Source organism: Manduca sexta, chromosome 4, assembly GCF_014839805.1.
Source record: "Manduca sexta isolate Smith_Timp_Sample1 chromosome 4, JHU_Msex_v1.0, whole genome shotgun sequence".
In the NCBI taxonomy this organism is placed as follows: Eukaryota; Metazoa; Arthropoda; class Insecta; order Lepidoptera; family Sphingidae; genus Manduca; species Manduca sexta.
This window is the reverse complement of record NC_051118.1, coordinates 2,108,566-2,212,128: the sequence shown is the minus strand read 5'-3', so window position 1 is coordinate 2,212,128 and position 103,563 is coordinate 2,108,566. Positions and strand designations below refer to the sequence as shown.

The 103,563-nt window shown below is 36.1% G+C and overlaps 7 protein-coding genes and 1 long non-coding RNA gene across 10 annotated transcripts; 3 read left to right on the top strand and 5 right to left on the bottom strand.

Moving 5' to 3' along the window:
- The first annotated feature begins 21,062 nt into the window (after positions 1–21,062).
- On the top strand, positions 21,063–23,897 carry LOC115447946. Its single transcript, XR_003939056.2, has 2 exons — positions 21,063–21,741; positions 22,638–23,897. It is a non-coding gene; the product is annotated as an uncharacterized LOC115447946 (long non-coding RNA).
- Positions 22,732–40,244, bottom strand: LOC115447945 (digestive cysteine proteinase 1). Its single transcript, XM_030175250.2, has 15 exons — positions 40,029–40,244; positions 39,658–39,745; positions 37,395–37,482; positions 34,424–34,529; positions 32,082–32,205; positions 30,858–30,993; positions 30,213–30,328; positions 29,776–29,893; positions 29,357–29,437; positions 27,979–28,205; positions 26,743–26,869; positions 26,196–26,301; positions 25,511–25,600; positions 24,886–24,983; positions 22,732–24,141 (listed from the first exon to the last, which is right to left on the bottom strand). Exons 2-15 carry the CDS (start codon positions 39,716–39,718, stop codon positions 23,955–23,957), a joined length of 1,665 nt encoding a protein of 554 aa, XP_030031110.1. The 5' UTR covers positions 39,719–39,745; positions 40,029–40,244; the 3' UTR covers positions 22,732–23,954.
- Positions 40,245–40,603: 359 nt separating this feature from the next.
- On the top strand, positions 40,604–44,061 carry LOC115447948 (gastrulation defective protein 1 homolog). Its single transcript, XM_030175252.2, is given in 7 exon segments — positions 40,604–40,976; positions 40,979–41,301; positions 41,776–41,887; positions 42,555–42,750; positions 42,912–43,313; positions 43,315–43,813; positions 43,815–44,061. Coding segments are annotated over 7 exon segments (1,947 nt in total). The 5' UTR covers positions 40,604–40,780; the 3' UTR covers positions 44,034–44,061.
- Positions 44,062–44,246: 185 nt separating this feature from the next.
- Positions 44,247–52,499, bottom strand: LOC115447949 (39S ribosomal protein L39, mitochondrial). Its single transcript, XM_030175253.2, has 8 exons — positions 52,298–52,499; positions 52,034–52,213; positions 47,712–47,812; positions 47,146–47,287; positions 45,724–45,942; positions 45,262–45,375; positions 44,736–44,851; positions 44,247–44,395 (listed from the first exon to the last, which is right to left on the bottom strand). Exons 1-8 carry the CDS (start codon positions 52,368–52,370, stop codon positions 44,306–44,308), a joined length of 1,035 nt encoding a protein of 344 aa, XP_030031113.2. The 5' UTR covers positions 52,371–52,499; the 3' UTR covers positions 44,247–44,305.
- Positions 52,500–52,829: 330 nt separating this feature from the next.
- Positions 52,830–53,952, bottom strand: LOC115447954 (EKC/KEOPS complex subunit bud32). The gene has a single exon (XM_030175257.2). It carries the CDS (start codon positions 53,812–53,814, stop codon positions 53,110–53,112), a length of 705 nt encoding a protein of 234 aa, XP_030031117.1. The 5' UTR covers positions 53,815–53,952; the 3' UTR covers positions 52,830–53,109.
- A 222-nt stretch (positions 53,953–54,174) lies between these two features.
- LOC115447953 (coactosin-like protein) lies at positions 54,175–91,137 on the top strand. Of its 2 annotated transcripts, none has more exons than XM_037442028.1 (5): positions 54,175–54,615; positions 86,180–86,262; positions 87,978–88,088; positions 88,288–88,417; positions 90,393–91,137. In XM_037442028.1, exons 1-5 carry the CDS (start codon positions 54,565–54,567, stop codon positions 90,507–90,509), a joined length of 492 nt encoding a protein of 163 aa, XP_037297925.1. In that variant the 5' UTR covers positions 54,175–54,564; the 3' UTR covers positions 90,510–91,137. The 2 variants fall into 2 exon arrangements, with proteins under 2 accessions (XP_037297925.1, XP_030031116.1); XM_030175256.2 differs by lacking the exon at positions 54,175–54,615 and adding an exon at positions 83,175–83,578.
- On the bottom strand, positions 88,679–90,190 carry LOC115447952 (origin recognition complex subunit 5). The gene has a single exon (XM_030175255.2). The coding sequence runs from the start codon at positions 90,108–90,110 to the stop codon at positions 88,734–88,736; it is 1,377 nt and encodes a 458-aa protein (XP_030031115.2). The 5' UTR covers positions 90,111–90,190; the 3' UTR covers positions 88,679–88,733.
- An 85-nt stretch (positions 91,138–91,222) lies between the features above and the next one.
- Positions 91,223–102,929, bottom strand: LOC115447956 (probable aminopeptidase NPEPL1). 2 transcript variants are annotated; one of them, XM_030175259.2, is made up of 11 exons: positions 102,738–102,929; positions 101,413–101,576; positions 100,692–101,037; positions 99,394–99,563; positions 98,457–98,684; positions 97,827–97,972; positions 97,263–97,327; positions 96,777–96,868; positions 96,168–96,344; positions 95,734–95,844; positions 91,223–95,021 (listed from the first exon to the last, which is right to left on the bottom strand). In XM_030175259.2, exons 2-11 carry the CDS (start codon positions 101,566–101,568, stop codon positions 94,917–94,919), a joined length of 1,596 nt encoding a protein of 531 aa, XP_030031119.2. In that variant the 5' UTR covers positions 101,569–101,576; positions 102,738–102,929; the 3' UTR covers positions 91,223–94,916. The 2 variants fall into 2 exon arrangements, with proteins under 2 accessions (XP_030031119.2, XP_030031118.2); XM_030175258.2 differs by having other exon boundaries at positions 102,571–102,917.
- Positions 102,930–103,563: the final 634 nt, after the last annotated feature.

The window sequence follows — 103,563 nt, the reverse complement described above, 5'->3', positions numbered from 1 at the left end:
AGTTATGATAATCTTTATATTATACACCTACTGGCTTTTGCTCGCGGCTTCGGCTTTTCTACAATAATGAGGATATATTTTTCCAGGATAAAAAACAGTGTATGTTTTGGGTCTCAAACTATTCCTATACTAAATTTTACCGAAATCGGCTTGGCTTTTTTGAGTTTATAGTGTTCAAACTGACTTTGTTTCATAATATTACAATAATATCAGCCCTGTATTATATACTGTCTCACTGCTGCTCGGGCCTCCTCTTCTACTGAGAGGGATTAGGCCTTAGTCCACCACGCTGGCCTAATGCAGGTTGCTAGACTTCACACACCCTCAAAATTCTTATAGAGAACTTCTCAGGCATGCAGGTTTCCTCACGATGTTTTCCTTCGCCATTAAAGCAAGCGATATTTCACAAAGACTACCCACAGAACTTTAGAAAAGTCAGAGATGCGTGCCCTTGAATTTTGAACCTGCGGACTTGTCTCGGCAGTCCACTCTACTCCCAACTAAGGTATCGCTTTTTCTGTTTTCTAATATAAGGATAAAAATCTTCCTAGATCATCTCGAAAGTAATTATTTTAAATCACTACATGTCTATTTTCTCGGTATTAGTTAGTATCAAAACAAGGGAAGTCTAAATGTACCTGACTGTATTATAAAATATTCTTCGTGGAATAAATACGAAAATTAAACTTTTAAACAGTACAATAAGTTAATTATTACATTTCAAATTATTAAAAACTCAATGACTAAGGAGGCCCGTATCTAGCATTAGGGCAATTAAAATACAAAGCCGATATTATTACAGAAAAATATAATTTAAAAAAAAATTATGAACCCAACAACTTTATTATAATCAGAAATGGTATAATTTTATTATAATAAGAGAATCCTTTTGCACTAATAGATCGTAACATTTTAATATTTGTTTTTCTAAAACCTACACATCAAAGTTCTGCATAAATTTTGGATAGGACGTCCCATTACTCCCAATTAGCATAGATAAAAGGCCTATCCTCTGTTCTGTATATATCCAAACTGCCACTAAATTAAATATTTTTTTTATAAGTTAAAAAAACGGACGATTAAAAAAAATTTTTTTTCCGCTTTTTCGTAATAAGCGCTTTTAACTCTGTATCCAGAGGTTTCTAAGAAACCGATACTGCTCAATTTACCCCCGGGACTAAAGAATTCTCACGCCCAACTTTGGGACAATTTAATACAAAATATATATTTTTGAAAAAAAATATGTTTACGCAACTGTCCAACATTGAAATAAAACTATTATGTTTATTTATATAATTATTTTCTCCCCACGTTTCGAAAACTGCAGTCTTCATGGCCAAGAAACGTAGGAAGAATTTAATAATATGAATAACCACAATAAAATCCGTAAATAGTTTCATTTCAATATATATTTTTATTAAATTTCTACAATAACATTTTAGGTTTAAATTAACATTACATTTTATTTCATTCAAAGGATAAGATTATGTATATTATGATCCAATTTTGCTCGGTAATTCAAAAAGGAAATGAAACAATACGCAATTATTTAATTAATAAAACACTAGTAAATTAAAACAAAGTACTGATATATTTATTTAATTCACAAACAAGTTTACTGACGTCAAGCAGTCTTCGAATTCGGGCGATGAAGCACTGTTCGTACTGGATATCACACTGCATTATGGCACGTAAGAATCATCCCGGATCCAAATTTCAATATGAAATAATAATAGACAATTTCACTGGTTTAGTATATCCATTGTTTTCTTTGTTAACTACAAAACTTAACTATTCTTTCCGGCAGAAACCGTCTTTCGCCTTCACGAATCCAGGTGGACACAGATCATTCGCGGAACTGTCCGATCCAGAATCAGGTTTGTAGGTACCAGGAACGCATATTCCGAGAGGGCCCACTTTATATCCAGCGGGACAGTCCTTGGACGGTTCGGGAGCAGCGATTTTTTTATCATTCTTCGCGCCGGGCTTCAGTTTGCTCACTTTAGGCGAGTGACAATGCACGCTTACAATTAGAAACATGTAAAACACGTACAACATCATCGCGGCCCCGTGTGTTCCAGCAGAAATATTACCACAAACTAAATGTTACAGTGCCGATTGTCGCTTTTATAGAATAAAAGATCAAGGACCAGCGAGTCATGTTTTATATTAACTTTTCTTATGAGATTTATCTCATTTTCGGTATTATACAAAGCATTCTCCGCTGTCGAACGATTCAATGTGGACTTTAATAATGCCTGTTTAAGGTTGAGTGTGAAATATGTTTTAAATATACAGAATGCAGCCGATTTAGACGAGGTGCGAGATCGAAATGTCAATGTATGATAATAAGGTGTACGCTTTAATAATATTTTGTACATGGTAACAGTAATACAATTGTTTCGGTTACGTAGGCTTCCGGCGTCAAGTGACTGGGCAATGGGCCTGCTAGCTGACCCCGAAAGGCAGTTGCAAGACTGACCGGTTTGTCTTGTATGGTACGACATACCAGCTTGTAATCGCTTTGTTATCGTTGTACTAATCTAATAATTACTGGATGGCGACTGTCTTTGATTTAGCTAGTATAGGCAACTTTACTCACTATTTTTCTGAAATACATGAGAATGTACGTCATTTAAAATGTAACACAAAAACCACAAATAAATTCTGATAAAATTAACAAGTTAAAAATCCGATGGATGAGCTAAATGTCAAAAAAGAGACGCAATGCTATCTTATGACGTCATCAGGAATTGCAATGCGCGCGAAAGAAGGAACTGGCGCGAGATAGCGCGCCCACTCTTGCTCATTGCAATATTTGAAATAGGAATAGCTAGGTATGTAGTTAACCCATTTTTTAACCAATTTTATTACAATATTAAGGGCTTCGTTCTCCTATTTATTGCTAGTACGTATAGAATAATTTTAAAAACCGAATATAGTATAAGTTAAGTTAGCAGATGACACGATGATTATTCCATTTCTCATGTTATTAAAATGTCGTGTTGGTTATCAAACATTTTGCAGAAATTTAGAATGATTTCTACCACTATCACTAAAACCTATTGAGGTGTTCCACCACGTTAATCCATCATCAGATTAGTACACTGAATTTTAATCGCAATTAGAATTAAAATAGCCTTCCAATATTAATTTATATAGGTTACAAGCGCCTTAGACTGCAGCATACCTAAACTATAATTCATACAGTGTAATTCGAAGGATTCTAGGGAAAAATTCGCTTAAAGCCTCCTTAGATGGAGAAATTATTGCTAGCAATACGTCTTTTGAATATCTGTCAAAAGTGTAACCCAACGCAGAGGAGAATTTTCTTCCCTTTACACATGTTTAGACAAAGTCCAATAATTGCATACGATTATTGATTATTAACAGTTGATTTATCTAAATGAAGTTAAGTTTCGATTCAAAAACCCGTGGTGTTTTGGATCGCAATTATCGCCCGATTTCACGATTAGCTCTTCTATCACATCGTGGGACGGAAAGAACTAATGTAAACACACAGGCACCTATACCCCATTAGGAATATAAGCGTGATGTTAGGACAAAAGAAACTAATACAAACTGGTACATACATTTTATATACTACCGTAAACAATATATTACTTTCTCTACATCAAATAATTGAACTATAGAGGTTGTTCACCTTATAGCACTGAGATATATTTAGCTTTAGCTAAAGGGTGCAGTGAAAGTTGCTAAACTTGTCGACAAGGCATTACTAGCTTTAATGTTTTATTAATAAGACTTAGTTCTTATATTTTTCAACCTACCTTTCTTTGCAACCCAGTTATATTTTATACTAGTTGACCCGACAGACGTTATCCCGTGTTAACTATGAATTTGCAGCGCTCATTATGTCAATCGCTGACAGTTATTTAAAAAAAATTGACAGTTATATAAAATTTATATTTTCGTAAAGTTTTTTTTAATTTTCTAATTTTAAATATTTTTAATTTTTTTTTCATATTAACCTCCTCCTGACAATAACAAACACAACAACAAAAAATAGTGAAATCGGTCCAGCCGTTCACACGTGATGGCGTGACCAAAGGAAATCGGGATTCATTTTTATATTTATAGATTAAAAAATTCTTTATACGAATTTCGAGGGTGTGTGAAGTCTACCAATCCACACTAGACCAGCATGGTGAACTAAGACCTAATCCCCCTGTAGAAGAAACCCGTGTCCAGCAGTGGGATAGTATATAATACAGGGCTCATATTATTTTAGTTGACACAATAATGCCAGTCCAAACCGGATCTACAAAATGATGATCAATGAACTACATTCATCACTTTAAATACATGGTGTCGTGCGTAATCCCTCCATTATCACTTGTCACAGATCCACGTCCGGGCAAGTAATGTGACGCAATTAACTTAACGACGGCATCTGTTTCGGTAATTGCAGGCAGTAATTAAGGATATGCCGGCATTGCAATTACGACTGGCGATGTATTTCGACTGGTTAATGGGGTGATATTGGTTTTGGGTTCGATGATTGGGTTGTGACATGATTTTCAGGGTTTATTTATTTGATCAATAAAATTGAATAAAATCCTAGAATTGTAATATAAGATATACGTATTGTGCATTCAAGGTTTGAGGTCTTAGACCTTAGTCTACCTCGGCTAGTACGGATTGGTAGACTTCAAATAGTTTAAAAACTCTTATGTAGAACTGTTAGGTAAACAAGAACCGCAGACAAGATATTCTTCTTTAATTGTTAATGCTAATGTTTTCTCTTAGCGTTATTGATTGTATGAAGGCATCTAGGCTGCGGCCTCTGGTTCCCCTTACCATGCTATCCTCTGTCTTTAAAAAGTGGAATAAAAAAAATCATTATATCTTTATCAATATACGGTAAGGGAAAGTAAAAAGTTATCCAGGGATAAAAAGTAGCCTATAAGAGGAATAATGTAGCTTCCTATTGGAAAACGTTCAAACAAACTCTTCAGCTTTATATATTACTAGCGACCCGCCCCGGCTTCGCACGGGTGCAATATTTCTCCACTATTTAATGGATGTTATCATACATAAAAACCTTCCTCTTGTATCACTCTATCTATTAAAAAATAACGCATCAAAATCCGTTGCGTAGTTTTAAAGATTTAAGCATACAAAGGTAGGGGACCGAGAAAGCGACTTTGTTTTATACTATGTAGTGAAGTAAAGATTAATATTTTTATTTTCTATGTTTAGAATACAACTTATAGGGTACATATTATTTAGTTTACATTGAAAACTTCGTCCAAATGTTTAACGGTTGCTGAAATTACCTATTTCTAACAACCATCCAAATATTTTCTTAATTTTTTACATTCATAACATTAATAAGGTTGATTATTCTAAATCGCACATCCATATTATTTGGACCTAATTAAATCATGAACACATCACTCTGTTTACGTTTTATGCAAATTCTGTTGAAATAGATATCGGATTGTTATCTTAATTGTGTTGACTCTTCACAATAATTATATTATCTTAAACAGCTAGACTTAAGTCAATAGGTACTTGTAATACGGAAAGTTTGTTTTTTATTGTCTCAGTAAGCAAACGAGCAAGCAGTCCGCCTGATGGTAAACAGTATCTGCCGCTCATGGACTTTGCAATGCCAGATGCTTAGCCAAGCCGTCTATTGGAAAGTGAGCACTCTTGGTGGGACAAAGTCTGTATCTGTTTAGCAATCACTGTACACAAGGTGTAAAACGCATAGTGGCCCACGTGTGTCGCGTTCAAGATCAGGCTTCAAACAGGCGGGCATAATTCTTTTGATTGACGAGGTTTCTCGTCAGTCGACACTCTATCTGGAACCTAGTCTACTTACCATCAAGTGGGTCATTGCCGTACCCTTGAAAAGAAGATATCTTGTTAACTGTACATATTGAAATAAAGTTCCCTTTTCTGTCTGTCTGTATGTTATCAATTTTCTCTAAATCTACTGAACGGATTTTTATGAAATTTGGTAAGGAGATAGTTTAAGACCCTGGGAAGGTTATAGGGTACTCCCGAGAAAATATATAACAGTACTTTTAAACCTCCTTAACGCGGGCGAATCGCGAACAAAAGCTAATATATACATATGAAAGAGTTTTTTTTTGAAGCACCATGTTTATCACTAAGGGTACCCTGCTAATGGTGTGCAGGCGATCCCCCGGCCTAGCAACCATGGTGCTCCTTCTGAGATGAAGGGGTGGGGGTATGGAATAGGGGAGGAGAGTTTAATTTTACACTGGTATAATAATAAGGTTATTTACTAAATAAAAATAATGGAACTGTTAAGTTTTTCTAAATTCTAATAGTATTTTATTGTAATTTTTATTTGTGAATAAGCAAGAAATAAAAGGCGTTTTATTTATTATTTTATATTATAATAATCAGGTTGTTGTGCGCTGTTAGTTTGCTCGTGCGTGCAGATTTCTGGGTTGCTTGCTGGTTGATTTGATATTGAAAGAGTTAAATAAACCTAAGACTTCTTTCATTCTACAGAGCATGTCTTTGCCATTCCAGGGATATGACTGCCAACCCACACTAGACCAACGGATGGACTAAGACCTATGCCTTCTGAGTAGTAGAGGTCTATGTCCAGCAGTGAGACAGTGAGGCTAGTATTATTATAGCAGATGACATTTAATCCTTAAACATAAATATCCAACTCAGTAATCGAATCTAGATTTCTTTATAAACATTCAAAATACCCGTGCGACCTTGGTCTTGTGAATTAATTTAATATTAATAAGACTATATTATACAATGCATTATAATGAATATTATTCCGTATTTTTTAAATAATCAGATAATGCGTGGAACATTCCTTCGGGATCCGGAGTTCGATAGCGGTGGGATGAGTTTGGGTTTAGAGGTCACTTGAAGCTAGGACACTTGGGTTAAAATATTAGTAAGTACTTACAATAAAGTCTAAAAACACATTTTTTTTCCGTTTTTTGTAAATCTTTTTTTTTCGCAAAAAACGCGATACCACTACTATCACTTCCAGGGACAAACAAACAAATATATGTTTTTACTTTTTTTAGTTTTTTAAACCTTTTTTTCGCGCGCAAAAAACGCGTTATTGCTACCACCACTTGGAGGGTGAGTGGAACGGTTATGTTGGTTTCACCTTACGGCCCAATGTCACTCGGGAGTATAGCATCATCCGAGCGAGTATGGACCGAGTCTCTAACCCCTGTATACCCTACACCGGCAACCAAAACCCGAGGTGGCCTTCTTCAGCGCATACGGGACGGCCACGAGACTTTAAATAACAGTGAAAACAGCATCAAAATCAGCTATTTCAATCTTTTGAATAATGAACACAGAAACTTCTCACAACTTACTTTTTTTTACGTTTGTTAGCCTGGCAAGGATCGGCTTATACAAATACACCGGACTTTCGAGTGAGCGCTTTACGCTTGCAACCCTTGGAAATTAAGCGACCATCCTGAGGGCAACCTAACGGGTTACGAACCTCGGCTCAGGACGGTCAATGGGAGAGGAGACATCAGCGATTATGCACAACCCACGCTACTGCTTAGCGCTAGAGGCATCGCCAAGTCTATGAGCAAAAGTGGCCGCTTACCATCAGGCTGGCCGCTAGCTCGACTGCCAATACTGGCATAATAATAATAATATAATATCAGCCCTGTATTATATACTGTCCCACTTTTGGGCACGGGCCTCCTCTACTACTGAGAGGGATTAGGCCTTAGTCCACCACGCTGGCCTAGTGCGGATTGGTAGACTTCACACACCCTCGTAAATTCCTAATAGAGAATTTCTCAGGTATGCAGGTTTCCTCACAATGTTTTCCTTCACTGTTAAAGCAAGGGATAATTCACAAAGAATACACACATAATTTTTTAAGAAAAGTCAGAGGTGTGTGCCCTTGGGATTTGAACCTGTTGACATTCGTCTCGGCAATCCGTTCCACAACCAACTAGGCTATCGCCGCTTTGTATACGCCGCTATACTGGCATAATAAAAAACACACTCACATCCCACACCCAATACTATTCCTTTTTCCAAATATATAACCCACTGTCATTTCCTCAAACCTTATTCTGAGGCCAATTCACAGTTATAAAAGATTTTATAATGCAATATTGGTGTCTGCACTAAAATAGACCAATAACATGGCTCGGTGCAGTACAATGCTAGTAATGTATCTGCGAGACGGTTGGGGAAATTCATGATCTAATATAAAGTATTTATTTGATTATTGGGACCTATTTTAAAATACAGCCATTCATGCTTGCATATACGCAAAAAAATTACAGTGTAAATTTCGAATTGGTACGTGCATAGTATGCTAGCAACTCCGACATACCCGCTTTGTTTCCTCGGACTAATGCGGGACCTTAAAGTGATTTCCCGCGAACAGTCTTGAACGTGTGCGTATCCTTGTGCTAACTACTTTAACCTATTTTATAGATCTTTGCATAGGAATGTGGGACTAGTTACAAAATAAAACTTTACTTTTCAAGTTAATTGCATTTTAATATTTTTTCTCTCTGACGTCTTTAGTCTGTCGTTTCCAAAATCGTCTGTCATTCACACTTCTCTTTTCATCTCGCTCACACACTTTACATTCCATTCCAAGCATCACACTAACGTTCCATTCCCACAGGAATATGACCTTTAAGTATAATCCGTTTTCCCTTCGTACTTCCGATCTGGCTTGGACAGGCAAAGATGTCAAAATTCCCGTAAAAATTACGTATTTTTTTTATATATTTAGCGCAATCAAATAAATTTACGAACTCTTCTGCTTTATATGTAAACAGCTGCACGCTCATAATAAAATCATTTTTCGGATTTTATCGCCGTTTTTTATATTATGATGCTCTGCCGAGGTTTCGAAGACTGCAGCCTTCATGGTCAACGGGCACTAAAGTGTTAGTTACAATATCTACTTACATTTTACAATTATACAACTTTTTAAATTTTAACTGTTGGTGGTCCGATCTACGCAGAATAAGCTCACAGTGTCTTAAAGTCTGGCAGCCCGTCTTTTGAATTCCAGACTGCTAAATGCTGCTAGGGAGAAAAAATACTATAAAAAAAGAATGATAATATCCGAAAAATAGTTATATTTCTATGTCTAAAATCTGTAAACATAAGAATTCAATTAATAGCAACAAAGCACACTGTTTATAAGTTTCATTTGACACTCGTCCAGTAAGCCAGAGAGATAGTAACTATCTCTATATTCCGCCGTATATCTCACATGAGCTAGCTTACAGCCCGACTTACGACGCCGCGAATGAAACATTTCATAAAGATATATTTATGTAGTACGTGTTTACACTGGGCGAGTGCAAACTATGGTACAACTGTAGTGTAGTTAACAGTATAATTAACTAATACTTATATGACTGCCTCGGTGACGTAGTTGTGATTGTACACGGTTCAAGTACGACTACCGCGCTGAGGTCCTGGGTTCGATTTCCAGGTTAAACTTAAAAATAATTGTGGGTTTTCCGTATTAAAAATTACTCAGCCACAGCTCGGAGTAAGTTTGCGGTGTGATACCACCGTGCATCAGAATGCTCGTAAAGCCGTTGGTCCTCCGATTGATCTCTCTCCGGCCATGTCGGATTGCCGTCTCACCGGACTATGAGAGTGAAGGAACAGAGAGTGCTTGTGTATTGCGCACATACTTGTGCACTATAATATCTCTTGCGTACTTAGGTAATCTCTGTTGAGATTGGCCGCCGTGGCCGAAATAATCAGGAATGAATCACTTATATGAATATAAATAATTAAATGAGTTTGTAAGATGATTATCTTTCGATTTTTGTATAACATGATTAATAAAGTTTAATGTTACAAATAGTTTTCAACAGTAACAATACTGCCATAGTTGTAGCTAATTTATACCCCTAAATATCTCTCTCTCTCTCTAGTCGGTCCCTCATATCTGAGGATCGTGGTCAGCATCAGGGTTGCACCTAGAGCGGATGATCTGCCTCCGCCGATTTCTGGAGTTTCTTTATCCCTAAATATAACACAAGGTTAATGACTGGCAATGGCGAGTGACCCGTTTAATTACAAAATTTTACAAGAATTCGCCATTTATTGACAGAAATAACGCTTACTGCCATTGCTTTTTTACCAATAAGTATGCTGCCATAGTTCTAACTAATTTACACCACTCAATATAATAAAGTAATGATTAACAGTGACGAGCTAGCCATTTAATACGTATTACAAAATTTTACAAGAATTCACCATTAATTGTGTCGCTTACTGCCAATGACTTTCTCATCTTTGACATTTCGATTGCTGTGCAAATCCAAGCCAGTTACTAGCGCAACTAACTGTCTTGTGTAAACGTGGCAGCGGTCGATCAGTGTCGGAACAATACTTCCTCGAGTCGCCGGTAGAGACTTCGCTTTACTATCAAGCTTGATTAAACCAGCCTTGGTTTACTAGTAAAGCTTCTCGCGTTATTTTTATTAACTGATGCACGCGAACTAATAACTACGTATTTTATAACTTTAAAACAAATATAGATGACGCATTTATAGCAATGGGGTAAGCAGAATAGCAAACAAAGCACCTAGTTTTCGCCATGAACGTTCCGGCCATGTGGTGGCGAGTATATCACCATATCGGGTACAAATAGACTCCTGGCTATGCTAAGTACAAAATTCCAATATCACTGCTCGACCCGGGGATCGATCCCGTGACCTCAGCACTGCTCTATCGATATCAACTACGAAACAGAGGCAGTAAAAAAATATAAAGTTTTTAATTAAGAACAGGCTTCTAACTTTAGAAGGTAACTCGAAATGTGCACCTTTAGAGAGACTTTCCCGCCCTCACACCCACCACTACAACTCCTGTAAGCCAGGATCAGCAGTAGCACGCATTTTATGACACCGAGAAGTGAAGCTCGGCGAGTCTCAGGGTAAACTAATATGTCATTATCCCGCAACGAAATTAATCAAATAGAAAGATATGCACCTATAGCGGGTTTCTCAATTCTACTTACTTTGATTGATTCAATCACCATCAGGTACTGGTGGTATGAAGTATGTATCCGCCCTGATAGCGACCACAACACACAAAGTATGAAACCCGCCATAGAGCCTTTTTTTTTCTCCTGTGTCGTGTTTCTAGACCAGCCAGCCTATATCCAGTTTCAAATATTCCGTCATAATTGTGTCGCCTGGCGAGTAATCTATATGGACCGTATTCCGCTTACCATAAGACCCAGCGGCCAATAACAAAATGCCTCAAACCATTTACAAACATAATGAGTTTTCAGCAAACATCACGTAAACAATAAAGAAATACATAAAAAGCAAATAAAATCGCATAGCAGTTACATTCATTAAATTTTATTGTACTCTAAAAGGGACACGGGGAGTTAAGGTACAATTTGGTAGGACCCAGTGGCGAAGCGTCCATACAAGCCGATTCCTACCGGGTTACCTTTTGTAAATTAATTAAAAATAATAAAAAAGAAACATAACAATATACTTAACTAGAACAATAATAGTATACTCAAACAAGTCATCTTATACTTAATTAATTAAATAAATACTTTAACGGTAACGGTATATAGTTCATATTCATTAAATCAATTCGTTAAATCGTAACTCGCGCGCAGTGCTCGCGCCTTATAGTGTTCGAAGTGAACCCGGCCGCGCATAACTTCCCTCGCGATATTGTTGTCTCTTTCACACACAGCACGGTGTCTTTGTCTAATCTTTTGGAAGTGACGTAAAAATACATGTGTGCGTGCGTGTAAGGCGCGTTGGGGTAAGATCGTAGGAGGTGTAACATCGGATAAATCAAATAACTCGTAATTGTGTTATAATTTTTGTTTTCGGACAACACTACCTGCGACCCCATCTTGTTCCCTACGTTCCGCTAGTTCACATGAATGATTCCGTCAAGTAAATAATGTTTACGGTGCTAACAAAGAGAATATTGGTAAGTATTTCGTCGTTCCCTGGCAGATCCGAATTAACCCCATGCAAGAATTTGCCTAATTTTAATTAAGTATTTACTGTTTTTAATTAATTTTGAAGCTATATAGTATCATAAAGCAAATAAACCTTGTGACTTGTTTATTCAAATTTGTCGAAACACATATATTCCCTGAGATCCGATCTTTACCCATACAATTATTTGTCATTAAAGATCGGATTAAAATCGTTCGATCTAGCACTTGTAAAATATTGCAAGTTTTTGTCAAAATTTATACACGAAGACGTCTGAATTCATTAATTATGTAATTTTTTTTAGTTCAGGTGAAAGGTCGATTTTGTTTATTTGTTATTTATTTACACGTGTATGTACTATTTCTTCGAATATTTTTAAGAATATCTACAGTGTCACTCATATGAGGTAAGATCGTATGCCTAGAACTATTAAAAAAACAAAGTTCGCTTCTAAAAATATCTGAAGATATTTATAAAAAATTTTGTATGTTTAAAAATCACTATCTAGATCAGAATATGCTCTTTTTACGGATTTTAGAATCTCTGCATCATAGACGCTTTTAGATAGTAATCCGTACTATACCTGTGCAGGTCCTATCTTTCTCACCCATTTCTAAAAGTATGGTACTTTTTTAAAGCCTTATAAAACATTAACTGTTATATATAAAGAATTGAAAAAATATATACCATTTAGTATATTTAATAACATGTAGCTATGTTAATGATTCATTATGATAACTTCTATAGAATTCTTGTAAAAAAATAATTCGAAAACACTGTTTAACACGTCGAAAAAGCGTCCGGTTTAACCCCAACGCACCTTATGTGTACTTCAGGGTAACCCGAGAATTTGCGGCTTAATGTTGGGCCATAGGCGCGAAATTTTTATTAATTTAGAATGTATAATTAGTGTTTGTATATAGTGTGGTTTATTAATTTTTGTTGGGCCCTTTTAAATAAGTACCTATGTTCAAAATATGTGATTATTTGTTAAATTTAGAGTTTAGAAATAATGTTTATGTTAGAAGGAAATTATTATGTATTATGATATTTTACTGATTTTAATTTATTGTGAACAGCGTATTACATGTTAACTGTAGAAAAAAATATTTCCTCGGGTTACCTTTTGAAAATGTTCACCCTTCGCCACTGGTAGGACCCTGATCCTCACCGGTGCTAGACCGTGGATATAGGATTTCTGTTTATTTTAGACTTGTCCCGTTCACGATGACCATAATTGTAAGGATTCAATGTTAATAGGGTACTTTGCTATGTTTGGTTTTGTAAATTATTTTATATGTAATAAAAATAATATAACACACATTATCAAGGAGTTGGAGGTAAAAAATAAATAAAGTAACGAGTATTTGTGTCAGAAATTGCTTGTTTATCAATTTTATATTTATAATATACATTTTGCGTACAGTCTACTTATTTTTTTTTTACATTTATACGAAAACAATCATGCATATTATAAAACATAAAATCATAATTACTCACACCAAACAATCGTTTTAAAGAGTCAGCTTGTGTCTAGTAAAACATTATCTTTTTAACTACTTCAGAAACGGAATATCTATCTTAAACTAGATTATTTAAGGAACATACCATACTTTTACACACTAAGAATAAACCGTCTAGGATGCATCAGAAACAACCGTTTTTAATAAACGATGCTAATCTCAATCTGCAATCCGATTCCAAGAACGAACCAATCAAGATAACACATTTGCGGCAATTTCAAAAAATCTTTTTTCTGATTGATCCATTTTTGAAATGGATCGAAAAAAGCAATTTGGATTGTTTATTAAATAAGGCCGTACGTAGGTATTTCATAAACAGCCACAATATCAGATTCGAGGTGCGCTATCGACCCTAAGGGAATGAAAATTAAGCAAGATACATATTACTCGACATAATTATGTCAGCCGGTGTCTCTTCCGGGACCTTTCTCAAATATCTCAAACGGCAAAATGTCGGCTAAACTTAAGTTTCAAACAAAAGTACTTACCGAGGGTGGCGTGCAGCGCTTTATGATTGTTTTTAGGGGCCCCTGAGATAACAGGGACCCTTGCGTCTTATGCGAGTGTAAATTTAACCCCGTTGTTTGATATGGCATGTTTTTAGTATGAAAATAGTTGGAAAATTATGAGGATGAATATTAATTAGGGTGATATCTTAATATAAATTTATAAACTACGTAAGTACCTAGTTAAATACTGTCTCGGTGGCGTAGTTGTAATGTGTACGCGGTATAACTATGGCACTGAGGTCCTGGGTTCGGATCTCGGGTCGGGCCAAAAATAATTGTGACTGGGTTTTTGCATCTTAAAAAATTACTCAGTCGGCTTGGAGTCAGGAAATTGATGGTGGTATACCCTGTGCTTTGGAAACCACGTTAATTCGTTGGTCCTGCGCCTGATCTCTCTCCGGTCGTGTCGTATTGCCGTCTCACCGGACTATGAGAGTGAAGGAACAGAGAGAGCACCTGTGTATTGCACATACTTGTGCCCTATAATATCTCCTCCGTACCTGGCTAATCTTCCTTGAGATCGGCTGCCGAGGCCGAAATTCGACTAGGAAGGATTCATGCATTCACTTTACTAAATGCATATATTCTTATTGCTTTGTCTACTTATATTGCCAAGTAACAAGCCCATTTTCCGTGCTTACCAGATACATGGGTAACTTTTTTTTGCTTTCAATGAAAAGACGAACTTGCCGTTCGACTGATGGTGAACGATACGACCGCCTATAAACAGTAGATACACCATCCTATAACTTGAATTACAAAGCATTGTTTAGTATTCTATTGCGCTCGCCATTCTGAGACATGAGATGTTAAGTCTTATAATTATGTTCAGTAGTAATGGCTACAATGTTTATCAAACCGAACCACAACAGTGACTACACACTGCTGCTTGGCGGCAGAAATAGACATACATAGATACTTGGTGGTACCTCTCACATATGAGAGACCTACCACCAGTAAACTGGTGGAAGAAGACTGGAAACGCTATCAAAAAGTCCATAATATAGTCACCTTAGAACATAAAAAAAACACGTTACTTCGAATAGTTGAATATAATGTAAGGAACCTTATCTATCGCAATAATGTCGCACAAACCCCATTTCAGTTAACTAGGCTATTGGCACGTAACTCAACGACATTTGGCAACTTCTTCCGATTTTTATGGCGTGCCAATGAGACATTTTAATTGTATTATTAACGCTGGGTTATTTTATGTTTTTTTCCGCTTCGTGAAAATTTTAATTTAGGTCGATAATACCTACTCTGTTAATAGAATATATGTATCAAGGGATAATTATAGGCCTTATAGGATGATTCCTTAGTCTTAATCAATTTAAAAGATTTTGCGGGAGTCGTTACATTGTAGTTTGTACGTATTATTTTTATTTTTACAAAGCGTGGTTTGCGCGTCTGCCAATGTCGAAAAATTTGGCCTCAATTCTTTGTGATGTAGGTAATTCACGCAAGATAGTCTACAGATCGGCATGTCATGAAGTAGGTCTGTTCGTTTTGAGCATCAACTATAGATATGGAGAGCGTACCGCAAAACCTTCCCGAGAATAACGACGTGAATCCAAATGCGAAGGACTTGGTTTTGTTATTAATAATATCTATCACCTATGTATAAAAGATGGCCCTACATTATGGGTCCCGAAATTAAAAATATAATTGAACAAAACAAGATTTTTTATATATAATATGAATATAATTTCATAAATCAATTGCTGTCTCAATCAATGTTATTTTAAACCTTCTTTCTTCTTAAGAACCTTCCCTCTACTTTTTAGGCTGGAGTCAAATAAAATTATTGATAACAAGTATTGAGAGTCCGGCATACAACATGATAATTCGCATGGACATGTCATCAGCTATGAGGCTGATGTCTCATGATCGTCTTGGAATTATTTAAGAACATTACTTTAAATACATAATATTTATTAGCCATTCATACTGTGATAATGAATTTCATAGTAATTCTTAGCTGTATAAACTTAGATTCCTTTGCCTTTAATTTCAAATAAAAAGTCAACGGAACAATAACAATTTGAAATTTAAATTCAACAAAGTTAGAAATTCAAATCTGAAGCATAATACCTCTCTTTGTATTCGTGCCCTAGACCTTAAAAAGCCAGACTTATTATAAACCCTAATTAAAAATCAACATATTTGGGTCATATTTCGGGGTCCTAATTCGTTTGACCAGTCGCCACCTGAAGCAGGTTTAAAACAAACTGTAAATAAATGTTTTTTATCCTGCATAATGATAGTAACATTCATTTGTTATAGAATTTACATAAAATGTACTTAATCAAACTTTGTTACTTCTATGTTTTACTCGTTTTCTTTAACTTCGAGACAAATGTTTGCACATTTCAGAATTAAGAATAAATAATCATTTAAATATAGCTGAATTGAAGCTGTTTGTTAATATAATTAACAAATTCGTAATTAATTAATATGTGCTTTTACATTTTGAGCAAATTTATAAAATGTATATATACTAAAATTATAAAGGTGAAGAGTTTGTTTGAGCGCGATAATCTTAGAAACTTCTATACAGATTTTGAATTTTACTTCTCACCGACTTTTGACTAATAGGAAGCTACACTGCCGTGCTAAACTCAAAAGTGGTATATGAAAAAAAAATCTTGATTTTTATGGCGTCGGCTAACTTCAAGAAATTCCCATCCAATGAACATACCTGAATAACGATATCTTGTTTAGAACTTGTTAAAAAAAACCTTAAGAGAGTTTGCTCTATCTCAGTTTTACTTAAAAAACTATATTTACAAAACTTCGATTATCTCGAAATAAGGTTTCCCTGACATACCGCTTTTGCTTTTAGCACGACAGTACGTAACTCTTGAGTGCTCTATACAAATTTTTATCCCGGTAAAATATTTATCCCGGAAAAATTTTACACACGGGCGGCATCGCAAGTAAAAGTTAGTATTTAATATACCAATTACATAGCTTGACTTCACCAAGTTTGCGTTATGTTTATGCGAATGACATTGTCCGTATTTATACGATTTTATGATCTTTAAATTGAAAAATACGATAATTCCAACGTCGATTCAACGTGAAATCGAATAGCGAGAGCTCGTTAAAAAGTTATTAGCCGTAGGCTTAACTCAGGTAAATTAATTTATCTGTACTTTCAACGAAACATCCAATGAAAATATTTTCTTATTTATATGGTTTACGTTGTTTCTGACAAGCGAACTTTATTGTATTCATTACAGTTTCAAGAATGATACTTCTTTATGATCATGATTTTACGGACACAAAGGAACTTGTAACACCTATTTCCTCAATGAATTGCGAAAGTAAAAATTACATTTTAAATCAAAGCTTAAGAGTCCCACATAGTTTCGGCAAAACTGGATACTTTTTCTGTCAATTAACAAACTAGAAAGTCGATAACTTGTGTTATAATTATTCAATGGAATAATACCACATATTTTACCTCTACGACCTTGACTAGCCATACTCGCATGAGGCCCGCAGAGTTTTAGAAATGACCAGCCTGTATTAAAAATAAAGAACTTTACTATTCCCAACATCGCTTTACAAACATCATGCTTTTGTCTTTAAATGTGTTCCGTCATATGATGTGATAAGCGGCGAGCATATCGGGCATAAATTTGAGACTTCAGGCCGATAGTGAGAATAACCAAATATAACTTTGCCTTACCCGGGAATCGAAGGACCTCAGAGCAGCGGTTGTATCGTGCACGCAATACATTAGACAACTACGCCACTAAGGCAGTAGACATAGCTACCTACATATCAACTCATATTTTAGATTGCGAATACTTCTTTACTAAAATAAAAAGGAATAAAACTTATTTAGATACGTAGGTCAATAGAATTATGTTGAGGCTCGAGATATCCTAGGACGTGTTCGTTGCAGTTGTGGATTTGTAAATAGGCCGTGGCCTACGTGCGGGAGCGTCTTAGGGGCGGCAGATTTCAGAGGACGCTCAGTCGATTTAATTAATCATTCGTTTATTTAACTTTATTGCCTTCAATAATACAAACAAATGGAAAATTATTAAGTATTTTAGAAACCTACATATATACATACATCGTATACATCCATAAATAATAAATCGTTTTTCTTTCTTTCTACATAAACCTACCTACATGGGGCGGCGGAAAAAAGTGTCCAACACTCATAAAAAATATAAATCTGGCACTGGTTCGTTGCATAAAATAATGTTTGAGTACGGCTGTGCAGACGACATAGTATTCCTTACTATAACATGCCTAATCTTACAAGAATTAGCGTATTTTTAATCTTCCTACAACTTCACGTAATTCGTTTATTTCCGATATTGCCTACAACCGACTATCTAAACACGCGTTAATGAAACATAAACACAAGATTACGTTGTACGTAAATCATCGGAGTTTGGGAATAATTCGCTAAGGTTCCCTTTAATTATGTTTATTTTAAATTATTTTGGCAAATTACTTGGAACATAGCGGATGTGTGTTCAAGTTCCGAGGTATGTCATGAAATACGAAGTGGATATTGATTATTGAATTTTTGAACTCGTTTGTGATAAACTAATAAATGTGGGGAACAATTTTAAATTATAATATCTATATATATAAAAATGAATTGCTGTTCGTTAGTCTCGCTAAAACTCGAGAACGGCTGAACGGATTTATCTTATCTTGGTCTTGAATTATTCGTGGAGGTCTAGGGAAGGTTTAAAAGGTGAGAAAAATTCGAATAATTGTCGGGAAAATCCTCAAAACAGCATTTTTCTATTTCCCATACAAACGTTTTCTAACTAATACGTAGAGTCAATTTGAGCTTTATTGCTATTATATAAAGTTCACTGTTGTCTAAGCAATGTAGGTGTGTTCCTAACATCAAAGCAGGGGCCTTATTCTCTATCCCGCACGTTATTTTAACAGTGCGTAACAAGCACGTAACACAACGCGTCATGTTTAGGACTATAGAAATTTGACATACAGAATATCATTCCACGGACATTTCTCGGAGATAACATGACACGGCCGCGTTACGCGTTTACACTATCATACAGAATAAGGGCCCAGTGTGCGTTGGAGCACAGAATATAATAATGTAATGTCGCGTTCTGAAACTCAACAAAAGTGATATCGCGGACCCGACTAAATTGAACAGTCACAAAATTTAATATATCATTAGTTATTTGGTTGGCTTCACGATATTATTTCTTTTGTTTTACTTTAAAATGCATGTTTTCGTTATGGACAATTTTTGAGCTACTTTTGCATATCTATACTTATAATAAATCTGTAGAGAGGTCAATTCTGTACATGAAATATATTTCCAAAATAACTGGGGGTGATTAGGGATCGATCCTGATGCCAAAATGCAATTAGTAAAATTTTTGTCTGTCTGTCTGTATAACCGTTATAGAAACAAAACTACTCGACGGATTTTAACTTAACTTGGTACAATTATTTTTCATACTCCTGAGCTGGTTATAGTATACTTTTCATCACGCTACAATTAATAGGAGCATAGCAGTGATGGAAAATGTTGGGAAAACGGGAGAAGTTACTCCATTTTTAAGCTTCCGTCATTTCGTGTGCAACCTTAATGGTTAAAAGTTCCTTCGATTTCACCAGGATCCCATCATCAGACCCTGACCGGACAATCGGACCACCTGCATACCACCATAAATTAAAAAAACATCCCGACAAATTGAGCACCTTCTCCATTTTTGAAACCCGAAATCCACGCGGGCGAAGCTGCGGGCGGAAGCTAGTTTAGAATAAAAAACTCTACGTTTTTTTTTTCTCTGAACAAAATTGAACCCACAAACAAATAAATACGTTCAATTTTAAAAGTTTTTTTTACATTTTTGTATATATAAATGCAAATGCTTATAAAAATATATAAAAAAGGTTTAGAACTATTATTGTTATAAATTTTACTTCTTTTTCAGTTATTGAAGGGACAAAATAAATCTTTGTAACTAGTGATTCTGTCCTAAAAGCTAAAACAGCAAGTAAGTGAACACTAATAAAACTAAAAATGAAATTGTTCATAATTATATTATTTTATACACACAAAGAAATATTATGCCAAGAAAATCACTCCGTTCTTCGATATTTAAAACCAATAAATTCCTTTGGCTGCACGTGGTGTAATCTCAAGCCTCATATCGAACAAATTAAAAATAACAACATAAATCAAAAGCATAGGGATGTGCCGGTAAAGCCACCGGTTTTTATGGATATTTTTGATTTACCGGTATACGCTGCCGTGGCCAAGAAGGAAAATAAAATAAACAAAAATGCCCTATCGAAGATAATTGATAGGATTTTTGTGCCATGAAAGCTGGAATAAAAAATGTCTATAATCAGTTGTTTTAATTGGATACCCAGATATACTCATTATTGAGTATTTCTAGGTTCGATATTTAGAGATCTATGACGAAAATTCACCAATCAATAAACGCATTGTAGTTTTGTTTCTTTTTCTGAATCGACCTGGAGATATTGATCAAGAATTTCAAGATTCATTTTGAACTTCGAAAGTTAGACTTTTTATTAAGGCAGCCAAGGTTACCTAATACCTAACGTAATATATACAAATTATACAAATTCTAATGATAATAAAGGTTGGAAAGATGGAATTACAGCGCTGACAATCTCTTATTGACAAAACCTCAATATTAACGTATTTGGGTACCTTCTTACATAACATTAATTTAGGTGTTCCTAGCCACTAGCTATTTCTCAATGACTACCCTGACTTCAAAACCAAGTTTTTCCAAACAAACAACCAGTCCCTAAAAGAAAAATAATAAAATGGAGTTTACTTATCACATGTTTACAATACTGCCGCTATAAGAGGAAGTTTCTATTTTTTATACGCAGTACCTAAGACATGTTAGATACATGTTTTTCTGTCTACGAATGTGAATTCAAATAATTTTGAAAATAAATGTTTGATAAGTCTTTCTTGTTATGGCGGCAAAATACCACGCATGATTTAATTCCTTGATTGCAATAGCTAAGTATTTATTACCTCGAAATCCAAACTTTTAATAAATTACACAAACCATGATCTCAAGAAACGTTATTTACATTATTTTAATGCAATTTCAAATAAATATTATTAATGGATTTTCTTTAAAAGATTTGGCAGAAAAGTTTATTACTTCCGCCATTTTGAATATAATAAAAGAAAGTTCTGGAAGTAACCAACATCACGCTGGACATCCTCTAAATATAAAAGATGAAATAAATGATCAATTATTCGGAAAAAATGTAAAGAGTACAATAATCAAGAAAATAATACCACACGGATATGATATAGCGTCTTATGGATCCAATTATAGATTCAAAAACTTATATCGGCCTTTACCGAGTATTCTCATGGAAAAGCTAATATCAGAAAAAAATATTCAAGAGCCAACTTATAAAATTAACCCGAATAAATATATAATATTAATTATTAGAAGCAAAGGAAGTTTAAATGAAAATTCAAAGAAACAATTTTTAGACGCAGATAAAAATGTATTCCATACGGCAACGGAAAAAAAGTTAAAAGATTTGTTCAATAAAATAGTAAATAAAAGACATTCTAGGAAAATATACACGAAAAGTGGAGAAATACACGATCCTTTAATGCCTGGACATTTAGTTGAAGTTGAAACAACCACGCCATTGCCGAAAAAATGGCTGCCTCACTACCCTTATTGGAATTATTGGACGGTGAGTAAAAATACTAGGTAGTTGTTTGGAATTGCAAGATTCTTGTGGCTATGGTATATTTTTTAAACATAAATGGCGTGGTGGAAAGTCCTACTCATTTATATTAAAAGCATTAAGCCTTTTTACTTAACCTACTTTGTCCAGTAGCATACCCAGGAAACACTGCCTTAGATTTTGCAACCTGACATCTGAGATCTAATCCTTAGAGATTATCATTAAGTAACTCCTTTATAAAACCTTATATATTCTAAAAACAATCATGACGTGAAAATGCAGATGTGGCCCATCGCACATATTAATCCAACTTATAAATGCTCAAGCAACTGTAGGTATATTACGCTTCCACAGGTGAAACATTGAACCGATTCCGATGAAATTTAGTATGGACATAGTTTTAAGCCCTGAAAAGACCATAGGCTTATATTTATTCTGGAAAAACTTATACCCAGAGGCGAAGCCGCGGGCAAAAGCTAGTTATAGTATCTGATGATACCTTCGACTACCTCGATAGCTTAGTTATAATTGTACAATGTAGGAGTAAGACTATTGCACCAAGGTCCTGGGGTTTCGAATCCCGGGTCGGGCCAAAATAATTGTGCCTGGGTTTTTCGACAGTCGCAGCTCGGAGTCAGGAAGTTGGCGGTGTGATACCCCCCCGTGCCTCGGAAAGCACCTAAAGCCGTTGGTCCTGCGCTTGATCTTTCTCCGGTCATGTCGGATTGCCGTCTCACCGGACTATGAGAGTGAAGGAACAGAGAGTGCTTGTGTATTGCGTACCCACTTGTCCTGGGTGGCTGATCTTCGTTGATATTGGCCGCTGTGGCTGAAAATTCGGCTAGGAGGATTAACTATACCTTCACACACCACTCCATCTCTTCAACTCATCTCTGTTTCAGTACGACAATACTCTACACGATGACAACTGCCCAGAGGATTTCCTTGAAATGGACGGACAATGTATAGAAATACCCCCGCATTAAAACACAATAGTTTTCTCATTATTTTATTACCACAATGTTTGCCTTATAACTACATATGGTCGAAACGATGCGATGCTGTTAAACGGCTAAAATTACACAATTTTGAGTACTATCGCAAAAATAGACCAATCAGAGTGAAGAATGTATGACACGCGCACTAATGGCTAATTTGATTGGTCCATTTCCGAGATCTATCCACAGTTATGGCTTGATATCTTTTCTAGTTAAAATAGTTTACACTACGAAAACTTAGAACGCTTCTAACAACTATATTTATTTACCTTAATTTTACTAAAAGAAAACAAACATGGAAATAAATTTTTATCCACTTCTTTAAACAATTGATTTTTATTTTTGATAAGGGCATGACAAAGTGAACCTACAGCACTTGATGGTAAGTGGAATATGGACAAATAGAATGTCGACTGACGAGAGATGATTACCCCTTTTCAACACAATTATGCCGGCCTGTTGGAACCGGATATACACAGACTGATCCCGGAACGCGACACACGTGGGCCAGTATGGCGGGTTATAACACCTTGTGTGCGGTGGTCGCTATCCGGGCGGATATAAAATATATCCTACCACAAGCAAAATTGATATTAGTATTGAAAAGTGCGATATTAAATCTTATATAAAATAATAGCAAGGCATCGCTTGCACCATATAGGACATTAGAGAGACGCATAGAGAGCTAAGGAACGACACAGCCTCTAATAAAAACATATTTGCTTAAAACCAATGATATATGATAAATAGATATTTTGTTTATAACATTAATAAATATTATCAGTGACTTAATACTATCATAAACAAATATAAAAAAAGAGAAAAAAACATACATATTCGCTTTTAAAAAAATGGAAATAAATTTACGACAATAACAAAAAGCTGGGCAAAAGTTTTTTAAAACTGCAGAAATATGGAAAATATTATTCTAAATTCGCTTGAAATTACCGCCTTTCGATATTGGGTCTACTTATGCGACATATATACGATTTTTTTCGATAAATATATCCAGGTATATTGATAAACCCGGGTAAAGTTCTAATATATCCGGGTCAGATAATAACAACAAACAATATATTACAATTCCAGAAACATAATAGGACAGTACATTGTTAATAAAATATAACCATAATATTTTCACAGCATTACTAAAATTCTTCACAATAAAACCTGTCCCAAATCTGACCCGGATACACCTTACCCGGGTCAATAATGACCCGTCTATATTAGTACGTATGTGGGCGCCGTCTCAACGCCGCAGTTGTTGTTTTTCATCGACATCAGCACGTAACCATCGTTGCCCCATAAGTTGGACCATGAGTTCTTGATGAGCCAATACTTCTGCCCGTTTAGGATACCGTAGCCGACGGCTAAGACGGCGTGGTCCAGCTCGTAGATTTTATTTTTACTGAAAATAAATATAACATTTAATATTTAATTTTTGGTTAAAAAGAGCATAATTTATCGCTAAAAAGAGCATGTAACGTAAAATAAAAATAATGTTTTTTACATCAAGAGTGACTAAGGTAAACTTGCTTCCTACGGCATATACAAAGTATTTTTACATTGCATTTATTAACGCAATGTAAAACGACCCAATATTTATGGCAATATTCGGTAAATTTTGACCCTGGTACTAGGATTTTTGGTTGTCTTTTTATTGTTTTGAATGACGAGACAAGCTATCCAACACCTTCAATAACAAAGTTTATGATATTCCTATACTATTATGAGACATGAGATTTTAAGTCTTATTATGTCCAGTAGTTACACTGGATACAATGTCCTTCAAACCGAAATACAACAGTGACTACACACTGCTGCTTGGCGGCAGAAATAAACATTGTGGTACCTTTTTTTTTTTTTGGTTTCGCGGAGAAATACCCTTATTACTACCGCCCAGCCTTCGCGGGGGGCGACTGAGCGGTTATGCTGGGGTAACCGTGCCTTACGGCCCGGCGTTGAGCAAACATTTTGGTACCTACCCAAATGGATTCTTACATGTGAGAGACCTACCACCAGTTAATTCCATTCATAATAAACATTTAGAAAATTATGTCGTTTTATTTTTTACGTTCACTGATCACTAGGTATAATATATGAAATTAATATTATCATTCCCATCCTATATAAAAAAAGTAATATTCCTCACCATTTCTCCTCATAGTAAACACCGTTCGAGTAGAAACTGAAGCTCTTGTGCGAGGCGTCGATGGCCACTGATATTGGGCCGTGTTTGAATATCGCCAACTGTGAATATTAAATATAAAATTAACAAATTGCGAGTGTTATACACCTCTGTCTACCCTTGAAATGGGACGAATGCGTGATGTTGATGTAGATATAGTATGATATAATAACAAAGTGGCTAATTCCTGCCATTCGAATACATGATTCTAGAAATTGCAGCACATCAAGCAAGACAGGCTTAAATATATTTTAACCGACTTCAAAAAAGAGGAGGTTCTCAATTCCAATTTCGAATTAAACATTAGTCATTAAAATTACTATATAAGCCAGATAAATACATCAACAAATGTACGAAAACAATGTTTGATTGTTATTAGGCACCAACTTCAAAATTGGTAACCAGTGTATAGGTAATATTAAATTATTTTTTGGTTTTTAGTGGTTTATAAAGGCGTTTTTATTTTTTGTTCAAATGTTTTTACAGAGACTATTAAGGACTCGTTTGTCATTTACAATATAGGACTTAAAATCTGGAAAAGTAGGTGACTTTGCCATACCAATATTAAAAAAATAGACTATGGACTCACCTTCAGTGCATTCTCATCGTTGGTGGTAACATTGACCCAGCCGGACATGGAGGTAACAGCCGTGACGTTGTCGATGTGACAGTAACCGTCCTGCAACAAACACATTGTCATATTATCTATATCAGGGGTGGCCAACCGGTCGATCGCGACAACAAGGCCAGTCGATCGTGGCAAGGCAAAAATATAAATACGTAGAACAGACCGCGCAACATACCTAATCACTAACTGCTGCACGCATCGTCTTGTACCATTTTTTAATCAAAATAATAATAAATTGTGGACTGAGCTATGTTATTTCATTTAAGATTTCAAGATGTATGTAGCTTGGTAGATCGCACAGAGTATCATCAATGAAAAGTAGATCTTGGGTCTTACCAAGTTGGCCACCCCTGATCTATATGTATAAACGAATCCCTATTTCCCTTGCTCACGCCATCGCGCGTGAACGGCTGGACCGATTTCACAAATTTTTTGTGTTGTGTTTGTTATTGTCAGAAGGTTCTAATGAAAGAAAATATTCAAAAAAATGTTCGAAAAATTTAAGAAAACTTAACGAAAATATTAATTTTATATAACTGTCAATTGTTTGAAATAACTGTCAGCTATTGACAGAATGCGCGCTGCAAAGTCATAGTTTAGACGGGACAACATCTGTCGGCTAGTTGTTACATAAATATCCCCTCACCTGACCCAAATACCCGCCGTAGTCCTCTTCGGTGGGCAGGCCGTGTCTCATGATCCACTGGTACGCCCTGAAGTCCTCGCCACCATCGCAGCCGTTGTTGCCGAATCTATGTAACAAAAGATTTTATACTATGTTGTTATTCTGCTATTGTACTATTTAAAGAATGTCGACTGACGAGAGATTACCCCTTGCCAGTCGAGACAATTATGCCGGCTTACTGGAACCGGATATACACATTCTTATCCCGGAATGCGACTCATTTACGTGGGACACTATAGCGAGTTTTAACACCTTCTCGCGATTTTAGGTCAGATTTGGAGATTAGCATTTGCTTTAACAACTAATTGCTTGCCATATATTAACTTAAATAGCGAGATACAATTCCGGGTAAATCATATGAGACAACATCGCAGTTTCCTGATCTGGGATTCGAACCCAGGTACTCCCAGATCAAGCTTGCTTTCTGATGATAAATCAATCTTTTGCGTTAGAGTAGAAATATAGTCTGTTAGAAAAGGTATAGAAAGTAAGTGTCAAGTGTACGGACCCCCAGGAGCAGTCGACGAGCGCCTGCTGGCTGAGCCGCACGAGGTGGCCGCCGTTGTGCAGGAACAGCGCGCCCTCCACCGCGCCCACCGTGCCGAACGACCAACACGACCCGCACACCGACTGGTCTGCACACAACACAACACACACATTACACATTACACAACACACAACACACGACATACAACACCCATTACACAACATACAACACACATTACACAACACACAACACATTACACAACACACAACACACAACACACATTACACAACACGCATTACACATTAAACAACACACATCACACAACACACATTACACAACACACAACACACATTACTAATACTTACGCGAGACTGATGGTTTATAAATAAAACGAAAAAGGATTCTAGGATGAACAGAGATATATATTGCGACAGTGTTGTCACAACAGCCATGGGCACAGACAGAGAGAGAAGAAGGCTTGTGTTTTTTTTTTGTCAAAACGTCATTAGTGACGTGCACATGTTAAATTATTCGAAAATAACACGATTTTACTCATGTACTATGTAGTCTATAGAGGCCTCTCGATCACTCCGCGTCGCGACGTCCTTTTAGCATTCGCCCCAGAGGATGACCTACTGAATAGGTCGAAACTGGTCGGCGATTCCGACTACATAGTACGCGAATAAAACCGTGTCGTTTTCGACTAACACATTACTCTTAATAGTGAGTCCAAAATAACCCACTAGCAGGTCAGATCTGCACACTAGAACATACAGTCTCCGGACAAGTTCCGCCCCGACATTAATTTATTAGCTTTTGAACTGTAATTATGGAATGCATATATGTGATATAACTTTACTTCTTTATATCCGGGTCAAATATGACCCACAATTTTCGTGACGTATGCAGATATTTTCTAACTAAATTGAACTAAATTCACTGCAATAGGACCTTTATCATATATTACTTACATAAGTACTTCTGTCAATCGTGGCTTACAGGAGCTGCAGTGACAGATATAAACCCACTCTAACCTTGGATATGAACTATAATGTATACATATTATAAAACAAAGTCCCCTTTCCTGTCTGTCTGTGTGTTATCGATTTTCTCAAAATCTACTGAACGGATTTTTATGAAATTTGGTATGGAGATAGTTTAAAACACTGGGAAGGGTACATAGGCTACTTTCTATCCCGGGAAAACTTTTCCAAGCAGGCGAATCAGGGAACAAAAGCTAGTTCATCAATAAACTACCTTTAACAGGAGTGACAGCTCCAAACAGCCTCCAGTCGAACTCCGGGGGAAGCTTCACGCTCAACTCCTCGACGACACGCTCGCTGTACGGGAACGGGAGTCCCAGGGGACTGGGTCCGGAGTACCTCCTGCCTCTCAAAGCGGACAGTTCATCATCAGTCCTGTCGCTCAGGTGGTTGACGGACATTGTGAAACTACGGCGCGCTCTGTTGTTCGAATGGATGAATCTGTTGGAAAAATCAGATATTTTAATGTCGTATGATGAAAACAGGAAATGGTGAAGAAAAACATCGTGAAGAAACCTGCATACCTGCGAAATTCTTTATAAGAATTTTGAGGTTGTGTGAATTCTACTAATCCGCACTAGGCCAGCGTGGTGGACTAAGGCCTAATCCCTCTCAGTAGTAGAGGAGGCTCGTGCTCAGCAGTGGGCAAGTATATAATACAGGACTGATATTACATTATGGCTTTTGCCCGCGGCTCCGCCCGCGTTATAAAGTTTTTCGGGCTAAAGTTTTCCGTTATAAAAGTCACGCTGTATAATTTCCTGGGAGCCTATGTTCTTCCCAGGGTCTCAAACTGTCTCCATACCAAATGTCATCTTAATACGTTGGATAGTTTTTGAGTTTAACACGTTCAGGCAGACAGATGCAGCGGGGGACTTTTGGTTTATAATATATTTTTGTAGAACTCTTTAAGAGGAACAATCCCGTCATACATTATTGTTGAATTACTTTAACCGTTTACGCAGCGCACGCAGCGGATGCTCTAAAAACTAATTAATACATTTTCCCCGTTTTTGCAACATGTTTCATTACTGCTACGCTCCTATCGGTCATAGCGTGATGATATATAGCCTATAGCACTCCACAAATAAAGGGCTATTCAACACAAAAATAATTTTTCAGTTCGAACCGGTAGTTCCTGAGATTAGCTACCACTGCTCCGCTCCCATTGGGTATAGCGTGATGATATATAGCCTATAGCACTCCACGAACATAGGGCTATCCAACGCAAAAATAATTTTTCAGTTTGGACCGGTAGTTCCTGAGATTAGCGCGTTCAAACAAACAAACAAACAAACAAACTCTTCAGCTTTATATAATAGTATAGATTTATATTATATAATTATGTGTATGGCAAAGTGACTACTTCACTTGATGATAAAAAGAGTAGCGTCCAGGGACCTTAGATAAAATGACTTTTTACAATCATCAGCGTTAATACGAAAAAAATATGGACAAAACGAACAAATAGATAAGAATCTGTAGAAAGATAAGAAAAACGTTTGCAATTGTCTTAGCCTTCTGATAATGTCGAATACCGAGAGACGATTACACCTCGTCGACACAATGGTGGTCAGTTCGATATTATTTACCTTAGATTTTGTCTGAAAATGTTCAATCTCTTCTCGTGTTCCACATCACTGGCGTAATGCTTGTTGTGTTTAGTTTTGAATCTGTAACATTAGAATAACTATAGATTTTCATTTCATTATAATTATAGAATATCAGTTACTGGAACTCTTGAAAGAAGTGGAAGAACGAGTTGTTCATAAGTACTATAATGGTGAATATTACAAAAAAAAATTGACACTTTAGAGTTACATAACTTTTCGAAGGGGTGCAGGGGCGTACTGGAAAACGTTACGGCGCGTTACATCGGGGGATCAAAAATCTGCAAAAATTGCGTTACGTAATATTGAACGGCCCGTCACCCAGTTTGGCGGTCAAACTATAGACCTAACATTCCCCATTTAGAAGGGTAACAGTAGTAGTATTTATGGCCGCTACCCACCTCCCGAACTCATGGTGGACATGCCCCAAGTAAACCGGATGCACGAACTCCTTCATAGGGTTGAACGTGGCCAGGTGATTCACTCCGGGACCGGGGAACGAGGTGCACTTCATAGTACCTGCAAATATATATTATCTATATAGCGAAATGGAGGTAAATGGTTTTTCTTGTGTATAGGTCACCGCAATTAACACAGGAGGAAACCTGCGTACTAGGGGGGATATAGTGGACACGGGTAAAAAGGGTGTATAGGGATGAAAAGGTATGTAAGGGATGAAGAGGGGTGTAGGGGTGAAGAGCGATCGACGTGGTGAAGAAGGGCATATGTGATAAAAGGGGTTTAGGGGTGAAAAAAGGGTGTATGTGGTGGGGGTGTATAGAGTGAAAAATGGTATGTGAAGAATAATACGCGAAATAAATAAATTTCTGTATCTCACCATCATCGAAGTTGAACACGCTGGGGTCTATCTCGTCCACGTCGAACGACTCGTAGTCGAGGTAGTAGTGGTCGTAGTGGGAGCCGAGCAGCGAGTTGAAACCTTTCATTTCGTATCTGGAAATAAAAATTAAGTTTAGACATTTGCAGCATATTACGCAAGAACTTTCATATGCGTTTACACTAGTGGCAATATTTGAATAATTCTAAGCGCATCGGAACGAAGTGATCCGTCAGAGAACCAAGGTTACCGACATAGCTCTGAAAGTTAGTAGGTTGAAGTGGCAATGGGGTGACCACATATGTCGCAGAACTGATAACCGCTGGAGTAAGCGTGTTCTGGAGTGGAGACCGCGTCTTGGCAAACGTAGCGTGGAACGCCCTCTGGCCAGATGGCGGGACGTCTTGCACAAGAGAGCCGACAACGACTGGATGCATAAAGCAGCAGACCCGGCTCTGTGGCGTACCTTGGGATACGCCTATGCCCAGCAGTGGACTGCAACGGGCTGATGATGAAGCGCATGCGACACAAGTCGACACAAGTCTTGCAAATTTCATGTCAGTCAGCCTATCACGAATGTAAACATCGCTTGCACCTTCTGCAAGTTCTCTTGCTAATCTAAAATCTGTTTATGTATGAACTTACCTGACCGGTATGGGCACAGGGTCCCCCCTCAAACTCTTCTTGTATTTCACCCACATGGTGTACTTGTTCACTTTGTCGCCAATCGTTTGCACCATCTGCCATTTGGACGTGTCCGAGCCTTGCATCGTCTCCGAGCCTGATGAAAAATAATAGCAATTAAGACGAGATTTTTTTGAAAAAATAAAAAAACAAGCAAACCCTTCCCCTGATTGTTAATAACATGATTATTAATATTAACAATTTTGAAATAAAAAATACTGCGTGAGACTCAACTGCGCATGTCAGGCTGAGACAAGTATTACAAAACGAAATTTGGAGGGGAAATATAAAGAAGGGTCTTGTAAAACGTTATTATGCGTTATTTATTTATTTAAAACTTTTTTGTACACGAAAAATGTAAAAAGAAAACAAAAAGAAGACAATTTGCATACAGATGGTGGACATAATACATTGGTTATTATGCGTTACCGGGGCGACAGGGGGATTCGTACAACACGTTGTATTTGGTTGTTTCTTTTTTATTTTAAAACAATAACAAAAGCATTTTAGCAACTTTCCGGTACATTGCTTAAAGTAATTGTGAATATTAGAAAAAAAAAACACTTCAGAGTTACATCATTTTTATAGGCGTACATAAAAACGTTACGACGCGTTACATGCCGAGATGGGAGGATCAAAAATCTACAAAAAATTGCGTTACGTAATACTTGAACGGCTCTTAGGATGTTGAGTCTCATAACATTCTGTCATTACACTAATATATCCTTCAAACTATAATGAAACAGTGCATGGATACTTGCATCCAAAGCACCCGTCACTAACTGGCTTTCGACTACTTTATACTTGCTTATTACTTTGCTTTTGATATATAAAAAATAATAATACCAGTCCTGTATTATATACTTGCCCACTGCTGAGCACGGGCCTGCTCTACTACTGAGAGGCATTAGGCCTTAGTCCACCACGCTGGCCTAGTGCGGATTGGTAGACTTCACACACCTTCGAAATTCCTATAGAGAACTTCTCAGATGTGCAGGTTTCCACACGATGTTTTCCTTCACCGTTAAAGCGAACAATAAATTCACAAAGAATACACACATGATTTTAGAAAAAATCAGAGGTGTGTGCCCTTGGGATTTGAACCTGCGGACATTCATCTTGGCAGTCCGTTCCGCACCCAACTAGGCTATCGCCGCTTTAGATATGATTATAGTTAAACCTCACCAATATATTTGAAGTCGGTCATGTCCGGGAGCACTGACTGCACCTCCTGCCCCTGCTCCTGCGTCGAGTTCACTTGCAGGCATGTCTCTTTGTTCAACACCTTCTCTGTTGTTATTGGTGCTATCTGCAATGTGTAAACTAATTAATATGTCTTTAGCCCCAATGAGGAAGGCAGAGGTGTAAACAGGCCTGTCATATTTCGCCTGTTTTCCGTCCCATGATGTGATAGGTCACAAACCTATGTTACATCGAGCACAAATTCCTATCTCCGGGCTGATACTGTAAGCCCAATATCAATCTATAGGATTTGAACCCGGAACCTTAGAACCGTAATGTTCTACGCACGCAATACAACTACACCACCAAGGCTACATCACTACCATTATAGTAATAATTGTAAATACTTAGTCTGGCCATAAATACTGTTACACTTAATTATAAAAAAATATTACATTTGAATTTCGAATCTGTCATTTTTATACGATTGTTCATTGTGTTTTCTCATTTTGGCGCCAATACATTGTAAAATATTTTGCGATATTAAAATGGTGTGGGGTGATAAAGAGAACCGAATCGCTGTGATAGCATTACACAAAGTAGGTATGGAGCCAAATGCAATTTTTAAAACTCTCCATACACTTGGTATTAGTAAAATGTTTGTGTACCGGGCTATTAATAGGTACAATGAGACCTCCTCTGTTTGTGACAGAAAAGATCTGGCCGTCCACGTAGTGTTCGTACGAAAAAGGTGGTCAAAGCAGTAAGGGAAAGAATTCGAAGAAATCCTGTCCGAAAGCAAAAGATTTTATCTCGGGAAATGAAGATAGCACCTAGAACCATGTCGCGTATTTTAAAAGATGACTTAGGACTTGCAGCCTATAAGAGACGCACTGGCCATTTCTTAACTGATAATTTAAAGAAGAATAGGGTGGTAAAATCGAAACAACTACTGAAGCGGTACGCAAAGGGAGGTCACAGAAAAATTTTGTTTACGGATGAGAAAATTTTTACAATTGAGCAACATTTTAACAAACAAAATGACCGTATTTATGCTCAAAGCTCTAAGGAAGCTTCCCAATTAGTCGACAGAGTGCAACGTGGACATTATCCGACTTCAGTGATGGTTTGGTGGGGTGTTAGCTATGAAGGAGTGACTGAGCCATATTTTTGTGAAAAAGGTATCAAAACATCGGCACAAGTGTATCAAGATACCATTCTTGAGAAGGTAGTTAAGCCCCTTAACATCACCATGTTCAATAACCAAGTATGGTCCTTCCAGCAAGACTCGGCGCCGGGTCATAAAGCTCGGTCCACGCAGTCTTGGTTGGAATCGAACGTTTCGGACTTCATCAGAGCTGAAGACTGGCCGTCGTCTAGTCCCGATCTTAATCCGCTGGATTATGATTTGTGGTCAGTTTTAGAGAGTACAGCTTGCTCTAAACGCCATGATAATTTGAGTCCCTAAAACAATCTATACGATTGGCAGTGAAGAATTTTCCCATGGAAAGAGTGCGTGCTTCTATTGATAACTGGCCTCATCGTTTAAAAGGACTGTATTGCAGCCAATGGAGACCACTTCGAATAAGCTTTTATATTTTTAATTGTTTTATATTTATGTATTAAACTGACACACTGTAAAAGTAATAAATGTTATTTGCAGTTAACAATTTTCTTTTTTCTTTATTACAATATTTATGGCAAGACTAGGTATAATGGTTTGACTGTTGGAATGTCCTTCATAGCTAAACTGATGAATGAAGTTTGATAAAACTTGGGACACAAATAGACCACATACTGAATTATCCCAAGCAATCCAATATTTAAATATTGACTAGAAAAAATATCTAATTATCTAAGTGTGTCGCGTTTCGGGATCAGCCTGTATACATCCAACAGGCCGGCATAATTGTGTCGACTGTCGAGGGGTAATCATATCTCGTCAGTCAACACTCTATTGGACCCCACTCCACTTACCATCAGGTGCAGTGGATCACTTTCTCATACTCGTATACGTATCACTACATGGTATAAAATAAAGTCGCTTTCTCTGTCCCCATGTCCCTTTGTATGCTTAATCTTTAAGACTACGCAACGGATTTTGATGCGGTTTTTTTTAATAGATAGAGTGATTCAAGAGGAAGGTTTATATGTATAATAACATCCATTAAATAGTGAAGAAATACTGTTATTTTGTTATGTTATACCCGTGCGAAGCCAGAGCGGGCCGCTATGTTTTTATATACAACGTTCACAGTTTTTCTGTAGTGTATTTAGTATCAGCATTGCACCCGTGCGAAGCCGGGGCGGGTCGCTAGTATGTAATAAAAAATAGACATACAAACCTTGATAGAAGTGCCGTACGGCGGGTACACTGCGCCGGTCAGCTGGTAAGTCTTGACCATGCCTCCGTAGTAGTCAATACGAGATTTACCATGATTTTTATCATACCTGTAAACAATATTTAAATTAGACTGGCTTGCAGGGACCTCTGGGTATCTGCAATTGGGCTCAATTTATGACGAAGCTAGTAAGAAATGAGAATATCTGTGTGAGTATTAAAAGACCTTATTAGCTCTAAAGGCCCATGTTGCTGTGAAAGATTTACGTAATGCGATTTCAGAGTAGCGTGCAGTGGTACGTGTGGTCTGATGATTTGGTATTCAATCTGTGTGAGTATTAAACTATGGGAAAATATGGAACTTATAAATGATCTTCTATATTCATATTTAGAGGTTTCGGAGTGCCAAGGCTTGTGCTACCGACGGCGTATGATTAATTCTTTGAGTTAAAAACATTCCCGAAAGGGAGTACTTGAATAGAAAGAAATAATTACTCTTCAAAACTGTCAGTAGTTTTATCCTTTGTTTAGTAATATACTTGGTTTATTTTCTCAGTTAACCTTTAACCTGACCATCAAACGATAAAAATGACCCCCCCCCCCGCCCCGAATGCCAAAAAGAACATAAAAATGGACATGTCTATATTTAAAAAACAACCTAACTATCTCGATAATGTGTTACCATGAGATCTTTCGGGAATACATTCACAAAGCGGAATCGCGATTATTTATCAAATCATAATGAGACCTAAATCATGAATATGAAACAAACCCAATTACGCAAAACTTAAGTTTCATAATAGCATATTTAGTTATTTCTAACTCGCTCACAATCAGTACCGAGTAAATATTATTAAATCAAGCATTATCGGTCTCTATTGACCTCACCGATAAAGGTTCAAAGTGAATAGTCGAGTAAAAACGTCACGTCTCTTTGTTAAATTGTCATTGACTTGTAATTGCGAACGATTCAAATGTTGGGTCATTGACTGATTTGCAAGTCGTTTTACATCATTCCTAGGGTTATTAATTAGACCAGTTGCGAAGGCTTCCCGATTCCTGCCGGCTTCTCTTTATGTAGCATCATCATCAGATCGCATTTATACATATTAGTACCTATATGTTGTGTTGGGTTCCCTTTGGGAAAATTTCACCTATCGAATGGGCCAAACAGAACAAAGTTTTGTTTGCCATGCTTACAAATGACTTATTTTCATTGGTTTATTATATGATTATTTATATTTTTTATGCGTGCAAAGCAAAATGATTCTCTGCACCTGATGTTAAGTGGAGTCGGGTCGAATAGAATGTCGACTGACGAGAGATGATTATCCCTCGGCAATCGTCACAATTATGCCGGCCTATTATAACCAGATATACACAGGCTGATCCCGCAACGTCTTAATAACTGAGACTGTTTATTGTTTATATGCTGTGGCTCAGCCGTGAGAAACACACTATTCATAGTATTAAAAGACACATGGATTCCTTTTGGAAAATGGCGGGTTGTAACACCTTGTGTACGGTGGTTTCTATCCGGGCGGATATAAAATATATCCTACCATTATGTGCTAATCTAATACATGGTCTATCTAAATACTAAATTACAACCAAATCCAAACAGCAGTTCTTGCGTTTATCGCTAACAAACAACGACACGTGTCTAATTTAAAATATTAATAAGAAGTTTAGTTAATTTAACGATCTAATATTTCCTCAACACAGTCGTATCATAACGCAATACGTGTTTATAATAATTAATGTAAACACAAAACCGCAGACGCACGATATTAATTCAGGTTAAATAATTAAAAACATCTACTTCACTGTACAATAACAATGATATATTAATACTACACTTTTCACACGGTTTTGTCTGTTTAGTAGTATTTTTTTGACGTATGACGGTAAAATAACGGTATATCATAATCTGCTAAGGGATTATGACTGATAATTTAATAAATAGTAACATCACTCAAACTTTGTTTTTACAAAGTTTTCGTTCAAATTATTGTCTACATCTTGTGATAAATTATAAATTTAGTAATAAACAAAAGCAATAATTAGGTTAATCACTTGTTAAAATAAATATTGGTAATAGCAATATATTAAAGCACCATTAAAATAAAGACATTAAAAATGCTGCCCCTGCTATAACTATGGGGTTATAGCAGAGGGTTATATCTTGGGGTCCTACAAGCGGAGCGTGAAGAAGCATTAATGCAGGCCGGCATAACTGTGCCTACCGTCCTGGGATGCATGTAGTACAGGGGTGGCCAACTTGGTAGGACCCAAGATCTACTTTTCACTGATGATACTCTGTGCGATCTACCAAGCTACATACATCTTGAAATCTTAAATGAAACAACATAGTTCAGTGCATAATTTATTATTATTTTGATTAAAAAATGATACAAGACGATGCGTGCAGCAGTTAGTGATTAGGTATGTTGCGCGGTCTGTTCTACGTATTTATATTTTTGCCTTGCCACGATCGACTGGCCTTGTTGTCGCGATCGACCGGTTGGCCACCCCTGATGTAGTACCTTTGCCGGTCGGTATTTTCTATGGACTTCACTACTTTAACATCAAGTGTATTGAAGGGACCTTGCCGAGACTCGATAAAAAAAAACGCAGAAAACGCGCAAACTTCGATGTGTCATTGTATTTAAATATTGCTTTTCAGGTATTTTGAAAATTGCTGATTATACATGTAATCCACTAGCCCAACTTAAATTGCCACCAGAAACAAAAATTTATGTCAGCATTAATTTATATTTAAATTCTAAAATAATTTTTAAAACAAAATATCATGTGGAATAATTTCACAATCTTTTTAGCTCAAAATAACATGTATTCTCTTAGTGGAATTACTGGGTGACTGCAGTACACAACTCACTAAATCTAGACTATTGTAACTTATTAAAAAACATATGCTATGAAATAATTATATGAAAATAAAATCCAAAGCTCACCAAGCATAGAAAGGTTCCATCAATTCCGCATAAGGAATGGTCAGAGATCCCTTCACTGTGTACACAGGACTCCATTCTGGAGGAGAATCTACAAAAAAAAATAATCTTATTAGTATAATGAATGCAGAACTTTCTTAAGTTGTCCGGATGGTTGTTAGAAGTAAATTTTGAAACTTCAGAACGAATTTGAAATTCTACGCACAATTAGTCAACACACTAGTTTATATCTATATAGCCTTTCTCAATAAATGGGCTATCCAATACTTACAAGAATTTTTCAATTCAAGCCAGTGGTTCCTGAGATTACTGCGTTCAAACAAACAACCTTTATATAGTAGTATAGATAATATTAGGGAAGAATCAGTATAAAGTGTTTGAAAGTTCGATAGTGGAAAATCAATGCTTTAGACCTATTTGTCTACAGCATAAGAGATAGGCTGAGACCTTTATCATTGTCAGAATGTGAAGTCAATGCTAGCTGTGAGAGTGATTGAGAGTAAGATTCCCACAAGTCCAAATACACCCTACCTTCCTTAATTCCTAATCCTTTTATTTTAAAGCCGATAGCGCATTCATAATTCTTTTAATACTGTAGCTGTACAACGGAAATGACTAAATACCAGATGACTCAGTATTTATCGAAACATACTATAAAAAACAGCACAGCCCAGATTGCTAGTTCAACATAATTATTATTTAACATAGATGTAGAAAGGTCAACAATCAACTTGAAAACAAGTCAAATGGAAAATATTTAAATGTATCTTACATTATTGATAATATTAGTAATGTATCACAGCTAGATATTATGTTTAAAACACATTTCAGCAAGTATAATCACTACTGCACATTGCTGTATTCTATGCCCTCAGTGTGAACCTTTTTAGAGTTCCAAACCTCAATAGGAACTCTAATATGTATGATCACAATGTAGTCCGTCTTCCTGTAGAGGTATCAAGCTGAAATTTACATCAAATAATCGGGTCTATTGTCTCTTTTAGGTGTGTAAGAAATAAAATTTCGCATATTTTGTAATTTCATAAAAAAAATCTATAGAATACTTCCTTTAGACCTAGTCATGAAATTTGGCAAGAAACATGTCTTATAACATATGTAACAGTAAAAGCTGAAACCTGCAAAATATGTACTTGACTACCAAGAAAAGCTAGTATGTACAGAACCCTCAGTATAGTCCAATTCACACTTTAATCCAATATTGTTCCAGTTTTATAAATAGTAATCTGAGTTTATAGTTTATACCTATGAAATATCCACACTACTACAAGTATTTTAAACACTGTAGACTTTAAAGTTTACCTTATATTGATAAATATAAAGCAATAACACTGTAAATACCTACATGCTGTATTTGTTGCCATGATAAAATAAAATATACATTAATATAATATAGAATTATGCAAATTTTCCTCATTCATTTGTCCAGTTTAAATATTTATTTATATTATAGAATAAACAATACTTCATCAGGCAACAAAGTCATAGTTCAATATTTTTATCTTTTTACAACTTGTTTGTCATAATTGATTTCTTGGAATAACATCAGCATATTCGGGTTGGAGGACCTCGAAGTCTTAGGTTTGATTCCTGTATTATTTTACTCAATTTGGCCAGGACTGTGGGTTTCACAGAAAGGTAAACATTCACATGAAGCATCTTATTAAAAAAAATACTAATACCTTTCTGCATCATGGTAAAAGAAGTCAGCATAAATAATACAATTATTGTATTTTTTGCTTATTAGCACATTTTTTAGGCATGTAGCAAAAAGAATTTACATTTAAATTATGTAAAAATATACTTTAACTGCTATAAAAATATTACACAACAAGTAGGTACAAATAAAAAAACCTAATAAGAATTTTTGATTTAAATTGGAATCAATCTGTTTCAAATTAAATTCCTGGAAGGCTAAAGCTAAAATGCAATCTTACATCATTTTCAAATCAGGCCATTATTAAGACCTGTCAATCACTGTGAATACAATAGATGATTATACGCGGGTAGAAGGAAAAAAATAAATACAAAGGAAAACCAAATGATAAAATATTTCTAGACTTTATACCGAGTTCAATGTATTTGATAGGTATATAGCCATCTTGTCCATCAAATACTACACAACTAAACAAAAACTACATAATAAAAACTGCAATTCATACCTACATACCGCAATCAAGATATAAGCCAACATATCAACATTCTTACAAGTTTTTGTTATTATTATGAATCGTTTTATAGTGCTTACCTTTATCGACATATCCCAATGTAGAAGCGAAGAAAAAACACAGCACAACCGGCGTCAACATGACTAACAACTGACCACGGCCGCAGTCCTGCACGGAATGACAATAATTACATCGATACGTAGCATTCTCAGACACAAAAAGAATAACAATTAAAATGTTTGTAAATTAACATTCGGAACAAGCAAAAAATACCGCGTAATGCTTAAAACGGTATGTTAAGTGCCAAGTATTCTAATTATTGCGACAATGCACGTAAAAATACTTTAAAAGACATTAAATTGCAGTTTGATAAATGTTTTCGTAGAAAAATATTTATGCATGTCAAGGGTTTTTATCGAAACTAAATTAGGAAAAATAATATTCTACTCACCAATCGATACTTTTCCTTATTTCCCACGCTTTTTAAATTAATAAACTGTATTTCAAAAGAATATGATTTAAATTTTAATTATTTTCAACCCACATCAATCTTGTCGATCGCCGATTACTCACATTTCATAATCCATCCTTGATTTGTTCGTGTCTAGCCTTCAAATATTACATAAGTCTATCTCTTTTTTATGCGTAAAAATGTTAACTATAATATTTTGAAGTTCGAGACATTTCAAATAAAGAAATATATATATGAACATGGCGTTTTATTTATTATAAAGCAATTTATTATTTATGTGTGTAAGTCGTACTTGTTACAATAGATTTAAAAAAGACTTGAAAAAGATTCAATTTTACTTATTTATATATGTTTTTACAATAAATAAATAACTTATTTTGTACCAAGATTAATTATCTGCCTTATATTAACGCGTAACAACAAAACGTTCATAAGTACATAGTTACGTTTCTTATCCACGACTGTATAGTTTTTAACATAAGTAATATGTTTTTCTTATAGTACCTTTATGATGTGAAAAAGACAAAACAATCACAAAATTGACATATTGGGAATTTGACATTTTGTTGAGCCTGTGATAGCGATTTTATTGTTATGTCAATAAATCGTGTGCTTTCTAAATTTCTTACAAAAATAATCAAGGTTTAAATCTCTAATCATAGTTCAATATAAGAGCCAAATTGAGTTAAGTAGTATATGCGTAATAACTCACGAACTGCAACTACACAAACATGAATAAAAAACCGATATCTTTCGGAAAAATAAGTTTTAAAACCAAGTCACAGGAAGAAGGCACAAAAGATGCCTCATCATCAGGTTTCGGTACATTCGGACGCACACCCATCCAAGAGCATAAGGAAATCGAGGAAATAGCGGAAGACCTGGAAAGCCAACATGTACACAGCGTAATGGGGATCAAAAAACTTCGGTAAAAAAGGCCAAAAACTTCAACTTACAAGAGATGCTGGAACAGGCTAGAAAAACTGCACAGGAAACCAGTAAAAAGAAGTTGGAAGACCCTAAACCTGCACCAGAAACAGCACAAAAAGAAGATTTAATTGGGCCTCCTTTACCACCAACGTTGACTGCTAAATCACAAGATAGTAGTGATGATGATGAAGATATAATAGGCCCTCCAGTGCCACCAAATTTAGGTGATGAGAAGACCAAAGATGAAGACAGTTATGATGAATTGAGTGATTCAGATGATGATGAAGTTAGTTTAGAGAAAAGGATACCAAATTCACATGAGGTATGTACACATATGTGCTGTCCATAAAATCTGCAGTCTTTAAAATGTCAGCAGAAAAAAAATGTAATAAATAAGTTTTATTTTAATAACTTATAAAAAGTGCCAACATGACTCTAACTTTTCTAAAAAACAAATTATGTGTGTATTCTTTGTGAATTATCGCTTGCTATAACTGTGAAGGAAAACATTGTGAGGAAACTTGCATACCTGAGAAATTCTCTATAGGAATTTTGGAGGGTGTATGAAGTCTACCAATCTGCACTAGGCCAGCGTGGTGGACTAAGGCCTAATCCCTCTCAATGGTAGAAGAGGCCTGTGCAGCAGCAGGATAGTAATTATACTAGCTAGCACCCTACTACAACTATAATATAATAATATCAGCCCTGTATTAACAGGGCTGATATTATTATATTATATATTATACATATATTGAAAATGTATTTTCAAAGATTAATATTTACTTCAATGTTCCAGGTGGAGATGCATCATGGATCCAAAGCGGTTTTGGGTCTCGCGGTGGACCCTTCAGGTGCCCGGCTGGCTACAGGCTCTATAGATTATGAAGTGTCATTCTGGGATTTTGCAGGTATTTTTTTCTCTTTTTTGTAAGAACCAGGTTCTTTGCGGTTAATTAAATCTAATCTATAATACTATTAAGCAATACAATTTTAACTTAATTTTCTATGTTTTAAGTTTACAACTCTGAATAATGTTGTAGGAACTTTCTTAGAGTAACATAAATACAATTTGTTCGGATCTTATATATACTTACTGACACTATTATTTGTTTCCTGTTAATATGCAATACACAAGTTTGAAAGGCTTAGTTCTGTTTAGTCTTCGCATAAGGTTTGTATTGTCGATTTTGCAGATATAACATTCTTGATATTTTGTGCGGTCTATGAGATTAGTCTACTACTTGCTAATCCATATGATAATTTATGTGGTAGTGTGGGTAATCTAATTGCTTGTTTACTACTAATATAAAATTTGAAACCAAACTACACCCAATTGTGAGTGAAGTGTTGTCCAGATGTGGCACTAAATAAAGTGCGATGAATATACACAGGCCAATCTGAACAGTCACTCAGTCAATCAGTTTTTTCGTTGAGACTCGCCGAGCTTCACTGCTCGGTGTCATAAAATGCGTGCCACTGCTGATCCTGGCTCACAGGAGTTTTAGTGGTTGGTGTGAGGGCGGAAAAGTCTCTAAACTCTCTATCTCTTTGTGGATATAAAGAATATGTTTACAGGTATGGATTCATCGATGCGTTCCTTCCGAACACTGCAACCATGCGAGAACCACCCAATCAAGGCATTGCAGTACTCTTCGACTGGTGATTCTATTCTGGTTGTCAGTGGATCAGCCCAGGCCAAGGTGCTGGACAGAGACGGATTTGAGGTTCTGGAGTGTGTTAAAGGAGACCAGTATATAACTGACATGGCTAGGTAAGTAAAGTGGAATGTGTTATAAGTAGTTTATTTTATGATGATCTTGATTATCAAATTTATATCTTCAAATTCATAAATAATTAAAAAAAATACAAACAAAGCAAAATTGAATTGGTTATTTGCAAAATATTTATTACATTCATCAAATTTTTTTCCAGAACGAAAGGTCACACAGCCTCACTCAACAGTGGCTGCTGGCACCCACACATCCGGGAAGAATTCATGACATGTTCCCAAGATGGCACTCTAAGACTCTGGCTAACAGACAACCCAAAGCAGCACAAAGCTGTAATCAAACCTCGACAGCAAGGCGGCTTGAAAACCAACCCCACAGCCTGCGCCTTTTCCAAAGACGGGAACACTGTTGCCTGCGGTTGTTATGACGGATCTATACAAATGTGGGACCATAGGAAAAATTATGTCAATACTACAACTCTACTGAGAGACGCACATCAGAAGCAATCGGAGATATCAAGCATTTCATTCTCATATTTAGGAACCTATTTGGCCAGCCGGGGGAATGATGACAGGTTAAAGTTATGGGATCTAAGGAACTTCAAAACCATTGAATGTGTTTGATAATCTGTTTTCAAGGTACGAACAGACTGACTGTGCCTTTAGTCCAGACGATACGATGGTGTTTACTGGAGAGTCGTTGCAGAGAGGCCAGGATGTTGGTAGACTATTATTCTTCAACACTAAAACGTTCGACAAAGTCACAAGTATAGATGTGACGGAATCTCACGTAATCAAGGCTATATGGCACGCGAAACTTAACCAAATCTTCGTGGGATGTGGAAATGGTGTGGTGAAATGCTATTATGACAAAAAGACCAGCCTCCGAGGAGCAAAACTGTGCATAGTGAAGACACATAGGAAGAAGCATTCGGTAGAAGTAGTCAGCACGCAGCAAATCATAACTCCTCATGCGTTACCACTCTTCAGGCAAGAGAAACTACGAACAAGCAAGAAAAAGATGGAGAAGGACAGGCTAGATCCTGTGAAGTCCCACAGACCTGATCTGCCAATCACGTCAGGTCAGGGAGGCCGTGTGGTTGCTTTCTGGAAGTACCCTCAGCTCCTTCGTCATCAGAAATCTAGGGTTAAGCAAGAGGGTTGATGATGAACAGGATCCTCGGGAGGCTATCCTGAAGTATGCCAAGGAGGCGGAGGAGAATCCATTCTGGGTGGCGCCGGCTTATAAGAAAACACAGCCTCAGCCAATTTTTCAGAATGCTGATGAAGAAGGCCCTTCAGATCCAAAGAAGCCAAAATCGTAGTGTAAATAAATAAATTATATCAAACTGGTGTGACTTAATTCATAAACTACACCACCTTTCATAATTATCTTTGTTTAGGGAGAATTCAATCATCCCCAAAATAAGATGCCAAAGATCCAGTAGTCCTAAACGATAAATTTTTGATTTTCTCTGAATTTCTGTTTAATCTGACATATTTGGGAGTTAATTATACGTCGAAATAAAAGTTCAAACTCATTCTTAACATTTATAATAACTTATACAATACACTAACTAACAATCACTAAATATTATTATGCTTTGGCAGCGGCACTCTGTTGGACCTCCATATCATCCTCTTTCTTGCCAAATATATCAGGACCTAGAGGTGACCTTGCTGAGTTCTGGAAATAATAAAAAAAATACAAATTCAAATAATATCCAGTAACAAAAAATTTTAGACAATTAAATATAAAGTATGATTATTGACTTTTACAACAGCTGATTTTTTTAAAGCAGATGGGATAACAATTAGCTCAACTAATAGTAAGACTTAAATATCACAATTTGAAAATGTTTTGATTTATATGTTTACATATATATTCCCCTAATTCTTCCATTTACCATCAGCTTTCTTAGTTATAATCACGTGCAGGCTCAACTGAGTGTTTTTTTTATTTTATTTAAAAATAAATATTAAGACAATCAAGCAATTCGTCTGATGGTTAAACGAATATATATTACCAGTTTCTTAGCTCTGTCTGTGAGGATGCTGAACGCAAAATGATTCAGTACCACTCCAGTGGGCAACGCCACGCCCTGGAACCTGTACAGCTGCTTTACTCCGCTTTCTGAAGAACCTGATATATTAAATACATATTACTGATATACCACTGCTTGTGTTCTTGGAAAATTAGTACAATGAAAATCTTGCAGCCAATATAATCAACCTATCTTTGGATTGACAGTGCAAATATAAAAATTTGAGTACTTAATTTATTAGACATGCTTACAAAAGACGTATTTTAATAGGAATATTTTTGGCCCAGTTGGAATTGATATTATTTATTTGCTGGTGGTACTTTATATCCGCCTGGATAGCGACATCGGTACACCGGCATAATTGTGTCGACTGGCGAGAAGTAATCATCTCTCGTCAGTCTACATTCTATTGGACCCCACACCACTTACCAGCGGGTGCAGTGGGGGCACTTAACCTTGCACAAATAAAAAAAATAGCTTAGTTAATTACAAAATATCCTATTCATACCTGTTAATTTATGCACAGATGTGATGGATGCTCGTCCTATCTGTGAAGTGTTGGATATCAGGGGACCCTTAGATATGTCTACATGATCACCCACCCTGTATACTGTCACTTTACCTGCAACAATCGTAAACTGAAACTGTAATCAAAAAGATACGGGCCGATGCTGTGGGTGACTGCTAAATGAAAGTTCTTATGCTAAAATAATTTGGTTATTTTCTTCTTGATTTGTAATTTGGGCTGTGCAGTCTTTTGGACCCTTACTGCAATAAAACCTAGGTTAAATTATCCTCTAAAACTCCTGTACTAATTAAAGTGTCTCGTCAAAATCGGTTTATACAATTTGGAAATCAGCTCAACAAACAAAACATTAGGAAAGAAGTCTAGAAGCGATATATTTTTGTACATATAGAAAATGTACTCGAAAAATAAAATTATTCACTTATTAATTAGTTTCACACTAACCATTCGTCCTGGCTATGCTTGGAATCTGTGCGGTCTTGTGCTCGTTGTCCACGAACATCTCTTGTGCCAACGCTGCGCTGACCTCCAGCCGTTCTAACGCATGGTTCTGTCTTATGAACTTCACGTACTCCGCGCCGAGGGTCACCAGCTCCTGGTGGGTGGGCTGCCAGTCAGGTAAGGAGGGCAGATCCACGTCGTAGATGAAAGAGCCACTGCGAACTGTAGACAGTTTTTTTGTTTAAAACGTACAAAATAGTCTATATTTTTCATTTTTCACTAGCTTTTGCCCGCGGCTCCGCCCGCGTTATAAAGTTTTTCAGGCTAAAGTTTTCTGTTATAAAAGTAGTACTTTCCCGGGAGCCTATGTTCTTCCCAGGGTCTCAAACTGTCTCCATACCAAATTTCATCTTAATACGTTGGGTAGTTTTTGAGTTTAATACGTTCAGGCAGACAGATGCAGCGGGGTAGGTTTTGTGTTATAATATATTTTTTAGAACTTTTTAAGTGAAACATTCCCGTCATACATCATTGTTGCATAACTTTAACCGTTTACGCAGCGCAGGCAACGGAAGCTCTCATAATTCATAATTTTCCCCGTTTTTGCAACATGTTTCATTACTGCTCCGCTCCTATTGAATATAGCGTGATGATATATAGCCTATAGCACTTCAGGAACAAAGGGCTATCCAACGTAAAAGAATTTTTCAGTTTGGACCGGTAGTTCCTGAGATTAGCCATTACTGCCCCGCTCCTATTGGGTATAGCGTGATGATATATAGCCTATAGCACTCCACGAACAAAGGGCTATCCAACGCAAAAGAATTTTTCAGTTTGGACCGGTAGTTCCTGAGATTAGCCATTACTGCCCCGCTCCTATTGGGTATAGCGTGATGATATATAGCCTATAGCACTCCACGAACAAAGGGCTATCCAACGCAAAAAGAATTTTTCAGTTTGGACCGGTAGTTCCTGAGATTAGCTATTACTGCCCCGCTCCTATTGGGTATAGCGTGATGATATATAGCCTATAGCACTCCACGAACAAAGGGCTATCCAACGCAAAAAGAATTTTTCAGTTTGGACCGGTAGTTCCTGAGATTAGCGCGTTCAAACAAACAAACAAACAAACAAACAAACAAACAAACAAACAAACAAACAAACTCTTCAGCTTTATATAATAGTATAGATTTTACAGGTAGATGGGGGTCTATATTACTTATGATAACAACTGTAATAAATAGAAATCTCTTGGTTGATAATTAACTGGGCTTATGTTGATTTTATTTTAGGAGGATTTTGTGGATGGTCCGTAGTTCATTAATATAAAATTAATAATAAATTTGATAAATGTTACAAAATAATAATACATCTTGATATATCACAAATTATTAACTTAAAAAATTGTAATGGATTTGATCTTACTATCAGGCTGTGGAAAACTATGCAGGATGACGGGCACACTGGTTTTGAATGCGTTAGTAGCGCACGCGCCCAGTACCAGCGAGCAGGTGCGCCAGAACGCCTTGTTCACTTGCTGAGGCTCCGACACTTTGAAGTGTTGTAACTGTAAAATAAACATTCAAATATCAAACATATCTGTAAAAATCAAGCAATTAACATAGTATGGGATTTCTACCATACCTAACTGATCTACACTTTAAAACAAGTACTGTTTGGGACCAGCTGGTAAGTCATAAATTATGGGAAAACCATATTATCCCATGATTTATTTTTGGATAGATAAAATCCTGAACATTTAATTTGCAGTTCTAGCAGGAAAGTAGAGCAAGGTGGAGGAGATTGACTCCAAAACTGCTCTGAACTTATTTCTAGAGCTCCACACAGTTTGACAACTCGGAAGTAAGTGCCGCTTCAAATACGATGTGCCCTCTTCATACCAATGATTTAATATCTTGCATGATTGTTATTTAAAATTACCAGACGCTCTGACATGACCGTATAAAGCTAATAAATTAATAATGACTTACTTCAAGTGTACAGCTTTCTGTAAGTGGTCTGTGCATATCCCAATACACAGAGCCATCAAGCACAGCCAGTGCACTAGACTCCATGTACCACTGGCCCAAATCTGTTGAAATTAATATGCAATACTACAGTGGTGAAGGGTGAAATTTTCCAAGAGGTAACTCGAGGCAAAAATAAATTGTCTTAGTTAACATATCGCTGCCAATTTAACAGACAAGAAAAACTAAGACAATCAGAAATCAACTTAAAAGGGAAGCCAGTTGGAATCCAGTGGTGTGGACGCTTTGCCACTGCTGTACTACCATCTTTATTACTATTATATCATCATCACATAAAATGTTACTATTAAAGTACGTACATGTATTAAACAGAATGGTGACTGATGTAGGCAAGGCCTGAGTTTCATGTCACCAAGTGTGCTTTTATAAGTACAAAAATAGTTACAAAATTTGAATTTAATATGAATTCATATGTAACAGTGGCTTAGTGTAGTTGGGATGGATGAGGCAGCCTTACCTCAGTACAATGTTTAGGGGGATAAAAAATGCATATAATAAAACCTTTAATATTTTTACTTTTGTTACAAATACCAGTGGGGAGAAGGGAGGTGGTAGATGTAATACTCTTAAGCCTTGGCGAGAAATATTGAGTCTGCTATGGGCGGCAATAACCTATGCTATGCCACTGGTGTACAGTTGAAAAAGATAACCAAAACATAAAATTTAATGCATAATCTTGGAGTTGTAATATCATCATTTTTTTTTTTCTCCACTAAACTACAAACTAAAATAGTATTGTTGTAAACTGTAACTTAAGAGCGTTTACGCATCCGCGCGCCATATGTCTCAAAAACAGCACTTTTCGAAGGAGATAATATCCATCAAAACATTATTTTAAAAACATATGAATTAGTAATTATTATAGAAAATTTTGTTGTCTAAAAAGTTAGTAGAGAACATTTTTAGATTTATTGAGTATTTGTAAATTGTTTAATGATTACTGAACAGAGGTTTTCAAATTTGCGCTTCGAACGTCTATTTCGAAGCTCAAAATATCTTAAACCACTAAGGAACATAACAATATGTTATTTTTATCTAACTAAAAAGATCCTGAAGAAAAAAGTTAGTAGAGAAAAATATCTTTTATGTTTAATTCTTGAGAAATAAAAATTCAAAGAATTCGAAAATTTCAGAAATGTTGGTCATTTAAATGATTTTTTTATCACTATATCTTACTTAATTGAATATAATATTGGATTACTATAATAGAAGAACATCTCCTTAAAACATACAATTTAAAAATTCTACAAAATTAGTTCTGTTATTTTTCTATAAATATTTTAAATACCACTATAAAACGCAACGCGCAAATCGTTTCAAATTAGTCCGCCTTGAGGCTTTCTAGAGAGAGGACGTATCGCTCGTCGCTCCGGCGAGACTCCAGTTGGACTTTGCTGTGCGTAGAAAAATAGTCACGTGTATACAGTGAATGCCACATCTTAGTACTTTAGTAAGTAAAATAATTTTTTCTTAAATGATTGACAATAATTTTAGTAGTTACTATAAATTATTATTATATTATTATGTTTCAGACACAATGGGAAGTAAAGCTATTTCTAGGCAAGAAAAGGAAACGTAACAACGCTGAAACTTCGGCTAAAGAAAAAGCTAAAAGATCGATGTACTAATGTTATAACATGCGTCTGTAGTTATGGTTGTTGCTTTTTTTACTCATTAAACACTTGAGCATAGTTACTCGAAGGAAAAAAATGGAACCTTAAGCTAAAAGCAATAAGCCCATTGAAATGTTACATGAGCTTTGTATTTTTTAGAGGACCCAATTTTAATTTTAGAACATGTGTGGGGGGTCAATAGAAGCTTAATCTCAAGTTTGTGAGGTCGCCCCCCTTGTCCCCTGGCCGCCATCATGAATAAAGGGGTGAAAACACTTTTTTCGCGATATCTCGGAAACTATGCGTCTTACATAAATTTTGTAAAGTGATAATTTGTAGCAAATTGTTTTGCCTGCAAATATGGTGGGCGACTGCAGTAGTCGGTAGGGGAGGGGTGGTTACAGAAATCTGACGCCATTTTCCTCCATCGTGATCGTTTCTGATATGTGTCCATCGCGTTCTGGAACTCAACTGACCGTTAACTGTCCATTTTGTAACCGCCCGCCTTGCGATAATCGCTCGCCAAGTTTGCAGGACATAATCGGAACCGCGGTGGTTACAAATCGCACAGATCTCCGGTCGTCATGAGTTTGGAAATAAAACAGCCGTTTCTCAACCACGGCGGGCGCGAGTAAAAACCGCTTCGTGAATTCTTAGCCTTATAGACTCACTTTGCTGTCCCGTTATCAAAACGTTTACAACTGGCCAAATACCCATTGCGCGAGTCCCACTCGCACTTGGCTGATTTTTTTGCATAATGCATAGGTACGCTTACTTTCAAATAACAAGGTTTTGTGTTCACTGATGCGCACTGTTAAGAAAAATTCAAAGTGACGAGAGACGGAATCCTATATCTTTCTCCTCTTTAAACCTTAGAAATAAGGGATTTGGTAATTTATGTAGCTAGTGAATAAAGCTACTAGTAGTAGTTAGTATACCTATCTTCTTAACTATTTGGGCTAGTTTAGGTTTACACGCTCACATCAATTTTACATATAATTTTATCCTGATGTTTAACCCTGTGCAGGTTTCGGCGTCATTATACTTGTATAAATTAAACGCGTCTAGATCCATATGCAGTTTTACTTAAGTATGTAGTGTTTGCGTAAACTTCGATAACAATAATAGTATATTCTATATATTTTTTAATTTTTAGGTAATCGTGCCTGATATTACACTCAAAATAAATAAGGTTATTAAAAGCCGCAAAATTATAGATTTTCAATATTTTTTGGATCAAATTAAAACACTCAATAACCACAACAGAGCAACAGGTTGTAGTATCGAACATTTACAACTATTGAAAGAGAATGTTTGCTTGCAGTCAACATTTTTAATGAAGTGTAATATGTGCAATATGGAATTTAAGCTATTTAAGCGCTAAGAGATATACTGATAGTATGGACGTATATCGTGGAACTGTGAATGGAGCTATGATGACTGAAGTTGGTAGATCAAATTTAAACGAACAGTTAGCTTCCATACATTTACCAATATTAACGCAAAATGTTTACATGAAATGTTACGACGAGTTAGCTAAATGACTGAAATTAGCTGCAGAGGACAGGATGCAAGAGGCCGCTAGGGAAGAAACTGATAAAGATGTTGCCTGTGGCGATGTAAAAGACGGTATTCCCATACTTACAGTCAAAGCTGACTGCTGTTGGTCAAAAACAAGTACAGAACCAACTATTTTTGCTTCGTCGTGTGTCGCAAATATTATGCAAAACTATGGATATAAAACTGGTAAATTGTTATACATGGATGTACAATCGATCGATTGATGATCGATGTCACTGAGAAGCAATACCTATTAAAAAAAAAAACTATCCAAAAAAATATAACCAACTTCCGAAAAAGTCTTTTATTTCTCACTTTTTAGTTATACACCTAAAAATGACATCTCATTACATACGCCTTCTGACTCAAAATATAAATTCAATATATGTTATTTCTAATGACTTAATTTAAACTTTCAATACGCTAAATATTAAAACTGCAGATCTATGGAGTAATTATGTGGTCCATTATAAACATCGTAGCACAGTAATTTTCCTGATTTATTGTCTGAATACACGGAGTTCTGGTGCCTATCTTTCGGCTTCTGTGATGAGCTCCACTTTTACTAAAGGGTACTTTTTCTAAATGCAAATGCTTAAATTTTTTAAGCATTTGCATTTAAAAGTGAAAATAACAATTTGTAAAATTGCCGTTAAAATTTGTTAAAATGTTTATTTTTTTATAATTACAAAATGATACATATAAACTATTTCATGATGAATTCTTACATATTTAATAATAGAATTCTTCATTTATCATAAATTCATAAATCATAAGTTACATTCCAATTAGATAATTAAAGCGAAAAGATCAAAATTGGTTGGTCTGACATAAGATAGCCGACGCGCTAACTCTACGCACACAGCTACGCAACGGCTCTGTGTGAGTGAATTTTGCGAAGATTTACCTATAGTTGACTTCACGCGCGGCACGTAAACGCTCTTAAAAACTTATGTCTCAGGGTGATAGGCAGAGTATGGTAATTTTAATTATTAAAAAATTTGAGTAGTGTTTCAATTATTTATAAGTATTTGTAGTATTTACCACCAGAAAAAATAAAATAAATACTACTGATAACAGCTTTATACTCACGTTTGGTGCAGTCGTACGGTGTTGATAAATCCTTGTTCATAATAAAAGTTGTATCTTTGGGGATACCTTTGTATCTAACCTCAATTTTCTCAATTCTACCAACTTGTTCTATTTGCCGCTTCTTTTCTAGTGAGAAAATGTGATTACGACGTTCCACGGCCTCCTGTGTGCTTATAAATCCTAAGAAATAATACGAAAACTCAATGTTTATATACCCACAAAATTTTCTAGTTTATTGAATTTGTAACATGATTTCTGTCTTACTGCTGAGTGGTAAACACTTTGTATATCCAGTAGCGGTTAATGTTTTCGATACATCTGTTATATGCCGCTTCATTTTTTAATATTTTCTGTATCCACTATAGCTTTATGAGAGATTTCGAAAAGAATTTTGAGGTTATTTCATCCAGACTTGTTTGACAGTTCACGTTCCAAAGTATTTTGCAGAGTATCAATATTATTTAGCATTAAATTTCATGGGAGTCACATACACTCAGCTAAATAATATTACAACCTTGTAAGTCACAAGGAAAACATATTTGTTATTTTACAAAGTATATTATCAAGTAAAAATATTAATATATAATAACATTTCTTTCATTGACATCTATTTTAGAAAATATTTAGGAGTTATAATGGTGTTTCATACTGCATCACACTGTGTTTATTCTGTAAAATGGTAACATGCAGATTAAGTACCTGCAATGTGACTCTCTTGTTTAGGGTACTAAATACAGCTGCATAAAGATGCTATTTTAATTATACTTACTTTACTATGGGATTCAATAATACAAAATAATTATATATATATTTTATTTATTTATTCAACTCACATATTTATAGAGCTATGATTAAAATAGAAACTTAACATGTTTTATATTTTAGTATCAAAGAATGAAAAATTAAATGCACACAAATATCCTATTTTTCCATGATGTCAACAATTGTATTTAACATAATAAATTAATTGACAAGCATTATCAAGGTATTATCCTAAAAGGATATAGATAGATGGGTTTCTATTTATTTGCATTTAAATTTTATCTCTGGATATGGTATAGGCATAAGTATTAAATCTATCCAACCATAGTTCTCTTCCTACCCCTCGCTCTGACATCTTCAAACTTGCTTAATATCTCTTTGATATTATTCTTACTGTAATTTTTATAAGCTTCAAGTATTTTACCAAATAATTCAGGGTAATCATTATGTGTACTTATTAAAGCTCTTTCAAGTACATATAAATCTACCCCTTTGTCTTCAACACTTGAATCAACATATGACAGACCAAAGTCTATCATAACCAATTCATAATCATTTTTTTCCATCCAATTATCTTCATTCTCATTTTTTGGCACAAGCAACATGTTCGATGTAGTCAAATCTCCATGTATAATATTATTTTCATGTAATTTCCTCACAGTTTCACCAATAATTTTTGTTATTAAATCTAGACTGTATGATTCGTTTCCTTTGCATAAATTTGAAATGTTTATGATGAAATCTTTGACAGTTATGTTTTTTTCGTAATGATGCATATATATTCTTCGGCGATCGAAATCAACTAAATACAATGATGGTGTTAAAACGCCAGCTGCCTTACAACGAACAATGGACCGGGCCTCATTTTTAATACGATCTTTGGTAATAGATAAGTCCAAATCGGGATGCCTGTAGTTTTTCTTAAACCTTTCTTTAATCAATGTGGGCTTGCCAATATAGTTGCAGATGTAGAGTTTTGCTTCAGCCCCTTGTTTATATAACTTCAATTCTTCAACCATATTTACAAACAAGTCTTTATTCACTCAATATGGTAAATTTTTCACGTTTAAGTCTTATTTTCTAACATGAATCACACTTCGAATTGCAACCGCCCGTAAATTGTTTGGTTATTTATTTTGACGTTTATAGTCTTGCCAAAGTACGTCAAAAATCGTTTAGTTAGTCTAAATGCAACCGGAATAGTAATACCGTCCATCATTCAAATGTATAATTTACATCCCATACAATCAACGGGTAACACTTTTTATGTAAATAAAAGCAAAATATTACATTTATGGTAGTTTTAAAAATAGTACTTTTAAATGCAGTTATAAAACGCTCTTTTACAGTGTTTCAGAATGTTTCGTAAAAAGGAACGTAACATTGAAATCCGAATTCGTCATGTATAGGCCGCACTTTATAAAAGCTGAAAGCATTGTGAGGACGGAGGTCTATGTACTTTCTATATCTATTTGTATACATTCACTCACTGGAGAGCTGGAGGGAGGCTGTGGGCGTGAATCGCAATATTGGTTGTAGTGCCGGCCGGCGGCACGACGTGTAATCTTATTCAAACAAATTCCCATCAAATGCATTGATGTAAAACAGTGATTTATTCATTCAGTGCCGGTTTCGCGTTCGAGCGCTCCACTAGCTCTTATTTTTACCGAAAAATATATAATCTAGTGCGGATTAATCGGTAATCGACCGATAAATTAAAGTTAAAAGACTGTGTATTCAGCTGTGATTTTTTTTAATTTGTGAGAACGATGTCTGAGGGTTTGGAATATGAGACAATCGTTCAGAATGGCCCTAGAAAAGTAAGTTATTTTTTTTTATTTCATACAATCTTTTTTGGCATAAGCTTATTGTGCCATAGCCTATTTTTTATATACTAAGCATTTTTTAACGATTCCGGTATCAAGGAATACTTGAGTACGTCTTTAAGCATATTGATTCAAAAGGTAACCACAACTTTACGACTTCGTGTGTGGTACGTTGTATATATAGGTATGTTATAGGTTCACAGGAGGGATGAAGTGACTATAGAAATGTCTGGGTGCATTATACGAGTTATGTATGCCGGTGCGTCTCGAAATGCCGTGTGATGCGATTTCCTGCGAGTCCCGTTTTTAGTGAATGTTGGCGGGAGGTTAAGCGCGGATTTTATACGAAACGGAACGTTTGTTAAATCATGACGTCACTGGATGTACTTATTTGTTTGGAATATTTTTTTTTCTCATTAACCATAGCCAAGAAAAATGTAACTTAAGTATTTATTATAAATATTTTACGTTTTTCTGAATGTAATCATTGCAAAATGGTTATTGTACCGAAAGAATGTCTCTCTGTATACAGACATTAGGTTTAAATAAATACAGGAGCGGATCCAGAATTTAATTGGTGGGGAACGGAAATTTTAGTTCCGTTTAGCCGGGGGGTGTTACTTATGAAATATAAAGGTAAGTATATTCTCTTTCCGTTTTACTTGACTCTGGAGTAATTTATTGTCCCCTAACGTTTGCGTTTCATATAATAATTTTAATTACGACTTGAATACGCTTACCTACGGTAAAATCATTATCGTAAGTTATTTTTCCTTGTTATAATATATAATTCTGCAAAAACCACAATTATCAAGTATTTAAGGTAAATGTTAAATAAATAAACTGCCTATGCACACACTATTGCATAGTTACCCAGACTGCGAGTATAATATACGTATTTACTGTTATTAGCGGAATTTATTTACACATTCCATTAGGTTTTTTATCCAAATGGGCCATATTATCGGACGTGACTTACGAATCGTCACAAATGCGAGAAAACTCGTAGAATAGCATTTATTATAACGGAATCTTGTTGTAACGTATTGCTTCGTCATTACGTATTGATGCATTTTTACGGTTAGTCTAAATAATTTAACATTTAACTGGAATTTGCTTTACAATTCAACTGTAAAAGTTACTGTTACTGCAGTTACAATATCAAAAGCTTTGAATGCATGAAACGAAGGAAACATATCATTAGTAACTCTAGTGAGTCCACCCGCTATACCGAACCGTCTTATTTGTACACTAAGTACTTAGTCATGTAATTAAAAAAAATGACGTTTTTATGTTTTCAACTATAATTTTATTGAATATTTTTACATTACATTTTACGTAAAGCAATAAGATACCTACTGCATACATTATTATAACAATTATTAGTAGCACTGTGTTCATCTATAGTAAAAACGAAACGTACCACTGATAGCTATGATATTCAAGCTCCGATAGATAGGTTAAGTAAGGGTAAGATATCCCTACCTATTTTAGATATAAAAACACAGATAACCACTAAAAGTAAGCATTTAACTGTTTGTAACCTGTCATATAAGATCGGGTTTTAAATACACGTTATTATCATTTATATAGATTTTCATTAAAATATATATTTTGCTTATTAATTGAAGCGATAATAAAACGTCAATGCATGAAAAACTCTATTTAATAACATAATCTAATAGACATGGTAAGAAAGAACTTTCAAAAGAGATTCCGGCCTTGCTTTCAGCATATCAATTTTGTTAGATCTGTACCAAAATAATTAATAACGCCATCTGTTGTGTCTATGGTGAACATTTTTATTATAAACCACAAGGCATAACTTCTGTAAAGTGAAGCTGTCACTTGAGCGTCCCTGTCCAAAAGAAACTGTGTGTTTTAATTACAAGTTTTGTTTTATTGCTCTAATATTACAGGTTATGGGCCCAGACCCAGAATCCTTAGTTTGTCTTTTAAGTAGTTGTGTTTCTCAGTTAAAAGTGGTGAAACATTGATACAATAATAGTTAAATGTTATTAGTTACTTTATACAGTAATAGTTGCAAGAATGGCATTGAATTATATTGTAAATGTTCCCAAGTTAAAAGGCCGGGAAAACTACAACGAATGGCTGTTCGCCGCGGAAAATTTTCTAGTCCTGGAAGATATGCTGCACTGCATTAAACCAGAAACCGGGAAAAAGATAGAAGCCGCAGATGACGCGAGAACTAAGGCAAAGTTAGTGATGACTATAGATACTGCGTTATATGTCCATATAAAAGAAGTTAAAACTACTTTGGAACTATGGAACAAGCTAAAGACATTATTTGATGACTCGGGATTTACACGAAGAATATCACTTTTGCGTAATTTAATCTCAATTCGTTTGGAAAATTGTGTCTCGATGCAGTCGTACGTAACGCAAATAGTCGAAACGGGGCAGAAACTGAGTGGGACAGGTTTTAATATCAGTGATGAGTGGATCGGTTGCCTGTTGTTGGCTGGATTGACAGAGAATTTTAAGCCGATGATAATGGCGATCGAGCATTCCGGCATACAAATTACAACGGACGCCATTAGAACCAAGCTCATGGACATGGAAACGGAAGTGAGTGGAAGTAACCAATCTAACGAGGTTAGCAGTGCATTCGCAAGTAGAACGCAGAAATGGCAACATAAGAAAAATAAATTACCTATGGCCACCGCGCAAAGAACTCAATCGCAACCAAACGTCAATGTTGGCGCCAAGAGTCACGTCAAATGTTACCGTTGCAAAGAACCAGGACATTATAAGAATCAGTGTCCAAATAATGTTAACATCAACATATCTAAAAAAGAAATGCAACGCAAACCCAGTAACGTATTCAGTACAGTGTTTTTAAGTGCTCAGTTTAATAAATATGACTGGTATATTGACTCAGGAGCAAGTATGCATTTGACGGCGAATGAAGAGTGGGTAGAGAATGCAAAGTATCATAAGATAAAGGACATTTGTATCGCTAACAGTGAGAGATTGCAAGTATTGTGTACCGGCGATGTGACTATTGTTACAAAGACTGATCAATGTGAATTTGAAGTTACAGTCAAGAACGTATTGTGTGCTCCAGGTTTGACTACTAACTTACTGTCAGTGAGCCAGTTAATAAAGACCGGTAATACAGTAAAATTTACCAAGAATGGTTGTGAAGTCTTCAACAAAAAAGGCGAACTGGTCGCTACAGCTATGTTGAATAATGGTGTATACAAATTAAAAGTGCCTGAAAATTTAGCAGCAAATTTGTCAGTGTCAAGTAATATATGGCATCGTAGATTAGGCCATCTTAATGACAAATATCTTAGTAAGATGAAAATAGCTGTCGAAGGTATGAATCTTCAAGAAAAGGTAGATTTTGGTAAGGCAACATGTACAATCTGTTGTGAAGGCAAACAGTGTCGTTTACCATTTGGAAATGAAGGTTCAAGAAGCAAAAGAATTGCTTCATTTAGTCCATACTGATATTTGTGGACCTATGGAGCATGAATCACTTGCTGGTTCCAGATACTTTATACTATTTGTTGATGACTATAGTCGTATGTTGTTTGTTTATTTCATTAAACACAGAAATGAAGCTTTAAGATGTTTCAAAAGAATTTAAAGCTAAAGTTGAAAAACAAAGTAATAAGAAAATAAAGATTCTAAGAAGTGACAATGGATGTGAGTACTGTAATAAGGAATTTGATTTATTTCTCAAAGAGGAGGGTATAATTCATCAAAGAACTACCCCATATACCCCTGAACAAAATGGCTTATCAGAGCGCAATAATCGTACTATTGTAGAGAAAGCCAGGTGTTTGCTATTCGATGCAGATATGGGTAAAGAGTTCTGGGCAGAAGCCACTAATACTGCTGTTTACTTACAAAATCGTACTGTGCTTCCTGCGTTAAATGAAAGAACTCCTTATGAAGTCTGGACTGGCTGTAAGCCTGATATAAGTCACCTCAGAATATTTGGTAGCACCGTCATGGCCCATGTTGCTAAAGAGAGGCGCCATAAATGGGACAGAAAATCAGAAAAGCACATACTTGTGGGCTATCCAGATGACATCAAAGGTTATCGAATATTCAACCCTAGAACAAAACGTGTGATAATAAGCAGGGATGTTATTGTCATGGAAGAAGAAAAGAATCTTGATGTTAGCTTACCGATTATTGAAAATATAGAAAATTCATCTTCAGTGCGGGAGATATCTGACAAGGACACATCAAGTTCAGAAGATGTGATTGGAGGTGATACAGTATGTAAACCATCAGATTACCCAGATGACCCTTATGTTCCTAGTGAACATGAAGATGGTTATGACTTACCTGAGAAGCGGGTAAGACCCATCCGAACCAAGAGGAAGCCAGAGCGGTATCGGATGACTAATATGTGTATATCTGAGGAAGCATTTGATGATGCAAATGGACTATCCCTAGAAGAAGCATTACGGGGAGCAGAAAAGGAAAATTGGCTATTGGCAGTCAAGGAGGAACTTCAGTCTTTTGAGGACAGCAATGCATGGGAGCTAGTGGATAAGCCAAAGAATGGTGAAACTGTAGTGAAGTGTAAGTGGGTGCTACGTAAAAAACTAGACAATGATAATAACATTAGATACCGTGCTCGTTTGGTAGCCAAAGGCTATATGCAGAAGCAAAATGTAGACTATGTAGAAACTTTTTCACCTGTGGTTAGGCATTCAACCTTAAGGTTATTGTTTGCATTATCTGTGAAACTTGGGTTAGAAGTTATGCACCTTGATGTCACTACAGCATTCCTAAATGGGGACCTTGAGGAAACAATCTATATGGAAGCACCTGAATGTTTGCTAGAATCTAAAGATAACTGTAATAAAAAGGTAGTTAAATTGAACCGAGCTATATATGGTCTTAAGCAGTCCTCAAGGGCCTGGTATAGGAAAGTGGATGATTATCTAGTTAGCCTTGGTTATAAGCGATCTAAATTAGAACCATGTTTGTACACAAAAAATAACAATCATAAAAAGACAATAGTAACCTTGTATGTAGATGACTTTTTTGTGTTTACAAATGATATTAGTGAATGTAATAATTTAAAAAAGGTATTGGCTTCAAAGTTCAAAATAAAAGATTTAGGTCAGGTTAAAATTGTTTAGGAATGACTGTTAATATTGATAAAGTTAAAGGCACAGTTACATTAAGCCAAGAAAATTATATTAATCAGTTATTAAATAAATTTAATATGGCAAATTGTAAAGTAGCTGACACACCTTTAGAGACTAAATTAAATATTAACTTTAATAACAATTGTGAAAAGTGTATACCCTATCAGCAACTGATTGGTGGGCTAATGTATTTAGCAGTGTTGACTAGACCTGACATTGCATATTCAGTTAGTTTTCTGAGTCAATTTAATAATTGCTATAATCTTGAAACTTGGGCATATGCAAAACGAATTTTGAAATATCTTAAGAAAACTAAACATTTTGGATTAAAATATACTAAATATGGTAAGTCAAATTTAGAAGGGTTTGTAGATGCAGATTGGGGGAATAATGTTATAGACAGAAGGTCTTATACAGGTTTATGTTTTATGTTAGCAGGTAGTGTAGTTTCATGGGAGGCAAAGAAACAAAAAACAGTTGCCCTCTCAAGTACAGAAGCTGAATACATGGGCATAACTGATGCTTGCAGGAAGCAATTTATTTGATTAATTTGTTAAAAGAAATAACTGTTGAGTCATACACCATTAATTTATTTAATGATAATCAGGGTGCAATTAAGTTGACCTCAAATAATTGCTTCAATAAAAGAACCAAACATATAGATGTCCGCTACCATTTTTGTAAAGAATGTGTTACTAAAAGTTTGTAGAACTTAAGTATTTAGAAACTGCTGAAATGCCAGCGGACCTTTTACAAAGGGATTGGGTAACACTAAGCATTATTATTTTATGCAGTTGTTAGGTATACAGAATGTAAAAATGTTTAATATTTTTTTGAGAAACTATTAATTGTTGTGTGCCCATATTATTTTGGTAAGTGCGGGTGTTAGATCTGTACCAAAATAATTAATAACGCCATCTGTTGTGTCTATGGTGAACATTTTTATTATAAACCACAAGGCATAACTTCTGTAAAGTGAAGCTGTCACTTGAGCGTCCCTGTCCAAAAGAAACTGTGTGTTTTAATTACAAGTTTTGTTTTATTGCTCTAATATTACAAATTTAAATAATTGTTTGGATGCTCCCTTTCAATAAGTGCCACAACGACGCCAATTACAATTTAGAAAGGAATTCCATGCGTTTCATCCCGATTCGTCATGAAATTCCCGAGGGAATTAGCCAAAGCCCGCGCAAGTTAATTTGAACAATTTGAGCGTTCGTCGTCAGAGTTCGAGTGCAGTGAAATCATTCGCATGTTCTAAACGAGAAAAAATATTAACATTTGGATACGGTTTATTTTAGAATATACAGAATTTTAGGATTCATATTATGTTAATTCAGATTAAATTAATATCTATTTATAATAATAAGAAAGTGTTCAGGGTTTTATAAATAACTTATAAGATTCTTATTTTGTTTTTATCGGATAGAAAGTGTTCTAAATTTAAATATGTAATAATATTGTATGTAATTATTTATCTCAAGAATAATAAGGCAATGGAATCTCAGGCCATAGAGTTTTGATTACACCTTAATGTTTTATTAAAAATATACATAAAAAACTAATTTAATTTCCTTTGGAATTTAAATCCCTATTTCATCCACTTTCAATAAAACGTTTGTGCGTTAAAGATTGTAAAGGCCCACTTATTTGTTGATTCAAATTGATGAAGAAACCCACATCAGAATAATAATTTCTAATGCGTGTTTGTAATTTGTGTCTGATGAAGCGATAAGCTCGTCACTTGTCACTTCTAGGATTTTAAACTAGAAAGTTGTTTTCACGAAATAACTCGATTCGATGTTGCGGTACATTTTTTTATCTGTTCCATAGACTTTGAAAGTGTATCACGATGATTTAAGACGAAGAAAACGACTTCTAATCCGTTTAAAATTAGAATACTTATTCTAGGGCGCATTGGTCTAAGGAACTTCTTTTTTGTACTACTTAATAATTTTGTTGTGTCAAATGAAAATAAAGATAACCACAGACTAAAGGAGTGTTTAACGACTTTAGAGTTTCCACGTTAGGGCCTATATCTATCAGCTCTTATCAAGGGATATTTTGGAGTATTTCGATATAGATTAATGTATCGAATTTATAAAACACGAACATTACGCGACGGAAAGTAAGATGCAGTAACGAGGCCGGGTCGCGCGGTTCAGACATACTTTCTCGGCCACATTGTTACTAAGCAAAAAATATTAACTGTAATCCGAGAGACTTATTCTTGGCTACAGCTTCTAGGGTACCCGATTAGTAAACTGACTAATAAATATTTACTGTGTCAGTATTTAGATATACCTAGTAAATGATTGTTAATTCTATCAATTTTGCAGACGCGACTTATTTCTCTGGTTGTCATATTTGAACTGTGTATTTTTTACCACCAAATGCATTGTTAATTCTATTGTACGATGAAAAGAAAATACTCCCACTAAGCAATAACATCTCTATCCAATCGTAGAAATTCACTGCCCATCGTCTAACCAAATTTTTTAGGTCTATTCTGGTCCGTCTAAATCGTCACTGGTCCATCAGCGTGTATTCGTTGAGCTGGTCATATCAGATTTTTTTTTATGTTTCGCAACCCGCAGTCCACCCCAGAGGAAACCTGCGAATGGTAACTGGAATCCCCCGGCTTAGCAACTGCAGGGCCTTAGAGGAAAGTTTGGAGGGATAGTTGGGAAGGAAGTGTAGAGGAAGGATGAGGAAATCTCTCAGGATGGTAGAAGAGGAGACGGCCAGGATATGTTCGCGAGCCTTAATAGGCATCAATGCGAATTGGCAACCATGAGGTATATACACTTAACTGTGTGCTTAGGGCCGCGACAAATGTCGCGTGCATGTGCGTGCAGTCGGTGTGGAGACCAAGCGCACAAGAATGGCCTCGATGGGGTATATCTGACATTGACTTGACGGTCTACCACCTTATTCAGCTGCCTCCTGCTACATATTTTGAAGGTCATCAGTGGGTACAAGGTCAGCTAACAGACACGAGGTCATCCTAACTCCTATATTATATAAAGACCCAACAGAATAAACTAAGAATTTATAACTACATATTCAAATATACTAAACTCCGTACCAGTACAAAAAATAAATGACTTCATATTTTTTATTAGATTTTCAAATTAATAGTCTTGAACTATTACAAGCATATCCTGATTCGTTACGATACTATAAAAAGTATGCTGTTATGCATCGATTTAGAGTCGATGTTCACTTTCTGGGTTCCGTAGATTATAACGGTTTTTTGCAACTCCGAGACTGATGCAAACTTAGTGAAATAAATTGACGTAATTAGGAAGTAACAAATAGTAAATACCTATATAAAAAAATCACAGTTTTTTAACTTGGCAATCTTCAGTATGCTTATAAAATATATGTATAACAAATGGGACTACCTATTTATTATCTAATACATATCACAATATATTATCCATAAATAGTAATAATACGACCCAAAACTTAATTACTGATATTGCAGTCAACATAGTAACCGGAAAATTCCGGATACCTGACACACAACTTTTGTCTTTCTTTTTATGTACGGTAATTTGACCCCACTACACCTGATAGTAAGTGGATTGAGATTCAATAAAATGTCGACTAGAGATGATTACTCCTCGACAGTCGACACAATTATGCCGGCCTGTTAGAACCGGATATACACGGGCTGATCCCGGAATGTGACACACGTGGGCCACTATGGCGGGTTTTAACATCTTATATACGGTGGTCGCTATCCGAGCGTATAAAATATATTCTGCCAGCAAAATGAAAAAAAGATTTATAAAGATAAAAAAAAAACACCGGGATTTTTGTGTGATACTTCTATATATTTCCAATTGGTGTTAAAAAAGTGATATGTACGCGAACAATTATAAAAACGTTTATATCTACCCTCAAACTGCGACTCAAACATCTTAACCCGAGCGTCAACCAGTAATAAAGTAACTGTGAACCTGACCGGCTGTTTTACTCGAAAATCACCGACACTACAAAAAGATAATAATAATAATAATATCAGCCCTGTATTATATACTTGCCCACTGCTGAGCACGGGCCTCCTCTGCTACTGAGAGGGATTAGGCCTTAGTCCACCTCGCTGGCCTAGTTCGGATTGGTAGACTTCACACACCTTCGAAATTCCTATAGAGAATATCTCAGATGTGCAGGTTTCTTCACGATGTTTTCCTTCACCGTTAAAGCGAACGATAAATTCACAAAGAATACATACATGATCTTAGAAAAGTCAGAGGTGTGTGCCCTTGGGATTTGAACCTGCGGACATTCATCTTGGCAGTCCGTTCCACACCCAACTAGGCTATCGCCGCTTCTTACAAACCAAAACAAAAAGATATTGCAGCAAATATTTGATACGGAACCCCAAACAATATGTAACCAGTTAATAGACAACGGTTAGCTAACGCGTGAACCGGCCGTGACCGGTCATGGGTCGTCGCAGACCGCGCACAAAAACCATGAGAAATGTTATGGCTCCGTCACTCACGGGACGTTCCTATTAGCCTTCGATCTTATTAGAAATAACGTGATAATCCTGGTAAACGTACTGGTGGTAGGTCTCATATGTGAGAGTACGCCTGGGTAGGTACTACCGCAATGTCTATTTCTGCCGCCAAGCATCAGTGTCTAGTAACTGTTGTGTTCCGGTTTGAAGGACATTGTAGCCAGTGTAACTACTGGACTTCTTAACATCTCACGTCTCAGAATGGCGAGCGCAGTGAAATACCAAACAATACTTTGTGATTCAAGGTGTTGGATGGTGTTTCTACTGTTTATGGGTGATCATATCGCTTACCATCAGACGAACGGTAAGCTCGTCTCGTTATTCAAAGCAATAAAAAACTCTTCAGGGGAGGATAACTTTTCTTCGACAATAGGTGGGTTGGTAGGCTTAATAGTTTCTGAGACTATGTAATAATTGTTTTTTTTATAAGATGACACTTAGGATATTAGAGAAGCCATCGGGAATTATACAGAAAGTTCTGGAATGTGTGATACGGCCAAGTGACCCCACTCTACCTGATGGTAAGTGGAGCGGAGTCCAAAAGAATGTCGACTGGCGACAGATGATTACATCTCGACAGTCGAAACAATAATGCCGACCTGTTGGAACCGGATATACACAGGCTGATCCCAAAACGCGACACACTTACGTGGGACACTATGGGTTTCAAAACTTTGAGAAAAGATGTGTTAAGAAGAATAACCACCGGGATGTATATGTGATAGATTATATTTCTAATTGGTGTTCAAAAAGCATTCCGTAACATCAGGGTAATAGGCTTTTATTTTTACTCTTACCTATATGGCTATCCAAGCTGCCCTTCAATCAGAGCGCCCGTAATTGCAAATAAACGAATTTGCACCCGTAGAAGGAATAGGGCTCCATGATCTTATAGGTTATTATTTTCTAAAACCGACGTTCTTTCCAAATTCTGACAGCTGCGAGGAACATCTCGCTTGCCCCATAGCTGTCACATTCACTAAGCCAAGATATGCAGTGAACACGCAAGATTCCAGTCGGAAGTAACTTATTAGTGGAAGCGGAGCGCGGCGCGGTGTCATCGACCAGGGCCTACGCGCATGCTTCGCGATCCGATATTTTCGGAGTTGTTACACCTTTAGTAATCATAGATAGTACGTTATATTTAAAAAAAATGACCGGAATTTAAACTTCAAGCGAATTAGATTAAATGATTTAAAAAATGGATTTTGCAATAATAATTTCGTAAATTACAAGCATACTATTGGGTAATCAGTAATGTTTTCTAATAAGCCAATATGCAGTATAATGTTAAGCATTATAGACGCAATGATGACTTATACGAATCTTCCATAGAAAGCGTAGCATCTAAAAACATATAGGTTATTGAAGGGTCAATAAAAAATATCCTGTGTTTCTATTAGACCAGGCTACCCCAATCTACGCAATTATATTGTAGATATATAATATCTTTAACTTAAATATTTTTGTCGTATTTGTTAAATAACAAATAAAGTTAGTTTAAAATAACTACAGAATATTTATAATCAATACTAATGTGTTTTTGTGTTCTAAAATAAACTTGTTTGTTTTTTTCTGCGAAGAGCTAATTATTCAAGTGTTGTCAACGGATCGACTTTCAAAGCTAAAGTGGAATGCACACCGACACATATTTCATGTTGGTTTTTATTTTGTAAATGACCACCAAGGCTTTTTTTATTGCTTTGAATGACGAGACGAGCTTGCCGTTTGCCTGATGGTAATAGTCTAAGAACCCGTGAACCCCAGACCTTCGTTATTTTATAAAAGCTGAAAGTTTGTCAGCGCATGCAACACAGGTAACAACGATGGGCCATTATGAAGTTTGGACTACAGTGGCTTTGGCAGGTACACGGTACTAAAGGTGTGTAAAATACCGATCTAGTTTCATCAAATAATAAAGTGAGATTTTATGGTATTACTGTATTCAAACTGGAACACAACAGTGATTACATACTGCTGTTTGGCGATAGAAATAATAAAAGTCGTTCTTAATATGTATTATAGCGCCACAAAATATGTTCAAAAGCAATAATAACACGTCATGAAATTAATCAGTAGAGGTGTAATGAGAGGCTTTGTTCAGCAAATCTTTGCGAGGCCGTTTTACCCAATTTGCGAAGGAGGGTAATGTTTTTTTTTATGCCAAGCGCGATTCCTCAGGAGATTGTTCTGTTTGTCGCCTCATAAACCTACTACTAGAATTTATATCTACAAAGCTCTTCACCATATACACCCTCGTCATCATGAGACATTAATTGATAAGTCCCATAATGCATGAAATTATACCGACCACCTTCAAATTGGAACATGGTGATTGTACTAAAAAAGACATATCTTCTGTTCCTAACCAGTTGACTCATGAATGCAAAAGACCGTAATTTATTTTTATAAAAAGAATATAACTTAATTGAAACTTATTAATAGAGAACCACGTTGTTTATACTGCATATTAGTTTTAGGCAAAAGAATAAACAACGTACAGCCGATATTAATATCCGACCTCAAACGCGACATGGCCGCCGGACAGATGGTCAGATACTCAAGGCATTACGAGCTAACCACAATGTATCATTGTTATTTTAAACGGGTTTCGAATTACGTGACATCTTAAATCTAAAATTATAAAACTTAGTTATACCACAAAAATGCTATAATATCCTAATGTTAGAATTCGACCTATCAACATTTTCAAGAGTCAATATTTTATTAGGCAGATCTCTGGAAAGTAAAGCGAGTTTGTCTAATTAGAAACTACTGCATTGTCTATTTATACCATCACACAGCAGAATGTAAGCACTGTAGTTAAAGCCTTTAATATCTAATATTTCAAGACTAGCGTAAAACAATACCACGTATAGCCTTGTAATTCTAAGTTTTGGATACGTTGCTACTAATTAGTTTAGACTAGTAAGTCCTCGCAGTAATATTTTGCGCAAGAACTTCAAGATGCGTTTACATGAGCGTCTATCAATAATTCTATACATATGCGACTTGCCACAAGTGCTGCAAGCTTGAAAATTTGCATAAGTTATCTTGCCGTAACTGTGCATTTCTGCAAGTCTTCTTGCTAATCTAAACCTTTAGCAGGCGGCTTACTCACCTTGTTAAGTTATTACAAAAATGGTCACTCGCCGTCAGTTTCGTGGTCACATGATAAGCGCCCCCGTAATGACCCGCCATCCCACATAGCACATTCCAGGTTGTCGCCTTTCGTAACAAGTTGACTTTTACTGCATTCTTTTAGATAATTTCACAACTATGAAACGGACGAGTTGTAAGAAGATGTAGGCGGTTGCTGTCACAATTTAAGATATATTTGGGTGCACCGATACAGATTTCATTGTGCCCTGCATAATGCTCAGTATTTTCAATTACAATTGCAACAGCTTTGGACGAGGAAGTGCGTCAACAAAAGAACAGGGAGGTTATCAGGATATGAGGGAAGAAGATAAAATTGTCTACATCTCCCTTTAGGCCCCAATATGGCTATTAAGAACAATACCTACATTACTGTGCCTATCGGCTTGGGACTAATGATGCCACCCGGGTATGAATATAGCAGAGCTGTTACCAAACTAACCTGGAGTCTAATACCAATACTAGGCGTGTATTATAGAGTGCTCACTGCTGGTCACGATCCTCCGCTACTACTTAGAGGGTTTACGCCTTAGTCCACGCTGGCCTAACACGGGCAGAGTTCTATAACTTCGAAATACCATTGTAGAACTCGCCGAGCTTCAGCGCTCAGTATAATGCATACTACTGCTGATCCTGGTTTACAGGAGTTGTAGTGGTGGGTGTGAGGGCGGGAAAGCCTATACTGTAGAACTCTTAGGTATATAGGTTTCCTCACTATGTTTTCCTTTACCGCTACAGCGATCAGTAATTGGTAAACATAAACACGTAATTTCGTAAAGTCAGAAGTGTGTACCATGAGTTTGAATCTGCGAACCTTCTCGGCAATCTGTTCCATTCCCTGCATCGTGGTTATAACCTAGAGTCTAGCCAAGTACAAAACGTAACTTGATAGGAAATTGAACCTTTTATTTCAGTTTAATCTAATATGTATGCCCTAGACTGCCCCTTTTCGTTATTTCTCTTATTCCATCCAATGGTTTTCTGTAAGTGTCTGAAGCGATAATACCGCCAATAGTACCTCCTTTCAGCCTTTATTGTTGTAATATTAACAGTGTTTTTGGTGTACAACAAAGCTATGAAATAAATAAATCCAGAGCAATTATTTTCCTGTTTATGCTGTGGATTAACGAGGTATTATTAATGAGGTATATTTTATCATTTTCCTATATGATATTTATATACTCATAATTTATCCCTGAAAGGATAGGCACAGACGCAAGTCCTACGCCCGGACTTAATTATAAGTATTGGAGCTGCTGCTGACGTGACGCCACCAGACGAGTGACTTGCTCCTCTCGTAACTTGTTATAGTTGCATAGTAATGGTAAAACTTACGTATTTACCAAGGTAAAATACTGGCAGAAGTCTGAAATTCTTAGTTTATAATAAGTATTTTAATAATCTCAAACTCTGTAACCTCTTAATTAGAGCGTTTCTAAGAACATCTTATTTCTCAGTTTTTACTAGAATTTCCCTTTATTCATGTTAACATATTTATGGCTTTGTTCCAGTATTTAGTTTAAAAAATAACTATTCTGTAAAATATTGCAAATGAACCAATAAATATTTTTTAAGTAATAAACTAAAAAGCTTCTCTACTAAAAAGTGCTAAATTGTGGGTTTGATTCGATATTCTTATTAAAATGACTTGTACTATGGATTAACTATGGTTCATGTAGTTAGGTGTTTCTGGTGTACCAGAAATACGAGTTATTAGAAAAGACATGAAGTGTGAAAAACGAATATAGATTTGGTCAGATTTATTTTAGTTTTTTACGTTATAGAAATACGAGCAGAGGCGAAACAAAACAAAAAGTTTAGAAAATTAAATGATGTATTAACTAAAAAATTATTGCCAAGAAATATCACAATATATACAAACTAAGAAATAGTAGTGATTTATAGAGGTATATTATTGCATTACTACGATCGGGTAAATAGAAATCTAAGACGTGAAGGCCGGCCTCTTGCAAGCGAGAACCTGGCTGGGTATGTACTTCCGCAATATCTATATTCACAAATGATGAACGAACTTCCGGTCTTAAAGAAAATATTTTGGCCATATTTCAATAAAAATATGCTGGAGACTTATCAAAGACTCCAGATGTGTTATGAGTCAGCGTTCCATAAGCAGCGCGGGCTAAAAACGGACGCGTCTCGGCTTCACAAATAAACGCCGTCACCCTCTCAAGTCTGACACGGATGGAAGATACGGATATAATTAGGGTGAGAGGGACAGCTAACTGTTTATGTAGAAGATTTATTTTCCATGCTTAAATTATTTTTGTCATATAAAAAATCAATATTTTCTTAATTTTAAACGTAGTGGTTGACTAAATGGCAGCCAGCATTAAATGGAACTGGGTGATCATATGGGACGTGATTTTATGATATTCCGTGGTCAAAAGGTGGGGTAGATTTAACTGATTACCCAATGACGCCCGTAACATAGAAGGACGGGATTCGATTCCGTAGTGGAAGTTATTTAGTTTCAGAAAATCCTCATAGATCTGAAATTAGCTCCATGAACCGTGCACTATATGCATCTCCGCCTACCCCTTTAATAAACGTGCGAGTTTATGTAAATATCGAAATTATTAACAACGACTGTGACCTCGATTCTGGCGGCGAGCCAACTGTTTATTTGAAGTTATGTTCCTTAGGGATTTACATTAGGGGAGGTCAGGATTACGCGCCGTTATCCTTAATGTACAGACAAAGAGTTTGCATTCCATGGATTCTTTTTTAGAATGACTGGCCGTATTAGAAAAACATATTTTTTTAAAAACGTTCGATATTTAAATTCTTCGGGACATAATACTATGTAAGTTAATTGAATATCAGGAACTTAACCGTGGCTCTACCACGAATGTGTTAGATTAAAATACACACACACGCATCACGCTTTTATACACGCAAGGGTAGGCAAGAGTGCAACCAGGACCCGCACTATTCGCCAAGTGTGTTCCATCCCACTTTGTTATAGGTGGCGGGTATACTAAGCAGAAAATTCAATATCATTTTGCCCATCCGGGTTTCGAACTTTGAATATCACAACGGTGTACCACATAGATTAAAGATAATAAACCAAATAAGTATGATGTCCCTTTCCTTTTCTTTATGCGTCTGTAGCAACATCCACGTTTTATAATAATGTGACTTTAATTAATTTTATCGCAGCGTATCGTATGCAAATTATAAATCATACTTTTACTGCGCATTTCGTAAGGTCGTAAAACTTCCGATCGAGAAATACTAAGTTTTTGCTATATTAGATTCGTGGTTTTATTTGGACTAAGAGTTTTTGGGGGATACCTAACCCAGATATTAATGGTGTCCGCTCCTAGATGTGACCTGAACGTATTATAAAAAGTGGTACCTACTGCCCATCACAGGATGTTATATGAACAATTTAATAAAAACTCTTTAAAAAGAATGTTTAAGAATCTATTACACATTATTTGCTAATTCTTTTCCTTTTAGTCTTCATGCTATGGATGTCTGGACATTGCTTCGAGCGATAAGACCGCGAAGTGTACTTTATTTATAGTTGAACATATTATTATCTATACGTGTGTACAATAGTTATAAATAAAATAGGTAGTATGACCGAACAAAGTCCAGTTCTTAGCAATGCCCAAAATATATGTTTTTGTTTTTTTTTTTTGTGTTGTAGTAGTTAATAATGTTGATGATTTTTTGTCAGTTTTATTATTAAATTTATATGTTGCAGTTTCAACGGTTCTTCTTTATATTTTTTAATTAAACGATTTTAAGATTTCATAATTTTTTGGGCGTTCATGAGTTCTCTTACATAAAAAATCACACCAAATCAGAAAGTTTTACATCAAGGAAGTTTATTTAACTCTACTTTCGTCTTGTGGAATATGATGCTAAGTCCATAACCCAACAATATTAGATGCAGAATCCCGGATGTCGAACGTCTGAAACATCCCAAATGCATGCGAAATGTATGCGTACGACTAACCTTCTTAGAGCAATCTCAGAGCGGACGGTCACACTTTATCTCCGGGTCTACGGATTTTTATCAACGAAATAATATTTTCAAATTAATACATGATGCGTTTAGTAGAGGGTAAACCAATGTTTTTACATCAACATTACTATATATTGCAGTAATTGACTGTTATTTTATAAATGTAATGCAAAAGATTGTAAATTGTTTAATAAAAATACCCATATAGACGCAAATGTCCGTCTGGAATTCTTTAGGGGTTTAGCATTGCAGTTTATGTGACTGATGTCACAGAGACGTAGAAATCGGATTTCGATATAATAACATATATTTAGGTTACTTTATAGTATATAGTGTGACGTCTAAAGCACCTAGTTTTATACTAACACCAAAATTCATGATTTAGAACATAAAAGTGCAAAATAACTTAGATATTTTTATAGTCTGCGCCAAGTACAGGCTAAGGAATCAAAAACATAAAGCCCACATGTGTTCACAATGTCGTGTTGTTCGATTCAAGTGCATTGACCCGTCTGCCGTTTGGCCCAATAATGCCTACTCACTGATTTATCTCGCTACAGTTATGTGGTAACGCACTTGTACTTAAGTTTTAATGTAAGTGAACCAGTGGTGGACATTTTGTTTAGGGTGAATGTGACAATGCTAGACATTACTTTTTTTAAGGAGCAGTAATTATGATTGTTTTGTGTAACATGACCGTTTTATTTCACAGTGGTTGTACCACAAGCTAACCGACTATTCTGCTGTCCAGATATGAATAGGCCAACATAATTTTTACGACGATCAGGGCATATTATAATCATCGTCATCATCGTCAATAAATACTTTAACTGAACGCCATGTACTTACCATTAGGTGCACTGCAGTCACTTTACTGATCTCGTACAAGAATACTTGCTTACCAGGAAAATAACAAACCTTGCCTTGCTGTTGTAAAATATGGTACTAAATTTTTGTACTGATAACGGAAAAAAATGGCGCCCTCAAAGCAGGTTTTTTATTTTTCTGGCCAGGTTATAAAATATATCATGTTTAGACTTAAAATATCATAATAGTATTATCTACCAGATAATCCCTTCATATAAATAGTTTCCACTCTTATATTTTTTTGTAGACGCTACCGCGACGTTAATGAACCAATTAGCTTAGAGGATAAATGACTCGGCGTCTAAAGGACCCGGGTTCTAGTTCCGGTTTGTTTCAACGCGAGCTTGTGCTGGGTCATTTGTCTAGTGGCGAACGCAATACATTCTAGTATAATAAATTTATATTTTCATAGTAATTTTGTTTTTTTTTCCTTTAGAATACATGCTGACTCGTTTCTCATAGAAACATTTTTGTTTTATTTGTATGCAAGAGCCTGTATGTAAGACTTTATTTGTACCGTCAAGCAATGTGCAAGTTAAGTTCCAGTTTGAGTTGTATCCAATGTTATTACTCGTTGATATGAGACTCAGGGCCTCTTTCTTCTAAGTAAATGGTATTCATCACATAAATGTATAAGCCGACCAAATACAAAAGTCACACTCTAATATATGCTCCCAAACGAATGGTTATCGGAATTTACATTACCTGTTTAATACGTTAACTGTCTGATAAAATTTATTTGAATTACTGTAAAAAAATATTTAAAACAAAGAAATTTAATTATAAATTCCGGACAATGGGAAGATTGTCAAACAAAAATTTCGCGTTCATGCGATGGTTACTCAATCTACTGTGAAATAGCAAAACATGAATGTAAAATACTTCATATTTTTACCATATCGTGATTAGCACGTTTTCAATGCGCATATTTACTGTTAATATGTTATTTTTGTATTAATATTTGAGAACGCTGTGACATCTTGTCACACGGACATTCAAATAAGACAACGACTTACTACCAATTGGTAATTTTTGGACAATTTGGTCATGATTTCCGGCCTTTAACTAACTATATTGTTAATGTCTTTGAATTGAAACATAGAAACACGCAGGGCCTTACAAAACCATTGTAGTATTTATAAGGGCTCCAAATATTGCTTCTGTTTAAGGTACGAAGTCCAAGTATTGTATGTGGGATGTCGCAGCTCTTCTATGCGCCGAAGAAGACCACCGCGGCTTTTGATTAGTATGCCGGTGTAGCGTATACAGGGGTTAGGGACTCGGTCCAATGCTCGCTCGGATGATGCTATACTCCCGAGTGGCATTGGGCCGCAAGACCGATGAAACCAACATAACCGTTCCACTGACCCTCCAAGTGATGGTAGCGACAACACGTTTTTTACACGTGTAAAAAAAAAATGTCTTACGACAAGGCGAATGGATTTTCGTTCCTATCATTGCGCACATCTTTTTTAAAACCAGAAAAAATCGAGCCTTCTTAAAAATCAACAGCTCTGCTAAATTGTAATAATGTTATAACTCATTACAATTTTGAAAGTAAAAGTTATGTTTACGTTTAATTAAAGTAAACTTTCTCATCATATCATTTGAACACAAAAGTTGTTTTTAATGCTGTCACGTTTTAGTCCCACACTGTAATATAATTTATGATTAATAAGTTTTGTTGTGATGTTTTCAAAGATAAAAAAATTACCTATACATAATTCTTCGGATTTCGTAAATGTGTCAAAATTTATTTAAATCGATGCGGTTGAACGTTAGTTTCTAACAAACATCTAAATTAGTATTGCATTATTTTCATGAATTGATAATATGGTATTGGGTCCTGTATTATATACTGTCCCACTGCTGGGCACGGGCCTCCTTCACTACTGAAAGGGATTCAGGCCTTAATCCATCACGCTAGCCTAGTGCGGATTTCTCAGATATGCAGGTTTCCTCACGATGTTTTCCGTTAAAGCAAGCGATAATTAATAAAGAGTATACACATAGTTTTAGAAAAGTCAGAGGTGTGTATTATGATGATTACAAGAAATCATCACAGTATTAAGGGCGGTATAAAATTTTAAAAACCTTTTTTTTTATAAACGCATCTTTGCTATTATGATAGTGGTTTTTTTTCAAACTCTGCTCTTAATATGAGTATTAATTATATAAACAAATTACACACATCAGCTGCACATTACCATCACATAACACTCCACTCATATCATCTCCCATTGTCATAATAGAGATCTAGCAAGTAAGGCAGTAGTCAATTAAACTAACGAGTACTCGACTGTGGACGAGTTATGCGCGAAATTGGAAAGTACCATTCCGCACCTCGCACGCTTTGTCTCCGAGCCACGACTCACGGACGATTTGTGTACGACTTTTTGTCGCACCCAATACAACATGCTTCCATTTTTGATCATTTGAGAAAAGTCAGAAAACGTATTGACACAAATTCTGTTTTCACGCGAAGTTTAGCTATTTGTGCTAATATAAAAAACCGTTTTAAAATAAGTTATTCGTAGGTAAAATATACTTGCTAGCAAATTAAAATTTGCAAAATTGTATTTTGAGATAGTTTAAAAATAAATAATGTGACGTCTGCAACCGTGTTTGCAGGAACATGACAACGTCTGTTCCGAACGTAGTTTCGACGACAAAAAAGATTGATCGGGTAGATAACTTTGATATTTCTTTCTTATCATCTTTAGTGTCTACATGATTTCTATTTTCTTCTACGTTCTTGTATAGCAAAAATCTATAGCTAGTTAAATAGAAATGCCAATTGACAATGTAGTAATAAAATGAGGCAAACTGCAAGTGGTTTTGTTCTTGTCCAACAAAGTAGATACATTAGACACAGTACCTATTTCAGATTAATTATCGCTGACTTTATCTGGTCTGTCTTATTTAATAGACTAACAGTTGTCGGTAGCAATGAAAATGACTTCACGTTTACGGTTGTAATGTTGAATTATTAAGCCAATACCTAAACCCTAACTATTTAGCGACAAAAGTCACTGCAACAAAAAAATCGCACGCGTGCTCCACCACGCACTGTATTTTAAATTTAATGAAAGAATGCAATGAACACTGTTTTCACGGCTATAATAAGAAGTTTCTTTTTTCATCGTCATTACTGTGGCGTATTATTTTTAAATATATGAGATTCAGGTCGCTCACCTTCCAGATTAAATAGGGATGTTTTTACGGTAATTATTTAAAACTTTATTAAACGTTTAATGAACAGAAAGTACTCTAACAATAAGGTCTTAAAGTCATCGACGGGACAAGCTACTCGACTAATGGAAGCAGTGACTGCTGACAGTAGTAACTTTATCTAGTCTGGATATAGTAATCATTCCTATACGTATGGCCTACTGCCATTTCTTTGAAGACAAGATAGCAAATTTAGCATGGGGTAGGAAGTAAGTACAACAATCCACCTATGTATCTTCCTATCTTTTAAGACAAGATAGCAAATATAATAAACGGTAGGAAGTAAGTACATCGATCTACCTATCTTCCTATTTTTGAAAGTACAAAATGAACGATATCTTTATGTTAAAAAATTAACTGCTCCAAACAATAATAAAAAGTCAATTGAATTTTTTTGTTTGTCAGTATCACATACTGTTATTTATACGTTAAACTGGTTTGGAAAAGAGCAACACCGGAGTTTCTTGCTCATTCCCTTGTGAGAACTGCTTATCGAAATGGTGGTAGAGTTTACATTGACGAAATCTAAATAATGTACATTTTACAGATTCAAATAAATTATATTATTTCATTTGAAAAAGCCTTCCCATGTTAACCGTATTGGTCTCAGACTGAGCGATTTGAAGACCACTCAATGACATTGGACTGTCCTGGTCAATATCCTGGCGACACACACCCGCATTACTCACCAAGTATTGAACTAACTTGAACTGATAACGATAACAAACTAATGATGCATCGTTATGATTGTGACGGACGCGTTCAATTTGTTAAGTCTACACTAATATACTTGGAATACTTTATTGCTAAATAACAAAGTTTTGTAGGAACTGTAATCTATTTTTGTATCATAAAATTATTATACAAAAATAGATTACAATTCCTACAAACCTGCGTGCAGTTGTCTATATCAGTGGTTCTCAAACTTTTTAAATGACGGAACCCTTTTGGGAAGCAAAATACTTGATGGAACCCTACAATAAAACAATTGTTTTTATAAGTGTATTTTTTATTAATCAGCATAATAAAAGTACAATGTAACAGTTACTAATTATTATTGAGAGAGGTGTTTTGATTTTTTCTAAATTCTTGCGGAACCCCGACAGAGGTATCACGGAACCCTAGGGTTCCGCGGAACACACTTACCCCCTTATTCATAGACGTTTTTTATCGAACGACCGAGTAAGGCTGTGATAACAAGTCTGTTTCTCAGTGCTGACGGCATGGCAGTCTTCGCAGTGCGTAGACGTAGGGCCGTTGTGATTGGCTAATATTGAAATACAACAATAATAACCAATCACAACGGCCCTATGTCTATTTCTCAGTGCCGTTGGGCACTGAAAAACAGGCTTGTTATCACAGCTTTAGTCCGTCCTTAGATAAAAAACGTTTATGAATAAGAGGGTTAGAGTATAGCTGGTCTAGATTAGCCTAAAAATATTGGTACACAACTAAAATGAGTTAGACGCTACAATTATGCAAAGTATAATAAGAAAATGAAAGTATAATTACCGTAAACAAAGTACAAACAACTAGATGAGCGCATTCGCGACTACAACAAACTAATTTAGATAATATTCATTTAACATAATGTAGATTATGTTATGATGATTATTATGATGAAACGCGTGACACAAGACTGCAGTCTTCAATCTGCATACACCTTCAAAGTCAAAGATGGGAACTGACATGTTCATGAGGTCTAATACCATCATTCTTCAATATATCCATAGTTGATAGCATATTAATGCCCGTAATATAAAGGGTAACATAGTCTGCCATTGCCAATAAATAATAAAGGGCGATAAATTCAAGGAATTTCATGTTAAAACAATCATTGTAATTGACATAGTTGCAGATGACAATCGTTAATTATATTAAGCGATAATCACTTGTAGATTTATATCTATTAAACAGCTAGTCTGCGACTTTGGCAATGCCGATATTAAGCAGGGAAGGTGACCGGTTTATCAAAAAGTAGTCTATGATCGTGAATATGTCAAGAGACGTGACAGATAACCCAACTAATCGTCAATAAAGTGCAATTTACATTTTATACGACAAAGCGACTCCACTTCACAACACCAGAGTTTCTTGCTTGTTCTTCTCTGGTGAGAACTGCTTTCCGAACTGGTGGTAGAGTTAATATTGACGGAATCTAAATAATGTATAACATTTTACAGATTCAAATAAATAATTTGATTTGATTTCATTGCACCTGATGGTAAGTGAAGTGTCGTCTAGATACAGATGATTATCACTTGCCGTATTTGATTTTTTTTATTTAATATAAAAATACGGATGCTTTACCAGAGGCATTATTAAATTGACAACGGGCTGGTCATATGTCGAGGTAAAGAAAATAGACCACACAAATTACACGTTGTAAAGGGCCATTACGAAAAAGAAATATCGGCAGACCAGTAGAACGGGGGGCTGATGATATTATTTAGAACAGGGCTAGACTGAATGACTGTAGCCAGAGATAGAGGTGTATGGAAGGAGAAAAAAGAGGCTTCTTCCTAGTAGGATCCACAACATAAAAACTAACAATACTAACACTACATTCATAAGTTGAAGTTACTAAAAACATTCGAAATGTAAAATATTTTGATGTGAAAAATTGTGATGTGGAAATAAAAGGTTTGTACAATAATCCCTTGCCCCTCTTCACAATTATGCCTGTTTCAAAACTGGTTGAATCCTGTACGCTGCACACGTGGGCTTACTATAGCGGGTTTTACACCTTGTGTATGGTCGCTATCTGGTCGAATATAAATATCCTATCAGCACCATCTTGATTGGCCTGTGCTTTAATTATGTTTAAGTTAATTTGCTTTTGTCGTAAATAAGCGATTTGTTCGGTAATTTGCAAACTATGATTACCGTTGTATTTGAAGTCAGTCATATCTTTTTTTTTTGTTTCCCGGAGAAAGTTCCTTGTTACGACCGCCCAGCCTTCGTGGGGGGCAACTGAGCGGTTATGCTGGGGTAACCGTGCCTTACGGCCCGGCGCGGCTTGAGCCGCCCGGAAAGTCAGTCATATCTGACAATACGACCTTTCGGTAAAAAGTTATTTCATCGTTTACTAAGCCACGTAGGCTATAGTAAAAGGTATATTATGATGTATTTCCGTTCCCTTTATTTCATATCAGAAAATAGATTATAATCTACTCATATAAGGATTACAGCGATAACAATCACGATATTTGATAAACTCCGTTATATGGTTCTGTGAAATATTAATATATATGAAAATAACATATTTAGGTTCACGCTTTATCTTCAAAGGGTAGGCAGAGGCTATTACACGCATTTTTCGCCGTGTGTATTCCATCCCAAATGATAGGGCGAGCCTTTCCCCATATCGGGCACTAATTACTGACTAATTTCGTGTTACTACAAAAACACTTACTTAAAGATTAATTGATAAATATGCAGACGACAATCTAACTTAATTATATTAAGAGATTAACATTAAGTATTTATCTACCAAGCAGCTTGCCTACGACCTTGGCAATGCCGATATTAAGCAGAGAAGGTGACCGGTTATTTATTTAAAAGTAGTTCGTCTATGATCGGAAATTAATTACTGGGCAGAGAAACCCAATAACAAGGCCCGGCTGGTCAATCCCGAGATCTAAAAGCAGTGCTACCGCGCAATACCCTCCGCTCGCCGACGCAATTGCATATCCAATTAAAACATATTTTCCTCAAAATAGTTTGTAATACAAGGATAAAGGCGGGGTGCGGTTCGTTCACCCGCGGCGAGTCACCGGCTTTATTTATAACACGTGTAGCCGCCGCGGTATCGAAATTTCAAGGTTAATTCTTAGGAATTTCGGCTTTGGTGTTCATTAGTGGATCCTGGAATTGCGCAATATTTTAAACTATGTTTTAGTAATGTTTTAAGACTGAGTGACCGCAAATAATAATAACGCTTAGAATTCAAAATTATAAGACATTTCATTACATGAATTTATCCGTTTAAAATCAGTTTTTTGATTAAATAAATACACTCACACACACAACATCACGCATTTATCCCCGAAGGAGTATACAAAGGCGCAACCAGGGCTCCCACTTTTCGCCAAGTGTGTTCCATCCCATGATATGATAAGGAGCGAGCCTATCGCAATATAAGGCGCAAATTCCAGACTCCGGGCTGATACTGAGCAAAAAATCTCACATATCACTTCGCCTGACCCAGGATTCGAACCCAAGACATCAGGGCGCTGTCGTAATGTGCATGCAGTACAACTACGCCAGCGAGGCAGTTAAATACGTTTGCCATTTTTTTCGAAACCGACAACCCCTGTATCAATTTTGATGCACTCTTTATCGTATAAAGAATCTATGTTATTACACCTAAAGCCAGGGTAGGTGGTTAGTGTATCATTTACAGGTCGAGGATGGCCGACCGCACGGGAGCGTCGCGTGGCGAACCGCAAGCAAACAGGAAATATCGTTAATCTTACAGCTTCCTACAATAATAATTAGAAGTCAGCTCTAAAAATACGACAAACATGTTGGAGATTAGGTCATAGTTTTATATTGAATTTGTCGCTTGATGGCAGCGAATGGTCCATATAACCCGATCCCAGCTGGCTTCTCTTTCGTAACTTATGTAAAATCTTATTTTTATAATGATTTCTTATGTTTACGCGAATGTAAGACATTTAAATTAAACTATTTTACGGATTTTATCGCGGTTTTAATATTTTACTTTTCTCCCGACGTTTCGAAGACTTTGCAGCCTTCATGGTCACGGGAGAGACCGAGGTGATGTTCATCCGCAAAGTCAAATTTTTTGTTAGTCCTTTTATTGTTAAATTTTGTGTTTAAAAGATTTTTTAAATATTTTTCCATGAAAGGATTTTGTTAACAACAATTAACTGACCTATTGCAAGAATTTGAATAAAATGCCTAACATGCGTTATAACAATCGACCTCACATAGCGAACGAGGAGAGAAAAGTAAAGAAATAAGAATCTTAGAGATAAAATGCCGTCCATAATGTCTCCGCATTTAAACGGTTGGAAATGACGCGGTGTAACGTGTTTTTCGGAATTTCGTTCACGGCTCAGTCGGTCAGTTTGTTCGACATTAAGTTTTTATTGAAATGAAAGTGAACTGACCGATGTGTGCTGTTAAGCGGTAGCGTGAGCGGTGTAAACAGTAATTTTCGTATATTATAAAGTAGGCAACTTGTAGGAGAAGAGTAGAGTATAAAATTCAGATTTGAATGTGGGTCCGAATACTAGGAGTTGCTTTATGTATAAAACGTCAGAGTCACTATACGTACTATATCTAATCTTAGGTAAAGTTATCGGTATTCTTTTAGTTTGCCAATTAAAATAAAACAAAAAAAATATTAAATGTAAACAAAACAATCGGTTTTTGAGTTGCGAATCAAATATATCTATGCATCTACTTACGCTATGTTCTAGAAATTTTCTGGTAGGGCCTGTGCCCCTAAGATCAAAGAAATAAATACTTTCCCTGTTGACTTCGAAACGATTAACCAAGGTTTGTTTTTCGCTTTGATTCTGTTTTTTGCGGTGACGAATTAATGACGATTTAGGCAATGTTATAATTATTAAGTCGACTTTAACACATACATTTTTATATAGATTTTTAAATTCCGCTTCAGCGCCCGCTACATCTGAATTCGCACGCACAGCCTTTCTTCACGGTGTTTGCGCGCATACCTCAACATCGGACGATAAAGTTCTCTAGAAATTACACTTTTTATACGATTAATAAATAGATATGATTATTTGTAATGTCAACTCAGTCAGGCTGAGAAAACTTTTTATTAACAGCTCGAAATCATAAACAAACTCCCATCGTTCGTAAAAATACAACTACGAGAAGACAAGATCTTTCCTCTTCTAATTTATCCGATACTTATCTATACTAATACTAAAGAGGAACGATTTATTTGTACTTTATAAACTATAAAACTGCTGGATTGATTTTAATAATTATTTTACAATAAGACGTTTTATTGGATTGGTATAGGCTACAGTTTATCCGGGGACGGCTTTACGCAGGTGAAGCGGCAAGCAATATCTCGTATATATTAATTTGTAGATTGTTTAGGAATTAAGCCTGTGGAATACGAGACTTAAGGCCAAAGATTTGTAACACGAAAACCTCACGTAGTACTGTAAGGACAAACCACAAATAACCTGACCTACTTATTTATCCTCAAATTCCTTAACGTTTGTCCTAATATTGGATCCAAGGTTTTAATACCTTTGTGCCAATATCTATGCCGCAGGTCGAGGTCTATTTATACAACTTTGTATATAGCTAAGTAATTAAACTAGCAAGTCAGAATTTCGAATTTCTAAACACGATCTTCGGTTCCATGATCTTCAGACGTTAGTGAAATCTCATAATGCCCAGATATTATACAATTGTTCTGAAATATAGAATATACCTTACTTCAGTAACACAAGCATTTAATAATTTCATTAGACACAAAAACTCCGCTGCACCCCAAACATTTCCAGACTGTTCTATTTATTCAGTATACTTTCATCGACTTTCCACATAAAATAACGAAATATAGCAAGTAAAGTTCAGCACCCTTCAGACTGACAAATATGAAAGTAACTAGCGGGCGTGACTGGAGATTGCAAGAAGGGAGAGGTTCGTTTCACCCTTAAACCAGAATCATAATTAAAACAATTAAAATATGGTTTCAACCCTCTTCCTAAATGAGGTTTTCCCTTACACTCAGATCATTAGAATTACTCTTTAATCCATTAGAGATACATTTCCTGTATTAGAATATTTGGCTAACCTCCCAGACTTCTTTAGAGTTAAATTTGCGCCACTCCCGCGGGTATGCGGCAAACAATAACCATCAAAATACTATGCGGGTTTCCTGTTGCAATTTTTTATTTAACAGGATGTGTTGAGGAAATTGGGACTTAAAATGCAAACTGCACTACCAATTATATTGTTTAAAACAGGAAGTGCGGATTATTATTGCGAATTAAAATATATGTAGGATCGGTTAATAACATTATAGCTACAAAAATTTTGGACTTAAATTGGACTATACAGTTTGGTTTACCTACAACCCCTAGTCGCTATTAATATTATAGCGATTTTGACTCATATAATTAGCAAGAACATAAACTGTAAATAGGTAGATATTGTAACTTTGAATTTTCAGAACAACTCAGTCCGCCCCATAAACGTGACCATGAAGGGTGCAAAGTCTTCAAAACATCGCGAGAAAATTAGAATACAAAAAACCGCGATAATAGTTTAATTTTAAAGAAAATAAAAATCCACCATTTGTCGAAAAAAATACCTACGGAGTAAATTATGAACGTCGTTATATTTTACATCGGTTTAAAACAGTCACAAACTTAAACCCAATACCTCCCTATGGTCTGTTATTCTGGGTTACGCCAACGCAGGGCCGTAAACTCTGCTTTTATTAACTGAGTGGGATTATAATCACCACCTACGAGATAATAGGTAGGAAAATCCATGAACACGTACACTCAGCCTGCAGCCTTCGCCTAGTAAATAGACAAAATTGAAACGATCATAAACCTTTTTGATGCTCTTTGCCTTTTTGCAACTGCAACAATTTTACGAAAAATCAAACGTCAGTAGCGTCAAAACAAAGAGAAACTTATTCAATCTCTAAATAATGTTACAAAAACAAAATTAGCAAAAATGAATTGTCCGGAAGAGGGAACATTATGGGAGCACATACACAAACTGACAGAGAATCAGAGTAGTATTATATTAAAATTTGACGTGTTGACGAAAAATGTTGATGAACTTAAAAAAATTCTGGAGCAGTTTTCGGAGAAGCTTGTTGTTTTGGACGAAGTTCCTAATGATAGGAGGAAAGTTAGAGCCGATATAAAAACTCTGAAGGAACGCGTCGACGAGCTGTACACGATGGTGAAAGAGAGCAAGGACGATTCGTCACCCGGTGACGATGTTCAGGAAATCGAGTCTTGTCATTCTGGATTTTCGTGTTCTTCCAAGGTAATAATTGGTTAAGAATAGATACACAATTAGACAATCAAAATTACTGAGTTATGGTGTCTTGGAACGTCCTGGTATAATTCAGCTTTATTGAAATCTTTTTAGTTTTAATAAGAAATGTAAAGATGAATTCATTTTTGTACGAAATACCATCTAGTGTGCTACTTCTTAAATAATAAGGTGAATTCTTATTTGTACGAGACACCGTCTAGTGTGTAGTGATGTTACTTCTTAAATAAATATAATTTAACCGTTAATTCTATGTAGAAGGCCTCGCCGCCCACGTTTCGACAGCTTATGAGATTTAAAGCCAGGATTCTGAATCCAAATAACTTTAGACTTGGGTTAACGATAATTTCCTACCTGCTGCGCAATAATTATATAACTGAAATTCATTCGGTCGGAAATGTCAGTGAAATCATAGCTTTTTGTACAATTTAATTTTGTTCGGAGTACGTCACGTAACAGGCGTATAATTTACTTTTAACTTGGAAACATTTCGTTTCACTTTATATCTGTATTAGACAACGTGAAATCTTTATGCCGTGGGATACTCGATTATCTTGATCATCTCAAAACGGCTAATGAATGAAGTTATCTTCTTCTGTATTTTACGCATCCAGTTCGAAGGACCCAAAATTTATTAGGTCTTGTTCAGAGTACGGATTCTTATGCCCTTTTTGAATACACAATATATTAAAGAGTGCTAGAGAAGCTTAAGTTATCGTAATTTAACATTGCGTGTTAAATGTTGAAAATGTTAACACTAGAAACATACATTGAAAACTCCTGTTAAAGGCGCTTTTTTATTTATTTATTTAGTTCTTTATTGTACACTATCAGACTTATAAACTTGTTTTAGTGTTAAGGGGTGGGTTAGGAATTGCTTAAATAGCTGTCAAAAACATCACCGGTTTCCTAGTTTAAACCTTATTAAGAGGCAAGATGGCGGGTTTTGTTTTGCAGCTCGATCGTGTGTATTTGTGTTTTAACAAAGCATAGCTTTGCGAATTTTTTATAAGTAACACTGAATGTATGTACATGAGGAAAAAATGGCATAGTATATCCATTATCCAGCTTTTATGTCCCATCTTTGGTTAGTATAGAACGAAATAATCTTTTACATTTCTAACAATACCTAAAAGCGGCATAAACTGATTCGGATATCGGTACAATTTGAATCGACAATAAGCATCCAATTCATTTCACTTTTTCTTAGAAATAAGTACTTTGGTTCAATAAAATAATCGATTGAATGCAGTAGACAGTTGAGGTAACAATGCTATATTAGAAATACAATACTGTGTTTATTATGCCTTTTTGGTGAATGTCGATTTTATGTCTCGCGCCACAGTAACAATAATAATAATCCCCTCTGCTGATCACAGGCCTCCCCTATTACAGAGAGGGTTAAGGCTTTGGCCCTCCACGCTAGTCTTGTGCGGGTTGGCAGACTTTATATACCCCTAACATTTTTATGGAGAACTTTGCTTATACTGGGGTCTTCAAGGTCTTTTCCTTCACCGTTAAAGCAAGTGATAATTCACAAAAATACACATAACTTTTTTTTAACGAGATAGGTTTCCTTAGGTTTTGTCTTGCGCCATGTTCATAAAACTGTACGTGACAGTCTTCATCCAATGAACTCCGAATTCGCCACCCTGAGACATTAGTTTTTATATTTAAATTCTCATATAATTTTGGTTACCATGTCCTCTAAAATGGTAGACATTTGATATCAGAAATTACTTATGTCTCCTTTAAAACTCCGATTAGCATTTTTTACAAGGAACCCTAAATTTTAGAAAGCCGTGAGACGCCGCAGTTTTTTCTAAACACAAAGGAGCCTTTTGAAAAGTTTAGAACAATGGTGCGCGTCAGCGGTTATATACGGGTCCTCTGATACGGAGATAGTATGGATTGAGAGTGTATGCTACTTGATATTTGTATTTATAAGACTAGGTGATGCTCAAGGCTTTGCCCGCGTGTGATACCTCTCCCAAAGGACCCACTGATTACTTCGCCAAGATAAATATAGCTTATATAACTTGGTATATTTGTGACGCTCTATCTGGGCCACACTACACTTACTATCAGAATAGGATCTCTTTGCCGTGCAAGTGTTAAAAAAAACATCTGAATATGTTCTAGAGTTTCTGCGTTTACTTCTAGAAATGACGAAATATCTTCGCAAACTTTAGAATATTTAATATAAGTAGACTATAAACCACAGGCGTACTTGTTCATTTGTAAATGAACAAGGTTATTTTAATAGGATTATATATAGCTAACATCTAAACATAATATTATACAATAAAGTCCCCCTTTCTGTCGGTCTGTATGGTAACGATCTTCTCAAAATCTACTGAACTGATTTTTATGAAATTTGGTATGGATATAGATTAAGACCCTGGGAAGGTATAAAGATAGGCTAGGTACTTTTTATCGCGGTAAAATCCTCCTCGCGAATGAAGCCGCGAGCAAAAGCTAGTAAAAGTATAAATGACCATTGAATGCCATACAGTACCAGATACAGCGTCACCTTCAGTCTCGTAGACAAGATAAATTCAACAATGTTTTAACGATGTATCCTTGTTCCAGGTAACCATGACGACTGGATTGGACCGGGACACCATACGCGCTGCCTACGAGGACGTGCGGTCCGACGCCTCGCCGACAGAATGGTTAGTGACTTTGTAAAAGGTCAAGGTGTCTTTTCTCCTGTATTCTATCTGTGTGATAAGATTCGCTGCAGAGTGTATTGTGTGAGTGTGGAGGGTGGCCGGCGAGGATTCGTTCTCGCTATTTGATACGATGGCAGGTCACGATGGTAGATGCTTGATATTTTGAGGGTCCGGCCGAGTAAGTACCTGTTCCTTGAACATTTGGATGCAGGCCGCTTTCGACAGGTCTGTCTGGAAATTTTTCGAGGAGGCCTATGTTCAGAAGTTGAATTTATGTGGCCAACGATGAACCCTTGGCGTAAGTAAAAACATTACGTCTTCCATTTTTTATAAGTTAACATTTGATATACTTGTAGGTATTTTAATAGGTTCTAGAATTTTTCCGGTGTATGCTTCATCATCCTGGAGAAGACACCACGAAACTGGACACAGCCGAAATAACCTGCCACTGTAGCCATTTCATGACGGTTTTTTTGAGCCATTGATATAAACGGGCATATTGGCCTATTTACCTAAGCTACGTAGAAAATAATTTGCGTACCTCTTCTTAATAAATAGATACTAACCCCCTTCATAGACGTTTTTTATCTAACGACCGAGTAAAGCTGTGATAACAAGTCTGTTTCTCAGTGCTCATTTAAGCTACGTATAGAATTTTTTGCGTACCGCATCTTAATAAATAGATACTAATAAAATAGAGTTTGATATTGAAAATGTCCTCTAAAGAGCCTCGTTTATCGCAGAAAACAATGATTATTACTATAGTTTACAACTTAATGCAAAGCAGCCAATAACGAGAAGTAATCTCTTCCGGCGTAAGGCACAAGAAAAGAAATTATACGTTTAACATAATATGCAGGAAGTTGTAAATGTTTGCAACAGGAAGCGCGTCATCGTCTTAATAATAATTTATTCCTTTTTGTTGGTAGCCAGTTGAAGTTTTTAAGACTGATGGATTTATGTGTTTGTGATTTTTAAATTTGGAATTCGAACTCTTATAAAAAAAGATGAAAAATGTATATCAAAATGATAAGGTAGCGCATATATTTTTATTAATATGAGCGCTAAATAATAAAAAAAAATCCTAATGGCAATTTTTCAATATTTCTCGTTAAAAACTAGTATAACAAACCCTAGACATGCATCACAATCACGCGACACCGCCTTGGTTAATAATGCCTTGACTGAGAAACCAATCTTGAGTGTCAGACAATAGATGAGTGCACGCGCGCTAGTCTGGGGGGCTGGCAGAGCGATTGGGGTGCGAAAGCAAGGGTAGTCATAGCAATGCTAAAATAAAAAGTCCTCATACCAACTAGTACTCGATAGTTTATTTGTAACTTCGCAGATACACTTATTTCGATAATTGTAAATTTGAAACCGATCTTATTAATTTGCAGTTGTTTATTTGTATGGTTCTTTTTATTTTTTCATAAAGGAGATATATTAGTCACACATAATACGCTACTGCCTTTTACTTCCGAAGTAAGCAAAGGTGCGACTAATTCACTTTTCGCCGAGTGTATTCCGTTCCATTGTGTGATAGGTGAGCCTATCGATATATCACGCTAGTACGATATATGTTAAGTGATAGATTTTGTATCCAGGACCTATATTAAAACATGAATCACTCAATTATTCTGGCATTGTAGGTGTTAATCCGAAACTACTTTTTTGTTTTTAAATAATAAAATGCTGTTTATTTTGTCTGACAGGGCGGTGTTCAAATTCGAAGGCGCTCGCATCGTGTGCTCGGCACGCGGCTCGGACTTCACTGAGTTCCGCACACAGTTCTCGGACGACGAACGCGCTTTCGGATATCTAAGGTAAAAACTAAGTATGAAAATGTAAATGAAGCCTAAACTTAATCAACTAATAGTAAAGTTACGTCTGAAGTCTAATAAAGACTTCAGACGTAACTATTAAATTTTGAATAATGAAGTAATGAGCTAAAGATTAAAATATAAATTTATTAGTTATCGTGCAATGTTATTTAATAAAATAAATTATTATATTCTTCAATAGGTTGCAAATGGGCGACGAAATGTCGAAGCGCAAGAAGTTCATGTTTATGACGTGGGTGGGACCCAATGTGTCCGTCATCAATCGCGCTAAGATGTCCACCGATAAAGCTATCATCAAGGATATCATCTCGGTTAGTAACATTTTTTGTTTATTGTTGTAGGTTAAGACTGTAGGCTGTATATTTATAATTCCTTTGACTGACGTAACAATGTTAAAGAAAAAGCAATTAGCGCCATAAAGTCAAATTAGAATGCATGGTTTTAGATGGTATATTCCATGTTAGAGAAAACTTTCATGCCATTTTGTCCACGCTTAACATTGAAAGTAATAGGAAGATGAAATTTTAATAAAAACATTTTGTCACATTAACTACAAAATAAAACATATTGAATACATCTCATGCTGTTTAATAAATAAATAATAAATATTTCATAATAAAAATGATATCAAATGAAATCATACAAATATTTTCTGACATTAAATCCAACAGTTTGTGCTACAGCTGCAATGAAATCATAGCCAACAATACATTTATATTTTGCAGCATCTAAATCTATTTCCTTTCCTCCAGCAATCAGTTTCAGCTCAACTAGAGTTGCTATTTGTGCGAGCAAATTACTTGTGAGGCCAATCTTGTCTTCTAATATTGCATAGAATATTGCCAATAATCTGTCCAATGTGAATACTTTTGGCCCGAGCTGTGTGTTTAATTTCTCATTGATTTTTGCTTTTGCCTTCACTTGCTGCATTCTTTTCCGCTGCTTTCCATGATTTTTCATGAATAACCTTTTGTCTTCTTTAGGGGGGTTGTAGCTTGCTAAGTAAGCAGCTATTAGCAAATATTTAGCATAATAAGGCAGCTCAAAACTCTGTGCAAATGTTTTTGTCGATGTCAACTCTTCTTTGAGAATGTTTTCAAAGTTGAAACTGCCTGCATGCTCAGCGTTTTCCTTGCCTGGTGATGGGTTTTGCGGTTTTGAGTCACTGATACGGAGGTATAACAGTTCTAAGCTAGATTTCAAGATTGGTGATATGTGCCGCCAGAGTTTTGTTAAATCTTGAGCTTGTATTTCATTTCTTATAATGGGTTCACAATATTTTACGAAGTTGTTGCGCGCCATATGTTGAAGTTCGATTAAATCACGACACGGTCTATAGAATACACTCAGAAAAGCGTTTAGGAAGTTGGCAAACAATTCTGGCTTATCAAGCTCTGCCTTAATTTCATCTTCAACTTCATAATTACATAATAAATGATAAGTAAAAGATTTTTGTTTAAGGAATATGATTTTGAACAATTCCTCTTTACTATAATTAGGGAAGTATAGTTTTATAGGTTCGCGTACGCCCATTCTGAAGTAGAAGTTCTCGTATATCAAATGAGTGATAAATATGGTGCAAATGTTTAGGTTACAGAATTCCCGCAGCCTCAAAAACGACGATATTATGCTGTGGTCCATTGTGCGAAGCCTCTCTGCTCTATCGAACACGATAACAATGGGCTCGCGAGTATTTTCAATACGCTTTAGAGAATTGAATAGGTCCACCATTGTTTCGCATTTTATATTCTCGTCTTCCTCAAAAAGTTCACAAATTATACACTCATACATTATTTTGGGCGCATAACATTCCACACAGTCAATCTCGATGTGTTTAAAACCCAAATATTGAAGAACCGAGTTCACACACAAACTTTTTCCGGTAGCCATATTACCGCTTATAAAAATAGAACATGGGAGCGGTTCATCACCATCTCCAAGCAGTTCAAATAGTTCTTTCAACTGGCTGTCTCTACAGGGCACTGTAGCCTGTATATCTTCCATTTTTATATTATTTAAGTTCGGTATAAACAATAACCTCTTTTCGCGTCACATATTTGACAGTTGGCGGCAATGACTGAGGACGTTCCGTTCCGCGCGCTATATTTTTAAATTTAACGTTCGCGGTGCGGGCTTGCTACGTCGATGTGTTTTAAATATTGGTTTTTTTTTCATCAATATGGCTCGACTGTATTGTCTGCATACTTATTCTATTCAATTTTATGGTCTAACTCGTAGTATGTTTTTGAATTTTATTTTTAATGTGTGTTTTATGCTTCGTTTCAGAACTTTGCGGTGGAGCTTCAGCTGGAGAATCAATCTGAAATAGACATCGATCAATTCAAAGACGCCCTAAACAGGGCGGGCGGCGCTAACTACGGCACCGGAATTAGGGATTTATGAATTGCACAATAAATTACGTATATTTTTTTTACCACAATTCAATTTTAACTGAATATTGTCTCATTTCTTCGTACGCTAGCACAAATGAGACAGAGACCGAGACAGTTTTTGGTTAAAATATGGAATGCGGTATTTCGCGTTTTTATATCAGATCAGATCCAAAATTGACTATTGTTTTCTATATAAGTTGCATTTTTAAATACAATAAGTTTTAGTTGAAACATGTAGTCATTTTTTTATTTTTATACAGTAAAATAACTTATTTATTTCGTACGGAAATTGAGATTGGAATGATTTTTTATGTTTAAAATTCGATTTATTATAATTAAGAGGAATTCAATAATTTATTTTTAAATATATTGTGCAATTTAGTATTTCTCAATGTAATAATAATCATAAGATTTTTTACCAAAAATTTCTAGTAACTGTTGCCATGTAGAAGGCGTGAAAAGTGCATTTATTTTTTGTCCACGTGTATTTTGGAGGATACGTCGAAATTTTTAAATGTACCGTATACAAGAATAATTATATTATGAATTTTACGGGCTTTTTATACATTGACTAGTGTTATATTATCCAATAATTATAATCCGTAAACCGATCGAAATAAACAAATAACCGAAGATTACCAATAGATTTTTATTTCACCCCAAAATAATTTAAAACAAGGCATGGGTACACAACCAAAAGTGTTTGCGCTGAATAAAACATCATTAGTATACAAAACTTTATTTCCCAAAACGGTATGCACATTACACTGGTTAAAAATGCTCCAAAAGTTTACTAACAACGCTTCAAGTCCGTTAATGAAAAGGAAAAAACGTATTACAAAAATATTTATGGCATAATGATTTGGCGCTGACGAACACATTTTTAACTTAATGCTAAAAATATTCCATAAGTCTCATCTATTAGTCAGAATATCGATGTAAACTTCGTTAAATTAAGACGACATACGTAAAATATGATTACAACGTGTAGGCATTGATCAAAATGGAACATGACAAAGCTTCTTAAACTAGGATTTAAGAAATATGTTTGGTAAACAATTTGTCGCTATCTTCAGATCGACCCCGGAAATGTACCAATCAAAATCGAGTCGCAATGCTCACACTACTCTGATTGGTCAATTTCCGCAACGATCTCGCAATTTTACAATTTCTATTTATTCTTACACTTTGACAACTGTTTTTATAACTGACATAGGATCGATATCGACAATTTCTGAATTTGAACCTCAGTCGCCTTGAAACAACGAAATGAATCATAATACAAAAAGTATGGGAGTACGAGTTCTTTAAGACTATGGCTTCCAGGGATAATCTGTTGCTTAATTTTCCAATGTCGAGTAATAGGAAATATAAATAAAATTCGAATATTTATAAATAAAGTTATGGCAATCTAAACAGTATTATGACTTGTCTTCTTATATTCTGACTGACAGAGTTTCGACTACAAGTATTTTCACGGTAACTGATATTGTACATGGCTTTGATATATTGTACTTGTTTTTGTATACAGGGCCATTTTGACATTGAGTTAATAAATAAAACCACATACTCGTCTGTACCTCCAATAACATTGTGCCAAAAATCTATGAAATCCGAATATTTTCACAAAAAAATCCAGTTTTATACGTGTTTTACTTTTTATTATTTTGTAGTTTAGTGGGAATATGGCGAGTGTGTGAGTGTATTTCTGACTGAAAGTGTGATGATGCCGTTACGACGGATTCTCTTAGAGTAGTAGCAGTACGGCGTGTAAAATTAAAATTACTTTTGATTGATATTTATGTTCATTTTTTTTATTTACATCTACGAGTCGAATAACTTTTTGTTGTGTTATTTTCAAGAAGTTTGTGGTTCCATTTAGTAACACAATGTCAAAGTGGCTGTATACTTTCACTATACCACATTCAACAGAAAATATAATAAAATGTGCACAAATAGTACCTTCTTTAAAGTTATGTATTTTCTAACCTTAAAGCTATACCTACATTATTGAACATATTAAGTAATATTCACACAATATTTACCATATAGGAAGAGACAAAGTGAGACTGCGGTCAATACCTCTTATTACTAACTGGCAGAAATGGATACCACAAAGAATTATCATTTTTAAATGTCAATTCCATTACTACAAAAAGGTGATGATAGGCCAGCTGTTTATATCTTACTTCTTTCCCAATTTTTCTAACAGTTGAATAGGAAAATAGTCAACACTATCTATAAATTGATAGGTACATATATGTTTACATTAAATTTATGATTCGCTGAATACAGTATAGATGTCTCATTAGCCATTATTCCGTGTTTAAAACAACTAAGCTAATGATGAGATGCAATTTCCGAGAAACACCGATCTTCTCGAATATTCGAGTGTTCAAATGAAATATTTTTTTACACCATGATTTCGATATAAGTAATTTTTTATAAGAAATTGTTTATTTAGTTAGACAAGAACCTTTTTGCATCCCATCTTTTATGAACGAATATAACTAAGTTAGATTGACATAATTAATATTATGCTTAACATATATTAGTGTGGACAATGAGGTGTTATATCTGATTTCGCCAACTTCTCTTTATTTAAAGAACCCATAATTGCAGAGACATTTAGGCGATATTTTGTGGCATTAAGGCCAAATTCGTACTATACTGTTTATTATAATTTAGCAGATTTACTTTTAATTTCGGCTATGACTAGTTTTTAATAAGATAAAAATTATTCATATGATAAAGTACAACACTAATAAAAAATGACAGTTGTTAAGTTCTGAATTTTCCAATCAGGTTAGTCAGCGGGCCATATTCCGTCTAAGGAGTATATCCGTCTTGCAATTACGGGCATTCTAATCGATGAACAGCTTTCATAGCCGTATAGGTAAGAGAATCAATTCCATTTACCTATACGGCTATGAAAGCCGAGCTTTGATTAGGAAGACCTTAATTACAAAAGGACGAATACGCCATAAGAACTAAGGCCCACCTAAACACAATTCGATGGATAATATTTTCAAATGGGCGCAGTAGGAGTTAAAGTTGGCGAAAACAGATAAGTAGACTGATCAGACATTTATCAAACATCGGTAACTTTGAAATAGGCATTAAAGGAATCCGGTAACTTATATGAATTGAAGTCGACATTACCAGTCACACTGGATAAAATTTACGCCGATAGATGGCGTTAGTCTTAAGTAAAGTTACAACTACCCACATATTTTATTCCGGAGAAATAGGAATTAATTAATACACCAATTATTATTTGTCTAATTAACAACATTGAAATTATTATTGTATTTCATGAATATAATGTTTTCGTTACTATATATTTTAAGATTTCGATTGTTAACGCAAAAAATTCTACAGTATTAAATATTCCAAGATTGTATGATCTGTTGCGATACGAGTCAGTTTTCTCGCTCACACGATATCCTAAATCAGTTTTATATCTTTAAAATACTATTTATTAAGACTTATGATAATTGTATATAATATAGACACATATTATATAGACATTAACTACTTCATACGGTTTCGAGTAAGGATTACATAGTCTGAGACTGGTGGACATATTAGTTCATATTATCAGAGTAACATTATGACCAGATGTTCATTACTGTAGTCTAAAAGCAGAGGTGAATGAGGAAAGAAGTTGCTATCGATTGTAATTGCTAGAATGTTGTTAACCAAGATGTACCGAAGGCTGGCATAACTGAGTCGATTTGCGAGTGCCAATATCTCATCAATTGATATCTGGACCCCACTTTTCTCATCAGGTGTTGAGTTCTCATTGCTGGGTACTGCGACAGACACCAAGCTGCCGGGTTACATCTGAGTTGGGTTTTCCTTCACTAGTCCACTGAACTTACAGATCTGGTGATTCGCTGAGTGGTATATCCTCCGGAAGCGGGTCGAAATCGTACGGATCCTGATGCCTCAAACTACTCTGGATGGCGGCATTCCTGAGGCGCGTTAAGAATACAGCTCGTCTGTATGAGTCATGGTCGGGCACTTGATCGCCCAGGAGCTGTTCTATATCCGGTACCGTGGTCGGTATGGGTATGATGCGTGGATGGTGGTGCGGGTGTGGCGGGAAGGGCGGGTCGTAGGGGTGCGGGAACGGCGGGTCGTAGGGATGTGCGAACGGTGCTTCGAAGGGATGCGGCGGGAAAGGTGGGTCGAAGGGTTGCGGGGAGGGTGGGTCACGGCGGCGCGGGTAGGGCGGGTAGCGGTGGCGCGGGTAGGGTGGGTCGTAGGGGCGCGAGAAGGGCGGGTGTGGCGGGTGTGCGCGGCGCGGCGGCTCCGGGTCGTCGTGCGCGGGGTGGTGCGAGTGGCGCCGGCGGCTGGGGATGGAGCGCACGACGCGCCACAGCGGGGAGCGGGAGGCGGGCGCGGTCCGGCGTCAGGGCGCAGGCGCGGGGCACAGCGCGCGCAGCAGGGTGGCCTGGCAGCGGGACCCGAACAGCACCGACAGCAGGCTCACGCCGTAGCCCGTCGCGCGCTCGCCCTGCGCGCGGAGACAGAACATATTACAGCACTGAATTATCTCGAACGATCACTATGAAAATTACTATAGATTATTAAAACTTAGAGATTCCTTGACAAAAGATAGTCCTATAGAACCATATGTATGGTCTATGTTAGGGACTCCTTTTTCTGTAAATCGGGCCGTTATACGTTCCTATAAAACTATATGTTCATATATTTTATTAATTTAGAGGAAGTAAAAAACCCAAATATAAGAGGTTTACTAATTTTTGAATTTGAAATGACAGTAATTATACTTCATCCAACAATTAATTTTACTTTTGACAAATCGAGTACTATTCAACTAGTGATGTGCAATGCGTTACGGATTCGATTTTTTTCTAAAAATCGATAATTTGTGTTTAATTCAATACATTCATAAATTATGTTATTTTTACTCAACATTTTGGATTATTTTATAAAAACTTACCCAGGCGTTAAAATGGCTAGGTTTTATGTATTAAAATAAACTATTTATGTGAAGCACAATTATAAACATACTTTGTAAATATCAGAGCTGAAATATAAGTCGTTTCACTATTAAAACTTTTACTTGTTAATAACTAAAGGAATTCATAGGTGTGTTAATATCATAAGTAGAATAAACGGTTGGACGATATATAATCTGATAATAAATCAAGGGGATGAATTTAGATTTATATATTTTTAAGCCAACCTATGAGATCACTTACACAATGCGCAGGCGCCGCCATGTCAATGTGCAGCCACGAGCCGGGGAAGTCGAAGCCAAGGTGAGCCAAGATGAACAGTCCAGCGCAAGACGGCTGGGCGTTGTTGCGGTCCTAAAACACAGCACGGTGAAGGTAGACATGCAGTGTCAACCAAAAATGAACCACGAAATTACGATACCTTTAATGGTTGGGTTGGATGGGTTGTTGAGTCACAATAATTTATTGTTTTCACGTTAATATGGCGATTTTAATTTTTTTTAAATATGGGAATAGCAAAGTGATTCCATTGCATACGGTCGGTAGCAGAGTGGGTGGGAATTATCCACAATTATGCTCGCCTATTTGAATAAGATATTATACACTGGAGTATAAAGGAACATAATTGAAATACTTTTAGGTCATAACAGAATAACAATAGGCTAAGCAATACACACGGCGACGCTGTTCTTCATGTCGGCGACGCAGCTGGTGAACTCTGCGAAGTGCAGCTCGGGCGCGAAGGGCAGCGCGTGCGCGAGGTCGCCGGCGCGCAGCCCCGCGCGCACGCACAGCCGCTCCAGCCGCGCGCTGTTCGACACCACGCCCGCGTGGTACTTGCCCGTCGCCGTGCCCTGCGGACGTACACAAGGCCTGTTCCAACGGGTGCGGTCGTCGAGGCACATCTTGTGCGCTCGGTCTCTACACCGAATGCATGTCCATGTACAGAGAGACATTTTTCGTCCAGACGCCTCCCATGAAGACAAGCGGTCGAAGTAAAATTAAATTCTCGCTGATACAAAAAATCTACAGGTATATAACAGAAAAGTAGTATAATATGTCAACCATACGCATAACCGTTTAAAGTTTACAGTTAAGGATGAAAAAAAATATTTGCTAAGAGATTTGTTAAATGAACAACATTAAAAGAACCATTACAATTCTGAGCAACTGGACTTACAAATAGGATTTATACGGTCTAGACCAATCTCACTACAAGTATACATTAATTTTTTCCATGGATAAAAAGACTGAAAAGAAGAAAAATAGGAGACAGTGCCCCGTACCTGAGCGCCGGTGAGGGTGGCGATGTCTACAATGGTGTCCGCTTTGAGATCTCTGGACGCGTACACCACTCCGTCACTCAGTACTAAACGACCTGTACAAAGCATAAATGTGATTGTCTCTTATATCATAAACATTATGTACTTCTTGTCAGCCTAGTCTATTGTACATTCTTTATGATTTTTTGCATTAGATTCATAATAAAGAGGTTAAAATAAAGTAAATACATAATGTTAGGTCTGTAGCGCTGGCGCCACGCAATTGTCACTAATTCAAATTCGAGTAGTGTGGACATTTTTTATGGGCGGTTGTGATGTTTACTATCAGGCGAGCTACTTGCTCATCTAAGCAATATATTTGTTGATGAAAAATTTTACCAACACAAAATATATATTATTTTTACTTCATTGTCTTCATCAATAATGTAAATGGACACCTAGATCCCTGTTAAAAACATCACCCTGTATTTCACAGTTATCATAGCTCACCTTCGGCGTCAGTGTTGTTGATCTCCACTGTACGCCCTGAATACAGCTGGTGGATGTCATCAGGCCTGGTCACAAATATTATATTTACACATCAAATATTACGAACAACAGTTCTGTATGATTTCCTATATGAAGATTGATGAGTATTCGATACATTTTGTTACAACTGTTTATAAATAGCTTATATAACATATAGTAGTTGGGGGTAGGATATATTTTATATCCACCCGCATAGCAACCACTGTACATTGGGTGTTAAAACCCACCCACGCCCACGCAAGTGTGTCGCGTTCTGGGATCAGCCTGTGTATATCCGGTTCCAACAGACCGGTATAATTGTGTTAACTGCCGAGTAGTAATCTTCTTTCATCAGTCGACATTACATTGAAACTCACTGTGCCCGTATAAAAAATATAATATATAGAACCTAATATAGATAACAGCACAATCAAATTCATGTTAATAACATAAATAATAAACCCACAATGTTATCATCAAATTAGTTGTAGACAAAATGATTTGATGACTAAAGACATTGCAAACGGTATCCAAGTTGGCTGTTACCTGGTAGCGAGCGGCCCCACGGCGTTCTCGGCGAGGCACAGCACGGCGTGCAGGTTGATGCTGGGCTTGGCCTTCACGAACACGTAGAACGCGCCGAGCACCGCCGCCGCGCCGCCGCAGTCGCCCTTCATGCCCACCATCGACGTCTGCGGGAAGGGGACAGTTAAATAATAGATTCTACTCAAGATGGATGATTGCGAGAAGGTCCTCGTTAAAAACCTAGGTTAGTCTTCTACTGCGGCAACATATATAATATCGGACCTGTATTATATACTTTCCCACGGCTGGGCATGGGCCTCCTCTACTACTGAGGGATTAGGCCTTAGTGGTGCAGGCCTAGCGCAAATTGATAGACTTCACACACCCTCAAAATTCCTGTTAAAAACTTCTCAGGTATGCAAGGTTTCCTTACGATGTTTTCCTTCACCATTACAGCAAGCAATAATTCACAAAGAATACACACATATTTTTTAAGAACAGTCAGAGATTTCCCTTGTCTCTTGGGATTTGAACCTGCGGACATTCGTCTCGGCAGTCCGTTCCACAGACCACAACCAACTAGACTATCGCCGCATTTTTATTTACGTGTTGAAGTATTACTTTTTATAATATGAGAGTCACTTCACTCACCCTGGCCTTGATACTGAGACCGCCGGTGTCATAAACGATGCCCTTGCCGACCCAGGCCACTGTCTCGGTGGCGGCTGGGGCGGTGTACGACAGCACCACCAGCGCGGGGGGACACGAGGCGGCGCGACCCACCCCGTAAATACCTCCCATGCCGCGATTCTTCAGCTCTTCACCACGGATAATGGTTGGCTCCTGGATGTCTAGCTTCTTGGCGATGTCGCATGCTTCCTGAGGAGGGGAAGTTGATTTTAGATACTGGTAGGTTAGCTAGGCTAGGGCTCATGTCACAGATGAGGATCGCGATGTGTTAGCCTTATATTGCTAACACATCGCTATATTCTGCCAACCCTTTTGCTACTTTGTTTTACCTTATGTCTTGTATTCCTTAAGAATTTTATCCCTATTGTAAAATGTTCGTAGTTATAAAAATTATCTTAAGTGTTCTTGTTTAATCAGAAATAATAATAATTATTCTTATAAATTGTTTTGTATCATAAATGCAATTTTCTTTGCCTGTGTGATAAAGTATTATTTTTAATTAATGTTATCAATTTAAGAAGTATAAATATATTTTTCATATAGAATATCCATATTATGATTTATATTTTATAGTGATAGAAGTATTTTTTTATTTCAATACAGCTAAATAACTATATTACATGAAATAGAAAATTATATGTCATCTATAATATCGACAAATAATAAACTCCATACCTTGTCAGCTTTATTTAAGATAGGCAGATTTACCCTATAATATCATAGTATGCAATCTTTATAAAATGCTCGCCTGTATAGAATGTTAAGTAGTTTTCTCAGTAAGTCATTAATTTATAATCTTATGAGAAACAAATGATTCTTAAACCTAAACCTAAGTAACCTATACGACCTAACCCAGCTAAGAGGAAGGGAAAACAAAGATGATGAGTATATGACCAACATGTATAAACTTGTCAACGTTCATGATGTTGGCGGGCATGTCGGTGATCCTGGCGGCGAGGCGGGTCGCGTCCGCCACGTCCTGCAGCGTGGCCAGCTCCTCGCTCGACAGGGAGCTCTCGCACAGGATCGGGTCCAGCGAGCCGATGCACTCGTCCTCGGAGTCGCCGTCTAGATCAAAATGGGAGTTGTTGAAATGTATGATGTAATTGGAATTAGGGTCATGGAGCAGAGGTTCCCAAACTTTTTTTTCTCATAGACAACTTTGCTAGTTACGGTAGATCTATTTTTGTTTGATTTTAAGGTTTCGCAGAGAAAGTGCATTACAACTATTTCTCTGTGATAAAAGTTCCACTGTCTATTTTCCCGGGATAAAATTGTCTGTGTCCCTCCTAGGACGTCAAACTATATCCATACCAAAGTTCATCGAAATCTGTTCAATAATTATTGCATTTATCGATGTAGACAGAAGTGAGGGAACTTTGTGGAAATCAGTCTGTCAATGTAATGTACTATTATTAACCTAAACTGTACAAAAATCCGTTCAGTGTTTTTTGAGAAAATCGATCACATACAGATAGACAGATTTTGGGGACTTTGTTTTATAATCTTTATAGATTCAAGCGAATCCGCCTGGCTTCGTACTAATAGTACAGTATATATGCCTAAATGATTTTCTGTCATTGTGCCTCACTGCGCTTCATCGCTCGGCTAGAACAGTGTGCGATCGCGATCGGCGCCACAGTTTTAATTTGGCGATATATCCGAAGATATTAATTTAAATTGCACGGTGTTAAGGGCAATTAAAATGTGCATGAAATGATTTAATTAACTAACGTATTTAATTTGTAAGGATTAATATCTTATCCGTCTAAATAGCTTCCCAATTACGACAGTATTTGTGATCATTTTGATAACACTAAAATGGGTATAGTATACTATTCTTAAATTATATGTAAATATGCCATTGTAGACTTTTTCGTAGACTTCTGTAAGATGAACAATTCCATACTTTGTTTTATATAACTCAAAGGAATTAGTCAGTGTTTTTAATGAAAGCTCTCCGTCGAATTGATTTCTTCTGACATCTTCAACAATCGTCAATGTCAATCATATTTCCACCAAAAGAATTATGAATAATAAACATAAACCTTCCCTGTGAATCCCTACGTACATTGATGAAAGCGGTATTAAAATCCGTGCAGTAATTTTTAAGTTCTTTTAAGTTTATCGCATTTAAACACACGCGGCGGACTTTGTTTTATAACATTATATAAAGATAAAAAAAATATACACTACCTCGTCCATCATCCCTCACAAGATGCAACTCCACTGTAACAGTTCTGGCACGAGGCTCCGGGGCCGGCGCGAGCGGCGCTGCCCCGGACCTCGCCACATACTCCGGGAACGATCTCGCGATAGCAGCGACACTGGCCAGTACATCGCGCTTGCGGCACACCAGCACGATGAACTCGTCGCTGTGCCGCGGCGTGGCCCGCACCAGCTTGGCGAGCGCATGCGCGCGGGACGGGGCCGCGTGCCGGGAGCGCCGCGCCGGCAGAGACGCGATGGAGACCGCGCGCGGCCACACCTCTACAGCCTCCCCCGGTGTCGCCACCACGCATGATATGCCGCGCTTCCACGCCTTAACAATGTAATAATTACTTTATACCTTATTTCCTCCAATAGATTTGAGGAAGCAGGATAAAAAACTCAAGACAAATCATATATAAAATATAGGTAGATAAGTGTTTCGATGCCATTTTGTTATGAAATTAGGACAGATGGAAAAAACTGCGCCACATACATTAATGGATAAACTGACGGAACTAAGTCAGCTAATTTTATTTTTAGAAATTATCAGCAAATTTAAAATGTGATACTGGTTTTATTTTACATTTATTGGCAATTAGCATATTAAACTGGGTTATTAGTCTGCAATATTTGATTTGAATGCTGAATCTCATTTCAAGTAGATTGTAAAAAAAGATAAACTGCTTAATGTTACTTTAAAAATTACCTCTTCAGTAACATGTGGTTCCAGCTTGCGTCTCACATCACTCCAGCTCAGCTGGCTTAGGTGGAATGTCTGCCCCACAAACAGCACAGGGCACTGCTCAGGGTCTGATGAGGTCAGACCCGAGCGGAACTTTATTGTCACCGACGCACTGGTCATGGTGCGAACTAGGACAGAATTTGTTTATTTATTATTTGTTGGTTATTTAATTATGGTACTTATTGTATGTTATTTAGGGTATGTTTTACAATGTGTAAGTAAAGGTTATACTTGTTGTATGTTATTTATAGTATGTCTCACAATATCTAAGTAAATGTTATTCAGTTAATATATAAGGATGTTTTGCTGAACACTTTTTTGGGAGCTTGATTTTTGTATTTTATCAACTTATATATTTGACAATCTGTGTTTACTCTGACCATACAAAAAAGATCCATGGAATAATGTACAAAAATAAGTTAATTCATAGAGATATAGTCAGAAAATAAGAAGAGTATGTGAATGCAATTTAACCTTTAAGGACTTCCAGAATTATAGAAAATAAATGTGCTTCACATCATAATATGTGACAAAGAACAAAGAATCAATTTAAAATGCCTTATGCAAAAAACGCTATATTCTGATGGTTGATCACATTCAGTAACATATTTAATTTCCAAGGGTACACCTTGAGATATGAATAGGGAACTAGAATTATCGGAGTTTGTATCTGCATGTTTTGATAGTAAATGGTGTTTCCATTCCCAAGCAACTGGTATATATTTTTCAATAGAAAATCACACAAATTAGTTGCTTAGGAAGAGAATTTAGGAAATATTGCATAGATCCTAGACATTATGTTAATGTTTGGTTCCAATAAGATGAGTGCAAGTGGTTTAGTAATATTTTGTATTAACTAAAACAGAATAATTTCTCTTACTATTTTTACCAAAAATAGGTGAGATTTATGATTTTTTTTCTACATCATAGGGCAAGACGACATCTACCCTCCAAAAATCAATAATTGATAGTAATAATAAATTAACTGCAATTGAATGCAGTATTACCTATATATTCGTACGTAGCATATTAATTATAACCTATGTTCTAATTATACGCGTACAATATTAATATTGCACATCTATAAATACACAAAGAAATATGAATGCAAATATGGGTAATCTGTGCATAGCCGGGGTCGTATAAATGTTACACACGCACTAAAAGTCTTTAATAACAACATATCGCTTATATAACACTAAAACATGACAATACGCTTAGCAAACAAATAACAAAAACCGAGTTAATCAGGCAGCCACTAGCCAGCGCTAAGTTCAAATTTCACTCACCGGTTTTTCACAGTTGCTGTCCTTAAATCACTTTTATTAACCGTTTAAACACATGAATAATGATTTTACTTTATGATTATTCATATAAGATTGAACATTGAACAGATATAAAAGTTTGTTTATTTTATAAGGAGAAAGCGCTCGCTCTCCTGCAACTTGCCAAATCATTGACTGACGGTGCGTTCGGAAATTTGTTGTTAAAAAATTAAAAGTAAAGATAATTTTTTGCCGATATCAATAAAAATATTATAAACAATATTTTATTTATCAGTTTTATAGTATAAATAGAGGTGTAGAAGGTTTATTTTTCAAAAAACGCTTTTAATTATTTTGATTCATTAATATTCAATATGAAATGGTGTAACTTGTAACTGATTTCAAAACGTTTGATTTATAGATTTTCAAATGAATCTAGGTATCATACAGTGATATAAGTACTTACCTAGTCTTATAACCGGGCCGATGACCGGAGCCCGGGTATAATCGATAGAGCACCCCAACCAGGTTATAATGTATAGATCTAGGTAAGGATATGCAATAACGTAGTTACAGCTTTAAAAGTCACGGCTGTACCTCTCCTCGAAGTAGTAAACAAAGATGCAACGGGCGCTGGTACTTACACACATTTTCTAGCTGTTTTTATCATCGTATTTACTAGAATAAGTTATGGATGTTGAGATTGAGGTGGTATGAATGTTGAGTTTCGTTAGATTCATAAAATATATAGGTAAATTTGTCATTTCATGGAATTGGTTTAGCAATTACGTTAGTATTATTAATTTTTCAAAAGTAGTTAACGTGTAGTCGTACGCTCGCTAGCCTTGTG

Coding starts and splice junctions, on each gene's coding strand:
- LOC115447945 (XM_030175250.2), bottom strand. CDS start 39,718: ATGTTGACGCCGGTTGTGCTGTGTTTTTTCTTCGCTTCTACATTGGGA. Junction 30,994..32,081: donor GACCGACTTCAAATATATTG/GTGAGGTTTAAC, acceptor ATTTTTCATCAG/GCTCGGAGACGATGCAAGGC. Junction 29,438..29,775: donor GTCCACCATGAGTTCGGGAG/GTGGGTAGCGGC, acceptor CTAATGTTACAG/ATTCAAAACTAAACACAACA.
- LOC115447949 (XM_030175253.2), bottom strand. CDS start 52,370: ATGAAGCGGCATATAACAGATGTATCGAAAACATTAACCGCTACTGGA. Junction 47,813..52,033: donor ACCGTACGACTGCACCAAAC/GTGAGTATAAAG, acceptor TAATTTCAACAG/ATTTGGGCCAGTGGTACATG. Junction 47,288..47,711: donor CAGAAAGCTGTACACTTGAA/GTAAGTCATTAT, acceptor TTTATTTTACAG/TTACAACACTTCAAAGTGTC.
- LOC115447956 (XM_030175258.2), bottom strand. CDS start 102,631: ATGTTGTTATTAAAGACTTTTAGTGCGTGTGTAACATTTATACGACCC. Junction 97,973..98,456: donor GTCTCAGTATCAAGGCCAGG/GTGAGTGAAGTG, acceptor CCCTTCCCGCAG/ACGTCGATGGTGGGCATGAA. Junction 97,328..97,826: donor GTGGGGCCGCTCGCTACCAG/GTAACAGCCAAC, acceptor ATTTGTGACCAG/GCCTGATGACATCCACCAGC.
- LOC115447953 (XM_030175256.2), top strand. CDS start 83,258: ATGAATTGTCCGGAAGAGGGAACATTATGGGAGCACATACACAAACTG. Junction 83,579..86,179: donor GATTTTCGTGTTCTTCCAAG/GTAATAATTGGT, acceptor TCCTTGTTCCAG/GTAACCATGACGACTGGATT. Junction 88,089..88,287: donor CGCGCTTTCGGATATCTAAG/GTAAAAACTAAG, acceptor ATTCTTCAATAG/GTTGCAAATGGGCGACGAAA.
- LOC115447954 (XM_030175257.2), bottom strand. CDS start 53,814: ATGGTTGAAGAATTGAAGTTATATAAACAAGGGGCTGAAGCAAAACTC.
- LOC115447952 (XM_030175255.2), bottom strand. CDS start 90,110: ATGGAAGATATACAGGCTACAGTGCCCTGTAGAGACAGCCAGTTGAAA.